General features: G+C 32.2%; 5 protein-coding genes, 1 long non-coding RNA gene, 1 other non-coding gene and 2 pseudogenes across 10 annotated transcripts; 2 read left to right on the top strand and 7 right to left on the bottom strand.

Annotated features, from left to right (window-relative positions):
• Nucleotides 1-10,511: 10,511 nt before the first annotated feature.
• On the bottom strand, nt 10,512-24,911 carry LOC128160237 (protein phosphatase 1H-like). 2 transcript variants are annotated; one of them, XM_052823535.1, is made up of 11 exons: nt 20,882-21,326; nt 19,874-20,121; nt 18,183-18,336; nt 17,443-17,706; nt 16,766-16,878; nt 16,522-16,606; nt 15,873-15,991; nt 15,239-15,302; nt 14,746-14,853; nt 14,161-14,312; nt 10,512-12,476 (listed from the first exon to the last, which is right to left on the bottom strand). In XM_052823535.1, the coding sequence occupies exons 2-11, from the start codon at nt 20,086-20,088 to the stop codon at nt 12,341-12,343; spliced, it is 1,410 nt and encodes a 469-aa protein (XP_052679495.1). In that variant the 5' UTR covers nt 20,089-20,121; nt 20,882-21,326; the 3' UTR covers nt 10,512-12,340. The 2 variants fall into 2 exon arrangements, with proteins under 2 accessions (XP_052679495.1, XP_052679494.1); XM_052823534.1 differs by lacking the exon at nt 20,882-21,326 and adding an exon at nt 24,782-24,911 and having other exon boundaries at nt 10,513-12,476.
• A 2,230-nt stretch (nt 24,912-27,141) lies between these two features.
• Nucleotides 27,142-42,401, bottom strand: LOC128161216 (uncharacterized; annotated as a pseudogene).
• A 2,963-nt stretch (nt 42,402-45,364) lies between these two features.
• On the bottom strand, nt 45,365-58,857 carry LOC128161217 (uncharacterized). The gene is made up of 10 exons (XM_052824445.1): nt 58,448-58,857; nt 55,294-55,478; nt 55,021-55,065; nt 53,797-54,102; nt 53,406-53,549; nt 51,759-51,935; nt 49,545-49,954; nt 48,881-49,054; nt 47,809-48,019; nt 45,365-46,594 (listed from the first exon to the last, which is right to left on the bottom strand). Exons 2-10 carry the CDS (start codon nt 55,474-55,476, stop codon nt 46,487-46,489), a joined length of 1,758 nt encoding a protein of 585 aa, XP_052680405.1. The 5' UTR covers nt 55,477-55,478; nt 58,448-58,857; the 3' UTR covers nt 45,365-46,486.
• Nucleotides 58,858-64,257: 5,400 nt separating this feature from the next.
• On the bottom strand, nt 64,258-72,530 carry LOC128161736 (uncharacterized). 3 transcript variants are annotated; one of them, XM_052825116.1, is made up of 10 exons: nt 72,039-72,530; nt 69,960-70,150; nt 69,647-69,697; nt 69,209-69,517; nt 68,562-68,705; nt 67,701-67,877; nt 66,913-67,328; nt 66,474-66,647; nt 66,098-66,308; nt 64,258-65,410 (listed from the first exon to the last, which is right to left on the bottom strand). In XM_052825116.1, exons 2-10 carry the CDS (start codon nt 70,146-70,148, stop codon nt 65,291-65,293), a joined length of 1,791 nt encoding a protein of 596 aa, XP_052681076.1. In that variant the 5' UTR covers nt 70,149-70,150; nt 72,039-72,530; the 3' UTR covers nt 64,258-65,290. The 3 variants fall into 3 exon arrangements, with proteins under 3 accessions (XP_052681076.1, XP_052681075.1, XP_052681074.1); XM_052825115.1 differs by lacking the exon at nt 72,039-72,530 and adding an exon at nt 71,405-72,010 and having other exon boundaries at nt 69,960-70,153; XM_052825114.1 differs by having other exon boundaries at nt 64,260-65,410; nt 69,960-70,153; nt 72,039-72,527.
• A 9,166-nt stretch (nt 72,531-81,696) lies between these two features.
• LOC128158978 (putative nuclease HARBI1) lies at nt 81,697-82,527 on the top strand (annotated as a pseudogene).
• Nucleotides 82,528-86,915: 4,388 nt separating this feature from the next.
• LOC128159556 (GTPase IMAP family member 7-like) lies at nt 86,916-91,799 on the top strand. The gene is made up of 3 exons (XM_052822671.1): nt 86,916-87,069; nt 88,149-88,226; nt 89,710-91,799. The coding sequence occupies exons 1-3, from the start codon at nt 87,066-87,068 to the stop codon at nt 90,993-90,995; spliced, it is 1,368 nt and encodes a 455-aa protein (XP_052678631.1). The 5' UTR covers nt 86,916-87,065; the 3' UTR covers nt 90,996-91,799.
• A 1,556-nt stretch (nt 91,800-93,355) lies between these two features.
• LOC128160950 (uncharacterized) lies at nt 93,356-95,678 on the bottom strand. The gene is made up of 5 exons (XM_052824232.1): nt 95,211-95,678; nt 94,875-94,964; nt 94,705-94,762; nt 94,396-94,492; nt 93,356-93,469 (listed from the first exon to the last, which is right to left on the bottom strand). The coding sequence occupies exons 2-5, from the start codon at nt 94,936-94,938 to the stop codon at nt 93,356-93,358; spliced, it is 333 nt and encodes a 110-aa protein (XP_052680192.1). The 5' UTR covers nt 94,939-94,964; nt 95,211-95,678.
• Nucleotides 95,679-106,151: 10,473 nt separating this feature from the next.
• On the bottom strand, nt 106,152-107,693 carry LOC128159559 (uncharacterized). The gene is made up of 3 exons (XR_008240158.1): nt 107,546-107,693; nt 106,657-106,745; nt 106,152-106,517 (listed from the first exon to the last, which is right to left on the bottom strand). It is a non-coding gene; the product is annotated as an uncharacterized LOC128159559 (long non-coding RNA).
• A 4,967-nt stretch (nt 107,694-112,660) lies between these two features.
• Trnak-cuu (transfer RNA lysine (anticodon CUU)) lies at nt 112,661-112,733 on the bottom strand. The gene has a single exon. It is a non-coding gene; the product is annotated as a tRNA-Lys (tRNA).
• Between the last annotated feature and the right edge of the window lie 4,430 nt (nt 112,734-117,163).

Genomic DNA, 117,163 nt, shown 5'->3' with positions numbered 1-117,163 from the left:
ACTTTTTTTCACGAAAATCATAGCTCTAAACTTCGGAACTTTTCAATTCAACCCCAAAAGAACTTACTAGTCGCGATATTAAGATTATATACAGGTATGATCGATTTATTTGACGATTGAATCCAGAATGCTTTAATTAATATCAGAGACATAAATAATTACAGTTTCTCTAAAACGATATTTGATTTATAAATGAACCCTTCTCTAAAATTAATATCATGCGCCGTACATAGCGCAATGAGGGCAAATGAGGCAACTGCCCTTCATTTGAAACGACGATATTTTTTTTAAACAAATGTTTTTCATGTCAGAATTATATATGAGGCTTTTGGTCCTAGAGGCTTTAGAATTTTCCACTATATACTCCTTTTGTAAAAGTGAGACTATTCAGTGGCGTAGCTAGAGCTAGAATGAAGTATAGGCACCAAATACGGCGAGGGGTCTAGGCGCTCACGGCCCCCAGCGGGTGCAGGGCAGCGCCCTGGTAGGGGGTTCAGGGGGGGGGGCGAAGCCCCCCGACGGAAAACGGATTTCATGTTTTATAGAACAAATTTTGGGCACTTTTCGCACAGTTTTTTAAAAAGATTTTTTCATAATAAAAAGGCAACAAACATTTTTTTAATACAATCCAACATTGTTTTCACCAGCAGTCTTATTTTAAGCGTTATCAAAGTGAATGGCGGGAAGAAGATGGGGAAATAAGATAGGACAAATGATAGAAAAAAAATATTCCTTTTAATTTTGGTGGAATCGAACCCACAACATAAAAACCCTACTAATGTAAGGTTAGCTAATGTCTTGTGCTCTAACCTCTGAGCCATTTCATACACAACAAAATAGGTTGTTTAAATATTACGAGTGCCTTGAACTTTGGCCACGAATTTACGGACAAATTATTTTTTCAAAACGTTCAATTGCTGAGATAAAAAATGAAATTTTTATTATTTAGTGGGTCATCTCTCCACGTTTTTGTTGATTGAAATCGGTTTGTTTTCCATAAAACCTTATTTAGACTATGAGAAAAATATGGAGCAGAGACTCACTATAAAAAAGAAAAGACCTTGAAGTTGTAAAAAAAAAATGACACTATTGGAAGTTTTGATATACGTATACGCCTGTTTGAGTCAACATATTCCAAGTATTAAACATATTTTAAAAAGGTTAAAAATCGAGGATACATGTATGTTAAATATTTACTGTTTTGAATATATTTTTGAAAAATATCAGATTATTTGATTGATATTTAAATTTTTCAGTATCTTTTCCGTACGTGCATAGGTTTTACACGCCTCATCTACCCATCTTCTTACACTAAAGGTATTATCTGTCTCTATAGTTTAGTTTAATATTAAAGGGAAAACATTAAGACTTTGTAATTGAATGTCATGATTCAAAAACAGTTGTAATGGTTATTTTAAATTTTGATAGTAATAAGAAAACAGAAATACTGCTTTGGTTTTTTTTTAAGTCGTACATGATGTTACACGAAGTCAAGGCGTCCATTTTTATTAGCGCAAATTTGGCAATGATAGTTGAGATCGCAATATGCCTCGATCTATGAATATGATATTAAACATTTCATCCAGTGGTCTTACTTTTGGTTTATTGCCCGGCATGTTTTTCACTGATTGACTGCGCAATAATTAGCATCATCGATGTCACATATTTGTGACCTCAAACAATCAGAGTTTTGAAATAGGGAAAAGAAAAATATTTGCTGTGTGCTTTTTTTTTTTAAATTAAATGTGATATTTTAACATTTTTAATTTTTGGTCTTAAAATGATGTGTAGGCACGTGCCTTACGTGCCTAACGGCAGCTACGCCACTAATCTAAGATCAAATGGGATCTCGTTTTACTTTGATGGCCCCGGGGCTGAATTCGTTAAGAAAAAAATAAATTACACTGGGAAAACATATGTATAATATCTTGAATTTTATTAAGAAGACAACAGTCAAAATTATAAGTTTTGATCCATGGATATTACACGTACACTTACCGATTCTCAACACTGATAATTTTAGTTCTTGATCCATATTAATAAAACCCACCGACTCTTATATTTACCTTAAGCTGAAATATAAGATTCTTAGTTGGTGTTGTTTATAGACCACCAAGTGCAAAGGCAGAATTTGTAAATCAGCTTGCTTTATCTATAGAGAGTGCCTTGAATACTGAGTTACCATTGTTTCTCTTAGGTGATTTTAATTTTGATATGCTAGCTGATGGCAATAATGCATTTAAACAATGTTGCAAAACTTTTCTTTGTCAAATGTTGTGAAACAACCAACGAATTTTTCAACATCTAGAGGTACATGTATTGATCTTATTATAACAAATGTTGTTGAAAATATTGAATCTGTAAATGTCTTAACACCATTTTGTAGTACACATTGTCCAGTGGGTGCAGATTTACATTTTAAAACATTTAAGCAACATTCATACAAAAGATACGTAAGAAATTATGCAAATGCAAACTACACACAACTGCGCAAAGACTTATTAGATGTTGATTGGAATATGGAGGTATTTAATACTCATAATATCAATGATATTTATGACAATTTTACTAAAGTATATAACCATTATGTTGACAAAAATATTCCAAAAAAAGTAGTTACTATACGACCGTCAGATAAACCCTTCATGACTAGTGCTATTAGACGTAAGATGCGACAAAGAAATAGGGTACACTATAAGGCAAAATTAAAAAACAATGATTACCAATGGGATAAATATCGGCAGCTAAGGAATGAAGTCATAAGCATGGTGCGCAAATCAAAACAAGCTTACAAAGAAAAAATTACCTCACAAGTGTTAGATAAAACAATCCCTCCTGGAAAATGGTGGCGAATAGTTAAATCAATTACTAAATTTTCTAAAAAAACAAACTAAATCCCCTCCAATTAAATCTAATGGTAGAATTTTTATTCATCCGATTGATAAAGCTAATATACTCAATAATTATTTTGCAAATATTTCACGAGTTGATGGTAGTTCAGAACCCCTTTTACCCCCCCAGGGACCTGGTCCCCCATTTTCTATGAACTTATTTTGCATCACTGACCAGGATGTTGAAGATCAACTAAGAAATATAAATCCATCTAAACCTCCAGGACCCGATGATATTTCTCCACATATACTTAAAAATATTATCCCTTCCATCATTAAACCCCTTACAAAATTGTTCAATTCATCATTAAGTAATAAACAACTCCCTCATGTGTGGAAGATTTCAAATATCACACCAGTTTACAAAAACAAAGGTAACCCTGAAGAGCCAGGAAACTATAGACCAATCGCTCTAACTAGTATTTTATGCAAAATTATGGAAAAAATCATTTTTAAATACCTCTACAACTACATGTTAGAGCATAATCTTTTATCTAAAAACCAATCGGGTTTTCAACCTAGAGATTCTACTGTGAATCAACTTTTGGAAATATATAATACTATTATTAGCAATCTAGACCAAGGAAAAGATGTTAGATTTATATTTTGTGATATTTCAAAAGCATTTGATAAGGTCTGGCACAAGGGACTATTATATAAGCTAAAACAAAATGGTATCTATGGGAACATATTAGATTGGATTGAAAATTATCTTACTGACCGCGAACAAAAAGTATTGTTAGAAGGATATTCCTCTACTAAACAATGTATAAATGCTGGTGTTCCCCAGGGCTCTGTACTTGGTCCATTTCTTTTTTTGGTATATATTAATGATATCACTCTTAATCTTGAAAATCAAATTCGGTTATTTGCAGACGATACTTCTCTATTTGTAATTGTAGACTCTGATACAATAGGACCTGCAATATCTTTAACAAATGACCTAGAAAAAATTAAAAAATGGTCAACACAATGGCTGGTGGAGTTTAACCCTAACAAAACTGTAAATGTTAACTTCACTCGGTCAGATAAATCACATCCAGATATCTCCTTTGGTCATACAATAAACTGTATAGACTGTAAGCAAAATCACTGTCATCTCGGACTAACTCTCCAATCAAATGCTTGTTGGTCTGAACATATTACAAACATTTTTGATAAAGCATGTCAACGTTTAAATGTTCTTCGTACTCTTAAATATAAATTAAACAGGGAGTCTTTAATTAAAATTTACATTTCCTTTATTCGTCCTATTTTAGAGTATGGAGATGTAGTATGGGATAATTGTACACAAGAACAGAGCAATCTTTTAGAAAGTGTACAAATAGAGGCTGGGCGCATCATTACAGGACTGAGGCGCACCTCCTCAAGACAAAACTTATATAATGAATTAGTCTCGGTGGGAAACGTTAAGCGATAGAAGGAAAAAACACAAAGTTACACTCATGTATAAAATACTTAACAATTATACACCCAAATATTTGTATGATATGGTTGAACAGTGTCTCCCAGTCTCACACAATTATTCATTACGTAATAATAATTTGTTTCACATTCCAATTACCAGAACTGTTGCATATTATAATAGTTTTTTACCCTCAACAGTTAAATTATGGAACACTTTGCCAAATAGTTTAAAATCTGCAACAAGTATAGCCAAATTTAAGCAAGGCGTGCAAAACAATAACCCTGTAGATAAAATAAAATCTAAATTATACAACTATGGACAAAGAAATTTAAATATACTTCACTGCCAGTTAAGAAATATTTCAAGTAACCTTAATGCAGACTTGTATAATCATAATTTAGTTGAATCATCAAAATGTTTAAGATGTGGGTACTCCTATGAAGATTCATTTCATTTTTTCTTTCATTGTCAATTTTATAATTCTCAGAGAAACTCTCTATTTAGATACATGAGTGATCATGACATACCAATAGATATCAATATTTTATTACATGGTTATGATTGCTTATCTCTAACAGAAAATATATCATTTTTTGACCAAGTTCATCAATTTATAAAAAACAGTAAAAGATTTTAAAATGTAAATTAACAATGAGTAACACTGTGTTAAATGTACTTTACATATACTAATTACTGAGCCTATTATACTATAACTAGTACTATATATGTGTATATATATATATCTCTATTTTCTCTTTTGTTCTTTTGTCTATCATTATATTGTTATTTATCTAAATCCTTTATTACTATATTCTTTATAAGTTAGTAAATGTCCATGTAAATCTTTGAAAAGTATATACTATTAGTATTATAAATATTTATACCTTGATCTCAGATGGAGAGAACTAATATAGGCTAGTGTTGCCTGCTGTTCAATCCAGATTCATTTATATACTTATATGTATATTTTTGAATAAAATACTTATTAAACTAAACCTTAAGCTGTTCAGGTCAAGATCTAGTAAATGAAAGGTGCATACAGGTTCATAAAATTTAAGATAAAAATTCTTTCAACGATGCTTCATAACAATAGCTTTGTTTGATAGCTTGGGTGTACCGGGGCTAAAATTTTTGGTAAACACCATGAAAAACCATGTTTTAAACTGTCATTTTTAATGAAATATGAAGGAATTGAGGAACAACTTTCGGAGTTTTGTCCATTTTTGACTAAAGAATTACGGTATATCTAGAATGCCTACAGTCTCCCCAACAACGGAATTAAAAAAGTCCTTGAACACCTCTTTAAAATGATGTCAGATTGAACATAGAATGTCAAGAGATTGTTTAATTTTCTACAATTCCTTTAAAGCCGTAAAGTACGGGAAAAAGATTCTTCAAATCAATTATGGCGTCATAATGGTTCTAGCACCAAAAAGACACTCTCACCCTCCCCATACCTATAGATGTGCTCCTAAAACATAAACTACCCAAATTTGACGAAGCTGTTCTCTGAAGAACAGAGCAAGATATTGAATTCCCATCTGTGTGTTCGAGGCAAAGAGCCCACACAGTGCAAAAGGCAATATGACTCATATAATTATGAGATACCCCCCCCCCCCCCCCAAAAAAAAAACAAAACAAAAAAACCAAACAAACAAAAAAAAACAAAAAGAAACAAACTAACAACCAAACAAACAAACAAGAGAGAGAGAGAGAGAGAGAGAGAGAGAGAGAGAGAGAGAGAGAGAGAGAGAGAGAGAGAGAGAGAGAGAGAGAAGAATATATACAAGGAAAAAATACAATAGATCTAGTACCCCACTAATAACTATAAGAACGAATCTTTTCATTTTTTTATGCTAACGAAATGTGCAAGTTCATATTAATTTACTACTTCCATTAAAGGTCTCGCCTTCAAAATATTAAATTAAGTAACATGTTTTGTCACATAATTTATCTCATCAGCTGTAAGGTTTGCTCAAAAGATATACGTCGGAGAAAACCAAAATTTATGCACCTCTCCACTAAAAGACAAAATGAAAAAAAAAAATCAGAGTGCGACGGGATCAAACATTTCAACTTCATGGTCAGTGGTCACAAGTAGGAAGATATGACAGTTCATTTGCATGCGCGGATCCAGACAATTTTTCCAGGGGGGGTCCGAAGGATAATTGTGTTTGCCAGGGGGGGTCCGAGGCATATTTTCGCGATAATTTTACTATGTAAATTTAATAAATTTTTATTTTCCAGGGGGGGGTCGGGACCCCCCCCCCCCCCGACCCCCCCTCTAGATCCGCGCATGCATTTGCATGCAATGGTTAGTGACATTAATTAATCCCCACTGGACGGACATGGAGAGGCAAGTTTTGGATGTACAGGCTTCCACGCTAGCTACAGGTCTGTAGCTCCTGGTCTGAAAAAATTCGGATTGACGACCTGGGAGCTACAGTGCCTCCCATAGTAAAAAAAAACTCAGTGCAATTTACGGCGCACAAAAAATTGCGCTAGTTTTGGACTGAGTAACCTTATTTCACACAAATTCAGACCTGCTATAGCTTCCACGCGGGCGGATCTCAGACTTTCAAGTAATTTCAAGTCAGGGAATTAGCTGTTCCTTTTGTGTCAAGTTCTGGTCGACAATATTGATGGTTAATATTATTTTCAAGAACTTTTACGGATAATTCGAATTCATTACATGACTCAGTAAACATAATCCTTAAAATGCCCTTGCTGGCCGTGTTTCATACTTCAAGTGGATTTGAAAAATATGTTTTTGTTTTGTTTGTTGTAAATTAAGTGTCTCATGACAATTGGGACTGCATCAAGTGAATTGTATTTGTATTGTTCATTTGTTGAATAAAAGGAGCTATCCTCTTGTTGAATCGCCATGCATGCTAGACCCTTTGACTTAACTACTAACATGACTAATTCACCTCTAGACCGATGCATGTATTGAATGCTAATCAGAAAAAAAAAAGATTTTCACTGTGATCTGTTGATCTCTACGTTAAAATCACTGAATTTGCTCAGAAACTGACATATACAGTATTTCATGTCCGTAGCAAATTTTGCGTCACTAGCTAAATTCCGTCATGAAAAAGGAAAAGATATGTGAAACATAGTTGTGATCATATTTTAAGTCATCCATCTATCTCAAACGAAAAAAAATAATTATAATTTGTTGCATATTTTTCTAATATTGATCCGGGTTTCTAAATAAAATTGATTATATAATTGGTTTAGATTAATGTTTTAATTTATTTATATACACAACTCATACATATATCGTTTGGAATTTGTTTCAGTTGATTTCCCAGGCTATTAAACTAAATAAACCACCTGTTTCCACATTGAGAGGAACAGCAATTGCAGTCACATATGGCTAATTCACTCACCTTGAATTCGCTCTGTCTAGGGAGTTATATATTAAACCCTGTCTTATGTATATACAAATTTAATTAACAATTGTTAATTGTCAAAGAACCAGGAAGTATAAGTCCTATCACAAAATTTTTGAGCTATGTGCTTGCAAATTATACCCTTCACATCGACCTAAATAAAACTATTATTTAGTAAAAAGAAAAAGCATGCAAAAGTTCTCGCTTTAAAAAATAAAAGTCTAATCTGAATGTTTAATGATATATTTCTACACAGAATTCTATTTCATGCGAGGGATGATTGGTCCAAAATGGCAATTATACCGTCCTCTTTTAAGAAAAATTATACAATAACTGCAATTAACCATTTGTATATGTTTGTTTATGCAATAAAATATGTTCAAACCATACAATAGTTATAATCAATACTAACTCAGACAAACTTTAACACGTTTCTTCAGTTTAAAACCATTTTTAAATAACGTCACGGTCGATATTTCGTGTGACGCGTACGGCTATTGGTGAATTTGTCCTAAATTGCAGCCCTTCAATCTCCTCTTGGTTGCACAAGGAAAACAAGCTACGAAAGTTACCGATAACATAATTATGAAATTCTCAAGCATGGAGCATCTTGTGTTTCTTTTAAGGAATAAGGAATCATTATTACGAGGAGGTGATAATTTCGGTCGGGGCGTGGTCAAATCCAATAAAGCCCGAAGGGCTTTATGATAGATTTGACCATAATCTCGGCTCTACATTTATTTAACTCTGTACTCTTCCTAACTTGACCCTGCATTTGTACATTTGTAAATATTTTTGTTTTTTGTACCTCATGTACCATTGATATGGTTTGAGAGAAATAAAACATTCATGCTCTACATTTGAATGTTATGTTTACGAAATTTTAAATTGCATGCAACCTCTGATAAACATGACATTGTATTTGTAAATAGGAAACTGTGATATTGGAGTTATATACTATATATGTTTAATCTGCACTAATAAAATTATATATTCGGATCGCGTTTTAATTTTTAAAAAATAAAATACAACACATACCAAAATACAATTTCCAAAACCTACAAACGTATGAAATTGGGTTAAAGGGAATCACACCACATCTGAAAGATGGTTGATCATGTATCTTACGCAAGCGTCGATGTCTAATGGACAAGTCTTATTGTTAATATTACTGAAATGCAGTAGTGAAGTAAATTACGTGCAGTGGAGTGATTAAATTACATGTAGTGAAGTAAATTACCTGTAATGAAGTAAATTACATGTAATGAAGTATATTACCTGTAGTGAAGTAAATTAAATGTATTGAAGTTTAAATTACATGTAATATGAATTGATACTTAGTATCAATTAATACTAAAAATCCTGTATAAGTGACACATGGTGAAATGTGACAAATGACATGATTTGAAATTCTTTACTATTCGAAAAACTTAATATAATTATAACTTTTTCTGGGAAACCCTTTACTCATTGCTCATTAAAAGCATATTTATAACTTTGAAAGCACCAAATGTTCCTCTAAAACAGGATAAAAAAAAAAATTAAAAAAAAAAATTGCATACATTATAATTTTAATCATGCACTCATTTATTATGGCAAAATTGAAAACATAGATTTCGACTTAATTACATGTAAAACAGTAATGCATATTTCTTTAACACAGTAAGAAACATAGTTAATAAAGTTTTCAATGTAACAATTTTTAATGATTTACACTCTATAAAAAAAGATGAATTAGAACATCTATTTCTTTAATAATTTAAATTTTTATAAAAAATATTGGCAAGAAAGATTAATAAGTCTCATGAAATGATGTCAGGTAGGGCAATTTATCAGCATATAATAAAATTCATTTATATTAACACTGTACACTGGGAAATATTTCGCCCCCGTTTTATTTTCGCTCATTTCGTCCTCATTGTCAGTGGGCGAATTTACGACTGAGCAAATTCCAATGTCTCAAAATTATCTCTGTTTAAAATAAACACAACTGTGTCTGGGCGAATTCAAGATGGGGCGAAACTGCACGTTTTTTAACGTAGAAGAGCGAAAATAACATGGGGCAAAAATAACCCTGTTTACAGTAATTGTTAATAAAGATACAATAACAGTTTTATGTACAATTCCTGTGTATGAGTATAACAAATAACAAATTTTAACCATTTATAAATATGTTACAGTTCTTCTAGAGCATTTGTGTATAAATAGGTAAAATAAATAGCAATGATTGATTTTATTGATATAAATGAAAACAAAATCAATATTGCATTGAAATTATGTCAATTCTACTATTGGGACAGTGTACCCTTGATGGCTGATATATTCTAGCAAGTCTGACAAAAACTGGCTTCTATGAGCTGAGAAATGCTCAAGATGGCATTTTGCTCTAGGTGGAATGGAACCAAGCTTCAAACTTTAATGTGGCAGACTTGTGCAAATACTTGACTTGTGTTTCGTTTGCTGATTAAGGATGCATTTGTCCAAAGTCACTTTAAAAATGTCTGCATAAAGAAACTTAACGTTGGAAAATCTGCATCAGTGTAAACTAAATCTTGTCCAGAGAATGATTAAAAGGTTTGATTAAGTTCCTGACAACAAGTGATTAAGTGACTTTTATGTAAAATAAAATGCAATTTAAACCTAAATCAAATACACAATAACTAACACAAAATAATTTTACCAGGTAAGCAATTTTTTTTTGGAATGATGAGTTTTGAACCAGATTCTACCCAATATGTCTAATTTTAAAATTTGATGCATTAAAATCTAAATTGAGAGTTCTTTTAAACTATACAAAATATACACAACTTAGAAATGATACCCCAATTTCAGCAGCATACCCTGTAATATATCAGCTTAATAATATGAATATGTATCCAGACTAATAATTTAATAATTTTCACACAAATGAAATGCACCTTAGATAATTAATTTTTTTAATGCATCCTCAACTATTGAACCAATGAATGCAATATAATTTTACTTCCATTTCATATGACGTAAATCACCATTGTTTTAAGCAAAATTGCCTGCTGAGAATAACTTTATTAAAAAACTATTTATATTAACTAAAAAGATTTTGTTATAACAATAGTTCATATGATTAATCTAGAACGTGTACATACATTTATATGTTGTTAAAAATTTGAACAAATAATACAAAAACTAAAATATCAAATCTGTTGATAACAAATGATGCTATAGGCAGGCTACCCCATTCTGCATGTTAAAGATATGACTACCATATGACTAGCTGATTTTCAACATTTAATTTTAAAGCTCTATCTAAAATTGCACACTTAATAATCCATACATCCATATTGCAATAATTCATCAACCTTAAGTACATATTAAAATCACAGAAATGCATATACATTGAAATGTATTTTATTTAAAAAAAAACTCTCTATTTTCCCTCTCTCAATATGAAAATTGATAAAATAGATAAAAATCAAATATATAGTCTCAAATTTCTGTGTTTCATGCATTGTTACTTAAAAATTACTAAATTATGCCCACTCCTTTAATTAACCCCTTACTTTATTATTAAAATTTAATTACAATTTATCAATTAGATTTTAGGCCAAACAGTGTATTGGTTCTCAAACAAAGGGGCTTTTGGTAAAATGCTTTCACATTAATTACTTTACTTGGCCATACTGGGAAAGGGAATTACTAAGATTTAAATTTTAATTAAAAATATGAATATTGAGTTTATCTTCTTTGAAAATATTACAATAAAACTTTATAAAAAAATGTCCGCCTGTCACATTATGTTTTTAAAAATTTTGGCCCGAGAACCACACAATATTAGTTTTGGCCTTATCAAATATCAACTGATAGTTAATAAATTATAATTTTCTAGATATGAAGGGACTGTTTTGGCTACCTGACCTATAAAGTGTCAAGGTGTTTGTAAAAAAATGATATTAATACTAAAAAGACATCAAGACAAATTTGACAAAGTTTAAAGCTAGATAATTATTGATGTCAATTTATTGAATTGATCTAAGTATATATAGCAAATATGATACCAATGTCCACACGAACACTAGTAAATGAATATTTTCAGGTTTTTCTTTGAATTTAAATGGAATGTAAACAAAATCATCAACAGAGTATGGCTACCAGATAATCTCTGATAATTAACAATTAAGTAACAAGTTACATTTCCACTGAACAATCTAAATTGTGTGTTCACATTTCTAAAACAAACCATAAAACATGCTTTTGTGGCCATATCTCTAGTGCAAAAAACACGGCAATGTGTTCACATTTCAACAGCCAGATAGAAAAACTAATAGACCCTTCACATTTCTATCAAACAAGTTTCACACATGTGCACAATCATGTAAAAATCCAGAGTTTCTTTGGTATGTAGGTTCAAGATATAAATCCAAATCTCCCTTTGGAAAAGTCATCTCAATTCAACATTACACAACCATTCATATTTTTTTCTGCCATTTTTCTCACCGCCAGCTTTAATATTTGTCACCATTTTTCTAACTGCCAGCTTTAACATTTAACTGACACCATTTCTGTAAGTAACGCCATGATCACTGACCTACGTTCACAATTTAACTTGTGTCTGAACACTTTTTGATTCACCATGTCCATACAATCTGGTATTTTATCTCCATGTTTCGCTATGAATGTACCAGAGGAATGACAAACACAGAAATGTCATCAAAGGAGCCAGGTTCTCCATTCTTTCTTTTCCAGTTTCCCCCATTTAACGTTCCACGGGCGATTGTAACTAGTTCTTGAGCAGCAGATATGTACCTGTAGAAAAATTTTCATATATAATGACAATTTGTCTGACTCACAAGATTTATTTAATATATATGTACATGTACTAGCATTGAGTTAATAAGAATAATTTTTAAGCTGAAATTAATTTTAAGCTTTTCCATTTACAAATCTGAAAATAATTCTATGTGCCGGTCAATATATTCTGTAGCTTTAAAAGTTCAATCTTGTCTTTATAATTTCAAAATAAATGTCTTTTAGAAACAATAATATATATGCGTATAAAATTCTAGGAATACATGTGTCTTCTTTCAATACTGTTAACCAACTTTTGTTCAAGTGCGATTTTTGCGAGGTTTGCAAGAGCCTCGTCGTCAAAAATATTTTCTGCCATGAACAAATCTTGGTTCATGTCCTAATTGGGTGTGGAAATGGCTTAGTAATGAATATTAGTTGTTGCAAACCAGATTATCTCCTGTAAATCACGGAAATAAAGTTGTTGCAAAGAATACTGTAGATTCCTAATTAAACGCGGAATAAAATATAAATATAAGGAATAAAAAATTGGTGTAAAACTGTGAGATGCACATCTCGCGAATTTTAAAATCTCGCTTTTATATTGCAAACACATGTTCTCAACATGAAACTATGATACAAATTCAACATTTGCGATTTTATGTTCACACAATTTGAGGGAAAACGGTTGAATTGCGAAATTTAGTACTCGCGAAAAATAAGGAATTAATCTACAGTAGTTGGATCATAGTACCTGCCTCTACACTACAGACATCCCTTTTATATTCCTTTCAATCATTAATCAAAGGCCGGAACGGCCACAAAGGCGTCGAACTGACATTTAATTCTTTTATATAGAATGATATCAATAATTTGAATTTCTGTTAATTTAATAGTCGTGTATCAAATTATTTTAGACATAGAATAGAGAAGTATATGAATTATGTTTTGTGCTGCTTTAAAAACAAAAATAAGTTTATTTTCTTATAAAATAAGTATTGGTGCTTTTACAATGCAATAACTCATTATGGTTACAAAATTCGAAGAAATTTCAAAGTTCAAATAAATTATTTTCTTTAAACAATTTTCACGGGTTCATGATTTGAATACATTAACAGTATGTCCCTAATTATAATAATAAAACATACTTTTATTTATTTCAATTCCCGTTTGAAACAAGATTCCCTATGGTACGGTTGTTTACAAACAAATCCACGACACGTGCTATCTAAAATGCTCGACCAGACCAACTACATTATCGTGTTTATTTTTAGCAACAAAATCACTAGATACGTTTATCGCTTACATTTTTTTTGGAGACCGTGCCCGATAACAAATAAATTTACATCGCAAATTTTATTTCTATCGGGCACGCTCTCCAATTAAAATGTAAGCGATAAACTAAAATAATATTTAGTGAATTTTTACACCTGATTGTATTCATCCGCCATTTCTTGATTAAGCAAATTTATACTTATGCAATGAGTTGTCAATAACCAGGTAGGCAATGGTTTTTTTGTACACAATTTAGTTTAATAAATGGAATAAAAATCGTGTAATACGTTTAATACTTTAAGGAACTTATTTCTTATGCACATTTAAAAGGCGGTGCAGAGCATGAATTTGGACGATTGCCAATCCAGACGATCGCTAGAAGGCTGTCGAGCATTAGCTCGACGCCTTAAAAATAGTCTACATCTACCTCTTTAGGTTACGTGTATCGTATAACTGAAGAACGTTGTTCACGGACTTGTAAACCTCCTCTATCGACATCAAGTCCCACAATCCATCACTTCCTATCACCAACACATCATTGGTCTGTAAGTCAGCTGTTTTGAGGTCAAAAACACACACCTTGGAAAAAAAAATAAATATTACTGATTCAGAATGAAAAAAACATTCATTATTTGAAAAGAAACTTTTTTGATCATCATTTTCTATATATAAAATTAAATTATTACATGCAACATTAATAAATTCTAATGTCACAAATGGCATTGGAATCAAAATCAATTCGGTCCTTAACATTTGATTGATAGATTGATTGATTGATTTATTTATTGATTGATCTGGAACACAATTACATTTGTATAAAATTATGCTTTTAAAACAAGAGCTGTAGGAAAGATCAATAACTTTTCATCCAATTTAATGTAATCAGACTTATACAGAGAAATAATTTTCTAAATGAAAAACTTAATCATTTTTCTTTCTCTTAATTATAAGGACTTAAAAGAAATTTCAAGGACTTATAAGATATTGGATATAAGAAATGTTTGGCCCATACTTCTGGGTAAGCTGATAAGAATGGCTTCATAAAGATGTTTGAATCGTAAAGACGTAGATCATGGTCCCCAAATCCTCTTGCAACGCCTATGGTCTGCATAAGTCGAGACTGAAATAAAGCACAGAAAGGATTTACAAAGCATTCTACCAGAGTTATTGCCAACATCAAAGGAATGCTGAGGACATTATTCTTTAATATATACCATTATTGAGATTGAAGATTATTCGATTTGAATGAATATAAATTAAGAACCATCAAAGTTGCCAAGACTGAAGTAATTATTTTAAAGAAATATGAATTCAGACATGTTTCACAAAAATGTAATAATTATTCATACTTATTGAAACCATGCATATACATTTCAATACTGCCTGGACTCTCTAAACTGAAACTGCATTCTATCCAGATCTCAATTATCATTTTTCAGTATCTATATTATTATTTTTAATCCTTATGAAATTAATTATCTTTTAGTAATTAATATGTATGTCACCTTATTTCCTGTACTGGTTATTAGAGGAACTTTCAGATCATCTTGGTCAGCAATTTTGTAGCCCCTGTGTAAAATTAAAACAAATAATTTCTGCGTATTTGTGTTTTACTGCCTCTGAACCAAAGAAAAAATAATCAATTTGAAGTTTAAATGTCATTGTGTAGAAAGTCTTTTTAAGTGTCTTTAAAATGTAGTTTACAGAAAAATTTGACTGACAAAGCATTTAAAGCTGTCATTCCTAGGCATAATGACATATCATATTTGATTAATTTTGTGTTTGTTTATACTTCGAAAAGCATAGTTTATATCATCAAAAATATCAAAATATCACAAAACTGAGATTGCAAATTAAGTTTACATGTATTTTATGATGACTTACTTGTCAATGACAGTCATATATTAAAATAAATATGTTTAAATTAAAAAATATTTAATTTAATTAAATATTTTTCAATTCATTAATTTTAATCATATTCATTAATTTAATGAATATGATCATAAATGGCACTGTCAAACTCTTTCAAAAGCAAGCAATAATTCACATAAAAAAAAACAAACTAAAAACTAACAGTAGTATATGCCTTCCAAAATACTCAGTCTGATCTTTATACATTGGTAGCCATCATGTACTTACCAGCCGGCCATGAATGGGCCTCGATACAGAATGGGCTTGCCTATGTCACTCCGCGTGACTCGCTTCAGGTACTCGTAACAGGTAAACTCTTCATGAAGCAGCTCAGGCTTGGCCATACCCTAGTGATGGAGGGAGAGAGAGAATAATAAGTTAACACAGAAATCATTTTGATTCTGGCATTGTGTTTTAGTACATCGTCTCCTACTGATATCTTAAAAATTCAGTACGCTTCAAATTATTAAATCACCCAAAATATGGAAATATGTAACATACAGTTTATTATAGTACTGTAATAATAACATTCCTAAGAAAATTTATCCCAGAAAAAAATTAGGAAAGGGGATGAGTGGTGGGAGATGAGGTAATTAAGACTGTCCATATTTTGGTGCCTATGTTTTTGTATACTGAATGTGTATACATGTATATATTTTAATTGTTAGGGTGATTTGGGTATAGGTTTCTGAGGTTGATTTGCCCCTTTACAACTAACACAAATTCGCTGGCAACATTAATTACTATACATTAATCGAAGCAAACCATGTGATTCATGTAAAAAAAAAGAAGAAGCTCCGACTAGCTAGTAAATATTATTTAATGCTATCATTAATTCTCTTTTTCATATACTAGATAAGCAATGAAATTTACTCACTAACGCCAAAATTCTCTGTCGCTCTGAATACGGAGTCATGTCCCTTGATAATCGGACGGCCTTCCCTTTGTTATAAACCACAGCCCTTGTTACCATAACGACAAAATGTTAGTAAATGCATGATGGATGAATTCGTGGCTTATATTTATGAATCACATTAGAGCAAGTCAAGAATTTAATAGATATTTCCAGATCGGATGCAATTAAATTTTATAATTAATGAAGCTCATTTATTTATTACTACCTGCAGTCTCCAGCATTGGCTACAAACAACTTCCCCATGGCAAAAATAGCCACAATGACTGCACAACCTCCTCGTATGGAGAATGTTGACTTCTCTCGTTTAATTTGCTCATCCTGGATCAAAAATTAATTAAAATTGAATTAAAATTAGAATTATTAATTAAGATTAATTATTAATTACGATTAATTAGACATATAAAAATACTAATAAATTGTCAAATATTCTACATGTAGTGTCAAATATTCATTTTAACTAGTATGCAAGATATCTCTTCTCACTCAAAAATAGATTACATGACTGTACTCCTACTAAATTAATTAATCATTATAAGTTCTACTAATACATTCAATACATATGCATCACCATTCACCAAAGCAATTAACAACGATGGTACTCTATTTAGTAATACAATGATATCACCACAGCAATACTGTGGTTTCATCAATATTCGTTGAATACCAATTTTCGTGGATTTCGTTGTTAAGTTGATCCACGAAATTAAATGTTCATTGAAGTGCAATTTCTATTAAGATTTTGTATTGATAGGGTCATTGGCCTCGAATTTACATATCCTTGAAACTGTGATTTTCACTTTATCCACGAAAATTGATACCCTTAAATATTAATGAAACCACAGCAATACACCATTCCTAACAGTAACTGTTATACTATCTCACCATAGCAACAAACGACTCCTCTACTGCTCCTACAATAATACTGTCCACTGAGATGTTCCCTAACGGTCCAAACTTGTCCACCTCATTTCCGGAGCCGTTCTCCGTCTTGTTTTCCGAGTCATTGGACCAGAGTTTATATTTGATGACCTCTATACGGCTCTGAAGTCGTTCCATGATGTGTTTGTGGAGGAGTCTGGAGGTCATGAGGGCTGCGTCTGGCCCCGCGTGGCCGTCAAACATCCCAAAGTAGGTCAAAGTGAACTTCTGTTTCAATTTAACATTCAAAACAAAAACAATTTTGAAATGTGATAGAAACATAATTTATGTACTCATTGAAAAAACATATCATTAGTCAGAAATGATATTACAATGTACCTAAAACTGAATAACTGTTTTATTTTTTACTTATGTCAAAAAATACCAGTAATTTGTGAAAATGGGGTCGATATGTAAATAAAACCCTTAAATTTGCATCTAGCTGTTATCTTTTTTTATCTACAAAGGTTTTTTTTTAGGTCAAACAAAACCAAGACATTAGTATAAACTCTTCCTTATGTATTTTTTTGTAATGTGAAAGTGATGGCGATAATAGCCAAAAATAGGTCATTACGCTAATAACCAGATATCCAGTATTGCCTCTGATTATGCATTATTACAACAGGCTCATTAACCAATCAAATGCTACAAGTAATAAGTACATTTACATGCAGAGAAAGTTTTCTGAGTAAGGAGTAACCTACTGGAACTTTTCCTATTGCCTGCATCTCTGTCTCTTTTCCAATATCCGCAGATTCTGCACTGACTTCCTTCAGCTCACAGATCTCAAGATCTACAAAGTACTGCTTGAATGAAGACTGGTCCTCGTTCAAATTGCTTTTTCCTCCATTAATGCATCTGTTTATGTATAAAAAGTAAACAGTTACAATAGAAGTACATGATTGTACAGTAAAACACGGTTATAGCGAACACGCTTAATATAATGAATTGACGCTTACAGCAAAGGGATTTTCATTCCCCGTGACTATATTACATGTTATAAACTTGACGGATATAACGAAATACGCTTATAACGAAGCAAAATCACCCGTCCCTGGCGCTTCGTTATAACCATGCTTTACTGTACATAGTTTTCATTCAGTATAGCATGCAGGCCTTAACATCTAATATGTACTTTATTACACGCATTTAACGAATCAATTTTGTTTCGAGATGCTGTGGACATATCACTTTCTCATGAATGCATGTATTCATTATTATATTTTTTTTTTACAACAATGATGTCATAATGAAATTAATATGCATTTTTGACTTCTTAAAGCCTATAAAATGAAGGATTTTTATTTATTATTAATAAGGTGTTGTGTGTTTTTTTAATCACTATTAAATACAACTGTACTCTTTAACACAATTATAAATACAAGTAAACTCACAGGCACCCAACATTAAAACTACCGGAATTTCTTTTAAAAATAAGATATACATTTCCTGTACGAAAAAAAAATAACCTTGTTATTATTAAGAGTAAAGGAAATTATCTTACTGATTAAAAAAAGAAATACTTTTGTTGTTATACTATACCGTAAAGGAAATAATCTTCCTGAGTGAATAAAATTAAAGGAATTTGTACTTTTATTTTTATAATCATGGATCCGGATGTTTAGATATCAAACAAGGACATAAAAATCTGATGCTGATACCACTGTACTGTTAAGTTTGTTGATTATTCTTTGTGAATCAGGTGTCCTCAAATTTAAAGTACATAAGGTACTAACATTTACTAGTACATGCAACCTAATATATATATGTCAGCATATTTGTTTAGAGAAGATACTGACATGACCTGACAACTTTATCGCATTGGGAGCAGAATTATGATAAAGCATTTATCAATTTATTTATTTTTTGGCTGATTATATGCATTTTAATATGCTTTGATATATCAGAAACTGAAATATAACTAACATCAGCAATTTTCTTTCTTGTATAATCTACTGAAAGAGATTCAAGTCAAACATTGAGCATATCATATCAATGAATATATATACAGGAACACAGTTATACCAGTAATATATAGTAAATGCACACAAATTAGAAATGTGACAAAACTCAATTGATCTTCAATTTTTACAATAAAATATCACAACTACCGGTACACAAACAAAATTTTTTACTGGAAAGACTCATATTTCATCCAAAATATTCCTGAGATAATGGAGACTTTCCTTTTTTGTTAAGAGTATTTTCCATGATGTATTTCAAATATTTAAATAAATTTCATGCTATTAACCTCAGATCTTTTCATAAATTGTTATGCAGTTTCATGTCATCAAAAAATCTCAACATACTTATTAAGTTTACACCTTCATAAACATGATAATTTAAAATACAGTTTTCTAAATAAAAGTTTTTAAAAAAAATAATTATTTCATACTCTGCATATCCTGCATTAAATGGCAGCTGGTCACTGGGGGTTACAATGGGGCGATTAGCAAAATCCTGCGACACTTTCAGCTTCTCATCATTAAGATGGAGGAATTCAGGTCGACTGTACTCGAACTTTGATGGCTTCGAGTTCTCGTCCTTTGTTTCCGTGGATAAAAACTTATCCATGGTGGTGTCGAGGTGGGACTTGAGTCTTCTCAACATTGTTAGATTTAATGAAGGATAACCTCGTCAAGCCTATAATTGTGCAAAAAAAGAAAAAAAAAATTAATAAAGGATTTTAATAAAAAATAAACTTAAAAAGGCTAGATGGTCAACAAACTAACCTAAAAAATTAAGATTAATATGAATTGTTAAGCTATAACTATCATTAAGTAAGGGAAAAAATCATTTATTTTCCTCATTAATTTTTTTTTTTTTTCAATATTTTGATAATTATGGAACTCTTCTTTCAAAAGGAGATCATTACAATCTAAGACTAGATTGAGGCCACCGAGCCCTCTTAAAGTAACATTTCCACACAACTGATATAAATAAGATACCCGATACTCCACTTTTTTACTACAGATAGGAAGGATTTAGAAGTTAATGGGAGTTTAACATAAATTTATCATAAAGCTTCAAATCATGGAGAAAGTTGGATATGGAAAAAATTTAATAGGTCTTAAAATAGGACTCATGTGCAGACCCATTAATTACTATGTGAATTAAAAAAAAAAATGAAGTCTTGAGGGTTAAAGGGAGTCTGTCCCACTCTCCTCAACCCCCTTACCCTTTTGATCTGGGCTCCAGGACTCACACTGCATTCAAGAGATATTAAATTCATTTTTGCTTATGTGGACTCATAGAGTTATCAAAGTCAGACAAACACACTGGAAAATTTAAATATTCATTAAATAAAACTATCAACTAAACAAAACCCCTTTCATGAAAAATTTAACAATTCTTCCCATAAACCATGCATTGATTTTTTTCATCAATTGATTGATCTACTAACCAGTGAGAGTGAGAATTGAACATTTGATCCAACATATAAGCCAGCTTGAAAATCCACAAGAATTACTCCCTCAAATCTATATTTTGTTGACACCATATATTCCATCACTAAGTACATGAAGATCACCCCAAATATAAAGAATTGAATCAGATAATTATATAAAAGATGGACCAGCACAGCTTTTAGTTTTCATAAGTCGACAGATCAATCAAACAAAACTGATTCATACACAAATTTACAGCTGTAAAAAAAAACTTGTACATTGACACATGCATATAGCTCAGATTCCACATGACTTGTCTGTTAACGCGATGTTAAGAGGTCGCTCTTCCTCTTTCTATTTCCCATACGCTGTCACTTAAAATAATATGTCAAATTTAACTGACGATAACTATTTCCTGATTGCGACCCAGTGACGATGCTTGAGATTCAATTGAACATTTCGACAATATCAGGAAACCAGTTTTCATTTTATATTTAAGGCATAAATCATTTTGGATCTATAAGGCCAACGCAACTATGAATACATGATCCAATACTGCTAATTTAAATTATACAAAAATGATAATGAGATGTAATGAGTAGAAAATGGTTGAAAGAGGAGCACTCCAAACTATTCTTTTAAATCTTCTACATGATTTTTACTTTCAAATCACATTCAATTTAATATGAAAGCCTGTGTATATTTTTACATCTCCTTCTACCAGATTGCGGCCATCATCAATTGGTGCGCATACCAAACACAGGATGAATGACCATCTTTAAGTCCTCCTTAAAGATAGCTTAAAGGTGTTTAAAGGTAGCTTAAAGACGATCTTTAAGCCACCTTTAAGCTATATGTGTTGCTTAAAGGTGGCTTAAAGAAAGCGTAAAGATGGCTTAAAGGCAGCTTAAAGACTATCTTTAAGCCATTTAAACCACCTTTAAGGACAACTTATAGGTCCTTAATGTCCAAACTTCTTTAAGCCGCCTTTAAGCCACCTTTAAGCCACCTTTAAGCCATTAAAAAAATTTAATTCAATATTGTGCTTAATTCCAACAAAATGTATTAACTTTATGAAAGAAAAGGTAATAAACGGTTTTTGTTCTAGAAAGAAAAATGAAAAAAAAAACACAAAAAAAAACGGCCACGGCGAGAATTGAACCCGGGACCCTTAGTTTACTAGCATCACCACACTTCCTCTGCGCTACGGCAACTTACATGTATATAGATATAGTAGATATACGTTCATCTAATTTATAGCTATAAAAATGTAAGAAAGAAAATGAAATCACTTCTTTTATTAAATGCATTGATACTATTAGGGTATATTTGTTCAATTTCCCGCAATTTCCCGGTTTTCATGATCGCGGCGCCCTTCCAATATGTTTTTAAATATTTACATGTAATTGTATGTACATGATTTTTAAACTATCAACTCTATAACAAACAAAATTACCAATTACCGGTGACGTATTTACTGCATGTGGCAATTGCAAATGACTTGTACATACAATTGTATGATGTGCCAGGCCGGGTATATTTGACATATTTACCCTTATACATATATTTAAATAATCAACCCCTATTAAGATCACCGGTACATTAATTAATTAGCTTCAAAATTTTACTCTTACATACATGTATCGTTAATTTGTAGACGTAACATCTTTGAAACCCAGAGCTAGCAAATAATACTTTGAAAATGAATTACAAATTTAAATTAACTTTTATTCACTAGACTTATCGTATACTCGTACATACTAAGATTCAACGCCTTTAGAAACCCTGACGTGCACCTGGGCACACGACACACCTGTTGTGTATATCTTGTATATTCTGTGTTAGTTCCAGGGGTTTTCTTAAGTTGGACAAACAATAGACTTTAATTAGATATACACAAACATGCACCTGGGCACACGACACAACTGTTGTGTATATCTTGTATATTCTGTGTTAGTTCCAGGGGTTTTCTTAAGTTGGACAAACACTAGATTCTAATTAGATATACACAAACGAACAAAACTATGTCTAGACAAACAAAGCAGTAATATCCTGCCCGATATAACAAAGGCAGTTGAGAGTCTTTTCATCTTTAACATGTATCTAGCAGACCTAGAGTTAGAAATAATGAAAATTGAAAAAAAAAAATACAAACCTTAAACCGATTATCAAATTAAATCATGCATTTTTGGTTCATTATCTTTATTTTGTTTAATAACCGGATGAACTGAGAGAGAGAGAGAGAGAGAGAGAGAGAGAGAGAGAGAGAGAGAGAGAGAGAGAGAGAGAGATTTTTTCACCTATTAATTTATAATAGGAAACAAACATACTTTAATTAGTTTTATGCACATATTAAGATATAGGGACTGCGCTCACCCCTACAATAATTTTGAAACCTCCAAAAAATTATAAAGAATTTTATAACGGCAATCTGTGTTCATCGGAGCGGTGCTGATGATAGCGATCTGTGTTTAATGGAGCGACGATTAAAACCGCCTGGAACACCCCCCCCCCTTCCTTGCTTCCTTGGAAATTATATTATCACTCGGATGACCCCCTCCCATCTCTATAAAAGAGCTTTTGCATTTGATATATGTTTTTATTGTTCAGCTTGATCAATATTGACTTAAAGGCCACTTAAAGACAGTGTAAAGGCAGTGTAAAGAGAGTGTAAATGCCACTTAAAGATGCTTAAAGGTGGCTTAAAGGTGGCTTAAAGAAGTTTGGACATTAAGGACCTATAAGCACTTGCTTAAAGGTGACTTAAAGGCCGCTTAAAGGTTGTATAGCCTTTAAGCTCCTTTAAGCCACCTTTAAGGACTTGCTTAAAGATGGTTTTTCGCCCTGTGAAATTTTAAAAATAAATAAAATGAATGCTGAATACTCTATGTAATTTAAAGAAGAAGGATATTTTCTTCTTATTTCCTTGTGGGCGGGTTGATGGTTGGGCAAGAGTCAAGCACTTATTCACTTATTTTAGTTGTGGAAGTGTCCTCTAAGTATCTTCTAATTACTATTAGTTTTATCATTTTTATAAGATGGACATCTACTGGGAATTTCATTTATTTTCCATGTTAATTTTTTTTTTTTTATGGGGGGTGTTGGGGGTGTTTTTTAGAAACAAAATGTTTAATATGCCCAATGCAATTTTGCCATAATGTTGACATTATACATGCATGACCACAGAAGAAAATGTTTGCTACAGTTTAATTAATCCTGCTTTGAAACACGTTCATTGCAATGGCTATATTATCTACCTATATTTTTTCTCCACAAATAGTAGCACTTTTATTTATCTGCAAACCCTGTTTACTAATTCTGAACCAACAACAAGGGTGTTTCTTCATTGTTTGAACAATCCCCGTATTAACAGTACAAGCTTTCATCTTCATAGGATGCAACCCCTTACTGTACTTCAAAATAAACAGGAACAATACTGCTATGCATTTAACATCAGGGACAATGAATACTGGTTAGAAGAGCAATGAATACTGGTTAGAAGAGCATCGAGGTGCACTTGATGACAAGAAGAATTGGCGTCCATATGTACTGCATAACACTGATTTCAAGATTAAGTCTATAAGTAATACAGTATTGAAGAAGTGCGCAGGATAGTGAATGTTGCAGCATAATTAATATACTGAGAATATTCTCCTTTTGAAGAGTTGATGTGCCTGTTTATTTTTTCAACAGTGTGCAATCCATTTTACATAATGCAACATCGCAAACCCGGGTTTACAAGAAACGTTCAAACATATGCAAATTTCCGATAAAAAAGGGAAGTTATCTTCCAAAACAATTGCATATCCTACTCATATCACACATTGCACTAAATATAGAGATAATTCGGATCATTATACTAATTGCATCGATTGATTGCATGATTGATGTTCGGTCCCCAATGAAAGACAGCCTACCGTTTTTGGTCCTAAGGTTTGCAACGGCATCTTCTCAAAGAAATGACATTTCATTTTTTCATGGCTATATATTTCAAAAGTAACCAGAAATCGGGGTGGGCGGATCTCTTCAGTATGTTTTCTTGTTTTCATAAACAGGAAGTGCGCATTACCTGCGTAGAGTAGCGTTTCCGCATTGAAATATACTGTTCATACATTGCGTGATCCCTTAGACGCTGAAGACCTAAGAACGTTAAGAATTAATGATGACGAATAAATAAATAAATAAATAAATGAATAAATAAATAAATAAATAAATAAATAAATAAATAAATAAATAAATAATGAATGAATGAATGAATGAATGAATGAATGAATGAATGAATGAATGAATGAATAAATAAATAAATAAATAAATAAAAACTAGGTTCCTACAATAAAACATAATTTTAGTGAATTGCAATAAAGATTTGTATTTGAAATAAATCTTATAAATAATAGCATTAAACATTTGCAGTTACATTATGGTTGCACCTAATGCTAGAGATATGATATACTACTTATGTCGAAGCGAAAGCGTACAGTATTTTCATTGCAGATTGGAAATAGTTACGTAAACTTAAACCATCTGGACGGAGAGTGTCTCGATTTTTATACGGTAGAAAACTAGAATAATTTATGCTCGTCAGGTCCATCCTTCAATCATAAAATTCTTCTTTAAAAAATCTAATTGGATCAAAACAGCACAAAAACTTAACAAGCAATTGAATCATAATATCTATAGAAGTGTTTCTTATTTTCTTTGACAAAAAAATATTGTTTCTTGTTGTAAATTTTTTAAAGTACTTTTTAATGTCAACCTTAAGTTACATGCATGTATGAAGAAAGCAATACACTCTTCGAAACTTGATATTAAGGATGATTCTGCATGCGATTGGTGTTGAAATAATAGAAAAAACACAATATCATGCAAGTTATATGGCCCCCTCCGTCACCAACATTTTTAATTACTCAGCCCTCTCAACTTAAATCCATAATTTACATAACATTCGTAATAATACGAGGCAACAGGAATAAATAGTGTATGCTTTACCATTTTATACACAGTCATACACAAACTACATAATATTGGGAAACTCAATACTGTAATTCTCTGGAGAAAACTAGCATGCACCAAACATCAAATTACCATTTCATTAATACCATTGTCATTCTGTTGAATTAAACAAATACACGTACAGTAAAATTACATGTACAATGCTTCTGTGCTACGCGTAAACTACTACATGTATATAGTATGAAATAATCAAAACTCGTGACATTCTGGTGCGATGTTTAAATTTCTACTTTGTTTGCAATAGCATTAGGCTATAGAAGCAAGTTCAGGATTTTCTCTTCAGATATATATCTACCTTTACTATTCTGCTGTAATTATTGTATTTTGTACATAATAATGATTTTTATCTTGAAGTGTGACCGTGGATTTTGATATCGATAATCAAAATGTTCATTTGAAAATTATACTGCAAATTAAAAGAAAACATACCACTTTTATACTTTTGCCAGATTATAACCGTACGAATGTATCTCATTGAATTGTTCCAGAAACTTTTTAAATCCATTAATTGATCATGCTGATACTGCCATCTACTGAACGCAAATCTACATGTTCAATTTGTTAAATCGCTTTTATGAACAGCGCTACCCAAAACTGTAAACTTCCGATCCTACACTGTGATCAAACAGTCCTATGATCTATGGCGAAGCTAGCGCTAAAGATGGACGTAATTTCCATAGCTCTTTTACTAAAGGAATCCAATTTCAACTTCAAAATGACTCGTACTAGCTTTTATTAGTAAACATGTGCATACTTGTGTATGTTGCTTAACCCTGCGGAAAACTATTTTGCATGCCGTGTTGTAACCACTATTGAAATAAAACCACTATTGAAATAAATTATTTCAATAGTGGTTGGGAATGTATTTCATAAGAAAAATCACCTTGCAACCACTATTGAAATAAAACCAACCGTTATGATGAAGAAACTTTGGTGAATCGGTTAATTCGCTTAACACTATTAACACTATCAGTGCAAAGCTGATAGTTTGTTATCTCTCTCTCTCTCTCTCTCTCTCTCTCTCTCTCTCTCTCTCTCTCTCTCTCTCTCAAATCTAAAACAAAAGTCGATTGAACTCTTTTTAGGTTACTAAGGTTGAAATATACCATATTATCTTATTTATTCACGTATGTTACGTCATTTATCCAAAGAGTAACACTTAAAATTCAAAATATATCAAACAATAAAAAGACGAGCTTCTAAAGATTACAGTTATTCTTTAATCTAGTTTATTATCAAAGTTGTGAAAAGTAGAAAAATTGTTATCAAATACATTGACAATGGTACAATGCTTGTCAACTCTAGAGCTTTTATTAAATAATCGTCATTTATTAAAATCAAGTCTTCAACATCCTCTTTATAAACATCCTCACATCAGGAAGAAACGAATTGTAATATAATGTTATAAAAAACAAAAAGGATAAATATACAAGTACATAGCAAATAAGAAGAAGAATGTATATAAAAGTATAACAAATCAGAAAGTGAATTATGTAAGGGTATAACAAATTATTAAGAGGAACATGTATTATTAAACGTATGACCAAATAATTAAGAGAAACACATAAAGGTATAAAATATAATGAAGAGGAACACATAAAGGTATAACAAATTATAAACAATAACACATAAAGGTACAACAAATTATAAACAAGAACACATAAAGGTACAACAAATTATAAACAAGAACACATAAAGGTACAACAAATTATAAACAAGAACACATAAAGGTACAACAAATTATAAAAAAGAACACATATAGGTATAACAAATTATAAACAATAACACATATAAAAGTATATAGTTAAGAAATTAGTATAGTTTTACCTGACCACCTGATCATACTTGAATCTGACCCACTTAGATGTCCTGCAAACGAACCCCCTTTTTCCTACATGGTAAATACATATACTTTCAAACTTTTTTTGATGAACATATTACAATTAATTTAAAAATGTATCTCGATAACAAATATTCTAAGATATGTTTTGATGAAGAAACATTTGATTATGTTATTCCCAATCTTAAGCTAAATTCTCAGTCGTATGACCTTATAGATAGTAAATTTATTTAAAACCCTTAAAAAGGGTTGTTTAAAACAGATATAACAAATAAGTTTAACAATTGACATATAAATATTGATTCGCATAACAGATACACGTAACAAATATATAAGGTTTCTTCATAACTTCAATAATATAATGGTGAATACAAAATGGTAAACAAATCACGATATAATATTTATTAATTATTTTTGACGAATAAATTTTTTGTTCACAATTTACAACTACACTCACATCTCGAAATAGCGATTAATATCTACAGAATATAGCACACCTGTATATCTATCGAGTAATATTTTTATAGCAAACATTTACATACTGTGTACAGGGTCATTTTCGCCCCGTGTTATATTCGTCCTCTCAAACCTGGAAACAGTTTCACCTGTCTTGAATTCGCCCAGACACAATCAGAAATATATATTCTTTCGTATTAAGACAGTTATTCAAAACTTGTTTTGAATCGCCTTGTTTTAAATTCAGCCGCTGACATTAAGAGCGAAAAGGGTGAGAATAAAACCCCGGGGCGAAAATTTCCATGCATACAGTTTGTGCATTCAATATGTATCATAAGTGATATTTAAAGGCTATACACCCCTTTTTGTTACGTCCATCTATACGTGAATATGCATGCAATAGCGACTGATGATATGCGTATCTCATTCGTAGCCAAGAAGTTTTCGCATCCCCGTGTTCAAATACAGTGATGGGTCCACCCCTGCTTTTTTCAGGCTATCCTTGAAATCCGCAATCGGCCGGGCCATTTTCTACCAAGGAGGAAAATGATTGATTGTTGCTATACGTATAGTTCAGGAAAATTGCAACTTACCTCATGCAGATGCCCGCTTTTGTGCAGGTGAGAGGCAATATATAATTAAATGAAGATTAGTTATCATACAATTACTATTACCAATATTTAAAGTTATCAATTTTTTTTTAACAATACCAGAAAAAAGGTTTATTGACCCTGTCAGGACCAATAAAAATATTAGTACTAGATTAAAATATTAATACTAGACTTTGACCCGTGCGTGCACGGGTTGACATCGTATATGATATCGGATATTTACGAAATAGATACATCGACACACCGTATTGTTCCCATTTACATAATAAGCTTTAAGCCTAAAATTATTATAATGCTTTTAATTTCACTACACTCTGCTTAGTTAGAATAATGTGTGTCTCGGGATAGGCCTATACCACAGTTAACTCCCATATACTCGTAATGTAGCAAAAAATTGCAGAATCGCTCCGAAACGATTTTGGAGAAAATTATTGAAGCTGCATTGAAAATTTAACAGTCAAATTATTCATAATAAACCATTTTGAGGCTGTAAATACCTCTCATCCAAAAATTTAATTCATATTAAAGAAGAATTCAACACTTTCTCCTGCAACGTTTTTCACTCGCTTCTAGTCTGGTACCCTTCCCACAATTCCGTTCGCGCACTCTCAACATTGAGGACCTCAATGTAGAGAGTGCGCGAACGGAATTGTGGGAAGGGTACCAGACTTACTCGCTTCGAGTTGACATTCGGAACTATCGGGATTTTTCATATTAAATGCACTGAGTTAGAGTTATCTCTCGTTTTTCCTTTGATGAACAGAATATATATATGACAAATGTGCAATGAAAATTTACACGTATTTGTAATATCGTTTTTGAGTTTATCCATGCAACTGTGCAATTGTGGAAACAAAAACTAAAGAGCCTCCCGTGATTTAGCGTGAATGTAATGCGCATGCGCAAGATTGTAAAATCCGAAAAATCCATATGATTTCCGGATTTTTTAAAGGAATTTTCGTTGATTAATAAATAGCGAAGCTTGATTGAGAAAAAATAAAAACAAATTGGTAATCTTCTAGTGCTAATAATCTTTAAAATGTATAAAACAAATGACAGTACTATTCCGATTTCTCGGTATTAAAGCTAAAAAATTCGAGTCTATTATTTTAATATAGTAGTATAGATACACTGATGGTCAGAATAGCTCTTTATAAAAAAGACATGTGGTCATCATTGTATGACAATTAAATAGGATAAATATATTGAATCAATTGTAGATTGAAAAATAAAAATACAATTTTTTAAAAATAAATATTTGGTTGCAGTCAGATATCTTTGCATTAAGGAGGCTGTATGATCAACAAATTAACCATAAGATCTGCATTAAACTTTTAAGCATGGTCGTTTTGACCTTAAACTATCATCTAGTATAAAACATATCCCCAAATATTTTAGCTTTAAAATTTGAAAAAAATTCTCTATATCTTTATATAGAACTTTTTTTTAAGGAGATGAATGGTCACGACCATCCAGGCATCTTAACGAAAAGTGCATTTTGAAATATATCAGTTCAGAGAGAAATCGGATTTGACTGACAAAAATCTTGATAATGTTACATGTCTCGCTGCAGTTTTAGGGTTCTCCTCGCTTGTGGGATCACAAAGCTGAAGGAAAACAAAATTCACATTTTTCTGTTCGGCTAAAAATTATTCAGTTTTTTCTACTCGATCACAATTATTTACCTTGAGATTCACCATCCTAATTTCTAAAGTGTACATTTTGTTTCTTGTTAGAAATATAATGTCTAAGAACTGTGTAAAATTCTATCTTTTGTACGTTAATGTTTTTTGCGTCACTATGTTACTTAACCGTGAGGGATTAATTTTCGAAATGTAATTTATTCCATTTTTTTTAAATCCTTACTTGTCTTATATATTTAAAAATATCTGGAAGGTGGTCATATTGTTTGGCCAGATGTGGAACCCCTCCCAATTCCATCCATTCTTTTCCGACTGCTCTGCTGAATTCTTCCCAGGTCTTCGTTCCTTTCAAACTCAACACCTCAATACAGACCACATGTCCAGAACCCCCATATCGTGGGTGGGCAATGTTTCCAGTACCAAGGTAGGCATCACTGAAATGCAGTAATTTTAAAGAGGTTTAGGTAGCCATATTCGGTCACCTCTATTCAAAAAATTCTGCATCATATATAAATTCTTCTCGTATATTTAATTTTTACAATGCGAAATAAACTATATTGAATAAAAAAGTTAAAGGAAATTTACGTATTTACAGAGTTATGTAAGGAACTATATTTTGTAGCGGAAGGTTTTCAAGAAGAAAATGAACATTTTTCATAACTTAATCGTTTTAGTGTATTGTAACTTTAGGTTCCTAAGTTTCAATAGCGACCAAACGTCCAGATAGTTTCTGCATTGGGGTATCTTCATTTTGTTTCGAAAAAACATTAACTACAATTTGTGCCTAAAATTAGCTAATTACATGCCATATCTAAACATTTACATAGTAGATCCATACTTTTGGATTTATTTTCTGAATTTATAAGACTTTTATAATATTTGCCATAAATAAAAGTTTTCGAATTTAATTTTTTTTTTTATGCTTGTTGAATTTTTAAAACCCGAAAACAGCAGGGTTTTTTTTAAGTGCAAAAGGGTCAAATTATGAAAAAGGTGATGAAATTGTTAACATTTTCTTTATATTAGTTTTAATTTCATTACTTTTTAATAGAATTGTTTACTGGAAAAAAGCATGGAATCAAACAGATATTTATATCTGTTTGATTCCATGCTTTTTTCCAGTAAAAAATAGAAGGAAAAAATATTTATCTGTATATTGCACATTTAATGCAGAAAGGTCATGTAAAATGCACCGTAGCGCCGAACGAAGCATATAGACCTTCAATTTTTTTTTTGAATTTTGGTTAAGCTGAGAGTGTAGAATTTTTAAAAATACTTTAAAAAAAAACTTTTTAGAGCAGAATCCAGCCTCCCTAAGAATAATATATATAATACAAGGTTACTGTCTTGAAATATAAGCAATATATGGGCAAAGGTAAGAAATGCAATCTGAACATTTTAGACCCGAGCTCAAATATCGCTTATTTTTCAAAACAGTTGACATGCATGTATTCCGGTATTATTTATCCTGGAACATTATATGACAATAATAGCTTCAAACAAGCTTTTTTCGGCAAATTTGAGTGCATATCTGCAGTTGTTATCATGACACCATGGCCTAAATGAAGCAAAAAAGATTAAGTCACAACATCTTTGAACGTCGGATAATGAACGAGGCTATATTAGGGCTTTGAACGAATATGGCTTTGGTTTATTGGGTTATTTTTTTTAGGTAAATGCAGAATTATGAAACAATATACGTAAACATGTAAAGCGGAAGCGCCGTCAATTTTAATCAAGATAACTTGAAGAAAGCTGTTTAAAAAAAGAAAGAGAATTGGTGTTGTCGACGTTTTTATTCATTTAAAAAACAATTGAAGTTACCTGGACGTCATGAACCGCATTTCAAGTGAGACGTTTAACGGGTATTGTTTTTTCGCCCTGAACTGTTGCACAACTGTGACGACGACTTGTATGATTTTCTTTAATCGACTTATAATCTCCCTTGTAATCGAACACAAATTCCAAGTCATATACCTCTGCTAGATCCAAATATTTTCTGAAGTTAACAAACACAAAAAATATTTTAAGAATTACATTTTTCACCGATAAGTATCTTTGTATAATATCAAATACATGTACTAATATTTCCACGTTGGAACTGCTAAAATTAGTTAATTTGTCAATTTTTTTTTTGCAACATTGTTGTATCAAAGAGGGCTGCAAAAGAGATGCTAATCGTGATACATAGAAAATGAAAATGAATGGAAATACAATTTATATACATGACAAACATCTTTATTCTGGATAAATGAAACTTTACCTGAAATGAATAGCGTGTGGAATTTCTTGATATATCTTTCTACTTGGATATAAGATATATCTGATGGACTGGAAAGAGAGCCATTGAAATAGAGGAACTAATGATTCATGGGATGTGATTAGTGGGCTGACAATACTTAAAGCTTCCTGAGATATTCGGTCGTGTGCATCTTTGGTTTCATAAAACTTGGCGTCCTCAACCTTTTCAGATCCAGGAATCTTATTGAATGTTCTTACCCAGATTTCGTCATTTGTGAGATCAAAAGGAAAAGAGTTAAATGGAAACCAAAATATTTCAACAGCCCAATTTTCCTCCACGATTTTTCGCAGCTTGTCTTCATTACCAAACGTTTCGTGCATGCGCGGATAGGAGGTTGTCGTTGCTACAATTATCTCAGGGTCCATCTAAAGAAAATCAACACAACAAGCGTATTATATGATGATTTTAGTTTAGGTAGAAATAATAATACACTATTCCTTTGAAAATTATTTGTCTCTACCTTGTAATTGATCAATTTTGATTTTTCAGTCAAGTTCTAAGAGCAAGACTATTGACTGCTTTCTAGCGTGCTAATTTCATAATCATTAGAATACATCTAGGACAACAATCTTTACCACAAATTAATAGTAATTAAAGTCTTTATTCATTATTTTATATAGAATAAAGTCTTACTTTGAATGTTACGTCATATACGATTCCAAAACAGCCAAATGCAGCAGAAACCGCTTTAAACACGTCTTTATCTTTCTCTAGACTGTAGGTTCGAAGTTCGCCATTCGAGTCAAAAACCCTCATCTGCACCAAGTAGTCACTCAGGCAATGTGTATCCTTGCCTACCCCCTTAAAGACCAAATTTTATTCTTCCATAAATTGTTCTATTATAAGAAAAGTAAAAAGAGCCATTAAGAAATATGACCAACTGGATCCGAAATAAGGAAATGATCTAAGGTTTTGCTTTAGATAATAGCCTCAATCTAAAGGTTAATGTAAAAAAAAAAACCACATCGCCTTTAGCATAATGCAAAATATAAATATCAATATTTTACCATTTTCTGAACACTAATCGTAAAACGCAACGTCCGTAACATTGCTTTTTCATCGCCGCTATCCCTACAACCCCTATATACTAGTACTTGACAGCTCACAGTATTTTGCTTTAGAGGTCTGATCTGTTACATCTTACATGGTCGTATTACTCAGTCGCGAAATAGAATACTTCCATAAACACAGGTTATTGCATTATTTACAAACAGAAAATACACATAAAACAAAATATAAATGCACAAAATATAAGACCACAAAATAAATACTTCACGTCGGCCATGAGTTTCAGGTGAGCAATCGAGTGGAACGAAATTGAAGGGTTTTATACAGTAATTTTTCTGTGTGAAGGTGCCTTTTGTGAGTGGTGTTCAGCTTTAAGGATTGAATCATACACAACATTTTATTTTGTGAATCGTTAGAGTATCATTTCTAAAAGATTATTATCATTATGTTGTTCAAAAAAGAATTATGCTCTATTTCTTATAAATAGAACTGAGTATTATTTTTGTATGAGAAAATCTGTTTTGGTTGCAAGTATCACACTGTACTTTATTTTTAGCTCACATGAACTAAAAGCTCTTGTGAGCTTTCTGAGCACCTTGACTCCTTAGCTCACCTGAGCTGAAAGCTTAATTGAGCTTTCTGAACTCCTGAGCTATTTTCCTTTTCCGGTGTCAGTCTGTCCGTCTGTCTGTAAACCTTTACGCATTTGACTTCTTCTGCAGAATCACAAGGCCAGTTTCAACTAGCTGCAATAATGTACCCCTATCCAATTTTTTTTTATGTCTGATGTTTACTGGAGAGGATCTCCGAATGGTGCAAAATGATTTTTTTATGCAGTTAACTTTTGTCTGAAAAGATCCTTTTTATATTTGACTTCCTTAAGGTGAAATGATTTCGTTTATAAATCAAAACTTTAAAAGTTAAAACACATAAGCATGTTTACCAGTCGTCCTTTTCAGCAGCCATGACAGTTCTCGCTTGAGTTAATGGGATTTACGCTTGAAATTTTGATGAGCTTGATAACGTAAATGTTAGTGTATATAAGCGATCTTACCTTTTGTTTTATCACTAAACATTATTAAAGGAAATTGATATAATGAAAAATTCATATTTAAAGCGTTAATTATTTTTAAAATATGGGAATCTCTATATTCAGTTCTAGATCCGCACCATGAATTCTTGCTGTCCCAAAACAATACTGATCAAGGTCAATATGGCGGACAAATTCAACTTGCGTTGTTGACACGAAAAGTATATCGACTATACTTGATATATTTGGATTAATTTATGCTATACACAACTACAATGTTTGAATTCAAGTAAGAAATGCAAATTAATGTTATTGTCATTTATATTCGATTTGATCAGATATTGGTGCGAGAGTGAATCACTCCCACACTTGCACCACCACATAAAATGGAACACACCCATTCCTAAAGGGAAATAATTAGGAATTTTCGAAAATTTGCAAGCATGTAAAAAAAAAATCTTCTACGCAAAAAACATTTGGCTAGAAAAGCTGAAACTTGTGTGAAAGCATCCTAAGGAAGTGTACATAGATTCAAGTTAAAATCATGATCTCCGGGGTAAGGGTAGGGGCACAATGGGGATGAGAATCAAATGCATGTACATAGGAATATATAGAGAAAAATCTTCAAAGAACATCTCTCAAAAAAGAATTGACAAGGAATGCGGTATTTTGTTTGGAAGCAACCCCAAGTAGTGTAGATTCCAGTTTGTTCAATTCTATTCCCGGGGATAGGGTGGGGCCACAATAAGCGTGAGGGGTGTTAGAAAATTTACATAGGGATATCTAGAGAGGAATCAATTGGCCAGGGATGCTTAATTTTGTTTATAAGAACTCACACGGGTACTGTGGTCCATAATGGAAATCATTTTTTACATACTGTACTAACATAAAAATAAAAATCTTCTTCTAAAAATTAAATCGGCCATAAATGTTCTTGCGTAGAGGCTTGTAGGGTAAATTCAAGTTTGTTTAAATCAATGGGCTTTTAAGGCCGCTATTGGGAGGAGGATCGAAACCTTACAAAACAACACAGCGAAATTGGACTAGGAAATCATACTATTACAAATGATAACAAATGTGAAATATAAGAATCCATGTATCTGAACAAAATTAGAAAACATTTTAATACCGAATCCATTCTACTACATTGTTAAGACTTTTTTGTAATTGGGCCATTAAAGCTGATTATATTACGTGTATCATTGCTCAGGCAAGTGATGTGGCCTATTGTGTCCCTTGTTTAAAAAAAGAATCAAAATTTGCGACATTTTATAAATAGTATGAAAACTATCTTTCAGAAAGACTTACATGACAGCCAGTCTGGGCTACGCTGACCATTTGAACCAGATCCAAAATGACGTTTGCGTTGAGGTTGAGCTTTGTTTGAAGTTGAAAAGTTTTGAGATCACCAGTAGTTACACCGGTCATTACATCCACTGTTCTTTTCTGAATCTGTAATAGGTCGAATATGTTTGAAAAAAGGCATAATAGGATTAAAGAAATTTAAAATAACAGGAAAAAGATCATCTTACATCATTTTTCTACTTTTTTCAATGTAATGCTTTTTGTACTTATCAAATATACAAATTATGTATATTCTATATAAAAATTAGTTGACAATTAAGCTCAAAAGGTTAAAGGGACCTAGACACGATTTGAGATCAACATTTCTTATATTTTAAATTGTTAAATTGTGCATTTTGAATGATTGACCAAAAAATTGAATGTTAAAAATCAAGTTACAAGCAAGATACAGCCATAATAAATCATTGTTATGTAAACAAAGCTTGAGTTTTTACAAATAATGCAAAGAATAGAACCTACCATTTCTTTGACAAAATAGCTCCAAACAAGATAAACAGATGAAATGTGATTAATATTATCAATAAAAAAGCAGCATTAGATTGAAACTTATACCAATACCACATATATGTAATCAATAACACGACTCGAGCTTTGTTAACATAATATTAACGAATTTCGAACTCTATATCTTTTTTGTAAATCAATATTTGACTGTCAAATTTTGGCAAATCATAAAAAGTACTCATAATGACCATTCTAGATACTAAAAATGAAAAAGGAAAATTTGAGAATTTTCAGCTCAAATAATGTCTAATTCCCTTTAAAGACATACATCTGCTATTCTGATCTTCGTTAGGCTTGAGTAATCGCTCTTCAGGTTTTTTATATTGACACAAACTTGACAGGTATCGGAGAACACAGGCGCCCAACTATGTCGAGCTCCAGCACATCGGATGCCCACGCTTTCTGCCGCGGCTGCCTTTATTACTCTTGACATTTCGTCTTTCGTTTCCGGGTAACAGGAAATAACAAAGCTTCTTTGATTTTCTGCCCAGTTTTGAAATTTCTCGAAAAAGAATTTTGGTTTGCTTCCAACTCTTTCCTGGAGACATTTTAGCAGCGAATCGTTGGTTATCTGAGATAAAATGAAATGCATAGATATAGGTGAATGTACAGAAATACACGGTATCTGAATCGCTTGTTTGATAGTAGAATATTAATAAAAATAATCTTAGAAGGGTATATAAGATTATTATTATTTATTAGTATATAACATTGTTTATCTTCTATAAAAATATTGTGTTTGTAAATTATATTATAAACATATTAAGATCGTGATTTGATTTATTTTTATTTTTTTGCAATTGTTTTATTTGATTTTTACACAAAAGCAATGCGTTTTCAAGTGGGCATTGTTGGTATGTTTGGTTAACTATACAAATTTAATTACCTCAATAGATTTTGGTTCTCTTGCATCCTTTTTCTTTTTCTAGAAAATAATAAAAGCGATCTTTTAAACGACAAAAACAAGATTCAACAACAACAAAAAACCCCTTAGATATGATACAAAATATGTTAAATATATATGTTTAAAATTAATGTCAATTTAATGAAATTTAAAGTTAATTTTGAATCCATTCTTATCGTGTTTTCCCATACGATTTGTGGTAGGTATTTAGTACAAATTTTGTGCATATTATTTAGGTCCCCGTCCCTAATGCATATTATTCTTGCCCGGGTTCTCATTAGAAACAAAACGTAATGAATCTTATAAGAAACAATACGAACACAAACAAGTCTTCCATTGAATTTTTTTTTATTGATTTTGTTCTGTTAAAGTCTTCCGTTTCCAGCGGAAGACAGACCTTACTGCCTTTGTATAGTTTCTAGTTAGCATTTTTTGGGTAAAGTGTTGGCCAGGCAAATATCACAAACATACCTAGCTATTCCTATTCTCAGTCTAAAAGGATATTTTATAAAGCATAAACATATGCTCAAAATAATGTTCCTCATAATTTTTTTCCTCTTAAAATTTCGTAAAACAGCCCCCAAAATGAGACAAAGGATCCAAATCATTTTTTTCAGCTGGTATCCCAAAAAAACCGTAAAGAATTTGTTTTCAACACGTTTTGAACCAAATGTGTGTGAAACTACAAAAAATTCAATTGACTGTAAGAAAAGGGGTTATAAACGCTTTTATCTGACATCTCAATACAACAGACTAGCAATTCAAAATAATGGCCCAAAATGGTTTAATATCTTTTATCACCTTTTCATTCGCTTAGGAGAGACTGATCCTTTAACTGAAGTTTATTGCCAAACTTCAAATCATGTTCATTGTCGAATATTCCTCGCAAGATTTTATCTCACCCTTTGAGAATCGACCGGAAAAACAGAAGATATTCGTAACGAGATTGCGCCCCCATCTTTTTATTTGTTTTCTTTTTATACATTTGTTATCCGGGCGATATCTCAAAGAAATTTTGGATTAGTTACAATATTGTCTTTACAGATGATTACTAGTGGTCATAATTCTAGAAATTGTTAACAACTTTTATGTCGACATATTATTTTATTGATGTTTTTGTATCTTTACCTTCAGCTTCTCTAAATTAATAAATGCCACTTCTTTTCCTTTCAATTCCTGTGCTTCCAGTAAGCTATGGCCTTCAACTTGTATCCCAGCTTGTAAAATTGGCAGCATTCCTTCTTTTACATATTTCTCTATGTATTTTTTTAATTGTTGATGACTTTTTGGCTTGCATGTACGTTTGGCACTTTCCATTGCTTTAAAAATAGAAAATATATCTAAACAAAAGTTTAATTAAAGTATAATCCATGATGTTCATACAATCACGGTAACTATTTCACGTTGCGCATGCAGGTCACCTCATATATCTGTGCTTTATTTAATTTTGAGATCAACTGAGCTAAAAACTCAATTGAGCTTTTCTGATCATGCTTGTCCGCTCGTCTGTCTGTTTGTCGGTCTGTCTTTCTGTCTGCAAACGTTTTACAACATAATTTTTTTCTTCAAAACTACTGGGCCAATTTTAACTAAACTTTGCACAGAGCGTAAAGGGGATTCGAGTTAAATGAAATGACGGGGCCACGCCCTCTTTCAAGGAGGGATAATCAATAGCTATTGAATATTTGTTGGGTTTTTATTTTCAAAACATTTTTTCCCGAAAGCCAATCGGACAGAAAAAGCTGAAACTTATGTGGAAGTATCCCCTGGAAGTTTGGATTGAGGTATGTTCAAATCATGATGCTCGGGGGTGAAGTGGGGTCACAATGGGTGGGGGGGGGGGGTGAATTTTTATGTAAGAATATATAGAGGAAAATACTCTTCTCATAAACCAATTGTGAAAAAAAGATATTTGCTGTATAGCAACATTCTCAGACAGTGAATGTTCAAGTTTGTACTAGTCATGATACCCCGTGGTACGTTGGGGCCAATTGGTTGGGGGGGGGAGGGGGAGGGGACAGTTTTACCTAGAAATATATATGGAGAACACAATGGGGGGGGGGGGGGGGTCGATTTTTCTGTAAGAATATACAGAGGAAGATTCTCTTCTCAAAAATAAATCGTCCAGAAAAGCCATATGTTGTAAAATAACATTCTCGGGAAGTGATTATTCAAGTTTGTACAAATCCTGATACCCCGTGGTACGTTGGGGCCAATGGGAGGGGGGGGGGGGTGAAAGACATTTTTACTTAGTATTATGTACGGAGAAATCTTTAAAAATCTTCTCAAAAACCAATCGGCCAGAAAAAAAATGTACCTTGTGTGGAAGCATTATGAGAAAATGTTAAGTTTGTTCAAATCATGACTTCCAGGGGTTTGGCGGGTGCAATTTACATAAGAAATTTGTCATCCATTAATCTCAAAAACTCAAATGTAATAATATGTATTGGTTTTTTTTTCTAAGCAGGTGTTTTTTGACATATTTGTGATTAACAATTATTTAAACTCTACATGGTCTCTGATCAACTTGTTGGCCTCACAAAGTGTTCATACTTTGATGTAGGGTTATATATATTCCTTTCAAAATAATATAATTATAACAAATTTATAAAATACGTTCAAATAATTGTTTCCATTAATTAAACAAGGGATCCTCTAACTCGACAGTCTCTTTTATTAAATACAACTAAATGATATCCCGCGCAAGCGTGGAAAACACTTTACTCATTAATATGATACAATGCTTGATATGTTGAACCATATTTTTTTGTTCAATTTTGTATATACTGTGCCCGATTTCTTTTTTTAATTGCTTTCTTAACCTACTTTTATTATTTGAAATTGAAATAAAATCCCAGTTCTGCATGAGGGAATATTTAGAGGAGCGGGCAGGGTTGAAAAATTTAAACCAGATCCGACCTCGTTAAACAAATAAACGTGAAGCCTTTCCTTGCCCCTATTTCGAAATATAATACATGTACTGCATAACTGAAAGTTTGAAAATTAAATTGTGATTGCCATTAAAATCGGTTTATGATAGAGCATACCTTGTTAAAAAATGAGCTTCAATGTTACACGTTTTATCTTTTGATTTACCGAGATTACTTTATTGGTGAAATGATATCACCTCTCCTGTTAAGTGATATTTTTATTTCAATTGATGATATATCATAATCCTTACGAATTAAAGAGAGAAAAATAAGCTTTAAAATTATTCTAAGAATCTTCTCTCATATCATGTTTTCAAAATAAACGTATTTTGGGATAAAATAAATGTGAATAAAGTTAACAATGAATTGATTCTATATACGACTGCATACTTTTTCTTTGTGATTATGGTGATTTAGTTTGCAATACTTTTTGGAGAGTATAATTTCCCATATCTCAACATTTTCCTTAAGTTCACGTTATCTTATTTAAAAGCAAAACACTTGAGGTTTTTTATTGCGTGTGTAGCTTTGATGCCACAATGCTCAAGGTGTCAGATTCTACTTTAATGCTTGAATATCTCTAAACAAACGCTGTTTTGACTTCTAAAGAACCTTGAAAAAAATAACACTATAGCAATGTTAACCTCAATTTTAAAAGCAAAAAGCAAAGGGCATACAGGGTGTCACCCCAGTTAAACTACACGGGATTACAGAATAATTAGAACATTTTTGTTATAAATGCTGAGTTATTTTCAGTCTTTTGAAAGAATCACGTCTATTACATATGAAACAAATGTGATAAGTTATCTTAATCATGAACAAACTGTCCGTCGTTAAAATTTATGTACAGTACGCATCAACATAATGGACAGTGATAGGTTAAACCATTAACTTATTGAACGGCTACATGTTTATAAATAATGTAAGCAGGAATATTTTACATTTGCGAAAACGAAGTGTCATGATATAAATTTTGAATTTACTGCCACCGGTAGAATGTTCAACATGAAACAAGTATAATGTCAAACACATTAGATGACACAGATACAGTCACAGATAATCATATTGATAATGAATAATCGTAACGTAACCACAAACAAACCAGAATATTGAAAAATGACACATTTCTCATTTTCTCTGCACAAACTAAGTTCACTTTGTTCACATGCCATCATCCAGACCTCTCCTTTTCTTGGCAAAGTTCATAAGAATATATAAAACTTGACCCCAATCTCGTCCACACCATGAGGGAGATTCCTGTATTTAGAATATGTTCATGTTGTCTTTGCTCTGGATGGTTTAATCCCTTTTTTTCAATTAATAGTATCATTTGTATCCTAAAAAAATTCCGAGCATACCAACCCATGAAGTCCAAAACAGTGCCAGTACCTCACGATACTCTATTGATTTACATTTATTAAGTTTGAGTAATAAAACGTCTATCTCCAGCAGATGAAGAAATTATGAAGTCGCTTAGTATAAAAGTGAAGTAATTTATGCTTATTGCAGATTGCTTTAAAAAAACTTTCGAACAAAAGAAAAAGTTTTATAAGGTAGTGTTTTTTGCGACAATTATAATAGTATAACTATACTGATAAGAATCATTAACAGAACATAATTTCGTCCAATGGCATTCTTAAAACCAAAGTAGCTGATGTTTTAAGTTAGATAGAGAAAATAAAAAAAATAATAATTTCAGAATGGACTGTTAGAGGCTTACATCTATTACATAAAATACACACATCTAATACCTACCTTCACTTGAGCGTTTAATCATTTTTCTCGGATAAAATTGTACCACCTGAAGCGTCCAAGTTGATGTGTACGATTTAGAATATCTTGCCTGTAAATGTGAAATGCAGAAGCCTATGATTCTAATTCACCAATGGAATGTCAAATTTTGTAGGTGTTTTGAGCAGTGAAAAACCCCATTTTGTTTAAATTACGCATTGTATTATTATTGAAGGGCGTTTCCTAGGGAATTCCCATTTTTTTAAACTGACTTAATACATGCTTGAACAAAAGAGTACGTGAACGTCAATGTTCAAATTTTTAAAAGGTAACATTTTTTACTGAACAATGAATATAAAACAAAGTGTTGTTGTCAGTTTTGCTCTCTCTCTCTCTCTCTCTCTCTCTCTCTCTCTCTCTCTTCACTTGTAAAGATAATACATGTTCTTTTAATGCATATGTGATGACTAAAATATAAAGTTTTATGATTCGCTTCCTTTTACAAGTCTTTTACTTGTGTTAGTTAGTTCATATCTTAATGAGAATGCAAGCGAAAAAGACAGCAAACTGACAATAAGACGTGTACTACAATATGAGACCTTCTATGAATAACCATGAATAAGGAGCCTTTGTATCGGATGATACCGATTTGATTACCGATATTTTTGTATCACTTTGATATCACTTATCGCTTGATGATCGTGACATTTTCTGACTATTTTGATCTCCTTTAGAAAAAGAGCTCCTTAAAAAAGATTTTCAATCTTTACAACTAAAATATTTGAACATTTTCTTTACCTAATAACGATTTAAAGCTTACAAAACATATATAAAATTTAAAGTATATCTGTTGGCTAATTTGTTGATCATCCAACCTCCTTCAGATACGTTAAAGATCTTATTATCTATAGATTTCTGACGACAATCATCAGGCCCCGGGACCATAAAACTTAAACGAGCTCACTTTTGATCTCAGTCTCACTTTTCCACTATATATTCCTTTTGAAAAAGTGAGACTGAGAACAAAAGTGAGCTCGTCTAACTGTTATGGCCCCGGGGCCAGATACAGACTTCATTTCTTTTCTCAATGTGTAAAAACCATAATAATTAAATGTTATATTCCTAGACAGTTTTAGCAATAATGTGACAAATAATCTTTGTAAAATGTATATAACCATATGAGAAGGGAGAGAAAATTTTAAAACATATGTGAAATAAATAAAAAAGAGTTACCAAGTCTTGTTGTAGAGCAGACAGCATTTTTTTGTTTTAAATTTTAACAAATAAGACAACACAGAGCAATTATGTAAGCAAAGCTTTAACTCTAAAAAAAACCGTCTAACTTTATTCAAATGTACCCCAAAGAGATTGTGTTCAGGTAAAACTATGGAAACAATTGCTTTTTCAACATAAAATAGAGTAAATACAAGAAATTGTTTGGTCATAAAAAAAGTAATCTTTACTTTGAATGTTATCATTTTTTCCATACTTAGTATTACCACACATGAAAGAGTGCGTGTCAAAAGGAGAAAAAAATTACACTTGTTCATTTTTATTGCCATTGCATAACCTTCACAATTATTTCAATTTTAAACCGAAAACAGACTCGAAACATTAGAAGGTGCAACACGACACGACATGATTATCAATGTAGATAGATTTTATTCTTTTCAAATGTTCTTTCATTCTTGACATTATCATCCCGCCGACAATAAAACACAAATATTGCCTCGGAAGTATCAGGTGTCCAAAGTCGTTGACACATTAACTAAAATAATACGTTTATACTCCTTCCTTTTTTATGTTTAACATTTTAAGTTTTTTTAGGACTATCATTATCGCATCAATGGGTTGAGCTGAAATTAATCTTTTAAGGCCAAGGTTTTAACTGGTATGTTTATCTCAGGTAAGTTCAAGAAAAAATTGTGCTCTATTGATACAGATTTGAAGCCCCGAGTAAATAAAACGCGCATGCATGCCCAAATACAACACATTTTTTAGCATTGAAGCCCCGAGAAAACAAACTGTGCTCGTTTGCGTATACATGCCCATATACACTATCAGTGAATTGTCGAGCATTGGACTTAGTAATGTAAACATGTTTAAACGGATACCATGCTCGAATTTGGGTAAAAGCATCATTAGTCTTAGCGTTTCCATTGTCAACGTGTGTTCCCCTGCATATCTGTGGAGAAGGTTTATGGACTATATGATCGCCATCCAACATTCTATAATTACCTTACACATATAGTCCCAAATATTTAATTTCTTTTGAATCTAATAAATTTTAGTGAAATGAAACGTAAAAGTTTTCCGACATGCACAGTCTTCCAGTTTAAGAGTTGTCTGTTATTTTTTTTTCATCCGATATCCGCCTAATGAAATTAATCAAAATAGCCATGCTTATTCATTATTGAAAAAAAAATTAAAAGTTATAATGTTTTGAAAATTAATAACAATTTAACAATTATCAACAAAACAAAAGCAAAAAACACCCCCGGAAGGTTTTGATGATCGGCGCCACATGGGCTTAAAACAATAAGTGATCAGCACATTGTGCGTTGTAACAACTATCATTTTTAAGTTAACGAACAATTTAATCTTTATACTTTCAAATAAAAATTAATACAAACTATTCCCGTGACAAGTTTAGTCTCTTTTTATAAATATGTTTCTTTTTTTTTATATATATATATATATATAATTGTTGTATTATCGACACGGGGTGCATCAAAAGACCAATGTTAATTATCCGATCGTCATCAAACAAACTTATTATTGAATTAAAATAAATTAAATTAAATTATTATATTCTATTATATTATATCATAGTATTATAAGGCGAGTAACAACATTGTCTTTGTTTAGAAGGAACATTATATTAATTGCATTTTCAAGAACTAGGTTTTGATTCTACACATGGTAATCCTACTTACACCCATAGGAGTTTCAAGTTTCTCGAACATATGTCATTTGCTGTTTACTACATATATTGTTTGCTGTTTAATAGATAGAAAAATGATTTAAAATCAGTCACAACATCAATTTGTAACAATCGCACAGTAACAAATAAAACAAAGTGCAATAACATATTGTACTCACTTTTTATTGACAAATACACATAGAAATTACAAATAAAGAGGATAAATTATATTTACGTTTCAAGAGGGCTTAATGTTCGGGACCATTTTCAGACTGTATTGATTTTCTTTAGAAGAAGAGCTCCATACGGATATATAGGAGAATACCCAAAAGTTAAAATATATAGATTTTTTTTTCTTATTAAGTACTAGTTTATAGCTAAACAAAACATATCTTAAAATTATGCAGACCTAATGGTTAATTTGTTGACTATCCACCTTCCGTAAAACTGCTCTTGGCTTCTAGTATTCCATGTTTCTTATGAAATAATTATGCTTGCATAACACCTTCCTAGATTCACAATTTGCCTCAATATTTCATAATTTAACATATCAAACACTCGTAATACATAATGTATATTAAAGCACGTACCTTCACCAAAAAAGCGAGAATACAATTTCAAAGAAGCACACTGTAGCTGTATGTCTGAGGTGTATGTGCAATATTTTTCGACGAGTATATCATGTATACCTGAAGGTTTCCTGACACAATGAATAACAAGAGCCAAATAAGGCTTATACTTATCTGAAAAATTGAGATGAATCGCAAGCCAAAATTCCTTCAATCGTTTCTATTTCTTAACCTTTTGAAAGCATTTACAATTTAAACTTTCATCAAAGAGAGAGAGAGAGAGAGAGAGAGAGAGAGAGAGAGAGAGAGAGAGAGAGAGAGAGAGAGAAGAAAACATATTTGATTTTTCACTTTAACATTATTAAAGTGTGATGAAACGCTAGAGTAGGACAAATATTATTTTTGATAAATGCAAAGAAATTGTCAAACCTCATAATCGCAATACAAAATAAAAACAAACCAATACACCAAAAAACTAAAAATTAAAAGCAAGCCAATGGCAACAAATTGATGTCAAAAGCACGTGAAAAAAATAATAATTACTGACAAATAAACTCATTAATGTGAGTAGTAAAGATATTAAAGATTAAAACGGCAAATAAATAACGCTATGCTGTACTTTTGATATTTTTAGATTTGAACATGCGAGGTCAAACAGAAACAAGCACTCACTACTATAACAACCTATGAATCTAACAGTTGTATCCAATAAAATTGTAATGATATATTAACATCTCTATAATACAAATACTTAAATGATACATCTAGTGTCAACTTTGATTATAAAGACGTCTTATTCGTACCCAAGAAGTTTTCGCATCCCAGTGTTCATATACAGTGATGAATCCACTCCAGATTTATCCAGGTTGTCCTTGAATGCCTTAATCTGCGGTGCCATTTTCTAAAATATAAAAACAAAGAGAAGTAAAGAAGATTGTATTTTGAAAAATGTTTATTTTATGAATATAGAATAAAACCTTACATATCTTTGGTTCTGAATTTCGAATAAATATTTAATCAACACCACAATTCATTGATTGATTTATATTCTCATTCCCGTAAATTAGTTGTATTAAATTACGAGAAAACGTCAAGGTGAACGCGTCATAAAAGGATTTATGCTTTCATTCAGAAATATCCAAATCAGAATACTTAGTAATAATATCAATACCCCTTATTAAAATACCCGAAATATCTGTTAGGAAAAAGTTTTTTTTTTAAAACGCATAACGACTGCAGAATGATTTTCTTATAATGCTACTATGTAAAATAACAACTGTAAAGACAAAGTTTTTAAAAGCATATAACAACTGCAAACTGATATTTTAAAATCTTGAGACACACGTGCTAGGGTGATTGTACTAATTTTGCATTTTCGAGAATAATTTCACAATCGTCTTATAATAAATAATATAATATTATGAAAGCAAATGTCATCTCTCTATTGTTTAGTAGTACCTGATATCCCTTTGTTTATAATTAATTAATATAATTAATATAATTAAAATAGGTGGCTATTGACCTTGAACTCGACATATGATTATTCATTCGCAGTCCTACAGGAAACATGTGTAGTACTGTAATAATCATATCAAAATACCCGAGAAATTTATTTAACCGTTATAATAGACATTTTCTTCCCCGATTCATGTGGCTTGCTTATTTATAAAGGTAACGAGCATTGCAGAAAAAAAAATCATACATTGTAACCTAACAACTTCCCTACTTCTAATTAATATTGGCTGTGCTGGAATGTAAATCTTGCTTATTTTAGTCGATAAAATTATTAGTAATTGATAACAATCGCAAGATGAAAAACAAAATGAAATGAAAATATTGAGATCAACACAATGCTATGACATTTCCCTGCGCCCCCCTCTAAAGTCCCTGTTTCCCCTGTTCCCCCTTCCCATCGCTCTTCCCCCTGAGTTGTGCTCATCAGACCAGTCTCCTTGAGAACCACCACCACCTCCATTAAACCCACTGTTACGTGGTCCATTATTAAAGTCACTATCATCTGGTCCTTGGTTCCAATTCCTCTGACTTGCGATTATTAGTAAATAATGTTAAACAATAAATAAAATCGACCCATTAAATCAACAAATTTAGCCCTACTTGTCGTATATCATCAAAAATGCCTGGGAGATGGTCATATTGTTTGGCCAAATGTGGAACCCCTCCCAATGCCATCCATTCTTTTCCGACTGATGCGCTGAATTCTTCCCAATACTCAGTTCCTTTCAAACTCAATATCTCAATACAGACCACGTGTCCAGAACCTCCATATCGTGGGTTAGCAATGCTTCCAGTTCCAAGGTAGGCATCACTGAAAAAGCAGCCAAAATCAATTATGTCTACAAATATATTAATGCACCCTATAAACTTTTTTTGAAAAGTTGTTACCGAGAAACAAATCAATAAATACAAAATTACGAGTACAAACAGAGTTACAGTTTTACATCTAAGGTTTTGAAAATATTTTCAAAAATCCTTAAAAAATGTTAAATTTGCCCCCTCCCCCAACTTTGCTGGCCTAGCTCCGAGAATCATTTTTTGACAAAGTCAAATCTATAGTCATACCTGTTCTAGCTAGGCAAATAGTTTTTAGAAGATGTTTTTGAAAAAACTTATCTCGGTATTGCTATGCAAACATTAACCCCCCCCCCCTGCCATTGTTGCCCCACCTTGGATGGATTTACCGAAGTTAACGCTATTGCCATTTGCTTATTGAGATGATGTATAAAGATTCTAAAGATTTGTATATCCATATTACTTTGTTAAACTTCGACCCAATTGTGGCCATACCCTAGCCCCGGAGATCACAATTTTAACACACTTGAATGTACGCTTCTTGAAATTGGTTCTACACAAGTTATAGCTATTAATTTTTAAGAATAAGATTTAATAAAAATACAACACATTTTCAATAATTCTTAATTTTCTCCTTTTGAAAAGGGGTGTGACCGTTTAATTTTTTAAAACAAATTTAGATATCCTGTACACAATCATGCTTTCTGCAAAGTTTGGTTAAAATTTCTCTAGTGGAAGGCATGCCCTTTTGTTACGTAGTCGTAGTTATGAAAATAAGATGAATCCCATGTTATTAAAACTTTCATCAAATAATAGCAAATGCTTAATATATATTTCATAGAGAGATGTATTACATTATGTACAAATTAAAATATACCTATACGTCATGAACCGCATTTCGAGCGAAACGTTCAAAGGATATTGTTTTTTCGCCCCAAATTGTTTCACTTGTTTAACCACGACTTGTATGATTTTCTTTAATCGACTATAATCACCCTCGTAATCGAACACAAACTCCATGTCATATACCTTTGCGTCGTCTAAATGGTTTCTGAAGTAAACAAAATAAAATAACAATTTCAGTTTTACAAACGATCTCTCTCAACCTTATACCCTTTTTGAATACAGTAAAACACGCTTATAACGAAGTCCCAGGGACGGGCAATTTAACTTCGTTATAAGCGTAATTCGTTATAACCGTCAAGTTTACAACATGAAATAGAGACTTGGGGAATGAAATTCACTTCGCTGTAAGCGTCAATTCATTTTAAGCGTGTTCGCTATAACCGTGTTTTACTGTAACAGGAACAGGTTTAATGATGATTTGTTATTTAAAAAGTTGATTTCATATTAAAGTCATCTGTAGGCTAATTTTGTTCTGAAAATTGCTTCAAATCTGGGAAAATATGGTATGTTATGCATTAACATTTTTATGGATCTTTTGCAACCCATAAACCGAATTCAAGTTATGCTATATGTGTTGGTTTACAAAAAATAGTAACCGCATGCATCTGTATTCTTGTTTAGAAAATGGATACCACCTGAAATGAATAGCATTTGGAAGTTCCTCATATATCTCTCCTCTTGGGTATAAGATATGTTTGAGGGTATGGAAGGAAACCCATTGAATGAAGGGGGCACACCAATCACCGGCTCTGATGAATGGGCTGACGGTTCGCAAAGTTTCCTGCGATATGAAGTCGTAAGCATTTTTGATTTTATAAAACCAGTGGCTTACAACTTTTTCAGTTTCTTGTGTGCGAACTTTGTTAAAAGTTCTCACCCACAGTTCATCGTTGGAAAGATCAAAAGGCAAAGAATTAAATGGGAACCAAAATATTTCAACAGCCCAATTGTTTTCGATGATTTCCTGCAGTTTGTCTTTCGAATAAAAAACGTCGTGCATACTAGGATATGAGGTTCCCGTTTTGACGATTACCTCAGGGTCCATCTGCAAAGCAAATGGCGTAGGTTTATAGTGATGAAACAATTGCTTTAAAAAAGGACATTTTATATGGATCAATGAAAGGTCTTTTTTGGAAATTCTTTATCATTATCTGGAAGATTATTTTTTTTTAACTTTCAATCGCCAAACGGTATTATAAAGGCCTGTATATACTAAGACTCTAATGTGACGGTGATATAGTGTTTTTCTTGTAAATGAATGTGTATTTCCTTAATTTGCCTAAAGTATTTTTTTCGAATTCCAAGATATTTTTTTTATGATCTTGTTACCAACAGACTGTTCTTTCAATTAATAAAGATATCCCATTCACCGCAAATTTTAAATGACAAATGTTTTCATATAAAATTTTATGTACTCTGCTCTGTATGACGAAATATTGCAGTTTGCTTAACAGTTAAAAAATGCTCTCATTTTACGATATCCATTTCTATACTTTCTCAGTGCTGATATATATATATATATATATATAGAGAGAGAGAGAGAGAGAGAGAGAGAGAGAGGGAGAGAGAAAGAGAGAGAGAGAGAGAGAGAGAGAGATCAGACCCAACCTAACAGAAAGTAAACCCTAACTAAACCCTGGGTTTACTTTTTGGGTTTACTCTACTTTACTTCGGGTTTACTAGAGTGGACCCAGAGTTAACCAAAAGTAAACCCAGAGTGGACACAGAGGGTAAACACCGCTAGAAGTATACCCCTGAAAGCAGACGCTAACTGTGTATTCGGAATATACAAAGGGTAAGAATTACAAGCAGTAGGATGGAAAAATAAAATACTGGTCTGCTTCACATTTCAGTGCATACAGTTGACCTTAGAAGCAATTTCAAAGTAAACCCAAAGTAAACTCAAAGTAAACCCCTAGTGGACCCAAATTTTCAAAAAGAAAACCCAGAGTAAACCCAATGTAAACCCAAAAGGTAAACCCGGGGTTTACTTTTTGGGTTTACTTGGGGGTTTACTCTGGGTTTACTTTTAGAAAATTTGGGTCCACTTGGGGTTTACTTTGGGTTTACTCGGGGTTTACTTTGGGTTTACTTTGAAATTGTTTTTGAGGTCAACTGCATTCCATGAAGTGTGAAGCAGACCTGTATCTTATCTTATCATCCTACTGCCTGTGATTCCTGCCTCTTGTATATTCCGAATACACATGTAGCGTCTGCTTTCAGGGGTATACTTCTGACTAGGTTTACTCTCTGTGTCCACTCTGGGTTTACTTTGGGTTTACTCTGGGTTTACTCTGGGTCCACTCTAGTAAACCCGAAGTAAACCCAGAGTAGACCCAGAAAGTAAACACAGGGTTTAGTTGGGGTTTACTTTCTGTTAGGTTGGGTCTGATCGGGACTGTATATATATATATATATATATATATATATATATATATATATATATATATATATATATATATATATATATATATATATATATATATATATATATATTAGGTACGAATTAGAGTATTTGGGATGCCCATGTATTTATGATCTTAGTTTGGTTTTTTTTTAGTTTAAACAATATTTTATTATGTAAAAAAATATCACATAATAGGATTGGGCAGCAGGCAATCTGCCTATTTGAGCCCTCTCCTTTGGGTTTGGGTTTTGGAGTTTACTCTGGTGTTAGGTTGAGTCTGATCGGTAATATATATATATATATATATATATATATATATATATATATATATATATATATATATATATATATATATATATATATATATATATCTTAGATACGAATTAGAGTATTACGGATGCCCATGTATTTATGATCTTATCTTTTAAAAAGAATAGCATACCTGAATTGTAACGTCATAGACTACGCCAAAACAACCAAAACCAGCTGAAACTGCCCTAAAGAGTTCAACATCACCACCATCTCCATCTGCACTGTAGGTCCGTAGTTCACCATTTGCGTCAAAAACTCTCATCCTTACCAAGTTGTCACTGACACAATGTACGTCTTTGCCCACGCCCTAAATATTTAACATACATTTAAGCATAGAATGCTTACTTTTGAACATTGTCAGTCGTATACCAATTCAGGCCGCGCAGATAAATTGAACACCGCGCATTAGCACGGTATGATAATTTATCTGCACGGCCCGGTATTTTATAATTATAGGAACGACGATATCCAACAATTAGAATTCAATAATTATACATTTTTGTCTATGCTTTAATTCTTTACACTCTTGAAACCGAACAAACACGTATTCGATAAACATACCTGTCACCATACTTTTAATAAATACATATATCGCCGCTTTAAAGCAATTATTTACGCTTTTTATCGGAAATATAAATAGTACATGTTAGAATAAGACTTGTAATAATTTTTTCGAATTTAAAACAATAGGCAAATATGCCTAAATTTTCAACTATTTGCACTCCAAGTACACCACCTGGTAGTTATAATAAAATAATTTTACATATACTGTTTATCGGTGAATTTGGTTAGCCAATAAATATTTAATTATTAATAAGTCTATTTGTATTATAAAGACTTCAAAAACTGTTTTGTTTTAATAAATAAATATGTATGTGAATAACCAGGGTATCTAAATCTTTTCATTGAAATTCCTGAGCAGAATAAAATAACAAGACAAATATACACCCCCACTCCCAGCCATAACACTTGCCTTACATATAGGTGGCATAAAATATTATACAAGATGACAGCTAATGTTGTTTTTTTTCGAAATATGCAGTTAGATTTTCTTCCGTGCAAGGAGACCTTTTTTAAAAATTCTCTATACATTTACACTAAATGACCATGCTTTTTGCAACACCCTGCATTAAGAATCTCAATCCAAAACAATATATGAATGTTCAGGCCTCGCCCTAGATTCAGAACCGCTGCCTCGGGGGACATGAAATTAAATAGATGAATTTAATAGAGGACTTCCTAGTTAACATAATTATGAAGTAAAAATTTCTTACAGATGTTTGAGAGAAAAGAAGAATATTTTTAAACATTATATGCACAAACACTTTATGGCCATATTGTTCCCCCCCCCCTCCAAGCCCCTGATCCAGGGGCCTTGAAATTCAAAATATAGGTAGAAAACATCAGGGACATCACTTCCGTAAAAAATATATATAGGTGTAAAAAAGAATATTTTCTAAGATCTAATGCATTTTTACTATATGGCCATATTGACTCCACCCTAGATCCTGAACCCCTGACCTAGGGGGCATGGATTTTACAATTTTGGTAGAGGTCTTCATGGACATTGAAGCCATGCATTAAATTTTTTCCTCACATGTGTGGGAATAGAGTAGAATCTTTTTGAAAATTTGGCTTTTGGAAACGGAAGACCTTAATAATAATCAGAAATAAAAAAATTAAAATTCGTAATTATTAGGTATTTAATAGATGTTATGATTTTAGTTATTGAATACAATTTTGTACTGTTATATTACAGTACTATTAAAAGACTTACATGGCAGCCAGTCTGGGCAACGCTTACTACTTGGACTAAATCCAAAATGACGTTAGCGTTGAGGCTAAGCTTTTGCTTAAGTTGGAATGTTTTGAGATCACCAGTAGTTACACCAGTCATAACATCCACTGTTCTCTTATCCAACTGCAATTCATTTTAATTTATTGTGCATGTATACAGCAATGATTATATAGAATGCAGTTTTCAAAATTAGAGGAAAAAAATATTATGATAAGTTTTTATATAAGAGAAGAGCTTATGGCAAGATGCAGGGGAAATTACTTTAATATGATAGTGAAGAATAAAACTTGAAACATTTTCTATATTTTATTGAGATAGAATTTTTGTAAGCACCATATATGTGTAATTTTAAGGTCTGATTTTAACGTACGTCTGCTCTGATGTTTGATTTGTTTGGGTAGTCGCTCTTCATGTGTTTAGTGTTGACACAAATTTGACGGGTATCAGCGAACACAGGCGCCCAACTATGGCGAGCACCGGCACACCGGATGACAACTTTTTCTGCTGCAGCTGCCTTAATAACTTTTGACATTTCTTCTTTGGTTTTCGGAGAACAAGAAATAACACTGCTTGTCTGATTTTCCGCCCAGTTTTGAAAATGCTCCGCAAAGAATTCAGGCTTGCTTCCAACTCTATTCTGAAGCTGTTTGATTATTAGATCAAGGGATTCAGACATCTGAAATAATAGTAATGTTCATCATCCAAAAATCACTCTGATATAAAGATGGGGACCTAAAATGTTCATTTATTTTATTTGTGACCCATGTCACATGCCAAATAGGAAACAATTTTTGCTAAAATTTGACAGGAAAATTGATAATTTGAAAAAATCAAACCAATATTTATAGTTTATATTATGATTTTATTATGTTTTTTATAGTATAAAGTTAGACAAATGTAGTAATTATGAAAATAAAATTTAAGTCAAAATTTAAAAATTATTGTTTCACTGATGGCTTTGAAGGCCAGTTCACAATGAACACAACAACAGTATTACATATTTTGGAGCAAAGAAATAGTAATTAATTTTTATTTAACTTGTATGAAATATAAGCTAAATATGCCATAATATATCGATAGAAATATCAAATTAGTGTTAAAATATGTTTTCAGAACATCTTGAATCTATCATAATAAACAAACTATCCATAGAAGTTTGCTCTGCGCTGAAAATTAGGAAGCTAAAGTCATTGTACTCTTAAACTTGTGAGGTATGAAAATTGACGTTCATTTTCTTCTTGAAAACCTTCCGCCACAAAATTTAGCTCCTTCCTAAACTTTGTAAAAATGTATTTTTTTAGAAGCAATATATTTGATAAAGTTTATTGGCATTGTTAAATATAAATATACTAATAGAATTAATATGTGATGCAGAATTTTCAGACTAGAGGTGACCCAACAAGACTACCAAAAACCTAAGGAGCAAACCTCTTTAATAGAATTAAAAAATATTTTTTTTTTCAACTGACTTTTGGAAAACATACATAGATATCACTATCATTTTTACTTTTGAACATTAGGTGCAATGTAATAATAATGTCAATCATATGGTGTATAAAAATTAAATACCATTTTTTTTTACTTATCTATTTACCCTGATAGCTTTACGAATCGGCACATCTCCAGGAAAAGGTAACTCCTTAAAATGAAGGCAAATTTTAAGTTTCTTTTTCTGAACTAAAAAAATAACTTTATAGAAAACTTAAAACATATACTCAATATAAAACACAGTTAACATCTTATAGTTCGTCAGAGAAATATGATGTAAAATGGAATCAATCGAAATTAATTTACTGATTGAACATATCATACAATGGTAATGTGACATTCAGGTTAAATGACCAAATTTATCTTTTCACTTTTTTACCTGGATGTTTTCAATATTTATTAATGCCACTTGTTTTCCTTTTAACCCGTCTGCGTCTAGCAAACTGTGACCTCTCACTTGTGTCCCAGGTTGCATAATTGGTATTATTCCATCCTGCATACATTTTTTGATGCTGTCTATTAGTTGCTGTTGATTTTCTGGTAGGTGTGTACGTTCATCCATTGCTTTTAAGACAAAAGATCGATACATAAAAATACGTTTTTAAAGATGAAGTTACCACAATAGCGTTGTACGCCTCTCTTTTCTTAATTAAGAGGAAATTCAATATACAATCATGTACAATTAATTACCAATGTTGATTTTATGAATAAAATGTTTCCAATTCCTTTTAATGAAACATAATTAAAGAATTGTATAAGTGCGCTTTAGCGCATGCAATGAAATTAAAATTTTATGAATAAAACTGAAGTAAGGTATAACAAAGTATTCTCCCTGGCTTCCGGTAATCCCAGCCTATTTAAAGAATAAGATCTCGCGAGATACACAGCTACTTCCCAAACCTTGCCAAGATGTTGCACTTTATTATCATCAATACAAATAAAAATGTATAAAATGACAACAATTAATAGTACTTGTACACGCGTTTAGTCAAAAGCACATTTGCAAATTACTATAATGCAAACAATACGAAATCTGTATTTATAAGACATATCCATGGATATTCATGGAACGTGCATTTAATATTGACTGTTTTAAATATATTACAGAAAAATTTATGTCATTACAAAATCGTCGACAATTGTCAGATTATTACAAAGAATTCCCGGAACCATATGTTTAAACATGATATACATGTACAAGATATTTGTTTAAAAGGGAACAAAAAAAAACCCCGCATTTTATCAATTTTAAACAAAAGCTGTTCAAGGTATGCACGCGACCAAAAACAAACCGAAATCTTTGGCTGTAATAATTAATATGTTTTACGGTGCGACCGTTGGGGCGAGCACAGCATGTGATCAAACAATGAATTATAATAAATTAATAAAATAAAATTAACAACGTGAAATTTGAATGCCAAAAAATAAAACATACCTATTTTTCAGTAAATTTTCATTATTCATAGTTTATAAGATTTGTTATAATTTATTTATTTATATGTAGAACAATAGTTTAATCTCAGATACAATGTTGTTAAATAATAAAGATTTTAATATATAAATATTCATTGCACTGCATCTCCTTTTTTAAAGTGATTGTGATTATGATTGATTGATTGATTTCCCCCTTTTTTTGCAGTAGACATTTTTTCTTAAACTTACATATAAAACTTGACTCATCGTAGAGCTCCCCCCATGCTAAATTTTTTTTTCATTTTTGTCAATTTATACATAGAATATCGACTTACCATGGATTTGCCCCTCCACTTAAAAAAAAATAATTAATGTTTAATTTTATTTTTAATTTACACTTAAAAATATTTGCTCATCATGTCAAAAGAACATGGTGTTGTCCACCCCCCCCCCCCCCCCCCCCGCATGTAATAAATGGAAGTGAAAATAAAGAAACCATTGAACTGCTAAAGAGCTGAAGGATTAGAATTTTCATGATTTATTTTTCTTTTGCTTGCAAAGATTTTTTGGATGAGGCTGCCATCCACCAACCCACCCCCTTTAAAAAAGGGCGCTGCTACGTATAACGTTACGTTTCAGGAAATTACCGTGATTATAGTGAATAAAATATTTGTGAGCATTCATCCAAATTAGTGCAATTTACAACTGTTTCCTGTATCTGAAGAAATGTCCTTATTCGTCAGCTGTTCTTTATCTTAGCCTTTGCAAGATTTTAAGAGGATTTTGGTCATTTCAGCAGATTTACAATAACTTCAATTAGAGTAATTTCCCCTTATCAGTGCTTATTGTGACGTCAAAGCTGACGTTGGTTAAGTGTCGTCTTACTCTTTAAAACTCCCCTGAGAAATAAAAGTATGCGAAGTATACTGTTTTATTTACTTAAAAAGCATGATGTTCTTAAAATTACACATCTTATAAGCTTTTCAAAGGTTTTACTTTGATTCTCGGGAGAACGTGATGTTGGAACGTGAGGTTAGAAACCATTGGTACTATGAATTGTGGGTCAAAATTTACTGACTCCGAAAAAATATATCGGATCAATGTGTAAACGTTTGTGACGTCACACGATTATTTTTGATTGAAAGTGTACTGAGGTGAACTTTAGAGGTAACATTGACTGTATGTCGCTTACATCGTTATTGTTTTTACTGTCTAAATTTGTCTTGCTGATTCTCGTGAGAGTGTGAAGTGATAAAAATTGCCATGATTACAGGGAACTACTGGGACGATTAAAACGATGCATTACTGGTCCGATTTACTGACGCCAAAAAAATCCGTTGAATGAATGTGCAACTAGTCCGAATTTTCTATTCACACACGCCTTGCCGGTAGAGCTCGCTTCGCGCCGGCGCTGCGCGCCGGCGAGCTGCGCTCGCTAAAATTGCATAAAGTAAGAGTATGTCGAGTCGTATGAAAAAAAAGTACAAGTACATGTCACAAAGAAAATAGTCTTATTTGCAAATAGGAATGACTTTTCATTGATACTGGTGAAGTACGAAAGCCTATCAGTACCATTTATAAAATGCGTAATAAAGCTCAAAAGGCATTATATATAATTATGAAAAAGGCGTTGCATCGCTAATTAAAGCATTATAAAGTTTATCAAAAAGGCGTTGTAACGCCAAAAGGTCGTTGTAACGCCAAAAGGTCGTTGTTACTCCTTTCTTTCTGTGGGATGTGCGGCCTTTTTGTACAATTGCGAAAAAAATGTAAACATTTATTAAACTGGTTTGTTTTTGCCCCAAAACGGCTAAAACTGTTGTCTAATGAAGAAAAAGCAATAAATACGGGGTTCTACATTCTGTTTTGTAAGCAACATACGCAAAAAGGACAGGACAAGACCTTTTTGGGAGTTGATTTTAATCAACTCTCCTATGCAGTTACTCAGACAAACCGAAAATGAAACAGTGTTTGGACCTCAGCACAAATCATTGCTGCTGACAAGACTTAATTCTTGAAAATAATTGATAAATTCGATGTAATGTATGCAAAAGCATTGTTTTTTAAGGAAACTTATTTATGAATACATTGAAAATAGTCAGATTCTAAATGGTACGAACAATTTAAATATTTTTTGTAGTCGTATGTATTCCTACGCCAGAGTTCAATATAGTCTCGTTCAACTCGACGCTGGGCTGTCTCCGTAAATCCTGCAGACTAATGTTGGTGGTTTAAAACTCTGACAAAATATGGAGGAGGTTTATTGGTATCCTATCTACGACCAATTGTTGAGAAAAAGGTTGAATTTTAAACACTAATATAGTTATTTTGCCTCAAAATAGGGTACCCTGTTTTTATCTGTCGGCGTGGGATCTACTTTAGAACAAGTAAAATCCAGTCTATACTTAGAACAAGGAAATAAACAAAAATAGATTATTGAGTCTTTTTATCAACTGTCCGAAATATCAACACATTCTTTGATTTTAAATGTTAAGTTCTATATTCAAATCAACATTAACTGCTCCTGCTTTAGTTTAGTAAATATAAAAGGAAAAGAAGACAAACTTACCGTGTTGACAAAATATTCGTTATTATTAAACTGTCCGGTATTTACGCTATATAAACGATCCTGCTCTGAATGTGATTGGATGACAGGAACAATTTCTATTCATTAATTTCTATTCATTATTTTCTATTCATTTAAGAAAAAATACTTCCGTCGTAATAGTATACATCGCAATTTGAAAATTGCCTTTTTTTCAAATTGAGTTAAATATGGTTACCGTATCAGATCTGCGCACTTTAACAGCTGTTTGAGATAAAAACCATGGTATACCTGAACTTTCAAATAAGATATGATTTTGAAAAAATAAATGAAAAATATACATTTAATGCTTTATATTAGTTGCTACAAATTGTTAATATCTTATTTTTATGCTAAAATGATTTTGATTTTGAAAATAGGGACTATTGTATGCAGGGTAATTTTCGCCCCATGTAGTTTTCGACCCTCTACACTTGCAAACAGTTTCGCCACGTCTTGAATTCGCCCAGACCCTTATTTTGGTAAAAGAGAGATCATTTGAGACATTTTCCAGTCTTAAATTCGCCCGCTGACAAAGAGGACGAAAGGGGCAAAAATAAAACCGGGGTTAATATTTCCCTGTTTATACAGTATGTTTAAAGCTTTCTGATTGTGCTTTGATACCAATGGTTACAGGATATATATTTTTTGTTCCTTTAGAGCTCACATAAGAACAATCTTTTAAAATCTTCCTCTCAAACATCATCAAGCCAAGGTGGGCCGACAAGAAGTATCCTCAGGTAGCATAGGTAGTTTGTGCAATCCATGATTCCCTGGGTTGAGGTTGAGCCACATCCGGGAATCAATTTCTTTTATGTTTTTTAAAGTATACACACATACGCATGTGAAAAAAAGTTGTTCACAAGAACTTAAATTATCTCACATCTGTTATTACTGTGCAAACATTTAAAGCTTAAAATGGGATCAAATTTATAAGATATGCAGACCGTTTAGATTTAAACTGTTCAAGACATGATGCATAAACTCTCATAACTAATATTGGAGTCTCTGGGGATGTAACTTTACAAAAATCAGTATAGAAATGTACACGTGTGGAGAAGATTTTTCAATTGTTCTGATCTCTTTAAGAACAACAATGATACTATTTGTAATAGCATCATATGTTAAAGTATCTCAATAGAGTTTTAATTCTTATAATTACAACGTTAACACTGAGATCCAAACGGGGTTCAAAATTTAATATAAGAATATGTGAAAAAAGATCAGATATAATTTAAAACAATTTAATAAGACATACTCTAATATTTACATTTGAAGATATGCTTCCTTATATGAACCTATGGAATATCGAAAACGTCACAATGATAACCCGACGCTAATCGCTTGACGGCTGTAATATATTGTAAACGTAAAAAAAGACACGTAACGTTATATCAATCGACCCTGAACAATGTGCTTTTCTCAAACGTAAATTGATAAAGTAAAAAATAAACAATGTAAAGTAATACACAGCAATGCTAAAAAATTCACCGGGATATGAACTTGGTTTGTACATGTACGTGATCAAATCGTCTGAGAAGCCCTTCGATCTTCACAGGATTTGATCAGGTGACCAATCAAGTTCATATCCCGTTGAACTTTTTTCTTGCTGTTTATCAAGATATATTTGTGTTAGACTTCATAAAACATGGTGGGTCGGATGCGTGATGTGGCACTTGGACCATTCTTTTTTATGCGAGGGTACTTTATTTAAATCAAAACTTGTTAGGTCATGTGAATGGATATTATATGTGTATGTTCCGAAAGAAAGAAAGACTGGACTGGGGACCTGCCCCATGTATGAAATCGATTTGAATGACACACACACACACACACACCCACCCATGTGCATATATGCATTGGTTTGAAATCTTTAGCTTATTAGTTTTTTTGTACTTAATGATAAAATGTACATTAATTTTTTTTGTTTTTTTAAATTATGAAAAAAACTCCATTAAAATGAATTGGAATTGACAAAAGAATATCAATTTTTTTTTCAATTCAAAAATGGTTTTCTACGTGCGTCAAGTATTTCGAGAATAAAAAAAATCCCATACTCATAAAGCACTTTGCTTTGCGTTGACTTGGTCCAAAAGATCGTTGGCCCATAAGATATGGATATAGAAGGGATCTGGGTGTATAATAGATTTGAACACATTTTGATATTTTTTTTCAATATGTTTTGTCTTTATTTGGTTTAGGATTTAGAAATTGGTAAAAATGTCTTGAAATGTAGTCAGTTATTTCATAAAATATTGAATATACTGTAGTAACATGCACCATTTGATCTTAAAATATACTCATTTACAACAGTTTTTAAAATGATTTTGTTGTTTCCGGGATTTTTTTACCCACGAAATCTGAACTTCTCATTAGTAATATTGCCCACGCATGTTAGTTTTTGAAAATTGGAAATATGACCCAGAGGAATCAAATGTACCCTTTACAATTTTTTTTTCAGAAGGAAAATCATAAATTATGATACGTAAAATGATACAAGGAAGATAGAGATGTGTTTTGATACAACTGTAACGCTTAAGGAAATGGGTTATTATGTGGATTAGGTCATAGGAACAATGCCAGGATATCTGTTACGGATGCAAAACGTGTTTTTGTTCAAATCATGCAGAAAATGCATGTTGTATTGCATTCTCTCTCTCTCTCTCTCTCTCTCTCTCTCTATCTCTCTTTCTCGATGGATCGATCGATCGAAAATCATGTACACGTTTATTTATATACATGTATTGTGATGAAATATAATGCACAATTTTTAATACGCTATTGCTTTCCACTGCCTATGTTTGACAATTTACATAATTTATCTAACTGCGTTAAAATTCAGTGTATTAACCTTTAATATATAACATATTGTGGATCTTGAGGACCCTCTACATTGTATGTAGTTGCCAGTATGGTAGGAAGGAAATGAATGCAATTTACTATCACTTCCGAAAAAAGAAATCATATGCATTACAATTAACAAATACGATTCGATTTGTTTCTGTTTTTAAGGTATTAACCCAAATCTAACGCACTTTGAAACATAATATAAAGTATGATTTAATGATATTCACTTTAAATAATTTTGTCTTTCAAGTATTATTGAAACTAGTTTTTGTGATCGATCACAGAGTTGTGTATGACTGTTTAATGCATCCGGCAAATTTTTTTTAATTTGCGCACACATCAATCCTCGCACAACTTACTTATTAAATAACTAGGCAGTGACAAATTTATGTAAATCTTCAATTACATGTTCAGTAATTAAATCTATTATTCATCGGTCTTGAGATCGAAACAATTTTTTATTTTACATTTGTGTTAATTTCTTTCGGAAGTACACTTCCCCTACTAAAAGTAAAGTTATTTCAGTCCTTTATATTTTTGAAAGCATCACACGTGTGCGCTTTATCCTATTTAAAGCATGTTGTACTTAGCGTTACATGAAAAACATTCCATGATGCTGACAACTGATCGTTAATCCCCTCATTCTTTTAAAAGGAATTTTTGTTCGAAGCTTTGCCTGAAATGCCAATAAGTTGTGATTGAGCTCCAGTTGACTGATAAATGCATATATAACAGTGAAAAGCAGCTAGAAACCATTTTAAAGATCCAAGGGATATCGTTTCGAACCCACCGAACGACACATTTTTATATTTGAAATAAATTTAGGGAACTAGAATAAAACAGATCATTACGAAACTAAGGCGATATAAATTGGTAGATAATTCATGTATATACAATGTACCATGTTACAAATAATTTATAAGACAATCTACAATCAGCATGTCTATCAGCATGACTGTATCTAATATACTTTTTACTAATGAACACAAAACACATTATCATTGAACCCCTGTTCTTTATTAATCGTTATTTATGTTTTGGAATTTCAAAATTTGTCTGAATATAGATTTACATCTATTAATGTGTGCATAGAAATATTTTAAGTCTCAATAAGTCTGTAAGAATTGTGTGTGTGTGTGTGTGTGTGTGTGTGTGAGAGAGAGAGAGAGAGAGAGAGAGAGAGAGAGAGAGAGAGAGAGAATCAATATTTCAAATTATATTGTATTTGCACGGATTTAGCACTAAAATTTTCTTTTACGTTGTTACTATAAATATATTTTTGGTTTAATTGTGAATACCGGATAAAGGTGTCATTTTTGATTCCGTCTAATGTGCATGTTTCGAACATATCAAACATGTTATATATGATAGACATTTGCTTTAAAAAAAATTATCGATAATTTTTTTTATTTATGAATCTCATTTGTAAGGTGAATAAGATAACTTCCTTTAGAATTATGAATTCCGATAGTATTTTAACAAAACTCCAGAAGATTTCAAATTCCAATAGGAAATTTTTTTTATTGTTGGAAAACTACTTGCCTGAATAAAACTCATCAAGTAAATTTTCTCTTTTTAGAAATATTATTTCTGTGGAAATTTCTTAAAAAACAGAAGTCATTTTCGACATATCCTGTAGAAAATACACATCTTGCATGGAAATTATTATTTCAACATGAAATATTCAAATTCCAAGGTATAAATATCACCTCTGAGGTAAAACACATTAATTTAAAAAGTGGTATTATATATTTAATGCATTGGTCTATCCCTTTGAGAAAAAAAAATGGATACATACGAAACTTTAAAAATGCAACGTTGACACTTGCAGAAATTTTGAATTCATGGAAGTTATATTTCTATTTTTTAACCATTGATTAAAAATATCTTTACTGTCTTATGGCAATCTGCCTTATTTTTTTCTAACAATAATGTATTGGAAAAAAATTATATCCAACAGTTAATTTTTTTTTCACCGAGAAACCAACACGTTGTACTTTTTTTTATTCCCAGTCGACAGAGCATACACAGTTAATATTTCATTATCAAAGCATTATTCGTCTGATTATCAAAGCATTATTCATCACCACGAAAACATATTACTTCAATGATTGGACACAATTTGCAGTTTTTATGAACACTTTGAGTTCATCTGTCTGCGACAAAAATGTTCAGAAATCAAATTACACAAAGGACTAGTCAATAAATAGAATTTTCACTGTATTACCTGTTAAAATTCATGTTTAAGGGTTTTTTTTGACTGTAGATACAACTTATGTATGATTAAAAAAGAAAGAAAAAGAAAACAAACCTCAAATATGTTGTTGATTTTATTTTAAAATACTATAGCAAGACAATAATAATGAGATTTTATACGATTGTCGCTAGAAATAAACTAATTACAAAAATAATCTCCATTTACTATTCCTGAATCAGCTGTTCGACTTTTTTTTTTTCTATTTAAATACAAAATGTAGGGCTGATAACACTTCAAATTCGCCATGAACGGCATTTTGAAATTCATTTATATGTGTTCCTGTCATTTGTTATTTTCTGTTCTCCACAAAAAAATATTCAGTACCAAATTTATGTTTAAATTTAGAAATAAAAGAAGAATTACTATTTTAAACCGTAAAACTTAGAGGAAGCAAGCAATATATACATTTTTCCCTGTAATAAATAATAAATGCATGCTGATAATTTTTTAAACCTTCTTTTTAATCAATTTTATTTTTAAAAGAATTAATACCAATATTTACATTTTCTAGCGTCTCTGTTTGAGATTATACCTTGAATTTTGTATATGATATGTAGTCCAATAATTTCACTAAAGCAGCAAATGCGGTATTATTGGACGCAAGTGTCAATAATTAATATTTAGTCTTATAACTGTTAACAATTATACAAACATAAGTTATAACAAATCGTTGTTTAAATATTATGAGGTGATAATTATGGTCAGGCCGTGATCAAATCTATCATGAAGCTCTTCGGGTTTTATTGGTTCGATCACACCCCATCCACAATTACTCAAAGAATAATTCCTTATTCCTTAAATAAACAGGGCTTTCCGCGAAAAAAGAAAAACAATAAGAAAAAAACGTACAACTCTACACGGATATGGACTGTAAAAGCGCAAAGCAATATTTATCTTGCAAGCTCAAATACAACGGATACACGAAAAATCACGCACGGTACACGATTGAGCACTATTGGCCTGTCAACAATAACGTTATTACCACTGTACAATTGAGTTTGACGTCATGCATTTTTTACTTCCAGTAAATCGACCTCCTAGAAAGTCCAAACTTTTGTTGATAAAAATCTTATGAGTCAACTGAATAAACTGTGTTGATTAGAAAACACCCGCTTCTAATTTTCAAATGTATGCATAATTCGTAAATGCATGTAATTATCATGATACGAGACGATAAAAATATATATGTTGACATTAAAAAGCTAGATTATATGCTTAAATAATGACTTGCAATAGTCAGTTCATATCTTTTAATGTCTTCATCTTTTGATGTGTTCATCTAGGTTGCTTTTTTCCAAGAAGTTTTCGCATCCCCAAGTTTAGAAACATGCCTGATGGGTCTGCTCCTGAATTTGTCAGTTGACAATTAAATGCTTCAATTTGCATGGCCATTTTCTGAAAGAAAACAAAAGCAAAAGTAAAGTTCCATTAAAGTCAAGCTTGGTGATATTTTACTCGCACTTAGATGGTCTTAGAGATAAGAATTTTAAAAAAAACGTATTTGATTTATATCTTTATACATCATTCATGTGATCTTTATCCAAATTTCTATTATTTATTGTTGTATAATTCATAAAGACAAAAAATAACAACAACAAACAAACTAACAAGCAAACAATCAAACAAAAAAAATAATAATCGTCCAATTTTTTTATTCAAGCGGTGTAAACCAAAACCAATACTCTATTTTTACATTTTAAATTTTCTTCCAAATATAAGCTTAAGACTATTAGTGTCGGCAGCTTTACATCTTTGATATAAAAATTTAATTCAATATGTGATTAATAAACTGAAGTAATTCTTGTTGGCCTTGGTAAATAAGCGGTATATTTCATGCCAATACATGTAGATGAATATATTTCTAACAGAATAAAAATTGCATTTTTATAATTGAATTATTATATCGTACAATAAATCATTCGATATGTTTTCCTAGTAGACATCAATTTTTTGATTCATCTGTTTCAGGTCAATCGGAGAACAGCGTAAATTTTCTTATTAAACACTTTTAAAAAACATTAAAAATATCTACTAAACTCTGTGTTTTGTAGAAATTATCCATACACTTTTTTTTAGACTTACTGATCTGATGCTTTCAAATATGCCTTCAAGTTGGTCATATTGTTTGGCCAAATGTGGAACACCTCCCAAGTCGCTCCATTTTTGCCCGACGGCTTCGCTAAAATCTTTCCAGCTCTCAGTTCCTTTCAAACACAATACCTCAATACAAACAACATGTCCAGATCCTCCATATTTGGGGTTGGCAATACTTCCAGTTCCAAGATAAGCATCACTACAAAGGATTACAAAATGAAGAAAAAGCCAATTAATGAAGTGCTTATTTTACAAATGTTTATTAACAAATGCAAAATGCTAGTAAACCGATTACAAATCATATCCACGTTTACTGTGTTGTGTAATTTTTATAATTAATTTCATCAAAAATGTAGAAAGGTACCTGTATGTCATGAATCGCATTTCTAATGAAAGATTTAAAGGATACTGGTTCTTTTCCTTAAATATTTTCACATTCTCTATGACGACGTTAATGATATCTATTAATCTGGCATAGTCAGCTCTGTAGTCGAACACAAACTCCAAATCATAAACCTTCGCTTTTTCCAAATATTTTCTGCGGAAAAAAGATAGATCAAAACAAAAAAATTACTACCTAAAACCGACTTAATTAAAAAGGTGATCAATGGAATTTACATAGCTTTGTGCATTTTCAGGGGGAGCTCATATAAAATACCCTTCTGTTCTTTATTAAATCATCATAAATTATTATAAAGAGAGGGGTTGCAATACATGTTTTTGGCAAGTTAAGGTACTATCTAAAAATGTTATGTTTGCATTTATTTTTATGATACATGCCTGATTAGTTTAAGTAAAATCACCTAAAATGGACGGCATTTGGGATTTCTTGATATAACGGTTCCACTCTGTCTGGATATATTACATTTTTTAGGGTCAAGAAGGAGAGCCACTGCATAAGAGGGACAATTGGTTCATTGGCCGTGATGAATGGACTGACAATTCTCAGTGCTTCCTGTGTTATGTAGTCGTACACGTCCTGGGTCTCATAAAACTTCACATCTTCGACTTTTTCGATGGCCTCCGGACAAATCTTGTTGAATGTTCTTACCCAGATTTCATCGTTTGAGAGATCAAATGGAAGAGAGCTAAATGGAAACCAGAAGATTTCAACGGCCCAGTTGTTGTGTATGATTTCTCGCAGTTTCTCTTCTGAGTAAAATACACTGGCCATGCTAGGATAGAAGTTGCGCGTTTCTACGATTACTTCATGATCCATCTGAATTGCAAAATACAAATATATATCATAATCAAAGGAGGCTACGTGGTCAACAAATTACCAATCAGATCTGCCTTTTACTTTTAAATATGATATTTTGATCATAAATTATCATTTAGTAAAGACATTTTGCAAACATTTCAGCTTTAAAACCTAAACATTTCCCTTTATCTTTTTATACATAATTCTTCATTTAAAGGAGTTCAATATGGCCTTAAATGACTTAAATGGCCTTAAATTAAGATTTTTTGAACAGTGACACAATAGATGTTTAAAGTACACACCCTAACATATTTGTTTTAGTGTAAGTGGGAAAACCTTTCAAATTAAAATTGATGTTTTGATATACATGTATATGATAAATGAGTTTACTTTAATCGTCATGTCGTAAACTATTCCAAAACAGCCGAATCCAGCAGCAACTGCTCTAAATAGATCAATGTCTCCGTCTATTCCATCAGAACTATAGGTTCGGAGTTCGCCATTTGAGTCAAAAACCCTCATCTTTACCAAGTAGTCACTCAAGCAGCGTGTATCTATGCCAACGCCCTAAATGACCAGAATCCACAATATTTAAAATAAAGCTACAAATAATGCGAAAAACAATAGTTGAGCAGGTGTGTTCCCGTTTTGGTCGATCAGTGTCATCATACAATACGGCCCGTAGATATATCGTCTAAATATGCAAGTAGCGGTGGATTATTAAGTCCATAGTTCAAACATAGTACTTTATTTCGCTATCCATCAATAAAATTTCTCGAATTTATTTGATTAATCAAAAAATATTATACGATGTCTTTGAAGTGTAGTAAGGAAAAAAAACAACAAACAAAAAAAACCACACAAACAACAAATTTTGAATTTATTTGATTAATCAAAAAATATTATACGATGTCTTTGAAGTGTAGAAAGGAAAAAAAAACAACAAACAAAAAAAACCACACAAACAACAAATTTTGAATTTATTTGATTAATCAAAAAATATTATACGATGTCTTTGAAGTGTAGAAAGGAAAAAAAAACAACAAACAAAAAAAACCACACAAACAACAAATTTTGAATGGAATATGTCATAATTTGCTATTACTTTTATTTTGTCAGGTACTTTTATTCATGACATTTAGTTGGTTATTATTCTACATATGTATTTTAGGTATACACAAAACCAAAATTTTAATTAAAGACTGTGATTTTGAATATGTACTCCCAAAGGGTTCATCAACAAATACTTACATGACAGCCAGTCTGGGCAACGCTGACCATTTGGACCAGATCCAAAATGACGTTTGTGTTGAGGTTAAGCTTTGCTTGAAGTTGAAAAGCTTTGAGATCACCAGTAGTTACACCGGTCATTACATCCACTGTTCCCCTGTGCAACTGAAATCAGCAAAGAATTTTTTTTTGAATTGCACAAAACTTTAATGGTGTAGATTTGTTATCGTACGTGATTGAAGGATATAAAATGGAAAATAATCAAATAATCGTTCAGGTATAATACACACTTGTATTACAGACAGGGGAAGATAAAAACTATTTTTTTTTTCAAAAAAATATATCAAAAATTACTTGATAACGTAGTTCATAATAATGCAAAGCTATTTCACAATCGATACTTTCATTGAGCTTTCAAACATGGCTGTTTCTCCAAAATATTCATCGAAAACTATGCTATGGTTTTATCAATATTTGTGGACAGTAATTTTCGAGGATCTCGTGATAAAGACAGTAACAAGTATACTACGTTGAATCGTGGCCAATCATTTTATCGATACAATAATGTGTTGGATATTGCAGTTTTTAAACGTCTAATTGCTGATCAAATCAACAACGAAATCCAAGAAAATTGTCATTAAACGAATTTTACTATAATATATACTTACGTCTGCTATCCTGATGTTTGTTCGGCTGGTGTAGTCACTCTTCATATTCTCTGTATTGACACAAATTTGAAACGAATCAGCAAACACAGGCGCCCAGCTATGTCGGGATCCAGCACACCGGATTCCCATATTTTCTTCTGCGGCAAATTTGATGATAATTGACATCTCTTCTTTTGTTTGTGGGTAACAGGATAAAACAGTGCTCGTTTGATTTCCTGCCCAATTTTCAAAATCCTCTATTTCAAATCCGACCGTGCGTCCAACTCGAGCCCGAAGGCGTTCAAGTAACGCTGTTTGGCGTTCGAACTCCTGTTGAAAAATGCACCAGATTAAACATCGACTTATTCTTGTTGAAGAATATTCCCACCAAAATATGAAAAAGTAAATTATAGCAAATCGACAGTAGGGCGTATGAAAAAAAGTTAAAAGTTTACTCACTTTCTTGTCTTGCTTGATACACGTTTTGACCTTTTCATCTAATTTCTTTTTCTAGAAACCAAATGTATTTCTTTAAAACAAAAACAACATTGACTATATGCTTATAACATAAGTAGAAAATCTAGTATATCAAAGTATACATTTACTTATAATTGTACCTAAACGTTAAACGCTGAGGGGAGTTTAAAAAATGAAATTGAGAGAATAGGACGCGTTTAGTGAAACATCGTTGATCATTTATATATGACTCTAATGCTTTTCTAGAATTCTTACCATTCACCCCCCTCCCCCAATCTTCCCTTCACCTTATTACCTCAAGTTTTTCAACGTTTATGAAAGCCACTTCTTTTCCTTTTAACTCTTTTGCATCTAATAAACTTCTTCCTTTTACTTGAACTCCAGCTTGCAAAATAGGCATGAGTCCTTCTTCTTTGCATTTTTGGATACTCTCTTCCAATTGGTGACCATTTTCTGGTATGTATGTACGTTTGACGCAGGCCATCACTTCTAAAGTAATGTATGTAAAAATGTATTTATATACTGTTTAATACTAAAGTCCACTTAAACTAAAAATAAATATTTGATTATGTTATAAATGCTATTGTAAATACATGTATAGTTCAACTCATTGTTTTCCATGAAAATAATCATCTCCTCTTTTCTCTCTAAAAAGGGTAAATAATTAAAAGTTAAAGGATAAATATTGACTAAAATATCGATAAAATATTGTACATTTACTCTTTTTCTCTCAAATCCAAATGATCTTTTTGAAAAGATTTTACATTGCAATATTGCTATCCAGAATATTTTAAAAGTTCATGGGATATATGTTTAGTGTTTCATCAATCGGACCCTGTACAATTTTTTTTTCTTCAAAATACGTTGATATGGACCATATTATTCAACTTAAAAAAAAAGTTTAAGTGCATTTAACTGGTCTAAAATTCAACGCAATTTAAAAAAAACATCAAATTGCGTAATTTTTAAAAGTACGTTGTTACAGTGGTATTAAAATTAAAATACCAGGATAAATGAGTAACACATTTTCTCAGTATATTTTTGATATCGAGCCAATTATATTGTCTCAATTTATTAGAAGATAATAAAATAACTCTCCCCTTATTTATTCACAATTAATATTGTGCATGCAAAAAAACCCCACTCCTCCCCAAAATCTTTATTTAAACATTTGTATTTGAATTAACACTACCTAAAAATGGTTCAACACACGTTTAAAAAGAACGCTTCTACAAAATTTTATTTTCTTGTAAACTCCTTTGTAACCTTAACCATGGAGATCATGATTTGTCTACACTCTTTGAGGATGCTTCTGAAAAAAAAATCAGCTTTTCTGGCCACGTGAATTTTAAATTTAGAGAAATACTTTTTATAAAAATTGTATGTATTCCTATTTAAAGGTTAAGCTTACATTTTTTCATCACCTAATAAACAAACTTAACACTACAATTATTTAAAGGACGCTTTCAATCAAATCAGAAAAAAACCCGAATGGTTTTTAAATTTTCTAAAAGGTCAAAAACATGTTATTAATTGCTAATTAACACGTCTTATGAGAGAGCATGGCCCTTCATTTTAACAAAATTAAATTCCAATGAGGTAGGATAATATGTGTTGAGTTTGGTCAAAACAGGCATTGTGGTTCTTGCAAGAAAAGTTACATTTGTATTGTGTGTTAAAGGGAACGGACAAACAGAGCAACAGACGAAAGTCAGGCAAAAGGTGATTAGAAAAGCTTACCTGAGCTTTCAACTTATCCGGGCTAAAAGTAAGATGACAACATTTCATAACACTTCAAAGGCGTTATATTTGGATCAGGTTTTGAAAGTCGACCATGCATGTATAAAACCATAGCAAACATTTATTTTACCTAGTGTTGAGAATGAAACCTACACTAAGTATGTATTTACCAAATATCAACAAATATTCTTCAAGGAAACATATTGATATTCTATAAAAGCCCCTTCATCTCGTGGTTTGAGAGAAGTTTAAAGGATTTTATACGAACCTTCAAATAAAACCATTATCAATAATGCCTAAATTGACTCATCTTACATTAATGCAATATTTTGAAAAACAAAGCTGTGCTACTATACAATTTGACGGAACAATCATTATCTTTCTTTTAAAAACACTGCTTTAAGAAACCTATTTTGTTATATAACCCACTACGTATTAAAATAAAAACAATTCTTTTCTGCATAGTTTGAAGAGACAAGACACGGAGAAATAGATAGACAGACAATCCGACATGTAGATGGTCAATCAGGTAGTAATACAGGCAAACTGGCAGAGAAACCGACAAATACAGATAGACGGACAGACATACAAAAGCAGACAAATAAAGAGAGAGAGAAAGATAGAGAGAGATTACCTGATTCGTGTAGATTGTAACTTTTACTCTTCACTCTTCGATCGTGTCAAACAGTTTACACAAACTGCGCGATTTCGTCTCCTTATATAACTGCAATTTCTGCTTTATATCATCTCCTTCAAGGACGCCGGCTAAAACCGGCTATCATGTTGAGTCACATCCCCCGTAAAAATGCATTGTTACTCAAATTTTGATCATATTTTAAAAAGATTAAAAAATAAATATTTCTTCAAAGCAATAATTGATGCTGCTATTTGTTATTCATCCATTGCATAAGTTTATTGCAAAACTTTTGTAGTGCTTTTTTGAGCCCATTATTTTCCAGATGATTGTCTATGTATGTAAATCAAGATTCAGCAACACGTAGATATCGGTTAGGTACTGGGGAAGAATGATGCACAATCTTACATAACTGAACTACCACAACAACATATACATGTACATAATTAAATGATAGCGACCTTGAAAGCAGGAAGTCTCATGAAAATTCTTACTCAACAACCACAAGTAATTTTTCTGCTTACTTGTACAATTTTGAGATAGAAATCATTTTACGCTGCAATTCAGCATTCACTATATATAATATACGAAATAGTGTCTATTTTAAAAATCTAGTTACAACCAATAGACAATTAAACAAATGATTAGCCATAAAAAGTATTAGCTTGGTTTCGGAAGTTATAATTCAATTACTAAATGTTAAACATTAAGGTCATTTGTTCAAAGCAGTGCTCAACTTAATAAGTCAGATACGAATAAAGAACGGTTAAATTTGTCTCTGGACGAAGCTGAATAGCATTAAGATTGAAATACCCGTGATGGAAGTTGAGTGAAAATAAAGTTCGTGAGCACAAAATGAATTTTTTGCCATTCAGTTAACTTAATGCCGACTAAAAGGTTTGAAAAGGTGACTGAATAACTTGTCATTAAGTTACTTTTCAGTTACCATTCCGTTGTCACATTTCATTTGACCGAGTGGCAAGGGTATGCTATTAGTTACCTTTTAGTCACAATTCAGTTGACTGAAGGGAACTGCACAGTTCTATCCTTTGGTTTTGGGGTAGGAACTGATGCATCAGTACAAGAACGGGATGCAAGATTTGAAAATAAATTAAAATGACAGGAGGTTGATGGACACATTTCTTCTTATTCTTGAACGTACATGTATCTAGCTTTGGTTAATGTATAGAGCTAAACCGAAAGGTCAGCATAATTTACCGATAGAATACTTATATAATTATGTTTCATGCAAGACCTTTTTTTTTTAATGTGGCTAGCTATAGATTTTTCTGTTAATCATACATTTAAAACTATCATATACGATAATTGATGTTTTATAACAATTTTGTTTAATATATTTACTCTTAAACTTATAGCATAAGTATACAATGTTATGACTGTCTTAAAACTGTTTTATTTCTTATAAGAGATAAAATCTTTTCTTCAATTTATTTTTATCATAAATAACTCTCCCCCCCCCCCCCCCATTACGGACCTTAAAAAACACATAACTGTCATGGGGTTTTCGTTTTAACAAATCTTAACCTACAATTGCAATGCATAAAAGATCTGTTTTTAAAAAAATTATAAAAATTGGTCATTATTGCTATCGCAACTTTTTATTCTTGAATTAGTCTTTCCAAGTAAAGTAATGTTATTATGATATTCTCTTAGATTAGGACCTAGATTATCAAAGGAGAAAAAAAATAAAAACCCTTTATCAAAAGATGCTACTCTCGGCTGGTTTTCGCACACTTAATCTTAGTCAAAATGGTGCATCAGATCGCTGTTGGTTATTCTTTTATTTGGCAACTATTTTTGTTTAGCTTTAATATAAACACCGGATGCTTACATGTTTTCTTGTGGCTGCTTTATTATTTTTGACAGATTTTGCGGTCGTGAGTTAGGAAAAAACAATGCATCACAGTTTTCCTGACCATCGTAATAATCTATAAACAATTTTTTTAACTTCACACTTTTTGGATTGTTTTAATGATTTAAGGGTTATCAAGCAATTATGTTTGATTCTGAACAATAGAAAATTTGCTAATGTTGACTCCCGTTCATTTAGTAGCAGAAAGTTCGATCTTGGATTATACAAGACACACACACACACACACACACCCACACAGACACACACACACACTCTCTCTCTCTCTCTCTCTCTCTCTCTCTCTCTCTCTCTCTCTCTCCCCACTCATACTCCATCCTCTGTAACTCACACTCTCTCTTTAAAACATACCTCCTCCCAGCTCACATTTCCTCTCGTTCTATCCATTCCCCTTTCACATTCATAGTTTTTCTTTATTTCCTACTCACACTTTCCCTTCTTTATCTCCACTCACACGCTCTCCTCCCCCCCCCCCCCCCCCGACTCAAAGTATTCCCTTCTCTTTTTCTCCAAACTCACTTCCCACCCTCGCTCTCTTTCTCCATCCTTTTCTCATTCCCAGATACTGTCCTCCTTCTTACTTTCCTTTTCTCTCTATTTACACTCCCCTTCTCTTTCTCCCCTTTACACTATTCCCTCTTATCTCTCTCTCCCCTATCACACTCTGTTCCAACTTACACATCCTTTGTTTTCCCTCTCAGACTCTCCCTACACATATTCTCCCCTCATTTTCCACGTACACTTTCCCTTTCTTTCTCTCTCTCTTCATAATCATCCCATTCACTCTCCCTTCTTTATCTCCCCACTATCTCTCCCTCCACTCACACTTTGCACTCTCTCTCCTCCCTTTCACTCTTCTTTCTTTCTATCTCCACACTAATTTCTTACTTTCCTCAAACACTTCTTCCCTTTTATCTGTCTATTCACACTCCTTTTCTCTCCCTTTTACACACTCTGTCTCTCCACTCACTCTCCCCTCTGTCTCTTCACTCACACTCTCTCCCTCCATTCACACACTCCCCTCCCTCTCCACATTCCCCCTTCTCTCTCTCTATCCACTCACACTATCCTCTCTTTCTCTCTCTCTCTCTCTCTTTCTCTCTCTCCACTCACACTCTTCTCCACCTCAACTGGAGGGGAGAGGTGGGAGAATGTGAGTGAGACAGTGTGAGAAGGGGAAAGTGTGTGGGAGAGAGAGGCGTAGAATTCGAGTGGGAAGAGAAAGAAGGAGGAAGGCGTTGGAGAGAGAGAGAGAAGGGGAGAATGTAAGTTGGAGAGAGAGAGGAGGTATTATAGTGGGGGAGTGAGAAGGGAGTGTGATTGGAAAAAAAAAGGAGAGTGTGAGTCGGGAAAAAAAAACACATGTTAGAGAAGGAAGTCGAGTGGTTGAGAAGGCTGGGAGCGTTAATGTGAAGATCTCCCTTTTCTCCTTTCTCTCTTTCTTGAAATAAATAAACAACAAAACCAGAATTTTATTAACATTAAAACAATAGGCATAGGCATAAGATATGCATACGTCTGTGCCTATCATAAACAAATTGTAGAATTAGTTTATAGATATTTCACTCCATAGCTTAGCACTAGTCTATTAACAATGAGACTTCCAATGTGCACACATTGACATTGACCATGGTTAATTTCACTAATTTTGTAATGGCGTGTCATTTTCCCCCAGAATTTGATTGCACACATTTAAGTCGAATTCTTTCGTTTCACGCCGGCGTATTTTTTTATAATAAATGATAATTAATCTCGTTGATGAATACTGCGTGCTGGTGATTCTCAGTTTTCTGATTTATCCGGGTCCTGCTTAGTAGCTGCAATTATTAAGAAAAAATAAATAATACCATGAGGTCTTAAAGCAAATGGTCGTACATGTAAGTTTATCACAAAAGAAAGTGGGTGCACAATATTGTAAGTTTGCAGGAATAATCGACACGAATCAATTGAGATTTGAATGTGTATAACTTCGATGTGTCCGATAACTTTAAATTATTCGGATTTTATTTATTTGTATACCATTTAATGTTTATATTACGACAAGCGATTCAACAAAACGCTTGGTTTGGTGGCCTAATGGAGATCTATAGTGACTATATATTTAGGTGAAGGGGTTCGAGCCAACGATGTACCGTTACAACGTTTTTAATAATGTGATCTTAGGATGTATATTTATTCCATTATATTTAATGTCGGCAAATTTTCAATGACTTTGTAATAAACATGGATACAATCAATAAGTTTTTTAATAATTTATTTCATTCATAAAGTCTAAAGGACGAATAACATTTTTATGATGAGAAAATATTTTGAGGTTGAGGGTTGACGAACATCAAGTTAGTCGTTTAGAAAAATATCCAACGATTCACTTTTAGCTACATTTTGTCATACAGTACGTGCATTAAAATGGGCGGAATGTAGGGAAATCTATTTAATGAATTTAATCTGAAATTATAATTCGTGACTTAAGAATTTAACTATACTTAAAGTTTTTGTATTTATATGTCTAGAAAATAAATATATGAACGCGTAGCTCAAACAAGGCGCACCCTCCCATATGCATTATTCACATTTATTGGAATAGTTAAGTTAACAGCCAATAGTTATGTAGGATTTGATTGGGCCAAAACTAATCACAAACAACATCCAAAACATGGTAATCATAGCGTTATATGCATTTCCTGCAAGTTTGGTTAATTAAGGTATATTCACAAAACAGTGAAATTCGGTCATTCGGAACACCTGAAGCACGACTGGGATCGTCCATATGATTGTAAGATACAATATCACTGCATAGAGTTTGGAGTTAATAGAGGCCATCATTACTGAGGAGTGATAACGTGCGAGTACCCATTATTGCCGATAAATACACAAGTTTTCTCTATTACTCTCTTCATGTAAGCTGTCATGTAAAAATTTCTAGGCAAATCACCGCACTGTTCATTTATTTAATTTGAAGAATAATTTTTATTTTATTCTCATGAATATCGACTTCTGGCTAAAATTAAACCCTGTCCATGACCTTCGATTTACAGGAAGTTCGAGTACCCATTATTGTCGCTCATATCTTTTCTTTATTTTCCAGTAATTAATCTGTAAAAAGGTCAAAATTATAAAAGAACCTAACAATATAAGATAAAATGTAAGAATATAATAAAAAAATTTATATCATAAACGCAATTCAATCAAATTTTAAGCAATATTCTTTTTGATGCCCCTGCAACCACATGCACACAAACGGAACATGTGCTTCACATGTCTCGGGACAAATTATTAAAAATTAAATAAATGCATTGTTTGTTTATTAAAAAACTTTTAAAAATAAGTTTTAGTGTGTCCAGTAAAAGAAATAATGTGTGTAAAAGTTAATAGCAACGCCTCTGATTTACACCGCAGGTGCGTGTAGATTTGTCTTTGATCCGCCTCAGGTTGGAGACAAAATGGCGTCTTACAAGCAAGCAGACACTCGGTTTTCTTTCTTAAATATTGTGTAGTAGAAATGGTATCTTGCTTATTTTTGTCAAATATCATAACACGGAGGGAAATATTCTTCGAATTTGGACCTATAAAACAAAAAATGCCCTGTCATCAAAGTGGATTCCAAGTCAAACATTCAGTGGCATGTGTCATCGCACGGATACAAATGTGATACGTTTCCATAGGCTTACCTTTGTTAAGGTGAGTTCAGAGACGTTTGTAGTAAATTTTTTGATGTATAGATGCTTGGAAATAAAACCTTGTATAGCGAGTATGACCTTTTATTGCCTTTTATTGCATGACGTCAGGCATATCTAAGGTTTAAAAGCTGCCTTCTCCGAAACAGCGCAGACAATGGGAGCAAGCAATATAGATTTTTCACAAAAAAGATTAACCGATGCACGTTAAATGTGTCAGCATTTACATTAACAATTGAGAAGAATGTTTATGGGATGTAATAACATCAGTGAGCAAGAGTTTTCAAGTAAAAGGGCTGTTCACCATGCACTTGTGTAATCCAGATTTAAAAGTAGATTAGCCATATTTGAACGGTGGCTAAGGGGGGTGGGGTGTCATCGCAACAAGTTGTTACATATTGTCTATTACGGTACAATGTAAGTAATAATTGGTGTTGGATTGTCATCATTACCAAAGAATCATCAGTTTGGATTAAAACAGATATATATTCATATAGCCTGAATGTTTCCTGGATGAACTAAATCGCCGAAGTGGGGTGTGACCCGATTTTCGATCAATTGGGCGATTTCATTCATCTTGAAAGGGGCACAAAACTCGTGTGTCTTACTAAATGTACATTAATACTACATTCAACAATTGCTAGTCAAGTGTGTGTGTTAATTCGATAGATTTCACCCAAAAGATTAAATCCAAAGTATAATATATGTAGTTGTCAAAAAATTCATGGATCAATACCAATGGATGAGTTCATTCAAACCATCGGATCGAGATCTCAGCCGTTGTGTGAATGGTAGAGCAGGACTTCGCGCCAAAATATCTCATTTATGGTTTTTGTGCGCCGATTAGTGGCCGAGTCCAATTTGGGATCAAAGAAGAATACTCAAGCACACCGTGTGTACAGATCACAGATACGTAGCATCGGGGTGGGGAGTGGGGGGGCTGCTCCAACCCCGTTGTTACGTATCTGTGATGTGTGATTATTATAATAAATGGAAATATCATGGATTTGCCCCCCCCCCCTCCACTTTTGTCGGAGCATGAAATAAATGAAACTGAAAAAAGGGAATCTAATTGAATTGAAGTTACAATTAGGATTTTTTTTTTCATGATTTTGAGAATTCGCCCTTTTATTAATTGCTGGTCAAGATGTTTTGGATGAAGCTGTCCCCCACACACTTTCAAAAACAATACGTGCTTGAATATCCTTTCCTTTTCCCTATGGTTGGAAATTTAATTTAATAATTTAATTACAAGTGATATACATGTACATGCACTAGAAGTTTTGATCAGCATCGAAGAATTAAAATTTATTTCTTATTAGACATCATTATTGAAACATGCATGCTTCCATTGGATAAATGTGTTTAGTCAGGCAAGCTTTTTGGAAAGCTTTTACTGGTAAAATTAAATTATTTTTTAAATCAGATAGCCTTAGGGTATAATAATACCTCGCTGGCCTGTACTTGTTAAATGCGCATCCGAACCATGATTGTACGTGTACGAATGACGTTCAAAAATTATTCAGACACTGCGGCGTGTATTATTTTTACTATCTAGTCTTTCTCATGGGTGTCAAATAGCAAAAACATTTTTTTTTTAAATTGTTTATACATGCAATAACAGTAATTTGAGTTACGGAATGTAGGTAACACGATACAAATAATAGTTTGAAAAATTATCAATCACAATATCATTAATAAACCATCTTATTGATTATAATTCCCAGTTAATTTCAACAAAATTTTCTCCAGTTTCTATTTATTGCTCTGTCATTATAGATTTACAATATTCTGATGCAATGTTTTGGAGTATTAACAAAATATTTTTGATAATTTCCAGCATATTACTTCCGTAATGATAATTACATAATGGTAATGGTCACGGAATACATGTATATTTAAATACTCGTATCTGTGCGCACATCTTTATGACACCTGTGACGTCGACGCTGAATTCAAGGTCATTGCGCCGTGATTACATGACATGTCCAAATAATAAAAAAAAAAACCAAAGTCCATTGAAAATATAGCTAGCTGGGGGCCTGTATCTCCCAGTCTGAAAAATTCGGTCAAAGGTCCTGGGAACAGTCAACTACAGTTCCGAACCCGTTAAAAAATGAATTTACGGCGCACAAAAAATTGCGTGTTTTGAACTGATTATATATTCGTGCAAATTCGGGAATGGGGGGAGGGGGATTGGTACCATTAAATTCTTCAATTTACAACTAATATCGTCTCTTTACTTGCCTAGCACTTTCTATAAAAACCCAACTAACCGACCTTGGAAAATGTAGTTTGTTAAATTCACGTGCAAATCGAGAGTCGCCATTTTTTTTTTTACATATATACATGTACATAATAAACTGCCATTTCACTTTACTGAGCTGGTGATAGTGTTTAAAGGAATGGAATATCAGATGCGAGTAATAAAGTGTATAAAGTGATGATATCTAGTCAAATGTTCTTGGAGTTGTTTTTTTTTGGAATCAAATACTTGTACAGAATGTGTTCCGAAATAAAATTAATTAGTCCAAAACTCGCGCAATTTTTTGTGCGCCGTATATTGCAACTATTAAACACGTACGGAACTGTAGCTCTTAGGTCGTCCATCCGAATTTTTTCAGACCAAAGACTAGGAGCTAAAATATTCCATGCTGTTCCAAGAAATTTAACCTAGGATGCAGACACCGATAGTATTTCATTAATTTTCCAACTCATTGGCTTAAAAAGCTGAATTAAGAGGGTCGGATGGTCGTGGTCATGTTTAGACTATAATAATCTCCTTTGGAAAAAGAGCTTTTTATATACATGATAAAGATATAGGAAATGTGAGCAAATGCTCATTGGTGGCACACCCGCCCTAATGTGGATATACAAAATAAGCAAAGTTGAATTTAAACAGGAAGTTGACATCTGATTTGCTAAAAATTGAATCCAGCCATGTGTTAACAAAGAGTGTGTTAAAATTTAAACATCTGAAAATTGCATCGTCGGAACCCACGGGTTTTCTATCCGTTACACTGCCTTTCATCGTCGAAACCCACGGGTTTTCTATCCATTACACTGCTTTCAATGAAAGCAGTGTAATGGATAGAAAACCCGTGGGTTCCGACGTTGATGCAATTGATAGTTGCTGATAAATCTTTGTTAAAAAATTGGTAAAAAAAGGTTAAGCTAAAATAACAAATTCGTCATTTAACAGGAAGTTGATGTCTAATTGGTCTAAAAATTAATCCCATTTTATGATACATTTAATAATACAAAGGGTGTGTTTAAATTTTACGCATCTGCAATTAATATTTGCTGAGAAATCTGTGACAAAAATTGTTTGAAAATTTAGGCTAAAAATTAACAAAGTCATAATTAAACAGGCAGTTGACGTCTGATTGGTCTAAAAAAAAATAATTACATGTATCACCATATGGCATACCTAAACAAAGAGTGTGTTAACATTTCAAGCATGTGCATCTCTGATAAAAAAGTTGCTGTGAAATATTTGACAAAAGTTTCTGACGGACAGACGGACAGACAGACAAAAAGACATAAGGACGGACACACATACATACAAAAACACAATTGTAAAACAATACACCTCCTCTCCTTCGGGGCGGGGTATGGTTACAAGGTCAATCTGACGGTTAATTTGTTGACCATCAGGACCGGGTTGCTCAAAACATTGGTTAACTTTAACCACTGGTTAAATCCCTTATCCCGTGGTTAAATTTTGACCAGTGGTTAAACTTCGTTGCTCAAAAGTTAACCACTGGCTAAATTGCTTAACCAGTGGTTAACTTTTGGCTAAAGTTAACCATTCTATAAAGCTGGGTTAAGTCTTTTAACCAGTAGTTAAACATGGCTGCTAGGTTGTTGTTTGACTTAAACTTTGGCAGACGACACAAGAAACAGCGAGACATTTCAGTCATAATTTTGACGAGGCGGAGTATAAAGAAAGGTACCGGTTTTCTATGGAATCGGTAAGATTCATAACAGATCTTATAGAACCAGAGTTATGCCGCCCCACCCTGAGGAGTCATTCCCTGTCCGCTATAACCTAAGTAGAAATCGCTTTAAGGTACTTTGCCACAGGTGATAATATGAAAACTGTGGGTGATACCCTTGGTTTTCGCAAGTCAAGTGTATCAAGAAGTGTGCGCGATGTTTCGCAGGCCTTGACTGATGTTTCTCTCAAGTTCATCAAGTGGCCCTCTACCACCAGGGAAAAGATGGCCATCAAGAAGGGGTTCTATGGTATTGCTGGATTTCCCGCTGTAATCGGCGCGGTTGATGGCACTCATGTCAGAATTATTGCCCCATCTGAGCATGAATCAGTTTATGTAAACCGCAAAGGATTCAAGGATTCCATTCAATCAACACCCAGTCCATCTGTGAACATGAAGGTGAATAAGCAATATATTTTAATAGATCCTAATATATTTGAAATGAATATATATATATATATATATATATATATATATATATATATATATATATATATATATATATATATATATATATATTTTACAGGTTTCACACTACAAATCGTAACGTACATGTAAACTCATTTATATCGATGACGTCTAGCTGTTTGGGTGAAGGCGGGGTTTGCATAATTATTTGAAAGAAAATAACATGTAATGTCAATAATTTAATAAAAGCAATTTAATTGTACAATTGTAGAAAACTCTCTCTCTCTTTCTTTCTTTCTCTCTCTCTATTAACTAATCGACTATTCCTACACTTTACAGGCCGTTTCACCAACATAGTTGCCAAGTGGCCAGGGTCAAACCATGATTCTTTCATTTTCCGAGGATCCAATGTTGGAACCGACCTTGAGGTTGATGTTGATGGGGTTTTACGGTTATTTAGTGAACAATATCGTGGAGTGGATTACAGTCAGGACCGCAATATGAAATCATTTCAATGAATCTCCTTACGCATCTCTAAATATTATTATCACTAATTGAAGAATGAAAATCTACCATACATTTAGAATTTTCTCGTTAAAAGACAACGGCATTGAAATGGGTAAATTTTTAAATCTATACTTGAAGTTGTGAATAGTTTTTACCTGTAATGATCCACCAACCTCCACACCGCCGACAAACCCGGTGAAGTTAGGGGAATCCTCGTGCAGGTCCAAAATCTTTTGTGACACCGCATCGAGGGGGGCTTTCAGTGGTCTACCGCCGGTCTCTTTTTGGTGTACCCTTTGGGACACACTCTCCCCCTTCGCCTTTGAACATGCTTTACGATATTTTTCCATCACCTGTTCGATGGTCCGACAGACACCTCCCCTGGCATTTACAGTAATTTTTCTCCAACAGTCATTTTTTTTTGCGTTGGTTACCTGATTTGTCTGTTTACTCTGGATAATATCGATATGTTTCTCAACTTGTTCAATTATGAATAAAATTTCGTCGGGTGAAAAGTTCTCACTTCTTTTTTTGGCAGCCATGTTTGACAGACGGACAAAGTAAGTGTATTGTGGGATACTAACCACTGGTTAAACAACAGTAGCCAGTGGTTAGTTAACCACTGGCTAAATTCGTTTTGAGCAACACAACTTTGACCACTGGTTAGTAAACCAGGTGATACTAACTTTAACCACTGGTTAAGTTAACCAGTTGTGAAAGTTAACCAGTGTTTTGAGCAACCCGGTCCTGGCCTCCTTAAGGTTATAATGGGCATTTTGTAAGTAATAAATTCATCTATGTAAGTGGTTTATAACTCATCACAGAGAGATGTGTAATACAAGGCTCACTATTTCACATAATAAATTTGGATTTGGCAGCTTCGCGGTTTATAAAGCGTAAACTGCCCCAAACTATTTTATATATATCGTATAAAACAAATAAATATTGAATTCATTCCTTAAATAATATCAAAATCTACAAAGTTTAACATTTTCATTGAACGCATGGAATAAAGATTTGGGTCCCGGGAGGAAAACCTAAAGATGTTTTTAAACATGTAATATATAACGCAATTTAAATGGATGAGTCGAACCAGAAGATTTCCCCAAAAAGTAGCGGGGGAGGGGGGGGGGGGGTCAGGCCAGAGGAATGAATTGTTTCCCCATGGAAGGGGGGGATTAAATGCATGATTTCCGCAACTTAACAATGTGAATTATTTTATTGAAAATTTTTAGAGGGAGGGGTTGACAGATGACAGATCCGTGCAAGTAATGAGGAATTCCGCCTAGAGAAGAATCAGAAAGCTATTTAAGCTAGAAGCTATTAGTCATGAATGTTGAAAATCGGACGTGGTTTCGAAGAGTCGAAAATTAATATATCCTTTACGGCATTACAAATTGTTATCACATTTCTTTTACACTGCATTAACAATATACCAATGCAATACATGTGTATTTAAATCAAGTTGTGTTTTATGATCTTTCATCACATACTTATGATCATGTCGGCACGATAAAAATAACCAATTAAGCACCATGCGCGGATCCAGATTATTTTTCCTGGGTGGGTCAAATGGATAATTGTTATTTTTAAGGGAGTCCGCGGCATATATCAAGTAATTATACTATGTGAATTTACAAAAAAAAAAAGAAATTTCCCCCAACTCCCCTCTAGATCCGCGCAGGAATGCTTATTTTTGGACATGTCGGTCCTTCAACCCACTCTTTTTTTGAGATAGGATACATGTAGATTGGATTTAACGATTATTCAAATAAAACAATGAATTCGAACTTCACAGATTTCCAGTGCAATCATTGGGGAAAAATATACATTGAATGTAAATATATAATCGTGTCATTATAATTATGTGCTGGTGAGATAGAGAAACCACTCTGCTCAACTTCAATCGGCGCCAGGCGTACAACGTACAGCTGTACATGTACTTTTTACGTCTGTAAATTGATCGCAGTACAGTAAAGATATTCATTTATTCTTTATTTCAATAATTAATAAAAATGTTAATGTTTTAGTGAAATACGTACGAAACATATACATCTACAAACTATACATGTTTAATGTATGTTTTATACAGTGTTTAAACTTGGAATGAATGGCTTAAAATAATTTTGTTACAAAAGTGTTCGACAAAACAAAACATGCAAGTGTTTGTAAAATATAATATGCAAATGAAGGAATTAAATAGACCTTACAAGACATGTTCATATACAACATGTATCACGTGTCAAAATATAACCATCTAGCTGAAGAAAAAACTTATAAATACAATTTTATAAATTTGAAAATACAACTTACAATTTACTTCCCCCCCCCCTTGATTCGCGCATGACGTCGAACATGCTTATTAATTTATCTTGTATTGGTGATCAATTCTATTTTAACATTTGATAATGATAAAATTCAACTTTCAAAAATTAAGAAGAAATATTTAAGACTTCAACAGCTGCAAAAGTTTATTTTTCACTTTTTAGTCACATTGGGTTAATAATTTAATTAGTTCCTTTCCTGGTCGTGCATATACTTCCTGTTTGTCTGAGAGTTCGATGCACGTGTACACTTCATATATTGTTGAATGTATCTTCCTTCACTGTCCATACGTTTTGATTTGTTTCCTCTTTGACTTGCCAATGTTCATATATATATTGTGATATCAGAATATAACGACTTTTTCCGATGTTGATGATTTTCACTGTAAAATATGTGGAAAAAAATAATTATATATAAAGCTAATTCACATTATATAGGTATCATTATCATAATATCATTATTATCAAAGTAAATACACTGTTTATTCCGAATAATTGCTATACTATGAATCAATATTAAATTTATAAGTATATTTTTGAATTTACCTGAATTAATTGACCAAGCATAGTTAAGGTTTGTATTAAAACATTATAGTTTAATAAAAACAAAAGTTCAGGTGGGGGGGGGGGGGGGGGCGGGGGGCTAGCTTACGACAACCATTGACTCTTACTAGAGGACCTAGATGAAATTGAAAGCCTTGTGCAAAAAAGTGTATACAACGACATTTCTAAAACTTTAATTATTAGTACATACAGCTATACATTTTTTAATACAAATTACATCATGTAATGGCTGACCACTACAGAATGAAAACAGCCATGATAGTAATAAGTAAGGTTAAAAACAAGGAAATTGAAAATTTCAATATTCAAAGTATTTTGAAATGCAATTTACCTTTTCATATATGACATTATTCAATCAGGAAATTCGAAGCCAATTGTATATCGTATCCTCAAACTTAATTGCAACATCAATCAAAACAAAAAAAGGACCAAAAAAAAAAAACCAAAAAACAAACAAACAAAAAAGAAAAGAAAAGGAATGGCATCAGACTAAAGGCGTATATTTCTACGAAAGTCCGTTTAGGACCTTTATTAAATATTGTTGAATTTGGCAAAACAAATAACTCGAATTCGTATTAACTATTTCAATTTGATAAAAATTGTGTTTTATTTGTTGTGACGAATTAAATGGGTTAGAAGATTTTTTTTAAATTAGAAATCCATTTTTACAAAACCTGTGTTTTCATTATGTTGTCAAATTTTTATTGAAGCATATATATGTTATTTAGGTTTCTTTTTACATGTTTATTTCGTATTTCTTCGTTGAAGATACAGAAATTCATGACTAAGCACGTTTATTTGTTTGAAAATAGCATACATAATAACATATTCTGCAAATACTCATTCTGTTTTGTAGCGTGATGTTTTTGACCAATTATTATGTCCCAGACGATTGCAAAGCACAGTGGAATAGTGAAATATTTTTTTTAAATCTCCCCGAAAATTATTTGTAAACGGCTAATATATTATTGTATGAAGTTTCTTAAACTTTGATTGCTAAGTAAATAATAGGCCTGCGAGAGAAGTGGGTTATTGTTTGGTTTTTGTTGTTGTTGAAGTTTTTAATATAACATTGTGTAGGTTTCGACGCTTTTGAAACATATCAGAATATATACTTTAAAACATTTTTTATAGAAAATCTGAAAAATGGTTAACTCAAGGTGATCCTGGTTATGGATTATACATGTACATAACTTTTGAATTTTTTAATTTATTTTATTGATTAAATATTTTCTAACGTAAGCTATCGGGGCTGGATTGGGGCATCGTTTGACTTTTTTTTGATATTAATATAAAACTGCATCGAATGTGACAATTATCAAGCATGCGTTGTACATGTATCATGGGGCCATTTTAAAAGATGCAAGAGTAAATATGATTCCAGTAAATACTCTGTCGTATTTACTGGACAAACTGACGTGCTCATGTGATTAAACGATGATATATGTATCAACTAATTTAAGTGTTGTGAAATGTAAGGAATCATGCAAATTTAAATATGATGTAAATATTTTAAAATAGTTTACTTGGCCTTCCCCGTTTAGCCCGGAAACAAATCGGACAGATGCAATGGATAATATTACGAGAATACTGCGCAAGAGTCAGAAAATTTTCAACTCTCAATAAGTAAACATTGAAAACAGTCTTGTCTAAATCAAAGAATGGGTAAGTATGCATTACATGTATCTTGATCGTTAAAAATTGAAGGATATTGTCATTAAACACTATCAGTTTTTAAAAATGATAGATAGATAGATAGATAGATAGATAGAGAGATAGAGAGATAGATAGAGAGATAGATAGAGAGATAGATAGATAATTGGATGGATAGATAGATAGATAGATAGATAGATAGATAGATAGATAGATAGATAGATAGATAGATAGATAGATAGATAGATAGATAGATAGAATTGTATTGTACATGTAGGGGACAAAATGACGAAAGCAAAATAAAATGTGAATTACGGAAAAGATGAGTATTTGAATTGAAAAACTCAGTAGCAGTAGAAATAATGAACAAAATTAAGAAATGTTAAAAAATTAGTGTGTTTCAGTAACTACTTTTAAAGTTTAGCAATTCACAATCTTCGTGTAATTTACTATATCTAGTAACTTTTATTAAGAATTGAAAACGGTTCATTGGTCAGAAATATACAAATGCAAAAAGACAAAAATATTATACTTCTCTTTTCATAAGATAGATACGTATTAGGAACACAAATTGTTAACAGAAAAAAAAAAGTTCAACAATTCCATTTGCGGACGGAAACAAGTTGATGATGATAATTAATTGGCACTCATTCTTTCGAGTAATTACATGAAATGTCCGATAATGTCATTCTTTAAGAGTAATAAATATATGTACTTATATACAGGGATAAAACATAATTATCATAAAATTCTCAGTTCAATGAAATTATACTGAAAGATGTATAAATAAACATAAATTGAAATACTGTATACATGGAGATATTAGCCCCTGTTTTATTTTCGCCCTCGTTGTCAGCGGATGAATTTAAGACAGCGTGAATTCAATTATCTCGAATTATCTCTCTGTAAGCACATGTACAACTGTGCCTGGGCAAATTAAAGACGAAGCGAAACTGCTTGTAAGTGTAGAGGGGCGAAATAACACTCGAAAAATAATCCAGTATGTAGTATGTTACTAGTGATATATATGTAATAAAAAAATGTAATTCTCAATGTAAAGAAAATCTTGGTTGCTTCCTTTTTTGTTACAGACACATGGAAATGCCCCCAGTGTACGTTTATGAACGATGGATACAAATCCAAGTGTACTGCGTGCGGGGCATACAATGGTATGTTGCCTTATTTACTTATAATACATGCATACTGTACTAGATTGTTATATACAAATTCCCTGCTTATAAGGAATAATTGAGCTTTAAAAGGTGGGAGTTTATTATTGGTTATATTATATTAATTGAAAAACAAATGCTATTATAGAGCGTTATTCACGTCATAAAAATACTATTTCGATCAAATCTTGTAAATTACCTGCTCAGTTATAACTGTTAGTAAAATATGTCCGGTAAAAGCTAAACATGTATAAATCGATAATATTATCTCAACGCGTTACTTAAGGATGACGTTTACTCAGAATGAAAAAAAAATCCACTGATGATAATGAAAAACCATCTATTGTGTGTTATAGACCTTTGCTTGTATTGTTATTTTTCACTTTCAGAAAAGTAGGTCAATGACCTACTTTTTGAGTTAATGGCCATTGAATATTTATTGAAAAATCAAGAAAAATTCCATAAAATTTTACACTACGATTGAGATTTTCTTAATTAAAAAAATATTACAAATAATTAAACACTTTAAAAAATAAGATACACTTTATGAATGGCAGTGGCACTAAATAAGTACACAACATTAAGATTTTAGCATAAATTTTTTAAAATAATTCAGTCCGAATTTCCTCTATCATTTTTCAAATCTCTACCCATTTTTGATTCAATTTTACAAAAAATTGAATGATGATAATACAAAAACATTTATGGTATTGAACTACTTATATTGACCTTATTCTGTTGGCATAAAATTTATATGAGGTCAATGATCAAAATTTTGAGATATGGTGTCTTTTATCGTTTTTAAGCATTTTTCAATATTTTTATTATTCGTGCCATAAGATTATTTTTATGAATAAGTGAGGTAAAACTAACGGAAAATATGCAAAATTACATACACTTATATATAAAATCCTAACTTTTAATATTAGACTACTGCCAAAAAACTTTTAGCAGAAAACAAAATCTGCAAAATTTAGTCCGAATTTCCTCTGTTTGACTAAAAGTCAATTTTTGTGTGAGCCTAATTTCATAATAAAGTAAAACTATTGAATGTTTTGTCAATAATAATTCATTTCATAAATACTTTTTGTGTTTAGAACAAATTTTACTCATTACATTGAACTTTATAACAATCGAAATTTGAGAACTCAAACCCTGAGTAAATAACACCCTTAACGCGTTGAGAATTAGAGTCTTTCTCTACCAAAACCGCTGACTGCTGACTTTTTTAATTGATAAAAATAAACAACCTTTCTAGTTGTATTAACAGTTTTTTTTCTGTTTGTTTTAGTCTGTTTCTTTGAAAAAGAAATAAATTTAAAAAAAAAAGAAAAGTTTTTTCAACGAAGAAAATATTTAATCAGTTCGTTATAACCCTTTATGTACCTGGATCTATTTACAAATAAATATTCCTTCACAATTTTTATAAACACAGGAAATTAAAGAAAAAAATGTAATATCACGTTTCCTTATTATCTTAAAGGATATGGGGGTGGTGCACGTGGGCACAGTCCACGGGGAGGTTACATGCCGCAAGGAGGACGAGGGAGATACGGAAGGGGGATAGACAATGAAGTGCGCATTGTGCTTCTGGGAAAAACAGGAAGTGGAAAGAGTGCCACGGGGAACACCATTTTGAACGGTGACTTTTTCGAGTCTACCACAGCGGGCTCGTCTGTTACGTCACGATGCACTAGCAGACACGCGCAGAGATTTGGAAGAGAGATTCAAGTAGTTGATACGCCGGGAATATTTGATACCAACTTGCCTAACGATGTCGTGCAGAGGGAAATCGTCAAATGTATCGGAATTACTTCCCCGGGTCCACATTGTTTCTTATTAGTACTTGGACTCAGTCGATTTACACAAGAGGAGGAAGAAAGCATCGACCACTTTGTCAACTATTTTGGAAGAAATGTGTTTCGTTATTTTATCGTTCTCTTCACACGAAAAGATGATCTTGATCACCATGGAAAGACACTGGACGATCACATACGGACGGTTCCGACCAGTCTTAAGAAAATCCTTGGTCAATGCGATGATCGTTGCATTGCGTTTAACAATCGGGCCCCGAGTCCCGCTCGGCACGATCAAGTTGAGGATCTTCTTGAGATGATTGACGGAATCGTCCGTCAAAATAATGGAGAATATTACACGAATGAAATGTACTCGGAAGCTGAAAAAGTAATGAAACATCGTCAATACCAAATCGAAAAAGAAAGAGAAAGAAAACATGAAAGGGAAAGAAAAGAAATTGAACGCGATGTGGAAAAAAAGTACAAGACCCACTACCAAAGTCAAAATGCCTTAGAACAAAGAGTAGCAGAACTTGAATCAATGCGCGATCACTACGCAAGCCGATCGACTGCTCTTGAGAAAGAAGTCCGGGAGCTAGAGGAACAGATAGACTACGAAAAGAGACAGTATGGATCCCCAAGCTCGAAACTTGTGACAAAACTCAGACATCTGCAAGAAGAAGGAACAAGACTGGGTTCTGGGAGAGGGTCAGAGAAAGATAAAGAGATTGAAGAGCTGCGGCATCAGCTTAAGCATATGCAGAAAGAGACGAAGAAAATCAGTAAGGAGAAAGATAGGCTGTATCAAGAGAGGCGTGAGGAGCTTGATAAAAGATACAGCGAGCTTGAACATGGCCGTCACCAAGCGATAAAGGAAGTGGAGACCGGAAGCGGAAATGTTGGCGAAGCCTTGATTGGTGGTATCATGACCATAGGAAAGCTCGCGTGGAAAGGAATACAAATGTTCTTTTGAGAAAAGAATTTAATCTTTTCTTTAATGCACTAGTCTTGATATCATGATTAGCATATACTTTATAATTTTCTCCCGTGAATAAATTAAACATATTGTTTTAACTGGATGGAGATAACGTAATTTTTACCATTATCGAAAGAGCGATCCAAACAGAACGCCAGGTATTATCTTAAACAAGACTTGTTAAAATGTATAACTATAATATTGTATGTTTTTTTTATTGTGTGGTTTTAACTGTGCCCTTTCAGTATATCATACGTAACTTAAAAAAAATAATAAAATGCAAAAGTTATAAAATGCTATAAAATGATAGACTAGAACCTATACACCTTACATGACATGAAGCGAGAAACAACAGTGATCAAGTTCAAAAGACCAAAAGGAAAAAAAAAAAAAAACGAGAGCTGCGCAAACACAAACCTCTACAACAATTATAGGTAGGATCAGGTGCCATGGAGGAGTGAGCATCCTAGCTGATCGGTCTCATCCGACTTGCGCTCTTTGTCGTTGTCGGAAAAACGGGCATATCTGTGGAAAATTCGGTGTCGTAAAATACGTATGAAAATGCCAGTCAGCATTCGACCTAGCAGAAGATTGTATTTGCTGACAAGGTTGGTGTATCGACCATAGAATTTTCAAAATGATGACTGCAATCAAGACTGTCGATAATCTTCTCTATCATCTTACTCAGCGAGGACACATGTAAAAGTACATTGCATTCGTGTTACATGTAAATTGGTTGATGTCATTTTACTTGTTGAATTACATGTATGTTGTTTGTAATTATTTGATTAAAAAAAACATCTGACATCTTATTCTTAAAAGAATTTTGATTTAGAAGAAGAAGAAAACCAAAATAAATAAATAAGTGCATCTTCTTTAAAAATCATTACACATTGTACGTGGTGACTAAAAATAATGAAACATCAATTTTATAAAATATAATACTGGCTTTCCAGAAACTTGCATTTAGTTTATCACAAACGAATTTGAAATTTCAAATTGTGGAAATAACGCGGAAGTTATTACATGTACTTGGTTACATGTAATAAGTACATATTAATTTCTAACTACGCTCATCTGTAATAAAACTCTTAAAAAATCAACAAGGATATGGAACTTATGCTCGTGTTACGGGCACCTTTGTGTGCATGGATAATATATGCAAATCTAATAATATACCATAAAACCTTGAAAAAAATATTTATGAATTAGCCGGTTTTAAGAATAAGCCACATAGTTCCTGCATTGAAAATTAATCAAAAAGGCTGTTTGAAAATAAGTCAGTCATGAGAATACGCAGCCAAAAAATAGACATTTTCTATCGAGACTTTAAAAAGTAATCGATGGGGATGCGTTGATAATTTAATGAAATCGCTTATTAGAAGTCAAAACTTTTGTGGGTCTGAACCAAAAACAACAAATAAATTTATTGATAATTAGTCCAATTTTTTTATTATTATAATCAAATATACATTGTGTGAAGAACTGTTTGTATCTCGAATATCGCCATTATCAAGTCGTTAAAATGATCGTTCTCTATCAATATGCAAAACAATTACTGCTTTATGGAACATAATGTATGCTGGAAGGAATCTTATGCTTAATATGTTTATCTTTATGGAGACCGCGGGTTAGTGTTGCTCATTTAGTTAGTAGTCCATCCTAATAATGGAGTTTGGTTCAAGTTCTACAGAGTTAGGTGTGCTCATTGCTACTGATATCATGTTCAATCACTTACTAGAAATAGGGATAAATCCAGTGTTCCACCAGTATTTCTAATCTCTATAGTCATATATCAGTAATAACATCATATTTTCACTTGCATTACAATTGCACCAGTAATCATATCGCATCTTGCATATATATTTACACCTTTGATACAATACCAAGCGGTCAACGTTATTTCTTATACTTGTATCTCATTTGTTGCATTCATTTAACCCATGTCCCTTCTTTGGTAAGGCACGGTTTCTACACAGGCAAAAGTGGCTCGCATGAATCTCATATGAAATTCGCATGAAGTTCATGCGAATTCTTCGCATGAGAAAGAGACGAAAAGTAACACGTATGAATTTCATGCGAAAACTTCATGCGATTTTGACATAATTTTCATGCGAATATCATATGATAAAAATTTCGCACGATATTCATGAGAAAATGTATATCTTATGTTTCACTGTTGTTTCATGCGAATATCATGCAAATATCATGCAATTTTCATACAAAATACTATGAAGCTTTTAAATTCAATAATCTTGAAATCTTGATCTCTTTTTATCTAAATTTGAGAATATAATCTGTTATATTTTGACAAGAAAACTGAAGTCCTAATTAATTTGCTTTATATAGAATTAACATTAACAGAAAACAATGACAATTATCTTCTTAGGAAAATCTTCTTTATTTAGATAAGAACATAATTCAAATTTCTTCTTCTTCCACTTCTCGAAAAGGCTTGTTAGTTCATCAATCTACAAGAAAATATACATAATGCAGTGTTCATGAAATTTTCCTATTGCTGAATGGCATACTGGTATCTATTTTGAATGTGAATTATTAATATTGGAAGATAAAAACAAAATTAATTGATATATGACATGCAGTTGGTAACATGATAAATGCTCGTTAAAGCAGATTTGATCAAATACAATAAATTTATGTTTGTCATATCCGAATACTACGATTCTCACTTTATTACTCTGATCCATGTCCTTATTGTTATTTTAAGCTTTCAGTTTGTGAGTTTATTACATAAGCCAAATCGCTCACCTGAGCATTAATAGCCATAACTTATCAAATCTACTTTATGCTGCCAAATACAAAACATTTGGACAACTTTGAAAAGTACTGTTCATTTTGTTTAAGAGGATTTTCAAATTTTTCCTCACATAATCATCAAGCCGCTTTTGTTGTTTCAATCTTTTAGGAAAATATTTCTAAATGTCAAAAACAATTTCTATTGTGGCCCAACCCTAGGAACCATTACATGTATATGAACAAATTCGAATCTACAATACCTCAAAATGCTTCCATACAAGATTCAGCTATTCCAACCAAAGGCTTTTAAGATTTTTTTTAAAAATAACAACGCATTCTAATTTCACTAAAAGAAGGTGTGACTTTTCATTGTTAAATTAACAAACTGGAATTCCCCTTCACCTAATTATGTTTTGTGTCAAGTTTGATTAAAATTGGCTCAACTGTTCTAGAGAAGGAGAAAATGTCAAAATTTTACAGAGGGATGTAGACTGTCCAGGGACAGAATTAAGACAGACAATAGTGATCAACACATAAACTTTTCACTCAAGCCTGTTGTCCGAATCTCTTAAATGAGCTTCAATGTTAAACATTGATCCAAATCATCATACAATTCTTAAAAAGTAGAAGTATTACTTACCACTGCATCCATGAATTCTTCCAGAATGCTGTTGGTTGTCATGCTTTTAAAATCTTTTCCAAAGAGTCTTTGCAAATCTGCAAACTTAAAAGGTTCTCTGCAAATATTATTGTTGTATAATTATTAAATGATTTCATTCCTGTTTGATCTTATAAATATCTAGATATAATTAAGTATATAAGTAATACAGTTATTGTAATCTTGATATTCATTAATAGATTTCTTATTTAATATTTTTCACATCTCCTATACAAATTCTTAACAAAACTACATGTACATGTAAGTTGTTGTGCTTACTCAATTACGAACCTGCTATTAATGGCGGAAAGACACTCTGGAAAAATATGGAAGGATCTTTTCTTCTCTTCTTTTGACATTTGGAAGAAAACAAGCTATGTAATGAACAATTTTCAGGCTTTGGATTGGCTCGAGTAGGCCTATAGAATCTCAGTATATTTAGTACTTTGATTTATCCTCACCTTTTATACAGCCAACAGGCATCTCATCATGTTCACACCTCCATCCAAATAGTACAAACTCCATATCCGTGTAGGGATGTTTTTGTCATGCTTCAATGAAAAAGATATCAGATATTTTATTGCATAAGCCCATAACATTACGCTAAGGATATAAGCAAAGTTTGCTCAGCTCTGTTCATCATCACAATACACTTCATCTATGCAGTTATACATAATTGTAACGAATTCTTTATAATAATTTGCAAAAATTTCGAATGATGGTTTTTATTTATCAAAACGGGAAGCAGAGATCTTCCAATAATACATATAAATTTCATTTAGGCCTGTGTTTATTACCTCTGTCATTCACTTTGTACTCGAGTCTCGTTCCCGCTGACGTCACATATTGCGTAAATTTTTGGTACTGAGAACCGTCAGGATGGTGTTTCATTTTACATAGAGCAATATACCATAAATCAGTAGATCAGATCAGATTTTGTAATTTAGATATGATTAGAATAATTATCATTAATAATTTAAAGCGCTACAGGTTGATGTGCATCTTTTTTGTAAGCCCTTGCAAACATTTTATTCGTTTCCGAAATCCCGTTCGAGTTATCTCCCGCGATAACTCATATGCAGACAGACTGAATTTTCTCTAGCTGCAAAGTTATGTACATCGGCACTGGCTGATCAGTGATGCAAGCCAGCAGAAACTTTACATCAACATCATCAAGATGTGTCCGATCTAACGTACTATTATATACTCAGCGATTGAAAAGTTCGTGATCCTGGATAGGAGAGGAGCGGATCGTCAACATGCAGGTACCCTAGAACTACGATGTATCAAGTGTGTGCATATTCTATGTTTACATGTTATATGTTAACTAACGTTTCCATATACGTGTTTAAACACTAAAAAATCTACCGTTATTATGAAACTTAGATGCAGGTCTTTACATGTAACTATACAATATACGCGGAAATTCGGGTTGACAGAGGGTCTGTCAATTTTCTCCGAAGAGCTTCGGATAAATTTCTATCTACTGTGTATTTCTTAAACAAGAATGAATGAACACAGTGTAACCGTAATGATTACGAAATAAATCTGCAGATATATATTTTAAACATGCGGTTGCAAGCATGCAATCCGATTTCAAGCGAGGATCCAGAAAAAAAAAATTCGGACGGGGGGGGGATTGATTGAGTAACAAGGTTGGGAGGGGTAGTAAGCCATATTTTTATGAATTTTATAATTTAAATTTAAAGAGTTTTTTAGGGGGTCTGGATCCCCTTGACCCCTCCTAGATCCGGTCTACATGTATAATTTTTGTGCATATTGTCATGGTGAATCCACTTATAGGAGTATATATGCAGTTTGAAAATGTTCATAACATTTTATTTTTTTTCTACAGGGTTGTTTTAAGATCCGAAGCAATGTTACACAGACAGAAGAATAGGTGAATGCCTCTCCAGTATATGTTGTATATATGATGGCTATAACAATCAGGGATGGGGTAATTGAAAAAAGTATTTGTAATTGGGTGTAATTAATTACATTTTTCAAAGTAATTGAAAGTAATTTGTAATTGAGTCTGTCTTCAATTACAAGTAATTGAATGTATTTAAATACATTCCAAAAATATTGTGTATTTTCAATTACTTTTCAATTACATCTCAATTACTTTTTTCCCAAGTTTAAAATATAAAAAGGTGTCATATAATGATAAATTGAATTTATACATGTTTGGCATGGACTTTTGTTTATACAATAATTCAATGTCCCATAATGTTTCATATGTTTATACAGCATAACACACTGCCCAGGGCAATAGGTAAAGATCTAATTTTGTGGAGGTGTGAACTCTTCTAATACCCAAAACCCCCCATTGATTTTAGACTTAAGGGAGTCAAAATATCTCATTCTTGTGAATTATAGCAATTATTACTATTTAATGTTAAAGAAAATTGTTCTAAAAATTTTCTAGAAATCTGACCTGAACTGAACTATACAACCTTTAAAAACATAACCGTGCATAAAGCCCTGTATATCTTAATGCTGCTATTTATCTACTACTTATCTTTTTATTTATACAATGTACCTCTTACTTTTGAAGTGTATATAATGATTGACCTCATGTACCATTCCATGGTGTGAGCGAAATAAACTGATTTGAATTGAATTGTTAATATCTGTTTATGTTCTCAGGATTTAAAAAAAATAAAACTAAAGTATTTGAACTGTAATTAATTACATTTATCAAAGTAATTGAGAGTAATTAATTACATTTTAAAAAATCAATGTAATTGTAATTGCAAGTAATTGATAAAATTGCCAATGTATTTGAAAGTAATTAATTACTTTTCAAAGTAATTGACCCCAACTCTGATAACAATAACATACATGTATATCACTTGGGAAATCATGCACAACAAACTGTCCATATGATGATACCATGCAAGTATTTATTTGGTGAAATATGCCTATGCCTTGCGTTTTGAATATTTCTAAAGTTTGTAATTACATGTATGTAAAATAAGACATGGATTAACATATATTTGATAAAATAGGTTGGACATACCTCTTGATCTCATTTGCTTTTGATCAATAAAACATACTGTAAGTTATTTCAATACAGAGATACATTATGATTGTTTTGTTTTTTTAAATTTTATCTGAGTGTATAAATCTTGTGCTTTTACGCTGTTATACATGTACTCAATACATGTACATTTGTTTGCATGTTTTATTATGAATTATATTTTTTGTCTTGCATTTACACAAGGTTGACAAAGATATTTAAATATGGAGAGGGATAAAGAGACATGCTACAGAAGAAGGAAGATAAAGGCACATGATACAGACACCAGAGTGATTATACCAACATCAGTCCAATAACATTGGTACACACTGAAACTTGAGACCACAAAGGCCTGGATTCTTTTGAAATATACTGTCATCTGTGCAATATCACTTGGAATCATGGAAAACTTGTATCACAGTGTTAACAATTTTCAGTGAATTTTCATTGTCTAGCATAGAAATAATTAATTTTATGTTTGAATATATAGCTGGAAATTTTTCTATATGTAATTCACTTACTGCGTTCAACAGGTTTGGTACACGCAAACTCATAAATTGTATCTCAAAAACATAAGACTTAAAGTATGTATCCTAAATAATGACCAATTCAATCAGCACAGTATTACACATGTAATAAAATCTTAATGTTTACTGACCTTCTAAGAAGAGAGATATAACTCTCAGTTGGTGTGAATGACTATTGTAAAGGCAAAGTTTTACATGTTTACATAAACAAAGACTTTAAAAGTTTTGAAAACATTTATATTTTGATAAAATGTAAACTCTATTCTCAATTTTATTTATACATGTATTAATTCTAACACATGTAGAAATTGTTTAGTTGTCTTAATGTCAAATTTGTTAAAAAAAAAAAAAGACACTAATACCCTATGTCAACATATGAATGAAAGAATGTTTTTAAAGTGTTATAAATTGATTTGTAATAATTAAATTTTTATATGAAAAACATGCAATTTTCATGTGAATTTTGCATGAATTTTATATGAATATAACACAAATATCTAATCGCATGAAAAACATACGAAAAATTATTCGCATGAAAATTGTACATTTTTCATGCGAATATCGTGCGAACATATTCGCATGATATTTGCATGAGAAACTTTTCATCTGATTTTTGCATGATTAGCGCATGATTTTCATGCGAAAAGGAAATCAAATGAAAATTATGCGAGCCACTTTTCCTTGTGTATGCACAGAAGTCAAATTCTTTATATATGTTGATGAAAATCACATGTGTTTTATTCCTTGGAAATATGCTTACACATTATCCAAACACAAGATATATCCATTGCAACAACTTAAGTCTGTTTTACGAACTCAGTCGAAGGCAAATGGCCATGATTCAACTGGCTTGTGTACTGCCTATTATGAGTTCGAATCCGTTTTGGATTTTTAGTAATGTTTACGGAATCAAATTTTTGCAATAAATGTTTATATCCAAATTTCAAATTGTTTAACTTTTTGGCTTATATACTCCTTCCATCAAAATAATTACAATCATTTCATGCATGTATTTAGCAACTTTATGCTATGCTATGGTATGCGATCATAATGCTACGCGATTTCAATGTTATGTGATTTCAATAAAATGCTATGAGATTTGTATGCTATGCTGTGAGAAATTGAAATGAATGACTTAATGATATGGTATGCTATGCTATGAGATTTGAATAAACACGCCTCCATACACAGAAGAGTTCCGAACATTTTGAAGTAAAATGATAAGAAACCAAAGTTAACCACTAATCTGCGATGAGAACATTTATTATTTTATACAAAAAGATTTTATACGGAGTCAAATAGGGAGATTGTATGCTATGGTATGAGATTCCAATGCTAAGGTATGAGATTCCAATGCTATGCTATGATACTTCGAAGCTATGCTATGATATGGTGTATTTTGTGGAAGCTATGCTTGAATTGACTATCATAATCATATAATTTTCTGCTAATCTTACAAACTATTACAAGGTGAGCCACTTTAAGATCAGACGACACATTCCTCGAGCATTTTTTTTATCTCCTCGTAATAAAGAGTTCCAATAAAAATTATTATTTTTGAGAGTTGATTTTAATCAACTCTCCTATGCAGTTACTCTGGCAAACCGAAAGTGAAACAGTGTTTGGACCTAAGCACAACTCATCACCGCTGACAAGACTAAATTCTTGAAAATAATAGAAAAAAATTCAATGTAATGTATGCTGAAGCATTGTTTTTCAAGGAAACTTATCAATAAACACTTTGAAAATAGTCAAATTTTATATACTACCAACAATTGAGATATTTTTGTAGTCTCATGTATTCCTACGCCAGAGTTACATATAATAAAGTCTCGTTCAAGTCTCGTTCAACCAGACGCTCAGCTGTCTCCGTAAATCTCCGAAAAGCAGAGAGGGGGCTCTGTTGCTTGTCGGATATTAACAGAGACAGCCGAGCGTCTAATGAAACCAGACTAGAGTTCGATATCAATAGTGCTTGGATCCAAACAATTTTTAGAATTGTTTCGATAACTAAATAAGTGCATACTAGTAGTTGAAATCTATCTTTAAATATTACACAACCTGATTCATATGGGGTTTCTCGAAATTCTTGTCGGAAAAGTCTAAAAAGTCAAATTATAAAAAAGAACGTAATTCAAATACAAACTAGAAACTAATTGCCATGCAAGATAAATCAATTTTAAAATAAATGATAATCGATAAAATCAACTCCCGTCAGGACTTCAGTACTTTGATTATAATTATTTTCAAAATGATTAAGATTCCATTAATAGTGAATATATGCCTAGATGCCCGAGCGGATAGAGCCGTAGCCGCTCTCTGCCAGGAGCGTAGGTTCTAGAGGTCGTGAGTTCAAAGCCCGGCCCCGGCCGAGATAAAACTCAAATATAGAGAATTTCGCCTTGCTGTAATTTTTAAATTTTTATATCAGCAACTCAAGTGTATTTTTAAGAAGATTATTTAGGGAACTGCATACTCTAGTATTTCGCAGAAATGCCTGGTAAGGTACCCTAATATTTTGCAAGAAAGCTTATCAAAGCAGTGGTAAACCATTTACAAACTCCTGGATAAAGTTATATAAAATCGAGGAACGTGTTGTCTGACCTTAAAGCTAAGAATCAACCGTTATTGCAAATTATGGATGTACTAACCATACTAGCTACAATCCTATCACAAGCGCACTTATAAGTCCTGATTTATGCATATTTATAATCGACCCTTATCTTAAACATGTGATAAATACATTACAAAGTGTCTTTCTGCCTTTGAGCTTTAATACACTGAATAACAATTGGTATTGGATTGGGCCAACTTGTAGATATAATCTAATCATTTACATTCAATAGTCTTCTAGTTGACTTGCTATACAATGCCTTGTTGATATTGCATCCATTTAACCTTTGTTGCTTCATGGATTGAAAACTTACACAAAATTTTGTCATTATCTATTTTCCAATTTTAAACGTTTTGCTTACAATAAGTTAATATCCCAACTGCAGGTTGTTATTATAACGTTCATTGGTTTCTGATTTAAATATTTAAAACCTATATCTGGCCCATGCTCACAGTTGCCCCTGTATCCCCCCCCATTCTTAATTGCTGGTCATGGCTTACCCTTAAACTTGCCCTCATCCCTCTGCTTGCCCCTTCAAAGGGTTTCTGGTTGCAAATCGTCTGGCGGACAAACACCTTACTAGCTAAGCTGTTTGTTTAGCGGAATTTGCAACATGGCAAGGTTTCTCAGGTCTTTGATGTAGGCAACTGTTCCAAGGGCCTGCTCAAAGCTTGGGAGTAGGTGGTCGACTGTGCCCAGTGTCTACCTAGCCTAGCCATTAACCCGCTTTAAGCAAAGCGCTATTTATCTACTATTTAATCCATTGGTTATTTATTGACTCATTTCATCATTTGAAAAATGATGATTGATATGGATTAATTGATTAATTGATCCTATTGCTATAGTAATTGATTTATATTGATTGATCAAACAATTTGATTGATTGATTGATTGAACAATACTATTGTTGATGTGATTGATTTATATTTATTGATTGAAACATGGATGTGATGATTGATTGGTTGATTGATTTATGGTACAACAATATACTTGCTCACCAATTGGGTGACAGGTCGGTTGTTAAAATGCATGTTCAATTTCAATAAATAAGCCATGACCAAAAACGCCAGTTGTTGTTCAGTTGTTGTCTTTAATAATTTTGAAAAATGTGAATCGAGGATATTTTAGGACAGAGTATTTTATATCGCGTTTGTGAATGACCACTGAACCGTGAGGTGTTTGATAACAACAGGAGCGATCAATCGAATCTTGCTCTGTTTATTGATTACAAATCAAAGAACAATACGAGAAAATCTTTATATTTCAGCAGAAATTAGGATTCCAGAAAAGAAGTTGTGATGTTCTCCTAACTTTCGACCATGACCAAGACGTCTAACCCACACGTTATCGCCTTTATTCAATGCTAAAGTCACCGTTCCTGAAGCTGTTTCTGGCCATGGTGAATAGACAGCAGAGGAAATGCGCAGAACCGGACGTCCATTATGTACAATTCCAACAGTTATACCGTCGCTAGTAATGGCTCGTACCGTGCAGCTAAAAACATATAGCCCTTTTCTTGGTACAACAAAATGTCCTGACCATTTGTTGTAGCCATTTCCAACGTTTGTAAGGACATTCCCATATATTACTGCTTGGTTGTTTCCCAGATACGCATTGTGGTTTAAAACCGCGCTAAAGCCTATTGCGGGAGTGGATAACCCTAAAATAAATTCATTGTTATGTTGAATGACTTTATCGTAAAAACAAGATATGTGATTTGTAGAGATGGGATTTGGAGAAAGACAGAGGCAAACAAGAGAAATTTGCAACACCTCGATTGACGAATGGTAATAGTAACAAAAACGTTGCAGTGATGATCCTGTTGTTCATTATTCTTGAATTTTTAAATACAATCTGAAGTTTAAAAAAAGGCAATTACATTCACCTTGGTTAACTACAATAAATTGCCAACAAACTTGACAAATATTAACTGTTTTTTATTTTTCTTGATATTAAAGATAATATAAGCCTATCTTGTGTATATTTTATAGCAACAAAGTTTTGTAATTCACAAGTGAGCATGGACATGATTTTGCTCAAATGTTAAACCAATTTTAATGCTTTAGTAATTTCAAAAACATAATATTCCACGTTTAGCCTAAAATAAATGTGACAAACGCTAGACTTTTTTTATATGCAAAACACTTTAGCAGAGCGAGAAAAAAAAGTTGAAAAAGTATAAGGTATAAGAGTCAATGTAATAAAAACATGAGACAAGTCTTCTTTAAAAAAACAAAGAGTTATGAGTTCTGCATCTCACTTATCAGTCGACGACTAGCACTCGAATTTTAGTGAAACATTATTATATCCTATATTTACGTCTTTTTTTCTATTTATCAAGATCTAGTTTACAGTGGGTAAAATGAATATGAAATTTCATTATCGGTTCGATGCAGACAAAAATAAGGTAATTGTATGATCCCATAATATATATATTACAAAACCAAATCTGTTCTGATTAAAAATTGCATTTACAGCAATATTATACAAAGTTAAAAATTAATTCTAAAAAAATAAAAAAGAATAGTTATAAAGAACAAAAACAAGTCATTATATTTTATAAATGAGATTGAAGAGTCGAAAGTGTTTTGGTATTTTTCACCTCAGTGAACTCTTTTCTGATAAAGGTTACCGAAATGACAACGCTTTCTTCTAGCTGATAAAATAATCAAATGTTCTTACCAAATATTTTTGTGATGCTCCTTTAAAAACGTTTGCACTAGAACACAAAAATGAATAACAAAAGTCCTTCCGACTAAAAGAATATCAAAACCATTCTGCTTATTAAATGCTACAAGAGAAAGAAAGAGAGTCCGGAAATAGTATTTTTTCTATAAAATGCAAGACCCAAAGATGTTTCAATACATACATTTGCGGGGCAAGCGTGACTGTTGTATTTTACGAAGCTTTAAGTTTAATTACGCTGTTATATGAGTTGTATTTATGTGTAACAGCTTGTAATAATATACCTGACTGTAGTTATGAAAACGACGCGATAGTATGCTGCTGTGCTGTGCTGTAAGCAAAGTGCAGATCAAATGCAGGCAAATCCGAAAAATGCTACCCTAAAAAGCCTGGGTAATGGAAGACATATACAATATTACAGCTATTTTTCTGCATACCCAATTTCTGCAGTAATATGAATACTTAAATGTCTTGGAGGAAAATAGCGATTTACCTGTAAGTAGCATTTTAAGTTCAGATGGTCATATTGTGTGCACCGAAGTGCCGAGAAAAACAGATAGACTGTCGATTATTGTTTTGAATTTTGGTAACCCTGGGTGTAAAGACTTTCAAAAAATACATTAGATTAAACACTTTAAGACTTTTCATCACAGAATCATACATTCTTTTTAAAATTTTTACATACACGGTTTCCTAATTGTTCCATGCAATACGGTGCACATACCATGACCTTCTGCACTGAAAATGCTTCTTACAGGTAAATAATCTTTTTTTTCTTTTTTTTTTGAATGGACCATGGCCTAAAAAAAGAAAATTTAATCAATTACTAGTATAGAGAAAAGGTTCCCTATTTCATGGCCTTATAAATATTTTGACCTTTTTGCACTAACAAAACGCTGTTTTCAGTCATTAAAGATTATACATGCAATGAAATATTTAAAAGGTTCAATCTTTAACTTACATCCAGAGCATTATATCATACTTGTCAGAAATGTTTATACATTCAGAAAATAACCCCAAAAGTAAAATCAATGATGTAAAATTTTAGAAATCAATAACTTAAAGATAATTCAGGCAAATATATGAATTATTTTTTACCGGAAAAACAGTTAGCTAAATTTGCATTTATATACATATATAAGGACAAACGTTGCAATACCTCTCAAATTGACATATACATTTATTGTACTTGCTCAAAGTGGAGAATATATATATACATAAAGCACATGGAAATCCACTTTATTCGAGCTCCACCTCCGCCCAGGTCGTTCTGATCCTCTCAGATGGTAGCTTGCCCGATCCTCAGTAATGTTCGATAACTCTTTATTATCTGGAATTTTTTTTATTTGTTAAATCTGCATTTTTTATAGAGAAATTTAATTAGTCTTAAAGTGTTAATAGTACACCAATAACTTCAACGAACTGTTTGGCTTAGTGGCTACACGGAGTTCTAATACCTAGAGGTGAAGGGGTTCAAACCACAAATGCAACGGAACAACCTTTTTTTCTAATTTGGTTTCAACTTTTGAAGCAACATATAGATAGCTCGATGTAACTTTAGTGCAAGCATCCTCCAATAGTGAAAATTCACGTTTGTCATAATTATGATGTTCAGGGGTAGAGTGTGACCACCTCCGGGGTCCATTTTGCATAAGATATTTTTATTTTCATTTCTCGAAACTTAAAATGTTAAAATAAGATATATTAACCTATATGCAATCATCTTAACATGTTGTTGATTCTCAATTGTTTGAACCGGCAATTCTCAATATTTGATTTGAATATGACAACATCATATTACAAGATGAGTTTTATGTTTTTGTTACATAAGAACGTCTGGAGAAAAATTAAAATCTTTTAATTCAGGCTATAAACTTCTACACTGTTCAGCTATTTGTTTAAGACTCCTCCATTAGGATGATATTATTATCGCTATTGTCGCTCTAATAAGCGATGTGGCCCATGCGATTTTTCCTTTTTTATATTATTATTTTTGTTGTTGTTGTTGTTGTTGTTTTTTTGTGTCTTATTCCGTGAATTTGCTTCAGTTAAAGTTATATCGCTCTACTTCGCAATATTGCCATTAGATTTTGTTGGAAATTGTTCGTAAGAATTAATAACCTTCATTTAACAATTTATGTAAACAATTAATATATGAAATATCTAATTTGAAATAAAAAATAAAATAAAATTCGTCCTTGAACCAATGAGGAATAACCGTATTTTTCGCATAGGTACATGTATACATAACCAGATAATTTTGACAAGGAAAATAAATGGGAATTGTACAACCTCTTTTATGTATAATTACTCTTCCCTCAAACATCATTAAGATGGAGATTGTTATTCATAAAGTTCATACCAAAGATTTTGTTCTTTAACTCTGCTTATACTACTGTCCTTTACAAAATTTAGATTATTGAGAATATATAAAAATGTTGTCATGTATTTATTTATTTTTATTATTTTTATTTATATTTTATTTATTCTCAATAATCTAAATGTTGTAAAGGTCACTACATAGGGCTGAATGGTTGATGCCGTATTAGACAGTATTGATATCTTTGAGATAGAGAGCTTCTTATAAAGACAAATTTAGAGTACCAATAACTGGTAATGTCATTTAGAAACCTAGCGTCGCATTAACCATTGCTGGCGTTCAAATGCAGTCGCCAAAATTTCTTATCCTTACAAAATAAATTTTGAAGCTAGAGTTCTTGAGCGGTCTGATACGAGACTGGCCAGTCCTATTTTAATTATTGTTTAGATTCTAGGGTGAAAAAATAAAACACTCAAAAACGAGCAACATTGTGTGTTCTGTTTATTAGACGAAAACACAGACCAAGACATTGAAGTATTCATATTTCCGCAGAAATAAGGTATCCAGAAAAGTAGTTGTAATGTTTTTCTATATGTCTTCCATGACCGAGGCGTTTAACCCATACATTATCTCCTTTCTTCAAAATCAATGTCACCGATCCTGAACCAGTTTCTGGTGAATAAACAGATGAAGCGATCCTCAGAACCGGACGGCCATTGTGTACAATTACAACAGTTATCCCGACTTTGCTGTTGGCTCTTACTGAGCAGGTAAAGACATATAGCCCTTTTCTTGGAGCAGCAAAGTGCCCTGACCATCTATTATAGCCGTTTCTAACATTTGTAACGACATTGTCATATACTATTGCATGGTCGTTTTCCAGATAAGTATTCTGGGATAAAATCGCGCTGAAACCTATAGCAGGATTGGATATTCCTAAAATGATAATATTATTTTGCAAATGTTTATGCTGTAAAAGTAAAAAAAAATTAATAAAAAAAAAACACTTTCCACAAAGAAACAAGTTAAAGAAAGACAATGACAGGAGAAACAAGAGATAAAAATTTTACAACACCTTGATTGACAACGGTTGAAAGTAAAATGAACGTCGCAGTGAAGATAAACGTGTTCATTTTTTCAAACGTTTGCCCCTTTCAGTTCGATCTAAAATAAAGAAAAAAAAATACATTAATCAAATTGGATAACTACATAGAGCAACAAGCTTTACAAAAATTAAAATCAGCTGTGAATATTTCACATAAAGTTTTAAAATTAAACACTTCAAACAGCATTAAATTCAAGTTATGTTCTCTCTCTCTCTCTCTCTCTCTCTCTCTCTCTCTCTCTCTCTCTCTCTCTCTCTGAATTTTCAATTACTCTTTCATTAGGATCAAAAAAGTAAATCATTAATATTTCATAATCAGTTCGCAGCAGCTGAAAAAAAAAATTAAAGAAACTAGGTTCCATTTCACTTTCTTTTAAGTCATGTCCTAGTCAATTAGTTAATTCAAACCAATAGGTATGAAACAAAATCTGCTCTGATTTAAAAATCCAGTTAATAAATTTTTCAGTCAAAAGTCAGTTCTCATGAATAAATGGTATCAAAGCACTAAAATGAAATGCATTTAATTTAAAAAATGTGATTAGTCAGAAATATTATTTTTGAATATATTTGTGAAATTTCCACCAAAAATATCAATAATTATTTTCAAAAGGTATTTTGTGACATTTCAATAATAAGGTTTTGCTTAAGACTATATTTACAATAAATAATTAAGAAAACGCTTCAGAATAAGAAAAAAAGTTATCAAGAATCATGCCCGATATCAGAGAGAGAGAGAGAGAGAGAGAGAGAGAGAGAGAGAGAGAGAGAGAGAGAGAGAGAGAGAGAGAGATTAATTACGAAAAGCATGGCCTAAAAAGTTAAAACACAAAAAATATCAAAAAAATAGTTCAATACATACAAATCTGGCTTAAGCGTGTCTGTCCTATTTTACAAAGCTTCAATTAATTTAATGTCGGTCGTTATATTCGTTGTACTTTTATGTCACAGCTGGTCATCATATACTTATATAAGGATAATGCGATATTTAGCTGTACTGTGCGGGAAGCAAAATGCTGACCGAATCATAAATGTTACTTTAAAATAGCACATCTAGTGTTACATATAAAAAAAAAAATTAGAACGATTCAAACGGTTATTAACAAAGCATTTTTAAACTTAATCCGACAAAATATGCGCAGTTTCGAACATGAAAATAACCTTGTTTTATACTTTTTGTATATTAACTACAATGTACATGACTGTACAATAGCAAGGGTCAAAATAAGTAAAAAAAAAAAGAGTAAAGTATCTTTATGTTTCAATGCCTATAGTCTGATCTCACTTGCATTGCACTTCTATTATTGAATATAATGTCAATCAATTTTTCTTTTGCAAATAGATTAAACGTCTATTACGTACTTTTAAACGTACTATTACGTAAATTTTGTTATTGGTTTTGTTTTTTTTCTGGGTTTTTTTTTTTTGTATTGTTTTGTTTTGTTTGTTTTTTAATTAAAACTGCATACTGCACATTAGCAAACAATCAGCTGAAATAAAAACAAAAGATTTGCCAAACAAGTTCGCAATGAAAAAAAAAATTAAATTAATAAAAGAAATCGACGCGACGTCAAAGTACAAAAATACCCAAACATTTTTTTTTGCACTGTTTGATTTTCTGATCACCTGAGCCATTTGCGTGACCTATTGCCATTGTTCTTCGTCAACCATTATGCGTCGTTTATCATCCGTTAACAATTTGTAGCTTCCGAAAACCTTCACAGCCACTTTTTTTTTTGCTATTTTTTGGTGTGAAGATTCTAATATTGGATTACTATAAATTGTGAAATTTATTAACTTACTTTCCCTAGAGCCTTATTTATAAGTGAGGCCTTTACTGCAAATATATGCCAAATTAAAAATGATATCTTCTTTTTCTACTCCCGGCATGAGAAAAACTAAATGCATGTGTATATTAATGTCCATGAAACCCTCAATCAAAACCGTGATAATGGATCCTTGGTCAGGGTTCTGACCTTAGGGCGGAGCAAATATGGCCGTATAGTGAAAAGGTTAACAATCGTAGAAAAACTATCCTATATAAGTTTGATAATAACTAATTGCATGGTTGTGTTTATTGAACCATCTACCGAAATTATGAAATTCGTGGCCCCTGGGTCAGGGTTAAATGCCATACGTGGTGGCCAATATGCTGATAAAGTGTAAATGTATGAAATCTTAGAAAATATTTTTATCTACTCCCGTTAATATTGGAGAAAAACTAAAGGCATAATTATGATGACCATTAAGACTTTTGGCTGTATTGTGTTCATGTGTTCATTGTGTTTAAGGGATTCAGAACTAAGGCGGAGTAAAATATATCAAATCTTTAAAAAAAATCTTTTTTTCTACTTCGACATCAGTTGGCATGGTTATTATGTCCATGCCATGAAGCCCTTTACCTAAAAAACAGGTGTTTGAGGACAGGAACTACATTCCCGAAGTTAAGCAATCGCGTCGTTACTAATTTTTTTTTCCATTGTCCGAAGATCATGATAGTTATGGTTTGAAGTTAAACAAGTAGTAGACACGATTGCTATTTCTTTTTGTTGCCCATTGTCAAACTATCATTTTATTAATTAAGGCATGTCTTTCGTGTTTCCACCTTTCCACTGATTATTATTGATTACGATAAAAACGGAATGCTAAGTCTTAGTCTTTGTCAAGCATACAGTGAATTATTTCGCGAAATTTGTGATATTTTCTTTTTTGCGATAGTTTGGCGTATATGCCCTTTCTTCCGTTGATTTTAGATTGATCAATTCAAATTAAGGCAATTTGTCGGTGAAAAAAATTCCGTATTACCCAGTAAATGTATTACAATATGCTGATGTTAAGTGAAGGGAAAAATCGATCTACTATAAAAGATTATTTTTCAAAATGAGTGTATGAATTATTCTAGAAATTTATCATAAATTGAATGAGAAAGAAATTGGTCTATACTTGTGTGTGGGAAGGGGGGGGGGGGTCCTGTACTCTAGCATCTGTGCCTAAATCGTGAAATTCATGAACCCTGTGACATAGTGTAATTTTTTAATTTTATTACTGGATGGGTATAAATTGGGGATATCAGTTCTACTCGGTTGGTTAAGCCGATTAATTGGGGTCTTTAGTCGAGCGATAACCGAGTACTGGTTGATTTATTTGAAAACGTGTCCTTTTTAAATAAATGCCTTTGTCACATACACCGTATCTTAAAACTCAATAAGATTTAAAAACTTATGATGTTGTGTTCTGAAGGTAACAGACCTAAGTTAAAGTGAAAAGTATTTTATCGAAATGTCATTTAGCAAATGTCTCTAGTTATCTTTATTTTTTTTCTTTTTGGCGCTTACCCTTGAATGAGTTCAATATCAAATACAATGTGCCATTTTCCAATATATTTGTAAGTCATTGTACCGTTCCTAATGAAACAATTAATGATTAATGATTGTAAAAACGAACGCCTGGAGATGATTATTGATATGATTAAACTTTTAATTATTAGAAACATCTTTTTTAATTTATAACGGGTTAGAACAGTCTTAAAGTGCACTGTAATAAGAACAATAATTTTACTACAAAATCAAGAGATCAATTATTTATTTAGCCAAGGGCACGATGGAACATCTAATATGGAACTCAAAACTCACAACATGAAAGAGAGTTCGTAAATTTTACAATTTCGCAGTTCAGGCGTTTGGAAGGGCCAATATGACCACATAGTAAAAATAGTATACAATTTTTGATATTTGCTTTCTGTACTTTCCCAAAGTTTTGAGAAGAATTAAATGCATTGTCATTATGTAAAAATGTCCTCCTTTTAAATTGTGATTTTGTAACTTGTAGATGAAATACATTTCCTTCACTATGCTTGGAAAGCTCTGAAGATGATTAATTAAGTGCAACTTCAAACACGAAAGTGCAGTGGTATTAAACATTTTAATCTCACATCATTCTCGTGTACAATTATAAAGTGACCACAGTCTGCGGGTCTCTTTTTACCAAAAGTTTGTTGGCCCCATGCAGGAACTAAGGTACAAATAATCCGAGATTAGTACGACCCACCTTCCCCTCAGCTCCCCCTTTATAAATTGATGTTTGCAAACGTCCAAAAATAAAAGCCGGGGTAACAGTCAAAGGAGTTTTGGGTTTAGACTTCAAAATGATGCTTTAAATAAAATTCAAAAGTTCAATTTGACAACAAAAATATATGTTATCAAGCATCTGTTAACTTGATTAAGAAGACGTATGTTAATTAGATTTATAAGTTAATTTTAGATTAAGATAAAAAAAATAATTGATAATTTCACTTTAAAATGTCGAAACTGCATATTTTTTAACGTACTATTTGAGAAATGATACGAGAGCGTATATTAAATTGAGGAATTAATCAAACACCTCGTTACTGGTGGCTATCAGATCAATACAGTGTGTCTGTCTCCAGCTGACATCAAAGTGATACCAGTCATTAGCATCAGGTTACAAATAAACGGACATATATATATTAGTTTTTTTTATACACATTGTTAAATGAAACTTTATTCATGTAGAACGTTGTTAAGTGAAACTTTATCTATACTACTATATTAAAATAATAGACTTTTTGGGCTTTAATACCGAGAAATCGGAAGAATACTGTCTTTTGTTTTATACATTTTAAATCATTGGTACTTGAAGGTTACCAATTTCTTTAATTTTTTTCTCAATCAAGCTTCGCTGATTAATAATCAACCATACTACAATCTTGCGATGTCCATTACTTTCCGCTAAATCACGAGAGACTCTTTAGTTTATGTTTCCATAATATCACATTTGCATGGATAAACTAAGAAAAGATATTACAAATACGTGTAAATTTTATTGCATTATTGTAGGCTTAAGCTTGGTTATGTAAATGTCAACAATACGGTGTGTCGAGGTATCGATTTCGTATATTTCCGATATTATATGCAATGTCAACCCTTGCACACAGGGGTCAAAGTCTAGTTCATGTAAAATTTAAGTCTAAGTCTAAACGTCTTTAAACACACTGCTTTTCGAGGTTTTAAATCGATACCCAGCTTTGCTACTTGGAATTACAATTTCAGATTTGTGAGGCTGGGCCAGATTGTTTTTAGTAGTAAATACTGCTGTGTCGTTTACGATGAAAGTCTTTTGCAATAGTTTTTTCATACTTTGTTTACTATTTGACACAACGAATCAGAAAATTTTTACTACGTTTGATCACTTTAAAATATTTTTTAGTAACTCACATATATCATAATTGAAGCCAAAACATCTGTAACATATTTGGTTTTAAGGAAGAACATCATAATAAGACTATTCCCGTTCTCCTGGATTAAAACACAGTAATTCGTTAATTTTGTGCTTGATGTGGTACAAGTACTATATTAAACTTTAATTGATCGCACTACAGACCATTATTGATATACAACATAAACCAGAATAAACACGTATATGTAGCCCCAATTAATGGAGGGATATCTAGAGGGGGTGCTTTTTCTTGCAATAAAATTTTCTTTTAAAAAATTGACATATAGCTAGGAATGGAATCTTGCGAGAGCTGCCCTCTCATGTCTACATTTTTGTGAGCATGTAAATTTAGAGGAAATAGCAAATTGAAATTAAAATAACAGCTAAAGGTTTTTAGCATTTTCATGTACCCTCAAGTTTTAAGAGCAGTAAGTATTGTGAATTTTATATTATATACATTTATAGCAATGTAAATATAAATCAAATTCATATGAACATGTGCAATGTTCATGTGACAATACATCATCATGGATCAAAATATCGTTTAATTAATTGTGGGCATTATATTTTTTTTTCAATCATTACAATATGTAAAGTATATCATACCATAAAAAATACATCTTTAGGTGTGTTTGAAAAACGTTTTAAAAGTTTGACACGACCCTTTAAAAACGGCGAAAAGTATTATTTATTAAGGATAAGACACATTGAAAATAATTAAATAATTAATACAAAAAATGATCGCCCAACGTGGGGCTCGAACCCACGACCCCGAGATTAAGAGTCTCGTGCTCTACCGACTGAGCTAGCCGGGCTGGTGATAAACCTTATATTGGCGTTGTCAATTTAGCTCACCTGTGTCTTTTGCGTTATTTCAGTTAATATCTAATTATCTCCAACCGAAGTATTCGTAGATAACATTAGTTTGCTTTGACATCAAAATGTTAATGCCAAATGACACTCAAGATACTTACTTTTAGGATAAACCAGCAACCCCTCTCATTTTCTTGATAATATATTTGCTTATTACATGCTTTCACAATACCTACTGGTGATTTATTTTCCGTTTTAGGGGACTAGGAAGTTAACAAATTAACCATCAAATATCCATAAAACTTTTAAATATTATATTTATGGGCAAAAACTGATGTTTCCTGAACTAAAAATTTTCTCAAAATATATTCTTTCCTTTAAAATCTAAACATTCTTATAACTTTATTCAACGCTATTTGTGTAAAGGAGGTAAATATAACTTGAAAATTGTCACGGCCATCGAACCCTCTTAACTACTTACGTTGTGATAGTGTGTCATGTACCAATGAGTACATTGATAAATCATTGGACCAACCATTGTGTGCAACCTACATGTAAGTTAAACTTGAAGACCACCATGCATTAGTAAATGAAACATTACTAGACAATGTAATTGTTCGACACATTACGTAAACTATTCAAGGAAGAACCAAACGAATGCAAAGCAAATCAAAAATAGCCTTATACTAAGGCTCTAGTGCCAGCAGTCATCTGGATTTAGAACGTTTTGAATGCTAATATCTTTAATTTGATAAACAGACTGTTAGAAATATTTAGAAATATAATTCAACAAATTCCTATTGTCAAGACGTATATTTCTAATAGCCTTGTGAGCATCAAGCATTGTACTCGACGTGGATATGTAGATATCGGCTTTTCTTAAATTCTTTAAAGTCTTCATGAAACATACATGTGGTGGTGAACATAGTAATGCTATTCTTTAAACTGCATAATGAATTTACCCTGATGTTTAGACAAACCTTAATAATTAATCGCATGTTATCACTTCTACACACATCAACAATATTTTGCTGCATTTTGACGGGCTCTGTGGATTTCTTTATCCACGTATGGACTCTTTCATAAGGCACCGTTTCCGACCCATAAACTCTCTCCAATGCAGTAGAAATTACCAAATTAAACAGTTTTACATAAGCTCTATTTTTTTTTTCAATATTCTCAACCTGTTTCCAAATCATTTATTAATTAGTGGTCAACGGCTGGCTTTATTGAAACGACAATTAGTTTAGAAGGCTAGTATTTATACCGTTTGAAAAGCTTTGAATAGAGCAATTAAATAGTATCAAAATGCAAAATATTGTAAAAGCGTCATCGCTTTTTGATGCAAAACGGATACCAAGCAGCCCTCGTATAGATTTGCATAACAATAATTTTGATTGGGTTCGAACCCCTCAATACTTTACACTTTCAAATATACAATCACGATTTATTTAAAAGAGGTTCAACGATTTTTAACAAGTATCATTGCCTTCAACCTTTCTACAAATATTATATCTAAGAATTAGTTGTAACTAATCCAATTCTGTACTGGATCAAAAATAGAGGTTCGATGATTTTATATATCTATAAATAAACATAAACATCAAGTTTAACTGAGCACATTTTTTTGCTATGTTTCGGTTGATAATGACTGATGATACTTCGGTCGTGAGCCAGACGTCTTACCTAGAACCTATCTCTTTTATCCTTTTCCAGTAACATCGTTCTTGAACCATTTTCCCAGGATAAATGAGCTTAAGAGACTTTCAAAATAAGGTGACCCTTTATATGACGCTTTGTCTGAGGACAAGAATCAGTCACTCTGTGATAATCGAGACAGGTGCCTCGTAAAAAGAATTATGCTGAGCAAAAAACTGTTGCGTTTGCCTGTGCAAAACATCTTTAGAAAATGGTACAATTGTTGGAAAAGTACTGCAAAGAAGATGCAGTTCGTTCTTTGCAAAGAACATGTGCATTGGTGACATTCTATGCCGAAAATGCAGGAGGACGGTTTAGAGATCACAAAGAAATGGGGGGGGGGGGGTCAATTAGAGTTTTCCGTCAATGCCATCCCGGCATCTGGTAAGTCGCATCTGTTAATACATGTACGTACGGAAAAGAGTTCAATTGAATGTACACTGAATGGTTATAATGTTCAAACAACTCGTAAAAATCCTTCTACATCTACAAATATTACTTTTCCTATTTCTGGTTGAAAAACCATGTCGATATGCATTGTTATATTTGTAATGATTAAATGGATTTTTCCACTAGAGCATTTATTTATATTATATTACCTTTTTTATTTTGAAAAATGTGCTTGTCCCCATAGACCTTAATGCAATCTTTATTAAATGATTACTGATAACATTTTTGAAAAGTTCTCTTTGTAAATTCTTTGCTACTCTAAATTTGCCTCAAATTAATGTCAAAGTATTTAAAAGATGGTGGATGTTCAGTGTTAGAAAACAAGGTCCTAATATGGGTGGGATAACTCAAGTAAGTAAGGGGTATGTATTTGTATACATTTGCAAACCAATATTTAGAAATAAATAGTTTTGTTAATAATAAAAGATTCTTAACTCAGATTTAAAAGGCGCTAAATGAATTTAAGTTGACAAGGTACGAACCACTCGAATTTCAAATTTACATTTAGTTATATCCTTGCAGGAGAAACAATGATTCTTGTCAGATATTTTATTTTCCCTCATTTCACTTTAGGAAATAGTCCTAGGCTAGGAAAACTTCAAATACGAGATATTTAAGTCCATTTAATAAAAATAAAACCAAAAATTTATAAAATCTACTCGGAGTGATTGAAGGTCGATGTTTTTTTTATTTCGTTATATAATTCATTATATGACACTACTGGCTCTAAAAACGCCTGTCCGTATGAAAATCCCCTGTCTTCCCCTGTCTTCCCCTGTCACCCCCTGTGTTTTCACTGTCATCCCCTGTACATTCCCCTGTGTGCCACTGTACAGAGCCCCTGTACACCCTGTCATCCCCTTTGCGCCCCTGTACACATCCCCTGTGTGCCACTGTAAGCCCCTGTCACCCCCTGTACGCCCCTGTCATCCCCTGTAAGCCACTGTATACCCCTGTGCATGCCACTGACATCCTCTGTACGGCTTTTTACTGTTTAATTTTTCAATATTATTTCTTAATTCAACTTTTGAAATCACATATGTTATATTTTTGAGCTATAAGTCAATATTTGCACTTAACAGCGCCGAATCACAAGACACACTGTTATTGTAATTTTAAAATCATGTTTTATAGTTAATAATTTATTGATACTTAAATAATCATGCTAACAACTAAAGACTTGAGATTCACTGGGTGGTATACCTCAGGTGCGGGCGGGATTATTTATGATATTGGGTGTGAAAGCCCTCAGGGTATGAAGTCCCCTAGAGCTCGGGAACATCGCCACTCCCTATATGTTTTAAAAACAGACATTGAAAATTTGACACAGAGTGATTTATTTATTTTCTAAATTTATCTAAAGATATATGTACACTTTACTTATAAATAATCATATGATTCTTAGTAATAAACATTACAATAGAAACTGTAAGATCAAGCGCGGCACATGATTTTTTTTAATTTTGTATATATCTAAACATATAGGTGCACACTAAAACCAATAAATCAGTCAGAATGTAGAATTTATAATCTGCTATGTAACGATAGAGTACACCTTTCTTCTTTTTCTACCAAGTTCTTAATTATACCTTTATTAATTTCCTTTGAATAGCAAAATTCAGCATCAATAGCTTGTATAAGTTTAAGAAATAATTATATAAGCCTAAGAAATTATTTAAGTATGTTTGTTTACAATGTTTCTGACCGGTGTCGTATAATTAAAGGTCCGTCCCGTAAAAGGATCCGGACCTTATAAGAAGAGGTCCGCCTAACATGAAAGGTCCGAGGTATACATTTCATTTCTATCTTTTTAATTTCGAGAGTTTTAATTTTAATTCAAATTTAAGTCCCAAAGTGGAGGATACCAATTAATTTATCTTTTTAATTATTCATGTATACATGTATTTTTATAATTTCTGTTACTTTGATTAACATATTAACATATTACAATCAGCACCCATAATCAACCCAACCACCCAGCTTGAACCATTACATGATATGCTCTCTCTCTCTCTCTCTCTCTCTCTCTCTCTCTCTCTCTCTCTCTCTCTCTCTCTCTCTCCTGGTGTTTCCATCATGATGATGTGTCTCTCTCCATAACTAAATAGCAATATGTAATATTTGATTAATTTGAGCACTAAAAAGCAACTTTACGGGATAAGTATGGCTTATTCTATCTTCTTAATATTCATTTTAATAATAAAAAAAGTTTCTAATATTTAACACATTCATTTTAGGTCTTCGCCATTAAGAATGTAAACAAAATATTTGTTTACATAGCAAA

The sequence above is a fragment of the Crassostrea angulata genome, chromosome 8 (genome assembly GCF_025612915.1).
Source record: "Crassostrea angulata isolate pt1a10 chromosome 8, ASM2561291v2, whole genome shotgun sequence".
Classification (NCBI taxonomy): domain Eukaryota; kingdom Metazoa; phylum Mollusca; class Bivalvia; order Ostreida; family Ostreidae; genus Magallana; species Magallana angulata.
Note: the sequence above shows the minus strand (reverse complement) of the source record. Positions and strands in the feature narration are given on the sequence as shown.

Coding starts and splice junctions, on each gene's coding strand:
- LOC128160237 (XM_052823534.1), bottom strand. CDS start 20,088: ATGTTGAGAAGACTCAAGTCCCACCTCGACACCACCATGGATAAGTTT. Junction 18,337..19,873: donor TTTAATGCAGGATATGCAGA/GTATGAAATAAT, acceptor ATACATAAACAG/ATGCATTAATGGAGGAAAAA. Junction 17,707..18,182: donor AGGCAATAGGAAAAGTTCCA/GTAGGTTACTCC, acceptor AAATTGAAACAG/AAGTTCACTTTGACCTACTT.
- LOC128161217 (XM_052824445.1), bottom strand. CDS start 55,476: ATGGATGAACGTACACACCTACCAGAAAATCAACAGCAACTAATAGAC. Junction 49,055..49,544: donor CCAAATGCTATTCATTTCAG/GTGGTATCCATT, acceptor TGTTTACTTCAG/AAACCATTTAGACGACGCAA. Junction 48,020..48,880: donor ATGCGGTTCATGACGTATAG/GTATATTTTAAT, acceptor CTGCTTTTTCAG/TGATGCCTACCTTGGAACTG.
- LOC128161736 (XM_052825116.1), bottom strand. CDS start 70,148: ATGGCCTGCGTCAAACGTACATACATACCAGAAAATGGTCACCAATTG. Junction 69,518..69,646: donor GTATCAAGCAAGACAAGAAA/GTGAGTAAACTT, acceptor ATTTTTCAACAG/GAGTTCGAACGCCAAACAGC. Junction 67,329..67,700: donor TTTACGACATGACGATTAAA/GTAAACTCATTT, acceptor TTTGCAATTCAG/ATGGATCATGAAGTAATCGT.
- LOC128159556 (XM_052822671.1), top strand. Junction 88,227..89,709: donor TGCGTGCGGGGCATACAATG/GTATGTTGCCTT, acceptor ATTATCTTAAAG/GATATGGGGGTGGTGCACGT.
- LOC128160950 (XM_052824232.1), bottom strand. CDS start 94,938: ATGGAGTTTGTACTATTTGGATGGAGGTGTGAACATGATGAGATGCCT. Junction 94,763..94,874: donor GCCTGTTGGCTGTATAAAAG/GTGAGGATAAAT, acceptor AAATGTCAAAAG/AAGAGAAGAAAAGATCCTTC. Junction 94,493..94,704: donor CTTTCCGCCATTAATAGCAG/GTTCGTAATTGA, acceptor TAATATTTGCAG/AGAACCTTTTAAGTTTGCAG.